This window comes from Urocitellus parryii, chromosome 11 (genome assembly GCF_045843805.1).
Source record: "Urocitellus parryii isolate mUroPar1 chromosome 11, mUroPar1.hap1, whole genome shotgun sequence".
In the NCBI taxonomy this organism is placed as follows: Eukaryota; Metazoa; Chordata; class Mammalia; order Rodentia; family Sciuridae; genus Urocitellus; species Urocitellus parryii.
Genome location: NC_135541.1, coordinates 124,493,686 through 124,632,624, shown reverse-complemented (window position 1 = coordinate 124,632,624; position 138,939 = coordinate 124,493,686). Strand labels below are relative to the sequence as shown.

Sequence of the window (138,939 nt, the reverse complement as noted above, 5' to 3'; positions counted from 1 at the left end):
GTATTTAGAAACAATATAGCGAGATTCATGAGTGTTATTGGATATAATTATCATGAATTATTGTCATTCTATATCAGCATTGGAATACCTGCCGTCTATTAAGTTCTGGAGGGTGGAAAATTATATTGTCTCTCCTCCTTTTACCCCAAGGATTTCATCTTTATTGAGCCAAACCAATTGTCCCTGGGGAAGGAAAAAAATAAAGGTGCAGAGTTGTGACTCATTGGTGACATCTTAGAATTCTTGACTCAATCAATTTCTCAGATCTGGAAAGGGAAGATAAGAAAGGGCTTTGTGCACAGCTTCTGGTAAAGATTACCTTTCTTTCTACCAAAGCGAAAGATATTTGAGAAACGAGACACAGGCCTCAGATTTAGCAGAGTTCTGAATTTGGAATGTTGCAAGGAGAAAATGATAGGTCCCCAGGGTGAAGATTTGGCCTCCTTGTACCTCCTTCACTATATGCATACATTTGGGGTCCACATTTTTCAGATTGGCTGCTACTCCAGATCTCTAGCAGAGTCTTCACTGAAGGAGAACCTCTGACTTTGAGGTGTCATGCATGGAAGAGTAAGCCGGTGTACAATGTGCTTTTCTACCAAAATGGCAAAGCTTTTCAGTTTTCTCCTCGGAATTCTGAATTTACCATTCAGAAAACCAACACAAGTCACAATGGCGTCTATCACTGCTCAGGCCTGGGAAGACATCGCTACACATCAGAGGGAGTAACTGTCACTGTGAAAGGTACTGTATCTGAACAGTTCTAGAACTATAGTTGTAAGGACCAGAGAGACAATGAAAATCATCTAAAAATCTCACTTAAATTTTTAAGTGAAGAAACTGAGTTCTAGAGTGGCAAATTGCATCACTGAAGGCCACCAATGACCAGTAGCTTGGTTAGTCCAGAACTGAGGTCTCTAGGTCCTAGTCCATTGCTCTTTCCAGGATATCACAGTGCCCCATCAGTAACTGCAGGATTAATGTCAAAGGCAGGGCATAGTAAAGATTCATTTCATTAATTTTGTTTTAGTCACAAAGAATAGAGATTCACTCAAAGTGGCTAAGGAAGTTATTAGAAAATAATCCAATGGAATTTCATGAATACATCAGGAATTTCATGAAAGGAAAACATTAGGAATTAGTTAGCCTTCCATCTGTCTCAGGGACATTGTGGCCCTTCTGTCCCAGTTCTTTCTAAGCATCTGTACATGAAACAGCTTCCCGTGTTCTAGTTTCCACATGGCCCTTGTTCTCATTCTTTCATGGTCTTTTTTTCTTAGTATTCACCATCAGTAGCAACTTTTTTTCTGTCTGAAAAAAAAAAAAAAAGTCCCTTCCTGTAGGAAAGAAATGACCCAGATTTTCTTTTGAGTCAGGGACGTAAGTGTGATTCACTAAACTCCCTGGGTAGACTGTGCCAAAGGGAATGGTTATTTATAAACAAATGGCCATTCAGGGAAGCATGAACTGAGTAGAGTATTATCAACAGGATGCCTTACGGATGCATTCTCTTGGGCAAGTTTCCCAAGGGGTTGGGAGGGTCTGTCTTTTGTGAAAAGAACCTTAACCTGGGGGTGCTCTACCACTGAGCTTCAACCTGTCCCCATCACTTTCTCTTTAGAGCTGTTTTCAGTCCCTGTGCTGAGAGCATCCTTGTCACTCCCCCTCCTGGAGGGGAACCTGGTCACCCTGAGCTGTGAAACCACGCTGCTCCCAGAGAGGGCTGGCCTGCAGCTGTACTACTCCTTCTACGTGGGCAGCAAGACCCTAGTGGACAGAAACGCATCCTCCAAGTACCAGATCTTAGCTGCTAGAAGAGAGGACTCCGGTTCCTACTGGTGTGAGGCAGTCACAGAAGATGGGAACGTACTGAAGCGCAGCCCTGCCTTGGAGCTTCAAGTGCTGGGTGAGAGAGAAGATGGGCTGCTGCTGACAAGGGAGAAGCGGCTCCCTTTTCTCTTGTGGGGTTGAGGCTTGTTCAAGGGTTTTGTGGCCCAGCCAGGAGGAGGAAATCTCTTTCGGAAAAGCCTACGGACAGGCCTTTCCATTCCTGATTCAGAACTCACTATTCTCATCACAAATTTCATGAATTTTTCTTTCTTTTTTCTTTCCTTCATCATTCTTCCTTTTCTTCCCCTTCTTCATTTTCTATTGTCCTTTCCTCCCCTCTCACTCCACCTCCTTCCTTCCCTTTTCTGCCCTTCCCTTCTCTCTCCCTCATCAACAATATATCGAGTTCCTCCTATTTACTGCCCTAGGTCTGGGGATATGAACACACGAGGTGTGGTTTTTAAGTTTTATTTTTGTGGATTGAACTGGGGGTGCTCTCCACTGAGCTACACCCCCAGCCCTTTCCCAAACATGAGATCCTCCTTCCTGATCCCACCTGAATTGCTGTGATTACAGGCATGTGCCACCATGCCCATCTTGGGATATAGTTTTTGAATCAAATAATTTTCATGGTTGATTTATGAGAGGGTGATATTGTCCACTGCACAAAACTACCTGCTCGAGTGTTGATTTAACTGAGGTGTAAGGACTGTGAGCTTGGGAACAAAGACTCTTCAAGGGAAAAGTTCATCTTCAAGCATTAAATGGCATAGAGATAGCAGTTATCTCTGAAACTAACGCAAGACCACCAGTTACGTAAGACTGGGTTCCTCCAGTCCCTTCCTGTCCCCTGAACCCATCAGCACCTCCACTGGGGGCAGGTGCTGCAGCCTCACTCATTTTTTTCTTCCGCACATAAGTCAGTCAGACCCCTCTGGTTTCTGACAGTATCTTTTCTCTTTCTGTTTCAGGCCTCCAGTCGCCAACTCCTGTCTGGTTTAACATCCTTTTCTATGTATCAGTGGGAATAATATTTTTGGTGAACACTGTTCTCTGTGTGACGATACATAAAGAACTGCAAAGAAAGAAAAAATGGAATTTAGAAGTTTCTTTGGCTTCAGATTCTGGGAAGAAAGTAACTTCCCACCTTCAAAAAGATAGATATTTAGAAGAAGAGGTGAATTATCTGGAACAACAAGAACAGCCTCAAGAAAAAGCACAACAGAAGAATCCCTAGGAAGGAGGACAGCGGCAACTCAGGGGCGGCCATAGATCTGGACTGCCACTGTCCCTTCCTCTCTGTGGGAGCACTGAGGCACAAACTCCCCAAAGTTGAAGTGCACTAGAATTGTGGGTCCCATGGCACATAACTGTTAAATAAAGAAAAATACATGAGCTGACTTCAATGGAGACATATTTGGAACTTTGGTAATCAGAGATGATTTGAATTGAGATCTACTCCAAAGAAATCTTTAAAAATTTGGAGGTTAAGTCCAATCTGGTTATCCTGTGAGGTAGTAGTTTGAAAAATAGTATACTTCTGAGAACAAGATAAAACGGCGAGGTTGTGCATATGTGCAAGCGATTAAGACAGAGAAGAAGATAGAATGAGAGAAAGAAGGAGATAGGAAGAGATATTCAGAGATGGGTGAGGGGATTTCAGGAAGACCAGGAAATTGTGTAGACTAAAAGGAAGGAAATACAACTTACAAATGACCTCTGAGGAGCTGAGGGAATGAGAAAGCTCACCCCTGTGGGTTAGGATAGTTGCTTCTTGGCTTTTTCTTTTGGTTAGCCAACGGAGAATGTTTCCAGTCATGTCAGAGGTAGAAGAGATGAACATGAAAGAGATATTCATGATGAGAAATGGGCGTGTTATTCATTTGGAAGTTTCTTGTAATCTCTTTAAATCCAGAGACACCAAAAGTCCCGCCTATCCATTCCTGTTCTCCTGCCTTATAGGAAGGCAGAATGTAACTCCTACTTTCCTTAATAAACAAACCCAGATCTCCAAGCAAGGAAAGTTTCAAATAGGGAAAAGCAGTGATATCATAAGGTATTGGCCCTTGCTACCAGAGATTTGATTTCCCCTTCTGATTTTCTGGATAATTACTAAAAATATGCTGCTCTTCCACTTGGACTAAAGTTTGGAAACAAGATATTTCTCACTACTCTATAACATAGCTAACATAAAAACAGAAATATGGGAATAAGACTTTATAGAAGGAAGGTGTGGGGGGAGGATAACTAGCATAGAAATGTGACTCTAGATCATTTGTTTTTTACAAAACATGGCTTATATGACAGATAAGGCTCATCCCCACCTAGTCTCCATCTTGGCTCCACGTGGTGGGATTCACCTCAGTACCAGCCACCTGGAACCTCCCTGTGTTAACTCTCTGTCACTGGGACAAGTTAGAGGAGGAAAGGTTTACTCGGGCTCATGGTTTCAGGAGTTTCAGTCCACAGTCAGCCAGCTCCATAGCTGTGGGCCTGTGCGGAGAGCGTCATGGGGAGGGTGTGGCTGAGAAGAGCTGCTCACCTCGTGGGAGATGGGCAGCAAAGAGGGAGGCAGCAGGGAGGGGCCGGAGACAAGATATAGGCCCCCATGTCACAATCCCCAGAGTCCACTCCCTTTAACCAAGTCCCGCCTCCTACAGTTTCCACCACTTCCCAAAGGTCCATTCAAATTATTCATCCATCAGTGGGTTAATCTACTGGTTGAGGTTAAAGCCCTCTTGAACCAATTATTTCCTAAAAGCCCCACCTCTGCATATTGCTACACTGAGGACCAGGCCTTCAACATATGAGCCTATGGGGGACAGTCCAGATGCTAACCATCACAATTCCCAAGCAAGTTGGTACTTGAAGTCGATGAACATCACCGTGGCCAACTGCTTTCCCCATCTGTAGACAAAAAGAATATTCTTCCCTTTAACCTTCAAAAATATAATAATTATCACCTCAATAGAAGCACAGCAATTCCAACGTGTATCAAATAGGGAAAAGCAGTGATATCATGTCATGGCAGGAGTTTGTTGACTGCACAGAATGTTTGGCCTTATGGAGGGAGAAAGCAGGGGAGTTAGAGCTGTAGGGGATGAGCCCCTTAGCAAAGAGGCCCAAGGACGGCCCAGGAACATTCTGCAGGAAACTCCTTCCTGAGGAATTGAGAACTGAAGCACAAGAGATTCACGCCCAGAAGGGAGATCTCTGTCTACCCCCAGAGAGTGGATAAAATTTGGGGAAAGTACTCCCCAGGGCATAAGGTGAATGGGGACGGGGCAGACAGGAATACAGACAGAGCACTGTGGCCGGGAGGGCAGGGGCGGGGGGGGGGGTGCTGGAACAAGGCCAGTTATTACCAAAGCACAAAGTGCTCTCTCTTTCCCACTCTCTTTTGTGTTTGCTGTCCAAATTTTTCCACACTTCTTTGTCACATTTGTTTCTTGTGATAATTTACTACTTAAACAACTTATTTGGTTAAACCAATTTCTTAATTGAAAAATTTGCTTTCCTGTCTACCCCCTTATTTCTGGATTTTAGCTATATCAGGACTAGGTTCTTAGAGTCCCCCACCCTGGGCCCTTATGCCCATTCCAGCCTGTACCACCCAGAAGTCTGAGCCTAGGGGGGAGCTGGGGTGACCTGCTCAAGGCACAGCTGGAAGGTACAGTTAAGGGACCGTCCTCCACAATGCCATATGTGCACTGTGTCTCTAGCAGGAAGACTGTGAGTCCAAGAGCCAAGCGGTAGATAGTATTTCCATTTACTGTCACTCCTAATGACCCACTGAGGGACTTGTATGCTCCCTATCCTTACAACTCCTGACAGCGGGGTTAGGGATTCTAGTCCCCTATGGGGGCATGACACAGCCTGAGTCCAGTGGAATTATAACCCTTAGCTGATGCCTGGGTTCTTCGGGTTTCTTTTGTCTATGAACCAGCAGGCAAGAAGAGTAGTCACTGTCTTAATAGGAATGGCTGATCCCGATCAGCAGGAGATGGGCTGCTACTTACAATGGAGATAGAAATATGAATGGAACCAAAGTAATCTACTCGGTGCCTCATATTATTCCCTTTCCCAATGGTGACTTTAAGTAGACAAGTGCAGCAAATACAGACTTAGAAGGGCTTAGTGACCAGGCACTCAGGCCCTTTGGGATCTGGATTGTGATACCAGGTTAGCCTCTGAGGCAATGAGTAGCTATTGTGACCCTGAAATCCAAGTGCCACAACAGGTGCTGTAGTTTGTCCCGCCAACCCATTTTCCATCAGGAAGAAAATCCCAGAAGAATTCTGAAAGAGGATCTTCCCAGATGTCTATGGAGAAGTGGATCCAGATGGCACAGGAGCGGCCAGTGGTAGATGTAGAGATGTACTGCCCAGACCCTTCCAAGAAAGAACTTGGGGACGGCCTCAGCAGACAGCCTACAGCTGTTAGTTAAGCACCTTCAGGGTCCGCCTCAGCTTCCTCCCTGCGAATCCCACCCTTTGTGGAGCAGCCTGCATCTCCGGCCTCAGCCAAGCAGCACAGGCCTGTGGGCAGTCGTCCTTAAGTTCTTTGCCAGTTCCATCAAAGTTCCACTGGGCACTCTGCAGGCTGATTCTCCCTGCTAGCCCTCCTTCCTGCTCTTCCTTTCACAGGTGTTCACCCTTAGTAAATTCCTTGCACTCCAAACTGTTTTAGCATCTACTTCCAGAGAATCCAACCTGAAACAGTTTTATATGCCACAGCAACAATTTATAGTCTTTGGAGTCTTGTAAGACCTCTTTGGTCAAATATACTTTGAGACACATTTATTTTAACATAGTACACAAATTAGTTACAGAAAAAAAATACATATATGGTGCTATTTGGCACAGGAAAGCAAGCTTGATATTCCTGTGATTCCAGTTTAAAACCTTACCAAATCAGATTTATTTTTATACTGGGGATTGTGCTTTACCACAGAGCTACATCCCCAGATCTTTTAATTTTTTTGAGACAATGTCTCATTAAGTTGCTGAGGGTATTGCTAAATTGCTGAGGCTGGCCTTGAACTTGCAGTACTCTTGCCTCAGCCTTCCAAGTTGCTGGGGTTACAGGCATGTGCCACCATGCCCAGAGCTTCAGATCAGATCTTTAAAAGTTGATTTATGATGTAAAATATTTTCTCTCCTTCTCACTGAAAGGGAGAGAGGGGCTGGGGTTGTGGCTTAGCGGTAGAGTGCTCATCTAGCACATGTGAGGCACTGGGTTCGATCCTCAGCACCACATAAAAATAAATAAATAAAATAAAGGTGTTGTGTCTAACTACAACTAAAAAATATTAAGTAAAAAAAAGAATATGGAAAAAAAGAAAGGGAGAGGGAACATTCTCATTTGCTTCTGATTGTACTTCTGTGAATTATAGTCTTGCTTTTTGAAGTCGGAATTTGGAATTTCACTGGTTGTCATTTGGAGCAAAATTCAAGACAGCTAATTTTACTGACAGAAATCAAGAAATGAAGCATTATAAACTAGAGTTAAGTCCTTATGGGTTTTCCCATCTTACACTTAGGGATAAAGATAGGTATTAGAAATGAATATGTTGGTGCATGCTGAGATGTTCTGAATTTTAATGTATTGCAGAGAGGTGGGGCAGAATTCATGAACATTTTAAAGATCTTGCCTTTTCTTTATTATTAAATAAACAAAAACCAACCAAACAAAAACCCAATTAGCTCCAAGAGACAGTCTTCTGAAAGCAAGGCAAAGATAACGTTAAGTAAGAAATATCAATACAACTTCACTTTATTTCATCTAAGCAACAAGCATGTGCACAACCCAGTACCTGCTCAGAATTTCTTATTTTATTTTTTAGTGCATTACAGTTATATATTAGTGGAGTTCATTTAGACACACACAAATGCATGTAACATAGTTTTCTCTATTTCAGTCTCCAGTGCTGCCCCCCTTCTCTCCCATCTTCCCCTGCCTTGATCCCTTTTCCTCAGCATCTTAAAACAAGTTTGGTTTTTCATTCCTGTTACATCAGAGTCAGCTGAGGGGGCTGATGAAAGCACCATTGTCTGGAATACAGCCAGTTGTGTTAGAGAACATCTCAAATCAGGAATTCAGTGTTTCATCCCAGAAATGACACACAATATTTCACTTTTGACTCATTGGTCAGATTTATATAGCTCAACCCAACCACAAAGAGGATGTTAAAATCCTACAGTAGGCATAAACAAGAAGCTGGAAATATTGTGTGAACTGCATAAATGCTACCTTAAAAAGCATTTGAGATATGTAAAAGCATGGTGGGGAATATCAGCTGGCTTCAAAGAGCAGTGTCCTGGTGATAGGGGACAGACAGATGTAGGAGTACGAGTTAAGAGAATAATTCTATAAAATGGGCCCACTTTCCTGGCTCCCGCATGCTTTCTTTTCCAAGAAGAAATTTATCTGCAGCCCTGCCTGACCTAAGGGGACAGGATATGTCACGTTTCTCAGCCAACTACTTGTTATCTACCTGTTATTATTTTGAGAACTGCAGGCTCAAAATAATATCAATAAGAAGAAGTCAACTTACCATGAAGGGAGAGACTTTTGTAACCTTTCCACAGTTCAGATCCCAGAACTCAGGAAGAGAGGGTAATTCCTCCTAACCATAATACCTGTAAGAATTTGTGGATAAGAATCCAATTAGAACCAGTCAGCATGGGCCAACTCGACCTAGAGTTATCATGGCAGTGGGGACTTGAAAGTCTGATGTCATCCTGCTGGCAGTCAAAAGTCAAGAGGTGGACCTGGGTGGGACTCTGGAAACTTTCCTGGGATCCCCAATAAAGCAGGAGTGCAGGAGAGGCACACTGTCCCTCTCCTGTCGGAGAGGACCCACTCTCTCCTTGGAGAGTATCCCTTTCTCTTCTATCCCTTCAGTAAACTCTTGCCTGTAAATTTGAGCAACGTGTCTGAAATCTTTCCGACTTGATGACAAGAATCCAGGTTCTTCATGTTGTCTCAGTTTCCAGGAAGGGCCCAGCCCTATAACACCAGCATTTTCATCACTCTCAGTAAAGGGAGATTGGTATCTTGACCTCACCCCTGGTTCAGTCTATTTCTCAGTTGCATATCCAAGGAGATGAAAAGATCTTTTACTTGTGACAAATCAACGTTATAAGTCAAAGTATCTGTACTGAAGGTGTTTCATATTTTCTAATGTAGAAAAATTGTTCGAGTTTTAAAAAAATCATTGGATACTATAATTTGCAAATCTGCTTGCTGTCACCAATCATTTCTATGTTCCTAAGAGGGATGTGTTAATAGATTCTGTTGTAAATAACCTACTTAACGGTCATTCAGGCACTATTTTGAGTTTGAAAGGAAAGTGATCACAACACTCTGAGCGACCAAGACAGATTTATTGCAGCGGTGTCTGATTAACAGGGAAGGAAGAGGAAAAGAGAGCGAGGGAAGGAGAGAGCAAAGTGCCTCCCAGAGAACAGGGGAAAGAGAGAAAAGAGCGGAAAGCGAGAGCGGGGAGGGGGCTGGCAGGAGAGCATTTTTATAGCCAAAATCTAACTGGGGTCTCTGGGTCTGCACGCTGCCTTGTTGGGCTTTAGTGATTGGATCGCACAGTACTTGCTAAGGGTGTCACCTTCTGCCTTCATTCAGCCCTGGTGGGGCCAGATGTGGGTTGCCATTGCACCAGATGGGTGGGGGCTGAGTGCTCAGCCCTGAGTGGGGCTGAGTGTTCACCTGCTGAGAGCCATTACCAAGTAGGTATTGACGCATCGTAATCCTTGCCAGTGTACCCCATGTTAAATGGACTTGCCTTGGAAATTTGCTGCGACCTTGCTTGTGTGTTTGAGAAAGATGACCCTGCTCAAGGTGATCGAGGGTGGATCCAGGTTTGAGGAAGTATCCTGCAGGTTTGAGGAAGTATCCCGGTCCTTGGGTTTAGGGTGTTCCCGGTTTAAGGCGTTTCCCGGTTTAAGAATATGGGTTTTAGGGAAGTTGAGGTTGAAGATTATGGCTGCTGGGATTAGGGTGTTCCTGCTGCTTGTTCCCGTTGAGTTCTCGTGAGATTATAATGGGATTTGGAAAAAGCCTCGTGGAGTAGGTGAATTGTGCGGGCAGACAGAGACTGTCCCTGAACATGTGTGGAGGCTGGTGTGAGATCGGGAATAAAGAATTGCTGTTTGAACCTACAAAGCTGTGTGGTGGCTCGTGATTCAGTGCCAGCCGAGACATTGGCACTTGGCATTCGGCATTCACCCTTGAGTGGGAGCTGAGTGTTCACCCTTGAGTGGGGCTGAATGTTCAGCTCTGAGTGGGGGCTGAGTGTTCACCCCTGAGTGGGGCTGAGTGTTCACCCCTGAGTGGGGCTGAGTGTTCACCCCTGAGTGGGGCTGAGTGTTCAGCTCTGAGTGGGGCTGAGGGTTCACCCTTGAGTGGGGCTGAGTGTTCAGCTCTGAGTGGGGCTGAGGGTTCACCCTTGAGTGGGGCTGAGTGCTCACCCTTCATTGGGGACTGAGGGTTCACCCTTGAGTGGGGCTGAGTGCTCACCCCTGAGTGGGGGCTGAATGTTCACCCTTGAGTGGGGATGAGTGCTCACCCTGAGTCGGGCTGACGGTTCAACCCTGAGTGGGGCTGAGTGTTCAATCCTGAGTGGGTGCTGAGTGCTCAGCCTTGAGGCCAACAAGAGATGGGGAACCAGGCGGGTGGGGGCGAGTGTTCAGCCCACCCTGCAGCTAACATTTGTTCGCCTGCTCCGCCACAACAGAGTTCAACCTGAGCTAGAGTTTAGAACCTGCTCTGGGATGGCCACATCACTGCCAGGTGGCGTCTGCACCAGGAATGGTGCTCAGAGTGTGTGTCGAGGAGGACCGCTGGTGCCACCTTGTGGTCGCATGTGTACCTTATGGTCTTCACCCCTGGCCGGGGAGGCAGCCAGTGTCCCAGCACGCGCTGGCGGGAAAGCTGCCAGGTGATTCTCTCTACAAACTCTCCCTTAAGCCCCAGGAGAAGTTCTTTGCTTTCCCAGCCCCACTTTGAGAAAGGAGTTCTAGAGTGCGCTCAGCGGCTGGAAGACCTCACAAGTCGTGCGTGTCTGGGTCTCCCTGGTGCGAGGAGCAGCACCGACTCCCGGGGACCCCGCAAAACCCCAGCCCAAGTATTCATTCCTGGCGGGCAGGTGTGCAAACCAAGCGGGGGTGGGGGGGGCAGTACCGCGAGTAGCCGGGTGCGGCTGGAACCGCTGTCCCCGAGTGGCGCCGCGCGCTCCCCCTGGCGGCTGCCTGTGGGGTTCGCGGCCTCCGCAGCGCGGGCTGCGGGGACTGGTGTCCGCTCTGCCGAGGCCCCCGCGGAGACCGGGGATCGCCAGCCACAGCAAGGAGAGGAGGGTTCTGACCTCCCGCAGGGGCTCTGGCTCCTCAGCCTCCGGGACAATCAGGGAACGGCCGCTGGAGGCGACGGCAGGGAGGGTGCTGGCGGGGACCAGGCGGCCGCAGGGAGGGTGCTGGAGATGGCCGCAGCCTCCCGGTCCGGGAACCCACCTTCTGGCTCCCGCACCCTCAGAGCCCGGGCGCACAACCAGGGGGCCGGAGGGCAGGGAACCCAGGATCCAGCGTTGTCCCCAAGTGGGTTCGGAAACTGGGGTTTAGTCCCCAGGGATCCGGGATCTACCTATCCTGGGTGGGAAAGCCTCCCTGGACTGAGATCCAGTTCCCAAAGGGACCTGGTGCAGGACGCTGGGTCTGGTTTTTGTGTTTTGGTGCGGCCCGGTGGGGGGGGGGCGGGGTAAGTGGTGTCCTGTATCTCCCCAGGTTCCCGGGGGCAACACCCAGGGCCGCTTGGACCCGGGGAAGCTTCACCTGTGAGGGTCTTGGACCTCTCCTGTAATCCCTGGGTCTTTCAAGCCTAAATACAACGTGGACAGGTGGGGAACAGAACCAGCAACTGGTTAAGAGGAGGTGGGTCGGTTAAGGTCAGTTTCTCACCTTCCAGACTTGGTGTGGAAAACTTCAAACTCATTCAAAGACCACGGGAGTCCAGACCCATTTCAGAACACTTGGAGTTTCCTAGCCTGAGAAGGCACCCCTGAAGCAGACCAACTGGTTTGGGGTAAAACAGAAATAGTTGGGTCCATCCTGGGTTTTCCCTGGCTCAGTGCATTTAGGATTTAGGGATTTTCCAGGAAAGACCAAGGATTAGCCCAATCAATCTAGTGGATCTAGGCCTGAGAATAGACAGAATGAAGACACAGCTGGCATCTGCCGAGGGGGTTGACAGTCCTCACTTCCCTAGGCTTAGCTGTAGGCAGACCCAGGGGCTATAGAGGGACAACAATGGAAAGGAAACAAATTTAAGAATCCAGGTGTGACATATGGCATTTTGAACTAGCAGGTACCAGTGGAGTACTGAGAAGTCACATTTAGAATATGTTTCATTGGAAGTGTCAAAGCTTCTGATTACTTAGAGGTAGGGTATATGAAAAAGAGAAGAATGGGGAACAACTCAAATTTTGACTCAAAGCAATAAATATTCCATTCACTGAACTGGGAAAGAACGAGTTGGTGGAGCGGGAGGGAAAGGTAGAACAAGTAGCAAATGTTTTGTATTGGACCTATTGTTCAAGATCCTATTAGAGCCCAGTTCAGTGGTGCAGGCCTGTAATGGGAGGCTGAGGCAGGAGGATGACGAGTTCAAGCCAGCTTCAGCAATTTAGTGGGCCCTGTTTCTAAATCATTTTTTTAAAAGGGCTGGGGATGTGACTCAGTGGTTAAGCGCGCGCACGCACACACATACACACACGCACACACACAATTCTTCTGTAGGGAAGAACGCTGGAGCAGAGAGAAAATGGACTGTCGTCAAAAATCTCTACGTAGATTATATATATATATATATATATATATATATATATATATATATATATATATATATATATATATATACACATATAGAATTTAGAGCCACTGGACTAGAAATGACAGTGTAAACTACAGATAGAAAAACAAAAGGGTCCAAGGCTGAGCCGCAAGGCATGACAAATTTCAGACGTGGTATAAAAGTGGTAGGAATGGATGTGAATAAGTAGCAGCCAGGGAGGTAGGAGGAAAACGCAAAAGTGTTTCAAGAAAGAAAAAGCAACTAACTGTCAAATCCTCCTGACACTATTTGATTTGAAAAGGGACTGAAAATCTGTAGGTCTTTTGTTTTTGTGGGGGAGGGGGTGAAGATGGATGTCATTACAATGTAGACTTAAAATTCAGGAACAAAATATATCTTTCTGTTTATTTATGTCCTTGTTTATGTCTCATAACAGTGTTAGAATTTTCTCTCTAGAAGTATTAGATTTATTCCTATATTCTTCATTTTTGTGAGTTATCATAAATGGTATAGTTAGAATCTTTAAGAAGTCATTATTACCAGTTCCATAGCAATAATAGTATAAAAACTAGCCCTAAAAATACCTGCATATTGGGGCTGGGGCTGGGGCTCAGCTATAGAGCACTCACCTAACATGTGCGAGGCGCCACATAAAAACAAATAAATAAAATAAAGAAATTGTGTCCAATTACAACTAAAAAAATATATTTTTTAAAAAACCCTGCATATTAGCTGGGAGCAGTGGCGCGTGCATGTAATCCCAGCAGCACAGGAAGGCAGGAAAATTAAGCCAGCCTCAGCAACTTAGCAAGACCTTAAGCAATTTAGTGAGATCCTGTTTCTAAATGAAGTATAAAAACGGGCTGGGAATGTAGTTCAGTGGTTAACCCCTGGGTTCAATCCCTGGTACCAAAAACAAACAAAAAAACTGTATATTGTACTTGGCAAGCAAAGTAGGATGTTGTTCTCTCCCAATCCCCACAAAAACAAAGAAAACCTTAGTAAGTTGAAAATCTGGTACTCCATGAGGTCTTTGGGGGGTTTGGGATATAGACTTGCTAATGCACATTTGCAGTAAAATAGGAGCCAATAAAATTGCTGTCTTCTTTATACCTCATTTCTTGTTTTGTTTCTAAATATGGGATCAGAACCCTTGAAGGATAAGAAATTCATCTTTCAGTCTGTTTTTTTCCATTTCCATATTACTTTAAGCACATACTACTCCTTACCCTTAAGACTTAAAAAGAATAAAAAAGTATAAATTGTGGAGAGGGTGCATATGTTACAGGGAAAGATTGCATGACATGATATGGGAGTTAATGGACAAGGAAAATCTCTAAGAAAAGCTAGAAATAATTGACTCAGGCCTTCTGGAAAAATAAAATTCCCCAAATGTGGTATTTGCTAAGAATACAATTTAATTTCAAGGAAGCAAGGGAGGTCTCCAGTGAAACAGCACTTATCCTAACCCAGCTGCGACTCCGAAGTCCATTTCTAGACGGGCAGAGAAAGACCTTGAGTAGAAGAAACAGGCATCTACATAAACAGGTTTACAAATACCACACTTATTTTGGAAAATAATCATTTTCTAACTTTAATTCAACCACATCTTAAAATTTCACAAGCTTTGATTATAATATACTAGAATTCATTTTTTTTTTTTTAACAAAGGATTGAACCCAGGGACATTTAACCACAGAGCCACATTCCCAGCCCTTTTTTTGTACTTTACCTTGGAGACAGGGTCTCACTTAGAGCCCCGTTAAATGGCCAAGGCTGGCTTTGAACTCCTGATCCTTCTGCCTCAGCCTCCAGAGCTGCTGGAATTATAGGTGTGTACCATCACCCCCAGCTAGAATTCAAACCTTAACCTTTTACTTACTAGTTTCTTGAGTTGCAACTTCTTATCTTTGCTCCTCCTGTGAAATCTATATTATGTATGTAATAACAATTAGACCTTATTTTTTCAATCCCTTAATTATTTGCCTTATATGGATTATTTCACTTAACCTTCCTGTTGCTGTCATTACTTTACAATATCAGTGGAGAAGTAAGACATCAATCTTCACCCCCTTCCCCCACAAAAAGAAAGATCTGCAGATATTTTAATTGATCATTATCTTGATTAATTTACCTAATACATTCTCTCCCCTCATGGTTTTAAATGCATTTAAGAGAAAATAAGGCCTGGGCCTATATTAAGGGTAGATCTTTGATTATCTTTTTAGTTTCTCTAATAATAATTGTTTATTTATGTGTTTGTTTTTCTAGGAGCAACTGTGCTAATTTGTAGGAAAAAGTCAAAATTTTGCTTACATTTGCAAATAAATTCACATAAAAAAATACACATATATAGCCACCAAGTACACATGTAATCCCAGTTACTCAGGAAGCTAAGGCAGGAGGATCCCAAGTTTGAGGTCAGCCTCAGCAATTCAGCTAGACCCTATCTAAAAGCAGAATTCATATCATTTTTAATTTCTTCTATATTTAATGTTACTTTTTATGTGCCTTTTCTCTTTCAATGTTAAATTTACTAAAGAATGCTTTATTTTTCTGAGAACAGCCTTTGGTTTTATTGATTAATCTTGATGGAGTAGGGAAGTATGATCTACCCCCATTGATTCTGCTTTTATTTAAATTTATTCCTCTACCCTCATGTTTTCCTATTGTTCCTTTATTAGTTTAATTCTTGTTATTTTTTAAATTTATTTTTTAATTGTAGGTAGATACAATATCTTTATTTTTATGTGGTGCTGAGGATCGAACCCTGTGCCCCCACACATGCTAGGTGAGCGCTCTACCTCTGAGCCACAACCCCAGCCCCCCCCCCTTTTTTTTTAATCAGGGATTGAGCCCAGGGGCATTAACCACTAAGGCACATCCCTGGTCCCCTTTTTATTTTGAGACAAGGTCTTGCTATGTTGCTTAGGGCAAGGCTAAATTGCTGAGGCTGGCTTTGAACCTTCAATCCTCTGGCCTCAGCCTTTAATCCACTTAAAATAGTTCTTATTTTCTCTTAGATGCATTCCAAAACTATGAATTTCTTCTGATCATATAGATTGTTACTTATAAAAAGTATCTATTTTTTGAAATCCTCTTAACCTATATGCTTTCTTTTAAGAGTATAGATTCAGGAGAATATACTTAGTTGTTTTATTGCTTTATAATCAGTGAATATATACCTGGTATGGTTTCAGATTTTCAAAATGCGTTGAGATTTAATTTGCCCTCTTGCTCATGGTTAATTTTTGTTTTTATACCCTGGAAATTGAAAATAATGTAACTTTCCCATTTTTAAAACAAAATTACATAGTATGTATAATTATGGTTAATCTCATTGACCGTGTTTATCTGTCAATTCCTGAGGACTGTATTAAAATTAATTACTGTGATTGTTGACCTAAAAAATCCTTGTAGGCCAGGCATGGTGGTGCACGCTTGTAATCCCAGAGGCTCAGTTCTGGAGGCTGAAGCAAGAGGATCTTGTGTTCAAAGCCAGCCTCAGCAAAAGCAAGACACTGAGCAACTTAGTGAAACCCTGTCTCTAAAATAAAATACAAAATAGGGCTGGGGATGTGGCTCAGCAGTGGAGTGCTCCTGAGGTTCAATCCCCAGTACCAAAACACACACACACACACACACACACACACACACACACACGAAAAACAAAAATCCTTGTAGCCAGGATAGTAGTGCACACCTGTAATCCCTTCTACTCTGGAGACTCAGGCAGGAGTACAAATTTGAGGTAAGCCTTGGAAAATTAGCAAGACCCTGAGCAACTTAGCTAGACCCTATCTCCAAATAGAATAATAAAGTCCTTGTATGCACATTGTGTGAGTAGATGTGTGTGTGTGCACGTGCTAAAAAGCAAACAATTCAGGCTGGGGTTGTGGCTCAGTGGCAGAGCACTTGCCTCACACATATGAAGCACTGGGTTCTATCCTCAGTACCACATAAAAATAAATAAATAAAATAAAGTACTATGCCCATTAAAAAGGTTGAAAAAAATTTTTAAAAAAAGCTTGAAAAATTTTTAAAAAAAGGTTGAAAAATTTTTTAAAAAAGCAAAAAATTCATGATCATGTAATCCTTAATGGATTACAATTTTTATGATTATGAAATAACTTTCTTTTATTGCCATATATATGTAGATCTATATAATCTACATTTTTTTAACTTCCATAGTAATAATGTTTCTATCCTTCTTACTTTGCTTGCTTTTTTTCTTTTCACTCTTGTTTTCCCCCGCACTTCCCACCCATGTTAATGTCATCTGGAATTTAAATACCAGGTTTTCTTAATTTCTTAAGGAATCTAATAGCAATATGTTTTGTAAGGTACATGGTCACCTTTGATTCTAGTGTACATCATTTCTTGGAATCTTTTAAATATTCTCACTGGAGGGGTAGAGATGTGGCTCAGTGGTAGAGTGCTTGCTTCACATGAATAAGATCCTGAGTTGAATCCCCCATGATGCAAACAAACAAACAAAAAACTTATCAGACAACAATTCTAGTAATTCTCTCAAAGATGGTCTGAAAAGTCTCTCATACCAAAACATTAGTTGACTAGATATAAAAGTTGTTTCAAAATTCTCCCCCCCCCTTTTTTTAAAAAGGTAATGCTTCATTGTCTTATATCCAGGACTGCCCAAATATACCTGATGTCTTTAGACCTTTCTCTTTTAATTTTTTGTTCTGAAATTTTATTACCATGTATCTAAGTAAGGTTCATTTTCATTTTATACTTGTGTCCTCAGAATTTAATGAGGAAGATGTATGTCTATGAATTTAGATCCTGTAAAATATCCTCCTTTTCTTCCCTTATTTCCTTGACTTTGGTTGTCAAGGAAATGGTAGGGGACACCATTGGCAAAGATTATAATTTAATTGGTATTCTGAAGTTGTGCCGTCTACAATCACCAAATCTTACTTAGTATATCTGTATTTTATTTCTTAAGTCTTCTCAGTTCCTTACTTATGAAATTTATTATTCTGATGGATGAATTTGGGGGTATCTGGAATTATTTTTTCATATCAATTAACTTTTCCTTTATATTTTTCATCTTTGTAACTTTTTATGAGGGTACAATTTCTGACTTGATCTTTAATTTTTTTCCTCATCTATGGAGGAGTGTAGATATGGAGTTCAATTATGGATTTGGCTCTAAGTTTTTTTTTTTTTAAATAACCAAATTTTAGATTTCTAAGGTCTTTAGTTGATTTTTCTTATTTTTATCTTCTCCTATATCTGAGGGTATTAAATACACTTATTTTGAGCTCTCTCGTGTTAACTGAGTTTTACACTTTAATGTCTCTGATTTAATAACATAATTCAGATCCATGTCAGCTCAATTTTATTTAGACTCTATATTGGACAGTAGAGCTATATTCCTTCAAAGTTCTCAATCTACTCTTTTATTAGAGGCAGGTTTATGATGCGAAAAAAACTTCTGGTTTTCTTCAACTGAGGGTGAGAGGATATTTCTCTTAAAATTTATGGTGACTCTTGGTTATGTGCACATCTTTGTATGGGGGGATTCTTGTGCTGAAATGTACATGTGTGTAAAGGATGGCACATAATATTGTAAGTTTCCAAAAGCAAGTCTCTTCGTGATGATAACTCCCAGTAACCTGATGCATTCTTCTGTCTCTCTGAACCAAGTTTGACCACACTCACTGATGGAGCCAAACACTTCTGTGGCTTATTATAATCCCCAGGATAGGAGGGAATAGACATGTCGTCCTATCAGTTGTCCCAAGACCAACTCTTGTTCCTGGTATGTTTGTTCCAAATAGTGTGGATCATTCCTTGGTCCACTCATATCTTCTGCAGTACTCTTCACTTGAATACCATCTGCCATCATTTATGACATAAATGGAGTGAAAGATGGTATGTTAAAAATGGTGTATTAGTCATCTTTTCATCACTGTAACCAAAATTCCTGACAAGAACAACTTAGAGGAGCAAACATTTATTTTGGCTAATGGTTTCAGAGGGTTAGTCCATCGTCAACCAAGCCAATTTCTCTGGACCCACAGTGAGGCAGAACATCACGGCAGAAAGGAGTGGTGGAGTGCTGTCTACCTCATGTAAGGAAGCAGAGAGAGCAAGGGAAAGGGGCCAGAGGGAAGAGCAACCGTTCCAAGGCATGCTCCCAGTGACCTACCTCCTCCAGCCAGGACCCATCCTGCCTATAGTCCACCCAGTCGGTAGGATGGACTGATTAGGTCACAGCTCTCACAGTCTAACCATTTCACCTCTGAATATTCCTGTATTAACATGGGAGCTTTCTGGGGGACTCCTCATGTCCAAACCATAACAGATGGGAAGAATGTGACATCTCCGGTGCATTTTCTTGAATTAGTAGTCATATTCACTTGTGTGTTAGAGATGAGAAACTTGCATAGAGTTCAGTAAAACTTCCTTACTGTCAATCTCAACTACCACTACTGAAATGCTTATTAACTGTCAAATACTATCATTGTTATATATAATTACTCATTTATCCTTCCCCAAACATTGTGCAGTAAGCACTACTATTGCTCCCAATTTTAAGTTGAGGAAACACAGACTAAGAAACATGCTCTGTCATACAACTGAGAGAAAAGAGCCAGGCTGTATACCAGCTAGTTTCTCAAGAACCTGAACTTTTTACTAAACATTATACATGTAAACATTAAACATCATGCCCAAATTTTTAGGAATACATCATCCTTCCATATTGCTAGGAAGAGTCTTCAAATATATTTACTTTGATGTCTGTATGTTGTAAAGTCTATATTTCCATCTATCAGCTCAATCTAAATGACTCAGTCAATGCTTATAATTCATATATTATTTTCTTATGTCAGGAAAAATATTCATAGTTTTTGTTTATTTATTTCCTTTGCTTTTAAAATCTTTAAAACTCTACTCCAAAAAAGATTTGCATATATTAATCCAGAATGATTTCTCAAATTATGCCTCCTTCCCTCCAAAACACATCCCCACATTCATAAACGTTCCTTAGACAAATGAAAATTTTTTTCTTACCTTTTTTTTTCCTCTAGGCTGAAGATTGGAATTAAAGTTTTACCTTGGTTAACTCTCCTGCTAAAATTGTATTCTTCTCTACACATACTTGCTGTTTCAGCAGAGTGGTGGGAAGAAGGTCACTTAAGAATGATTTTTATCTAATACCTAATATGAAAATCAGATTTCAAAACTTAAAAAGACTCAGAAAAAAGCTATCAACTTGAAAGCTTAGAGAAACAAAATGGTTCAATTTTTCATAATGTAGCAGGGAAAAGAGTTAACAAGGTGGTTTCCTTATCTGAGATAGATGTTCATCCTGAGAGCAACACTGATGAAACATTTACCATGTTCCAGCCACTATGCCAAGTGGATTATATTAGAAGGAAGCTTAAGATCAATAATTATAATCTCTGCATTTCACAGAAAACTACGAGACCCAAATAAATTAAGAAGCCCCAGTGATTGGTGAATTTACCACTAAGTTCCTGTAATTAGTTAAATTACCTCAGGCTCAGCATCACTGACTACTCTCACCATTACAGAGGCTAATATAATTTAATCTTCATTGGTTCTGATGAGATCTCAGTTGAGTCATCTTTCCCTGGCCTCTTGTCTGGAAGTCATCAGAAAAAGGACAGGGAATTCTCAAATGAGAATCTAAAATTTGCAGTGAAAGAAGTCATGTGGCACACTTTATGCAACTTAAAAAAATTTTTTTTAGTTGTAGATGAACACAACACCTTTATTTTATTTAAAAAAATTAAATATATGTATATTTTTAGTTGTAGGCGGGCACAATACATTTATTTATTTTTATGTGGTGCTGAGGATCGGAACTCAGTGCCTCATGCATGCTAGGCAAGCACTCTACCACTTTTAATTAGATGTAAGTTTGAACTAAATTATAAAATTACAAAATTCACAGTAAGTACAGAGTTGTCCTGAGAAGGACTTACCAAGAATGGCTTAATATCAAAGCCTGTTTCAGTAAATTGTAAACTAAGTTTTCCTATTGTATTTATTTGGTAAGGAAAAAAGAAATCCACTAGCTTTTTTCAGGATGTTTTGAATTATACAAGTTTTTAGTCTTCAGAGATTCATTCTACATATTAACCATGGCCTTCTGTGTACCATAAATCCCTTCTCCACTCATTCTCAAAATACTAGTGGACTGGGGAATGTTCCTTAGTGGTAGACTACTTGCCCAGACAGAAACGCTGGTTTTGATCCCCAGTACTGTGCAAAACAACAGAAACAAAACACAAACACACACCCACAGCCTGATTTTAACATTTGATGCCAACATGTGGGCCAAGTAGATACATCCAAAACTTATTAAAATACACACACCTGGGAACACTGAAAACCACCTCCCCACATCCAACCTGACTGAAAGCAGCAAACTTCACCAGAGGCAAGCAATTTCAGAAAGCAATTCCACAGTTCTTACAATCATAAGTTTTTGTTTTGTTCTGTTCTGTTTAACAGAAACCAGAACAGGGTTCTTGCCCTGAAAGTTTTCCTGTGGAAAATGACCTGGAAACAGTAAGCCTATGGAATGTTCACCTTTCAAGTAAAGAGCAATAACATAGGTGTGGGTCCAGGGATAGCACGACAGGTATTTGGGCCAGTGGGTCTCAGTCTCTGCACAGGAATCAGCATTATGAATCAGGTAATGCTTTGTTGTGGGGGCTGTCCTGTGCATTACGCACGGCATCAGTGCTGGCTGCTTCCCATTAAATGCCAGTAGCACCCTTCTCACATCATGAAATAAGCTTATCTTCTGATATTGCCAATAAGTTGAGTAGGGAGTTGAAGAACTGACAACTTCTCACCTGTACATTAAAGATGAAACCCAACTCGATCATTACTTAAAAATGCTAGGGATCAGTCGCCGAGCTAAAGAAGCCCCCAAACGCGTATTAACACGTATCTGAAGACAGAAGAGACACTTGCCCATTCCTCCGCCTCTCAAGGATCCTTTATTAAGCCAAAGGTTCCATCAAGGACTCGGTAGGGACTTCCTGATCCTAACCACAAATGCACTCGTGACCACGGTCACATCATACCTAACAAAGGCTGATGGGCCCATTGTGCTTACAGCCCTTTTCTGATGACTGAAGTGGCTCTGAAAAGAGCCTTTGGGGTAAAGCAGTTGTTGTGTCGCATTCCTTGTGTACCCTTACTTGGAGCTGGTGTACTTGGTGACCGCCTTGGTGCCCTCGGACACGGCGTGCTTGGCCAGCTCCCCGGGCAGCAGCAGGCGCACGGCCGTCTGGATCTCCCGCGACGTGATGGTCGAGCGCTTGTTGTAGTGCGCCAGGCGGGACGCTTCGCCGGCGATGCGCTCGAAGATGTCGTTGACGAACGAGTTCATGATGCCCATGGCCTTGGACGAGATGCCCGTGTCGGGGTGCACCTGCTTCAGCACCTTGTACACGTAGACGGAGTAGCTCTCCTTGCGGCTGCGCTTGCGCTTCTTGCCGTCCTTCTTCTGCACTTTCGTGACCGCCTTCTTGGACCCCTTCTTGGGAGCGGGGGCAGATTTCGCTGGGTCCGGCATTTTTTTCGTCGCGGAGAACAGACGAACTCGGGAAGAGATAATCGCCGACTGCAGCAGAACCAGCTGGTTACGCGCTACTTATAGAGCCCGTATGCAAATGAAGACTCCCACGACACTGCGTTTTTTATTGGTTAATTTACAACAGTGTCGTCATAGAGGGGCGGAGTCCATGTAAATAATAGATTCCGGTTGCGCTTCCTTAGTGGTCATTAGAACAGAAGTCTTATTAGCCAATCAGAATACTCCACTTCAAATTAACCAGTAAATTACGTACAGCCGTGGTTCCACTTGTTTGTCCCCCCCCCCCCCACTAAACCGTGGATTTCTAGAAGGAATTTTTAAAGCACTAGGTAAAGTTAACTGCCCCTTACTTTTTTTAGTTGTAGATGGACACAGTATCTTTCTGTGTGTTCTAAGGATCGAACCCGGTGCCTCCTAAAGCGAGGCACGTGCTGTACCACTGAGCCACAACCCCAGCTGCAGCCCCTTAATTCTGCAGTTTTTCTTTATATACTTGGTTTTTCTTTAACGATCCTCAACTCTTTTTTGAAAACCGGCAGGGACCCACTTCCGTTTTTAACTGCTTTTCGAGTTATATTGTGTAACCATGAATCACGTTACAAACTAGTTTCATGTAATTTCTAAATGCAAGACGAATCTTGAATCTTAAAGGGTATTTTCCCGGCCTGGACCTCAATACTAACACAGGGCTCAGCGCCGAAGACGTTCCCTCACGGAATAGGGAAAGCTAGGCCAGCACACGGGAGACCTGGCCGGGAACAAGACCAACTCGCCTGTAGCTAAGCGACCAGATTAGAGTGTCGGGATTCCTCCATGCCCCTCTGGGGCGTCCCTGAGTTGAGTGTTCAGACAGCGCAGACTGCGCAAAGCGGGTGCAGCTGCTCTTACTGAGAGGTAGGTGGCTCTGAAAAGAGCCTTTGTGCGGACTGCTCAGCACAGGACTTAAGCCCGCTCCCCGCGGATGCGGCGGGCCAGCTGGATGTCCTTGGGCATGATGGTGACGCGCTTGGCGTGGATGGCGCACAGGTTGGTGTCCTCGAACAGCCCCACCAGGTAGGCCTCGCTGGCCTCCTGCAGCGCCATGACGGCCGAGCTCTGGAAGCGCAGGTCGGTCTTGAAGTCCTGCGCGATCTCGCGCACCAGCCGCTGGAACGGCAGCTTGCGGATCAGCAGCTCGGTGGACTTCTGGTAGCGCCGGATCTCGCGCAGCGCCACGGTGCCGGGCCGGTAGCGGTGGGGCTTCTTGACGCCGCCGGTGGCCGGCGCGCTCTTGCGGGCCGCCTTGGTGGCCAGCTGCTTGCGCGGGGCCTTGCCGCCGGTCGACTTGCGCGCGGTCTGCTTGGTTCGGGCCATGCTTCGCGGGGTTGGGAGGAGCGAGGAGCGAGCGAAGGCGGTCCTACTTATAGACGAAGCCGCGCCTTGATTGGGCAGGAGGAGAGGAATCTCTAGACTTGTGGTCTCATTGGCTAGAATTCGATCCCGCTTACTGAGACTATTCCCTCATTCCTTCCCCCTTTCTCTACAATTTATGGACCACGAATATCTCTGTAAAAACCTTTCCTTTCAGTCGATGTAACTTTGTAACAATAATTTATAAAGCATTTACTCACTGTATATTTTAACAGGTTTCAGCTAGTTTCAAGGTACCTGTGACAGGAACTCTCCTTCCATAACATTTATTTAGCGTTTGTTACTGTGCTCCGCAGTTTAGATGCATTGTATCGTGATGCAAGCTTAACAAAACACTATGTAGTGGAAAGAATGAAAAATTATATTTACCTGACTTAAACTCGGCCAAAGCCCTGTTTTATCTTCAGTATGCTGACCAATGTTCTGTTAAAACTTCCGCCTTCCTTTATTTTTTACCTCCTGGGGATTCTGTCTCCTCGCCTCCACATCAAAGGCCGATTAGGTCCTGCAGATGAACCGCGAATTGGTCAAAGATGGATGAGACCAGACAGGAGTTTCTCCTTTCCAATAGTTTCCAATAGTCAAGTGCTTATCAGCCAGATGACAAATTAAATGAAGTTTCAAAGCACATGAATTATTCATTGACCACTGAGTGGCTATTCAATAAAGATAAAATGTTTCCTAATCCTTAAAAGTTTAATATTTTCTGTATTTTCTACAAGGACAGTGAAGATTCTTTGCCCTTTAGTCATTTCATAGGCCTTAAATTGTTCCTGGAAAGTGCGTGTCATAAAACAATGCATAAAGATCTCTATGGATAAGGTAAAAGTTGTTTTTAGATAATACTTTTAATCGCTTGTTTTATTGAAAAATCATTACATATAAACCTTACAAGAGCTCAAACCTAATAACAAAAGCAGGCCCAAGAGGCTTAAAACTTACCTTAATGGTGTCAGTATGAATTATCTTCTCCTTAATGATATCAAAGTCAAATGGAAGTGATTTTAAGTGAACATTTCACACAATGTAAAAACTTGTTAGCTTAATCTCTTCAAAAACCCTTCATAGGTAGCAACCTCTTAGGGAGATCTAAAATACAAAACATACAAAAGTGTGACTCACGTGGATAAATGTTATTCCTGTGGTGATTTTGTAATGACTTTCATATACTGAGCACTACTCTGTGTTTAAAAGTCCGTCTTTGTAAACTGTATTACTTAACCCAACTCTGTGAAATAACAGAGTTCGAGACCTTTAAGAAACAATGTATGGTTTGATTGCATGAGGATAAGAGGGAACTATTTTGAAATACAGAATCCAAGTCATGGAATTTATTTCACTTTTTTTTTGGAGGGGGGGGTGCTGGTTACTGGGGATTAAACTCAGGGGCACTCAACCACTGAGCCACATCCCTAGCCCTATGTTGTATTTTATTTAGAGACAGGGTCTCAGTGAGTTGTGTAGCACTTCACCTTTGCTGAGGCTGGCTTTGAACTTGCAATCTTCCTGTCTCAGCCCCCTGAACTGCTGGGATAACAGGCATGCACCACTGTGCCTGGTTTTTATAACGTAGAGAATAAGAAAATTTCAAGTCTTCCTCTGGTTTAACTTTTTAAAAAAGCAAACTTATAAGAATTTCTACTTCGACTTCTCAAAAAAAAATCACTTTATAAATTCTAAGGCAACAAATTAAACAAAACAATCAGAATCAGAATCATGAATTTGCAAAAGCCATAGTTAACATTTTTTGGAATACAATTATCTCTGATGTAATTGTTACCTTAGAAATCACCTTCAATGCAGAATTCAGATACATGTCAGTTCAATTTCACCTACTCCCCATATTGGACACTAGAGTGATATTCCTATGAAAGTTCTGTTTTTATCAGTAGAGGTGTATGATGAAGATGAACCTCTGCTTTTCTTCAGCTGTGGGAGAGAGAGGATATTTCTCTTTCTGAAATTTCTGAAGTTTCTTTCATCAGATATCCATTATTGGGGATTATATCCAGGGACACTCTACCACTGATCTACATCCCCAGCCTTTTTTTTTTTTTTTTTTTTTTTTTTTAGGGACAAGGTCTAGGCCCAGTCTGGCCTTGAACTTGCAATAGTCCTCCCTCTGTGTTCCCAGTCACTAGGAATTACAGGTATATGCCACCATGCCCAACTTTCATCAGAAGTTCTAAAGGCCTGTAGTTTGAAGGCTAAGAACTTGAGTTATATTGTTACTTAGCATGGGTTGTATTGGGAGGTGAGAAGGAGACATGAGAAGCTTAAACTTTTCTTTTTTTTTTTTAATTTTTATTAGTTGTTGATGGACCTTTATTTTATTTACTTATTTATATGTAGGGCTGAGAATCGGACCCAGTGGCTCATGCGTGCTAGGCAAGCGTTCTACCACTGAGCCACAACCCCAAACTTTCTATACAGGAAATAAGCAAGTGAAAATAATAATTGTTATTATTAGGAATGCAATGTTTTGAACATACCTATTTATTTTTAATACAAATGTAAAGGACTAAGTTACATAGATGGTAAGAGAAGACAGTTTGTTTGGTGTTGGTCTTCATGTACCTCCAGGGTTATAAGCATTCCAAGACCATTTGAATCTTGGGTTTGTGGGTTGGTCAGTCCTCATGCCTGATTTGCTTTCATCTTGACTGATCTTCAGCCCTGGACCAAACTGCGAAACCATAGGATTTTAAGCTTCTTTCTTTATTCCATTCTGAAATAAACTCACTCCTTCAATGTACTGCCATTAGATAAAAATTCACCAACATTCTCCATTCTACTGGTCCTTAACATTTACTGATCATATTGAACAGCTTAGAATTTATATTTATATTTATTATTACATAACATATCCTACTGGAATATAGTAAAATCAAGTAAATTTTTTTTAGAATCAAGAAATGTTTTCACACAATATTTCAAAGCTATATAAATTTCATTCCACCAGCCATCCTAAGCTATATTGGAGAGAGGTTAAGAACCATATATTTTGAGTACTATATTTTTTATTAAAATTGTGGGGGAAGAATAATATTTTTCTCCAACTCCCCATAGGTTCTTAGTTGGAACTGACTGCATAACAAAAGAGATCAATAAAAGAAAGACAAATGTTTTGAATTATTGAACCTACACAAGGCAGTACCCCAAGATGGGTAACTCAAAAGGGTGGTTAGAATTTGGGGTTTGTGTACTTAATAGTTGAAAGGGAGAGGAGAGAAAGGACACTTAGGGAAAAGCAAATGACTTTTTAGAAAGATAAATAGCATTTAGGAGAGTAAAGGACACCACATTGTATTCCTGTGACAATGCCTGTTTGGGTGTGGCACCAACTCCTCATCTCTGGAAAATCAGAGTTCCTCCATGGGAAAAACTTACAACAACTGAGTTAAAGAAAACTCAGTGTCTTATTTATTTTTATGTGGTGCCAAAGATCGAACCCAGGGCCTTGCTCGTATGAGGCGTAACCCCAACCCCAGGAGGCTCTGTTTTTAAACAGATAAGGGATTTCAGGAACTCAAAATGCCTTCAGCTCAAAATTATTCTTGTGCCAAAGTGGCAATTTGGGGGTACATGTTGCCGAAAGCTCAATCTTTGTCCCCTATGCCAATCCATTAACAAGGACACAATTTTAAGAAAAAGGAAAAAGGTTTATTGCTTGGCTAGCAAAGGAGAAACACATCGGACTCCTGTCCCAAAGGCTGTGATTCTGCTCATCATCAGGAACAAGGGGCTTTTATAGAGGTGATTCAGAGAAATTGAGATTAGGGAGGAGAGATCTGGAAGAAGATCAGGGAAAAGATGATGAGGGAGAAGAGGTTGGTAAAAAGAAAAAAAAAATGTAAGTTTCAAAGCCACAAGGGATATAGTCAAAGCATCAAGTGAACCGTTATAGTAGCATATCCTTATCCCCTACAAAAGGGAATATACACATATCTCTTATTTTGACTAGGATCCTTTTCCCTTTTGACTCCAAAATTATCATTTCTGTGAGCCATGGCTTATGTTTATGATGTTGTAATTTGGTAATGTCTTTCTTACTAGTATTTAAAAGTCATTAAATGTAGGAACTGTTCATTCTTTAAATGAGTATTGAACTACATGTCAGTTTACAAAGAGAAAACGAAAATCACTTCCAGGAAGGAACACAAAGTCAAGAGGGAAGTATGAAAGATAAAAAGAGATGTAAAATAATATGATGTTCTGTAGGAGTTGCCAACAGGTCAGAAAAGAGCAAGTTTCTCTGCCTAGAAGCAGTCAAGGGAGAAGGGATCTATTGTGAATACTAGGGTGTTGATTAGGCACATAGGCATAAGGATGTAGTGATACATCCATTCAGTGGACAAAAGAACCACCATTATTAGGAGGATAAGTCCCTTCAACCCCTAAGGTTTTGAATTGAAACATGCTGATTCTTGGAGATTTTCAGCTTTGGGCTTAAAATGACTGAATCTGTATGTCTGGAGCCTAGAAGTCTGGTTTAAAAAAAAAAAACAAAAAAACAACTCTTAAGATTTATCAGAATATAGAAAGTAGTTAGAACCAAGAGATGGAAACAAAGCATCTGACTTTTAATAAGAAAAGTTAATCATAAACATTTTTCTGGAAAAAAAGATCTTTATGGTGCAGAAACCAAAATATTTTCTCATGGATTCTCCTACAGAGGGCCATGGTAATGCACTAAGATCTCCAATCAATTTTTTAGGGCAGTTTCTGGTAAAGCACAAGTCTCCTTGCAAAACCGAATTCAGCAAACTTTGGTAGCTCCCGGAGTGAGAGGGTGGGTGTCTCAACCTGGACAGTTTGGATGCTAAACTGGCTGAAAATAAGGGTTGATTTCAGAGGATCTGTAAGTAGATGTGGGTGTGGAGACTACCTCTCAGTCTGCTCTACTTTTCCTATGCTCTGCAGAGCTGTGGACGACAGTGCGTTGGGGTTCACCAGCCCCCAAGAGAAGGCTTGGCAGTATCCTAAGACCAGTTTTCCTAGGACCTGATTCCTGGTTGGATTGAAATATTGTGCCTCCAGCAACAAAATAGTGCACAGACTGAAAAATCGCAGCGACCTTCTCCCTCCGCTCGTCCTCCACACATATCCCCAAGGCGGCTGCCCTGGAGTCTGTCCACCAAGTTTCTGGAACCGTCCTGGCTGCAGTTTTGTGTGGCCAGAGGGTTTGGGACTATGGTTAAAACGGAATCCGGCGCTGCTCTTTTTTCCCTTCTCAGCTCTGAAACCCATTGGCTCTTGCTCCAGTCTTCTCCCACCAGAGCTTTTTCACTTAAACCCAACTTATGGCCTTCCAGAATCCAGACAGAAAAAGGAAGCGTAAAGACTGCGGAATCCGGAAGCTTGGTGCTGGGATCCGACCTTTCCCGGGAGCCACGGAATGTCGACTTCAACAAACAACAACAAATAAACCCCCCAACGTGGAGGGTCCTGTAGGGGGCGGAGGACGCAAGAACAACAAAAGAGCGCGAGCTCTCCGCAGGGCGGGACCATTAGAATCTTCCCGCCGGCGCGCTTTCGGTTTTCAATCTGGTCCGCAGCTCTCCTATAACAGCGCAGGCCGCGGCCCCCAAGGACAGTCCTCGGAGCGCAGCAGCCATGTCTGGGAGAGGGAAGGGCGGCAAGGGCCTGGGCAAGGGCGGCGCCAAGCGCCACCGCAAGGTCCTGCGCGACAACATCCAGGGCATCACCAAGCCCGCCATCCGCCGCCTGGCCCGCCGTGGCGGCGTTAAGCGCATCTCCGGGCTCATCTACGAGGAGACCCGCGGCGTGCTCAAGGTGTTCCTGGAGAACGTGATCCGCGACGCCGTCACCTACACGGAGCACGCCAAGCGCAAGACGGTCACCGCCATGGACGTGGTCTACGCGCTCAAGCGCCAGGGCCGCACCCTGTACGGCTTCGGAGGGTGACCCGCCGCCTGCGCTCCAGCTCCACCTCCAAAGGCCCTTCTTAGGGCCAACCACGTACTCCACAAAGAGTTGGGCACTTGGGTGTCGGGCCTCGGAACCGGGAGGCGGTCCTGTGGGTCCCCATCTGCACTGAGAGGCAGGTACCGTTGCCAGGGGAGAAAGTGAAGCCCCAGGGCCCGACTTGATAGCCAAGTAGCTTTCCATTTGGGTGGTTTTTTTTTTTTTTTTTTTTTGTACGCTCTTTTCTTTGAAAAACGAGCTGTGCTTTAGGCCTAAGCACTACTTTGGAAGTTTTTATGTAGTCTCGTCATCTCGGCTTGGCGCTATCCTGACTATTGTGGCTGTGGGGAGTAGGACCGGCCCTGTGATTCTAGTCCAAGGCTGGCCTGTGAGCTTCAGCGATCTTTGGGGGCTTCATTTTCCACCACTTTACAAAAAGGGAGGGGGTCAGGTACTTTAGTTCACAGGTGACCCGGGTATGTGGCTTGTTAGAACCTGTTTAGCTTAGAATGGGGCGTCTGCAGGAACATGCTCACCATCAATATAGAAGGTGCAGTTTGATTTTGACAAAGCCAAACCAAAAAATGATTGTGTCTGTGGAGCAAAGTACAGTAAGCCATTCTCTATACTTCGTTTGTCCTAAACTGTCCTGATTTGTGTTGAACATTGCAGCTATTAACATTTGCATGTAAAGTTCTGGGTTGTGTGTGTGTGTTTGCATTTATGGGCTTATGATTTTACAGCAAAAATTAGCCTACGTATGTAATTCGGTAAAAACCCAAAAGATAATCACTTTATTAGCTGCTCTTAGCAACAAACACTTGAGGGTGAACTACGTTTAATACATGGTGCTTCACAATGGAGATATTAGCAAAGTAAGGGATACAAGATTTGCCCTTCAGGAACTTAAACAGCACAGGGGAAAAAAGAAATACACAATACATAAGTATAGACATACTTATATAACATAAGAAGTCTAGTAGTACAAGAAGCATATATTCACTATGATGAGAAATATAGACAATAATAACTATAGAAATCCTAATGCTCTAGAAGTCACTTGGTGCAGGCAAATTGGGGAAAGCTTGGACATGATGGTGGTTGGGTTGGGGGGTGTTCAATCTTTGAAAAAAGCAGAATGCCTGGCATTCTACTGGAGAAGACAGTAAATGGGTGGGGAGGGAGTGGCAAAAATAACATTTTCCAGCTAAGAAATAAAAGGCTTCTATGATCAAGAGTTCTTGCTTTTCCTTTTAGAATCTCACCAACAGACATAGTGGTGCATGCCTGTAATCCCAGCGGCTGGAGAGACTGAAGCAGGAGGATTTCGAGTTCAAAGCCAGCCTCAGCAAAATTGAGGCACTAAGCAACTCAGTGACTCTGTGTCTAAATACAATACAAAATAGGGCTGGGGCTGGGGCTCAGTGGTTGAGTGCCCTTGAGTTCAATAAAAAAAAAAAAAAAAAAAAAAAAATCTCACCACCAATAACTAACTGATAGAATTTCGGTTTCAAACATCACTGTGATTTTTTTTTTTTTACTTTAAAGGCAATGCAGATGAATACATAAAATCCTCACTAAGATGCTCTAAAATAGTAAATAGCATTATGAAGAGAAATCAAAGAATAAAAAAGGGGAGGGGAGCAGAATCATGTTTATTGTTTAAGTCAGTGGTTCAAAAAGTGTAGTCTCTAATTTACCAACACAGAAGAACTGGGAACCTTTAGAAATAGAAGATCCTTGGCCCCAACCCCACACCTATTGAATGAAAAACCCTGGTGCAGAGTAATTTGTGTTTTAATAAGCTATGCACTCCAGGTGATTTTGATATACATTAGCAGTTTTTCTTTAAAACATGAGTCTGAATGTCGTCCCAATTTGTTTAATGTTAAATTTTGCTTTCTTTCTTTTTTTTTTTTTAAAGAGAGAGAGAGAAGAAAGAATTTTAATATTTATTTTTTAGTTTTTGGCGGACACAACATCTTTGTATGTGGTGCTGAGGATGGAACCCGGGCCGCACGCACACCAGGCGAGCGCGCTACCGCTTGAGCCACATCCCCAGCCCAAATTTTGCTTTCTTTGATGAAAAAGCAAGTGGATGATCCTAACAAATTTTATGTAGTAAAAAACGTTATAGGAGAGCTAAAGTAAAATAGTCTTATTTGCCAAAACACTCGGAGAAAACATAAAAAGATGTATGAATGAAAAAATAGTGAGCTTGTTTTACTATTACTGATTTATACTTTCAATTATATGGAATTGGAATTTTATAATCAATAGATTTTTTTTTCTTCTCTAAGATCCAGTTTTTTTAAAAGGCACTTTAATGCTGAGCTACATTCCCAGTCCTTTTTCTGTGGTATTTTGAGACAGGATCTCATTGAGTTGCTGATAACTCCTCCTTCCTCAACCCCCCAAATCGCTTGGATTAGGGGCATGTACCACTATGCCTCAGCCGCTATACATCTTTTTATACACCTTTACCTTATCAGTTCCACTTATGACAACTGATACATGGCCATGACTGAATCCTTTTAGCTGTGTCAAGCCCCTGAATATTGCCAAATTACAGAACATGCAATTATGCATCTTTTTACTTTAATAAATGCCTTTTTCTTATCTTAACCATCTGTAACAGCCAGGAATATAGTGCTATGTTTTAATCATCTGTAACAGAAACAAATCTATTTATAATGTATTTGGTTTGCTAACAAAATAATTTCCACCCGAATGCTCTCTGTGAGCCAGCATGTGCCTGCTCTTTCCCTTCCTGGGGGGATTCAGAATTTCCACCAAAATATACACATACAAATGATTATAGAGTTCTTTCTGTGGGACTACTTTCTTTTATTTTTTTAGTTGTAGATTGACTCAATGCCTTTGTTTTTATGTGGTGCTAGGATTGAACTAGTGCCTTACACTTGCAAGGCAGTGCTCTACCACTGAGCTACAACTCCTTACAGTGGTCATAGTGGCACTTGAATGTTCCACTTATTAATCAAATTTTACTATTCCAGTTTGAAGTCTTACTTTCCCTTTCTGGATTCTCTCCTCTGACTAGCAGCAGTATCCTCCCAGACACCCAGACTAGATAGAAACTCCGAGTCATCTTTCACTATGTTTTTAGTTTATTCCCTTGAAACTTCTCACTCTCTACATTCTAGCTAGTGTATTTATTACTCTACTTGAACCAAAAAAAAAGAAGAAAACTAAACTGGCATTTATGCAGATATATATATATATATATATATATATGAATGATTAATGGGTGTGGTTTTTGCTAGCTCCATTGAACATTCTAAATTGTTGACTTTCTTATAATTAACCTGAATATAATCCACCCTCCCAAAAAATCAGATTGTTGTCTGGATTATGTAAATCATGACAAATCTGTTTTGCCAAAGGTGAATTTTCTTATCTGTAATGTTACTGAGAAATCCTGCCTTTCTCATAGGAATATTTAAGGATCAAATGAAAAGATCTGTGTGAAAAAAATTGAGGTGAGGCATGAAGTGACATAGAAACCAAAGGGCATGTATTTATTGCCTATTTCACCCAGTCTAATTCTTACATGCTGCATAATCACTGGGAGAGGGAGAGAGTCACTAGAGCTTAAGAATTTAGAGAACAAAGGGGACAATTGGGTGAAGAAAGAGTATGAACAGGGTGGCAGCATTAGACTTTTAGGATTAGAATAAATATGCATAGAGTTGTTATGAAGAATCCAATAGAATTCCCCAACAGACTTGATTCAGATCCTCAAAACACCACAAGGTATATATCACCCCCATCTTAAAAAGGAAGAAACTAATGTTGATATGGGTTAAATAACTTAGCATTCTCTGATATACATACCCTGATGATCTGACTTTTACTAAAATATTTGTCTAAAGTTTACAAATCAAAGATATGAGAATCTATTAATAAACTTGTGATATGGATTTAACAGAACTATAAAATATTAATGATAAAAAGGATGTAAGAAATCATCTGGTCCAATTTTCCTCTGGTTCAGGATAAAACTCTTCTCTACCTTCCTGTCACCATCAGATCCCTAAGTGGTGCAAGTTGTTCCCCAGAGGCCTGTCCTTGGACTATCTCTTATGCAGTTACTAGTTGATGGTTCTACCCCTTGGGTCCCGAGTTGAACTCTTTAGCAACTCCTCCTTCCAGACTGCCCGTCCTTCTCAGGCTTCTTCCCAGGCACTCAGACAGGGGAGTGTGGAGTCATCTTTGACTACTTTTTGCCCCAACAATTCCTTTCTGCCCTTTGCCCCATCCAGGTTAAGGCAAACTTCAACATGCAATAAATCAGGTTTTCCTTTCCTTTTTGTGGCTGGTCCCTTGTTCTCATGTTTTCTGATAAATCTGTGTGAGAATTTATTTTGGATAAATACCCAGTAGCTGATTTTCTGGTTCCAATGTAAATTTACCAGGCTTAAGATGTACCAGGGTGCCTTTCAGAATGACTTCCCTAGTCCACATTTGTGTGGGCTCTCTCGTCCAGTGAGGAGGTCCACGGAACAGGGTAGGAGAGTGTGGCTGTGGAGTTGCTAATCAAGACCTCTGGAGTCCAAGCAGGAAGCAGGTTTGATTTTATTTTGCAGTTACCTTGTTTATCTACTCAGGCAGCCACCAATACAAGTCCTGGCCAACTGTCCCTGCAGTGACTAATCGAGGAGTGGGCCTTGGAGCAAGTGCAGGGACTACACCTGTGGGGTAAGGGGTCTGCACTCACACGCCTAGCACGGGAGAGTGGTTTGCCACATTTGCAGTACTCCATGCACTTGTCCCCACACACATTCCACAAGCAAGATGCCAAGCATCTAAGTCCTCCATCTTGGCTATCCCTTGGCATTATTCAACTTTCTAATATTTGCTGGACTATTTAGTAAAAAGTGATATATCATTATTGTTTTAACTTGCCTTTCTCTGTTAATTTTATGACTGTCTCAACGTATATGTTAGATTTTGTGCTTTCTCTTCTATACTGAGTAAAACCTATCCCCTTCCCGGTTTAGCATCAAGACTCTAAATAAGCTGGCCTCCAAGTCCCCACCACTGAAAATTCCTTTCTTATTACTGGTCTTGGCCTGGCTTGTGGACTTCTCACCTCTCATAGTTCTCTTTTATCTTTCTGTTTTTTCTGCCTCCACTAGACTTCCCCAAAGTTTTCTTATAAGGCTCCAGAGTTGATGTTTCCCTCTGAACTCTAGATAATCCAGTCCTTCTTCAGCACTTACCAGCTTGCCATCAATTAGTACATGTCCTCTCCTCATAGAGACCAAAGATCTGGTTCCTCTTTCTATCAATTTATGTCTTCCAGGTTGAAGAGATGCTGGAATTGTTACTGAACAAAACAATTTTAATCTGAGTGATGATTTCACTTTGTTCTTGGCAATTTTCTCTAGTGCAGTGGTTTATAGTTGCAAATTGTGACCATTAGCAGGTGAGAAAATCTATTTAAAAGATGGGAGTCAGCATTTTTTTGGCCCATTAAACAGAATAGGACTGAAAATATCAAAGTGTGGCAGGAAAAAAACAAAAGCATTCCGTACAACTTGTTCCAATTTTAGGTGTGTATGAATATGTAATATAAAATGTACCTTGCTGTAATTTTCAGTCAGCAGAAATCAGTTACTATAAGATATACAATATCTCTGTAATTCTTGCACATATAGTTTTCTGAAGCAGTTAGTCAAATGATTTTTAAAAAGCAAAGCACAAGACCCAGGTTCAAGTTCTACCTCTGCCATCTTTTTAGCTTTGTGATTCACATTCTCTTCCTTGCCACACTGGTTTCTTCTTCTAGTCAACAGAATGAAAAAATTTTTAAAAAGGCTTCCTCTGAAAAAGTGAGTGAAAGATGAGTTATAAGACACCTGGGAAACCAGGTCTCCTTATATCTTATATGTCCTTATATCTCCTTATATGTGGTCTACAAGAGACTGGTCTTATGTTCAAAAGTATTCACCAATTTTTAAAATCATTTATTTATTTTGTATCAGGAATTGAACCCAGGGATGCTTAACCACTGGCACCACATCCCCAGCCATTTTTATTTATTGACAGGGTCTTCTTAAGTGACTCAGAGCCTCACTAAATTGTTGAGGCTGGCCTCAAACTTGTGATCCTCCTGCTTCAACCTCCCAAGTTGCTGGTATGACAGGCGTCTACTACCATACCTGGCAACACCAATTGTTTTTATGTCATTCCTTTTTTTCATGACATGATGGTAATTTAGACTTGTATCAATTAATATTGATGTCACCAATATTAATTTCAATGTTGATTATGCCATCAGTACCTATTTATTGAAACACGTGGAACTGTTCTACGAATCTATGTAAACTGTAATCATTCTTTTTATCTTCACTGCAATTCTGTGGGTGCAACTATTATCCTGTTTTACAATGAGGAAACTCAGGATCCAGGACTTTTCTCTTTGGAAGCTTTTTCTGAACTCAAGGGGTCTCAGGTCTCAATTCATAGCAGTGAAGTCCTCAAGCTTGTTTCTCAACCCCTTTCTCTGCCATCTGTTTAGGCAGACTTGAAAGATTCCCTTCAATGACAGGAACACAAAATATTAACCTATTCCTGACTGCATATCAACAATGCCACTGTTTTCCTTTGAGATTCAGTCAGTGAGACGTCCCAGTTTGAGAGGTGCCCAGACCAATGAGTTAAAGCAGTGCCATCATGGTGGCAGGTAGAGGACATAGAGGACTGGCACTGACTTCCCTAGTGTCTGATCAGCCACTCCTGAGACACTGGGTGTGAAGGTGTGCCCAAGCCAGCCTTGAAAGACTACTTCTTTAAATTCAAGAATACAGTCCCTATCTGTAGTCCTAGGCAGAACTTGCCATGATTCTGAAGCACACACGTGTGCCAATTCATCTCAGAGAGAGCTAGTGAGGCCTCACACTGCTTTCCCCTTCTGACATGTCAGAGACAAAATAGCAGATGTTTCTTCTCCCCCCTGTTGTACCTGTGTTGATTGCTTTTAACGTCCACTGTTCTGAGGCAAAAGAAAAAACATAAGACCTGGCTTCTTCCAGGTGCAAATAACAGGGAGGTTAAGAAGAGGTGTCATCTCTTTAAACCTTAAAAAGAAATTTCATGCTAATGTCTGGGTGGATGGATTCAAGACTAGTGGACCTTGAAACTTTTCTTATTCTAAAAACATAAGCTAATTTTTTAAATACAAAAAAAAAAAAAACAAAAAACCCAAAGTGTCACATAAGACCTACACAGCTATCTGCAAGAGGCCTGTGTAGAGAGGATGCTGCCAGCCCCATCCTCATACTCACCCCACGAAGTGGATTCCCACTTCTCAAATGTCCAGGAATCCCTAAGACTGACAGAGCCTTTCCTAAGGCAGGGAAATAATCCAGCCTACCTGGGTACCTGTTCTGCCTATTTTATATCACAAAATCTTGAGTTTCGGGCTACTCTTCTACACTTAACTAAGTAAATCTCTTAAAAACCTGAAAATGGGTCATCAGATATTTCTGAAGAAAACAAGTAACGGAATTACCAAGTCCAGAGAATTTAGAAACATGTCAGCTTTCAGAACTAGGATGGTTTAGTGGACATGGCCAGGGACTCTTTCAGTTAAGTAAGCCTCACAAGTGACTTGAGCTAGGTCATATAAATTGCCAATCCGGTTTTGGTTTACAAGTAGCTTTATCACCAGTATCCCCAACTGCAGTGAGCATAAGTCTGGAAAAAGTTCAGGGGCAATTTCCCGGAGAGGACAGGGAGGACATTTCCGGCGAGGGTTGCAGGCAAGGGCCAGGGCAGCCCAGGGCTACGGGCCACGAACCCCCTAGTGACTCAGCCGCGGGACAAGGTCGCTGGTGCCTCTCCTCCCGCCCTGGGCGACGCCATCGCCGGAGGCTGCCGGTTGCTTGAGGGTTCCCGGGAGAGGCGAACGGCGCTGAGCGTTAGGCTGCGACCATCCTAGGGCGGTGCGCGCCGCACAAGAAAAGAACCGGGCGTCCGGTAAGGCCGGCTGGGCTCTCCGCCCGCTGTGCGACCTTTCCCTTCCTTCCCTCCACCCCCTCGCCCCGGAGGGCGACACCACCGCCTGGAGAGCGGAGGAAGAGCGGTGCAGCTCCTTCCGAGTGTCGCCGTGGGTGGCTCTGAAAAGAGCCTTTGGATGCGATGGAACCTCGAGCCGGGCGAGCGCCTGACTTCTTAAGCCCGCTCCCCGCGGATGCGGCGGGCCAGCTGGATGTCCTTGGGCATGATGGTGACGCGCTTGGCGTGGATGGCGCACAGGTTGGTGTCCTCGAACAGCCCCACCAGGTAGGCCTCGCTGGCCTCCTGCAGCGCCATGACGGCCGAGCTCTGGAAGCGCAGGTCGGTCTTGAAGTCCTGCGCGATCTCGCGCACCAGCCGCTGGAACGGCAGCTTGCGGATCAGCAGCTCGGTGGACTTCTGGTAGCGCCGGATCTCGCGCAGCGCCACGGTGCCGGGCCGGTAGCGGTGGGGCTTCTTGACGCCGCCGGTGGCCGGCGCGCTCTTGCGGGCCGCCTTGGTGGCCAGCTGCTTGCGCGGGGCCTTGCCGCCGGTCGACTTGCGCGCGGTCTGCTTGGTTCGGGCCATGGCGGACAGAGGCACTAGCTCTCCGGCGCGGCGGCAGGGACAGTGACCTGGTGCCCGCCCGCCGCCGCAGTCTTTATAGGCACAGTCTTTTCCCGATTGGGCGGGGAGAAATTGAAAAGTCCCGCGCAGGCCGTCCGTTGGCTGTGACGTCACCCGCACCGGCCTCCGCGGTTGGTTCGGGCGGGACCCTGCCGCCCCGAGCGCCCCACGCCCCCTCCGCGGCCTCGCCTGCCCGGTCCGCTCTGCCCGCGCTCTGCCCACCGCGTCTTCTTTCCCTCCCTCTCGCGTCTTGGGTCGCTGCTCCGTCCGTCCGAGGGTTCCTTCCCTCTTCGGCCCTTCGTCCCCTTGGAGCACGCTGCCCGCGACGCCCTCCTCCGCACGCTTTGTGGCTCCCGAGTCGAGCCTCAACTTTTACTTGACCCCGGTCCCCGAACGCCTAGTCCCGCCTCCCTCCCGCTCCCGGGTGGCTTCGGGGCGGACCGTTCGTGCTTCTCGGGTGGGAGGGTTGTGTCCCCTCCGGGGCGCCACATCCCGCCTCTGGAGGCCTAGGCGACCCAGGCCCGCCGCGCTCGCCTGCAGCAGACAGGGCTTGCGCTGGTGACTACGTCCCCTAGGGGCTACCGGGCCTCCTTTGGGCGGGGGGGGGGGTCCCTCAAGAGCCCGAAAGAACGTGTGTGGGGTGGGGAGTGGTGTCACATACTGGTGGGAGCCACCGCCGCGGCGTTAGCGTTACTGACCCGGGCTGCCCGTGGAGCGGTGTCCGGTCCCCGCCGTGCTGGGCTCCAAGACTCACGGCCCACCCGGCAAGGGCCGGCAGACTCCAGGCTCAAGCCTCGGAGAGAACGGCCGGGAGCACGAGGCGAAGGGCTCTCCCCGCGCTCGCCGGCCGGCAGTCCCCTCCGGGTCACCGCTTACTACGGGGCGGGGGCAGGGGCGGTTACTGTAACAACTCCTTTCACTTGAGGGTGTGGGTGGCTCTGAAAAGAGCCTTTGATTTCACAGGCACCCCCTTCGGGGCGCGCGGGCTGCAGTGGGCGGCTACCGGACGCCTGTCCCACTTCACTTCCCCTTTGCCTTGTGGTGACTCTCCGTCTTCTTCGGGAGCAACACGGCCTGGATGTTGGGCAGGACGCCGCCCTGGGCGATGGTCACTTTGCCCAGCAGCTTGTTCAGCTCCTCGTCGTTGCGGATGGCCAGCTGGAGGTGACGGGGGATGATGCGCGTCTTCTTGTTGTCGCGGGCCGCGTTGCCAGCCAGCTCCAGGATCTCGGCCGTCAGGTACTCGAGCACCGCCGCCATGTAGACGGGCGCGCCGGCCCCCACCCGCTCGGCGTAGTTGCCCTTGCGCAGCAGGCGGTGCACCCGGCCCACCGGGAACTGGAGGCCAGCGCGCGACGAGCGCGACTTGGCCTTGGCGCGGGCCTTGCCTCCCTGCTTGCCACGGCCGGACATGACAGCGACAGTCAACACGACCAGCTCCCGCCTGAACACCCGGGAAGTCGCGGCAAACGGCGCCGCTTCACCCTTTTATAGGCAGAACGGCGATTGTCGGTGGTGTGCTCTCATTGGCCAAAGCACAGTTTTGCCCCATGACCAATAGGAGAGCTCAGTCAGAATCCGTTCATTTACATAATCTCGTCTCCCTCTCCTCCGCGCCGCCGAAAACCCGCGAATCACAGCGTGGCGCGATCGCGACCTTAATTTGCGTACGGCCGCTATAAGTACGCGGTCGTTTCCGGTGCGCCCCTGCGCTTCTCCTGCGCTGCGCTTCTCCTGTAGCGATAGCCTTCCCGGTCTCCAGCTGCCCGCGCTTCTTGCCTCTGGCTTCTCGCCATGCCGGAGCCGGCCAAGTCCGCTCCTGCCCCCAAGAAGGGCTCCAAGAAAGCCGTCACCAAGGCCCAGAAGAAGGACGGCAAGAAGCGCAAGCGCAGCCGCAAGGAGAGCTACTCCATCTACGTGTACAAGGTGCTGAAGCAGGTGCACCCCGACACGGGCATCTCGTCCAAGGCCATGGGCATCATGAACTCGTTCGTCAACGACATCTTCGAGCGCATCGCCGGCGAAGCGTCCCGCCTGGCGCACTACAACAAGCGCTCGACCATCACGTCGCGGGAGATCCAGACGGCCGTGCGCCTGCTGCTGCCCGGGGAGCTGGCCAAGCACGCCGTGTCCGAGGGCACCAAGGCGGTCACCAAGTACACCAGCTCCAAGTGAGTCCCCGCCGGGGACGCGCTGGCTTCCAAAGGCTCTTTTCAGAGCCATCCCACCTTTCAGTGAAAGAAGCTGTTTTTCCGCTGTTGCTTACACCATTACCCCATTCACCTGCATCTGCACGACAAGGGTAGAAGGGCCCCGTGGAACCGTAGTTGATAGTGTGTGCGTGTTTTACACACAGATGCCTTTTCCAGCGTGAATAGTTTTTGATGCTTACTGGTCATAGACCAATGTTGGTTTACTCGAGTAAAGGGGGAGGGTGTTAAGCAGTGCTTGTAAGCAGTTACACTGGGGCAGTTCTAGGATATAATCATTTTTTCTTGGTTCAGAAACTGATGTAAAAGTATATAGCAATTGTTGGATGAGTTCCATCACTTGTGAACTTTGGGATACCTTTTTTGAGGGGTGGGTCCAGGGGATTTAATTCAGGGCACTCAACCACTGAGCCACATCCCCAGCCCTATTTTGTTTTATTTAGAGATAGTTTCACTTGCTGAAGTTGCCTTTGAAGTTGTGATCCTCCTGCCTCAGTCTATCCAGCTGCTGGGATTACAGGCTTGCCGCTGTGTACCTGGCCTCCCTGGGTATCTTGATTGTAATTGAAGTAATTTGTAAAAATGCCTCTTAAGTTTGGTATTTTAGGTAAATAGAGTCAATAAGAATTTATTGCTCGTAATCAAGACATAAAACACTGTTAGAATAATACACCCATCTTTCCCCAGAAATGTTTCCAACGCTAAATATAAAATTAGCTTCATTTTCAGAGTACCCAATATAGCATAGGTCTTCATTTTTTTTTTTTTACTTTAAAGTACACTTAAAAAAAAGCAGCCACATAAGAACAGAAGATGAAGTTCTGAAATAAAGGTATAAAACTGTTAAACATCCTGCAACAGTGGCCTATATCCATCCTCTTGCTTTTGCTCATTTTTTTCTTAGATAATTATCTATCTTCAGGCATGATACACTTCCTCTCTGCCTATCAAACTAAAAACATAACTTATTTCCTAGTTATTGTGCAAAATCCACATACCTTCACTGAAAAAACAAAAACCAAAAAAATTCCAAAGCTTAGTCCCCAGGAAATACTTCCTGCCTTTGCTTGTGCCTTAGCTTTTTTTTTTTCTCCTCCATTGCTAGAAGGCACTACCCCCAGCATGCTGCACCCCTAGTCCTAGATTGTGCCTTATGTGGCTTTCCTGAGTAACAAGATAGATTGCCAAAGCCTCAAAATTTTGGTGAAAGCAAGGACATGGGAGTGAGGAGGAAAGGCTATAAGGATAGTTTGAGCTCTCAGAGTAGGAATATAAATTCATTTTAAGAGAGACAGGATTTGGGGTTAAAATCTAATTATATATGGAGAAGATAGTGATCAGCTTTTAGGTCTGGGGACACAGAATATGGGTAAGATAACAAAAAAGAGTTAATCTTGAAAGAGGGGGAGAGAGAGACTCAATGCAATTATATAATCCCATCACCAAGATTCATACTTACAGTTGTGAAAGCAAAGCTAACCTTTGGTTAAGACTCTGTTAAGAATATTTGTGCACATCATTTCCCACAATAAGGGAGAAAAGGAGGGGGAAAAGCCACAACACTTTTCATACTGACATACGACATGTTAAGAATACAGCAGTAAACAGAGTAGAAAAAAGTCTGTCTCCATAGGACTACATTCCAGTTGATGGATAAATGAAAATAAACAAAGAAATGTATAACAGTCAAAGGGTGATATGTACCATGAAGTAAAAGAGAATATGAAATGGAATGGATGTTATGGAGCTGGGGCCTTCTGAGAAACTGAGGAAGACCCCCTCTTCAAACCCTGATTCGTTAGATCAAGTCAGAAAGACTTCAGGAGTAACAGAAATGAGTTTGTTAAAGAGGTAGGAAAAGAAAGGGACACTCCCAAGGGACAGAGTGGGTCCTCTCAGAGAGGAGAGGGACAACATGCCTCTCCTGCACATTTTATTGGGGATCCCAGAGAAGTTTCCAGAGAGTCTTACCCAAGTCCACTTGACTTTTGACTGATATCAGGGTGACATCAGACTTTCAAGTATCCACTGCCATGGCAATTTTAGGTCACCCTGGCCCACGCTGAATGGTTCATATTGGATTCTGAAACATACATTCTGACAGATTTTATGGTTAGGAAGAACTATTCTTATCTCCCCGAGTTTCAGGATCTGGTCACAAAAGTCTTCCCTTCAGGATAACTTGGGTTCCTCTTATCAATATAATTTGGGGCCTGCATTTCTCCTACAGTGAACAGGTAGTTTGCTGGAGAATGTGACACACCCTATCCACTTAGGCCAGGCAGGACTACAAATTGCTTTTCGGAAAAGAAAGCATGTGGGGAGCTGTTGCAAGCCAGCCATGGGCTGTTTGTGTGAGCTATGAGCATTTGAGCACATGAAGGGACTGACATTGTGGAGCTGACAAGGGAGCTGACATTGCTGCTCTGACTGGGCTGTGTGATGTCCTTTTCCCTGGCTCTGAGATGGGTGTGGCTTTTCCAGATGTCAGTCAATCTGCTAACTGCAGACATCACCAAGCAACCCCCTGAAACCCAAACCCTTGCCTTATTTGTATTGGACTTTCTTGAGTGTCTTTCCTCCTAATAAATAGGGCTTCAGGCATGCTCTCCCTTTTGCCTGCCTCTCTTGCCTCCCTTGTGGGAGCTGGGGCAAAGGAGCCATCACTGAACCCCAAGAAATAAGTACTTTTTGTGTTTGTGTGATTATTTACTGCCAGCCCAATTCACCTGGAGTGACCCTGACTGATTTATTCATGTGTTGCGACAGGGAACAGCACAGTGGACCCATTTTATGGAATTATTCTCTTAACCTCATGTTCCCAGTATCCTCATCTGTCTATTCCCTAAATGGGAATAGCAAGTCTGATCAGTTAGTATCTGAGAAGAGACCCAAGAAGAGAGTTGAGAAGTTGATGTGACTCCATTTTTGAGAAACCAGCCTCTACCTCAGAGGAAAGCCTGTCCAAGGAAGGGGGTGTGACCTTTGTCCTTGGAAAGACCCACAGAGCACTCCTAGGCACATACCCACCCTGCTGAGTGGTTTGTCTGTAAATAACAGGAGAGATCTGCTGCCCCAGGTGTCCCGACTCAGTCAGGCTAGGTGAGGGCCCATAGCCACCCCCTAGCAACCACCAATCAGCATGAGACAGGGAAATACCTGGGATGCCAGATGACCCCCCAGTAGTTTATGGTGGTTGATAGCATGTTGAGAAAACATATAGTTTAGCATGTACACCCCTCATGGCTTAAACCAATCAGTTCAAAGGAATCCCCCTCTTGTACTGACCAATCACCCCTACCCAACTTGTTCCCACCAGTGAATGTGCTAATCAATGTTAATTTGAACAATTTCATTCCCCTTTATACCTTTCCTTTCCCCTCCCCTCCTTCTCCCCCTGATCTTCTGACTCTAATGATCCCCTTCTATTTGTATTATTATTTTAATTAGTGCATTATATGTAAAAGTTGTATTCATCAAGGTATGTTTGTATATGAACAAAGCATAATTTAGTAGATTTGGTTCCCCAGTACGTGCCCTTGCCTCCTTCCTCCCTCTTGATCTACTTTATTGGTCTCCCTTTATTTTAGTCAGCTTTTCATTGCTGTGACCGCAAGACCTGACAAGAGATATTGGCAGGAGGAGTTTATTTTGGCTCACTCTTTCAGAAATTCAACCCATGGTCAGCTGACTCCATAGGCCTGGGCCACATGGTGAGGCAGATCATCAGGCAGAAGGTTGTGGTTGACAGGACGTGGCAATCATGAAACAGAGCTCCATTCACAAGGGAGCTCCAACTCTTCCTGTAGAGAATCAAATGTAACTGTGTTACTTTACTGTCCTTGATGGAGTCTGCCTGCAAACGGGATAGTAGCAGCGGACATGCTTGAAAACGAGATGTTTGCTGTCCCTGGGAGAGCCTGCTCGCAAACGAGAGGCTTCTTCAAGGTTTAGATAGGTAACAACAGACATGCTTGAAAAGGAGATGTCTGCTGACCTTGGGAGAACTTGCCTGCAAACGGGATGTTCTGCCAAGTGGGCTAAGAGGGTGCTAAGAAAAATTTTTTTATCTGTTCTAAACAAAGAGCAGAGCTCAGCATACTCCAGGTCAAAAGTGGATTAGCCATGAGAAGCGGGTCACTTCTGATTAGAAAGTAAAACTTCTATGCGCTATGTTTAATTAGCTAAAAGACCTGATTTATTGATGTTGGAAGGCTGCCTTCTTTGTTCACAATACTATAAAAAGATTGCTTATACACAATAAAGGACTTTTTTTTCTGCTGCTGCTTTGCTTGCTCTGCTTCTTCTTTTTCTTTGTTTTCCCATGCTGACCTGCAAGTGAATTACTGCAACAATTGGCGTAGTCGGCAGGATCCAGCACCGAAAGGGTAAGCACCCCGGGTTAAGAAAACGAAAGGGGGACTTTCGGGATTCACAAAATATTAAAAGGTAGCGCCCCAGGTTGAAAGAAACTTTAGGGGGACTTTCAGAACTAACAAATATTGAAAGGTAGCGCCCCAGGTTGAAAGAAACTTTAGGGGGACTTTCAGAACTAACAAATATTGAAAGGTAGCGCCCCAGGTTGAAAGAAACTTTAGGGGGACTTTCAGAACTAACAAATATTGAAAGGTAGCGCCCCAAGTTGAAAGAAACTTTAGGGGGACTTTCAGAACTAACAAATATTGAAAGGTAGCGCCCCAGGTTGAAAGAAACTTTAGGGGGACTTTCAGAACTAACAAATATTGAAAGGTAGCACCCCAAGTTGAAAGAAACTTTAGGGGGACTTTCAGAACTAACATGGGAAACTCCCCGTCCTTAAAGGAACAATACATGGAGTTACTACAAGGATTATTATATTCCATAGGTGTGAAAACATCTCATAAGAGACTCAAGGAGTTATTTAAAATTATAGAATGTCATTGTCACTGGTTCCAATATCAAACTAAGGTCCAGTTAAATTTAGGAGAATGGAAATTGATTCAGAAAGAGCTCCGTAAACAGCATCAGGCTGGAAATGTTATTTCTTTAAAGATTTGAACATTATGTAGCGCTATTACTCAGGCATTACAATTATTAGAAAGCAATAATAAAAGGGCTCTCTTTGTGAAAGACAAGTTAATACATCAAAATCTGATAATAAGGTTAACAAAACGGAGCCCTAAGAAAATATTTGTGATACTATAGATGACTCTCCTAAATCAGATCTGGGCGATAAGGAAGATTCAAAAAGTTCAGATAGTGATTCCAATATGAAAGAAATTATGGATAAATTTGTGGATAAAATGCAATTAAAAAAAAAAAAAAACAAAGGTCCTCTCTTAAACCTACTGCTCCTTTTAATGCTTCTCTCTTTCCAATGACAGAGTATAGAGTTAATGTGTGTAGAGAACAACAATGTTTTTCATTTCCTCTTACTATGATACATGATGATGATGATCTTGCAGCCCCTCATGGTTGTTTTGTTGATCCACCACATTTGTTTCCTAAAACTAGACAACAAAACCTTCAAAATCCCCTATGATTGATGTTCACTATACTGCAGTGAAATACAAGTTTATAAAGGATTTAAAAGCTACAGCCTTTCAATATGGCCCTCAGTCTCCTTTTGTGTTAGATATGTTAGAAAATTTGGGAACTTCTAAACTACTTATTCCTTTGGATTGGGAGGCATTAACCAAAACAGTTTTGGAGGGATCTCAGTGGTTACAATTGAGAAGTTGATGGGAAGATGAGGCACAAAAACAAGCTGGAGAGAATGAAGCTCAAAATCCCCCGGGATCTATGGAGGATAAGTTAATGGGGGAAGGTAATTACCGTGCCTTTAGAGACAGGCTCAATATACAGATCCAGATCTCCAACAAGTTGACAGGTTTTCTTAAGAGCTTAGAGATGTGTGATACCCACTGGTCAGGCACAACCTTCCTTTACTAAATCTATGCAAGGGGCTACTGAAACTTACACTGATTTTCTTACAAGACCGCGTACTTTTGTTATGAAGGCAATGAGTCAAGATCAAATAGCAAAGGTATTACTAAAAACATTAACATTTAAAAATGCAAATCCTAAATGTAAGCATATTTTGGGGCCATTAAAAGGGCAAAACGCCTCATTGAGTAAATATGTGAGAGCTTGTGCTGGAGTGGGAGGAATTAAACATCAAAGTTTCTGTTTTTGCTGCAGCCGTGGCTGGAGCCCTTAAACCCAATAAATCAGGAACTTGTTTCAATTGTGGAAAAGCAGGTCATTTTAAAAGGGATCATAAAAAATAAAATAAAATATATAAATAAATTTTATGATACTTTCTAATTACTGGCCGGTCATTTTTCTAGGACTCTTACTTTTTCCTAGATTCTATATTTTTTGAGCTCATAATTTTGACCCTACAGACCTAAGTTAATGTTTTTCTGATCAGTTCTATTTTTGATCAACTGTAAAATATTTAAACATTACAATGGAAATTTCACCTAAAATAGCTACAAGGCCTTTATTGTGTTATGTGTGCACATTTGTATTATATGTTGTATGTCTGTTTGTGTGTATGTCCATATGTCATGTACATGATATAAAGATCGATATATATGTAAAGAGCGCTCATAAAAATTAAAAAAAAAATGGATCCAAATATTTTTAATTCACTGATTTAAATGGTTCAATTTAAATTGGGTAAACAAATAAAAATAAGACGTCTTTAACATGTTAATGACTGATGTGCTTTGGTTCTAGGACTTTTCTTCAACAACAACAACAACAAAAAATGGCTAACACGGTTCATTATACTTGTCTAATGTTTTGATAATATAAGTAAATTAATTAGACATAAGAGTATTTGTTTATAAATATTTGTTAAATATCTGATTGATTTACAAGGTTAATATGCTAAATGTTAAATATACCATTAAATGCTTTTAACTCCTTAAATTACATTAGATAACATTATTAATAATTTTTTAAGTTGGTAAATAATATAAATAAATAAATGGTTCTTTATCATCCCTAATATTTAGACACTATATTTTCATAATATGGTAAACTAATGTGATTAATTGTGTACTACAAATAACAAAATATCTCTTATTAAAATGGAGTAATTTGCCTAAATTCAAAAATTCACAAGGATTATTTCAAAATATAAATAAAGAAGGGGTTAAAAAAAAATTAAAAGGTTCTAGGTATAAATTTAATTAAAAAATGTGTTTCTGAAAGTGAGTAAATAAAAAAATTTAAGCAAATGATAAAGAAGGTCTATGTATGTTGGCTATATAGTTTTAAGTAAGTGATAAAAAAGGTCTATATACATTGGCTATATATGTAAATTTTTGAACAAATAATCTTGAAAAAATTAGGATTATACAAATATGGTTAAATAACAACTTTTATTTTGCAATATTCTATTATGCTATTTCTTTAAGAGCTAAACTTAATTAATATAAAAACATCAATAGTAATTATGGTACTATTACTCTTCTTTGTATATTAAATGTGTTCATATTTTCCAAGTATACAAGTCATTAAGATAAAGCTTTAAAAAAAAAAAAAAATTATATCAAGCTGGTGTTCTCCAAAAGGTTACATGGTAATTTTAGGCTTATAAAAATAACATATTGGAGATTTATTTATATCATTTAATGTTCTATAACTGGGCCTATTATCAATAAGATATATAAAGTTTTATGTTACTTTTTACACTGAGGTACAATTTAAATATATTTTTTTAAGTTAATGAGAGCCTTATCTACATAAAGGTTAATATTATAAAACACAAGAACATTTTTTCTATTTTTCTAAAAAAAGCTAAAAGCTTTCAGCCTTTCTTTATTTCATGTTTTAGATGTGTTATCATATTGTGTTAGTTTTTACTCAAATAAACTTAAAAAATTATTTATATAAAATTTATAATATATAATATTTTAAAAAAATAATAATAAACTTTAAAACTACAACACTTTACTTAAATTTATAAAGAGCCCTACTTACCTAAGATAAGACTCTATGTCCTATCTAACTACATGTAAAAATAACAACAAAAATAGTAGGCCAAATTTCAGTATATTTTACTCATATTAGAACACATTCTACACTGCCAGGACCATTAACTAGAAAAAATCAAAATGTTGATCAACTATTATTTCCCCTTACAAAAGGCTCATCTAGAACATGCTTTACTTCTTACAAACACTAAAGGACTTTATAATAAATACAAAATAACTGTTCATCATGTGCTTCTTTTAGTATTCCTTATTGTCCTCCTGGTGTTAATCCAAGGGGACTCCATCCTAATGCCCTTTAACAAATGGATGTTGTTATAATTCAGTCATTTGGACAATTAAGATATGTACATCATACTATTGACACTAATACTCATTTTCTTGGGCCACAGTTTATCTTAAAAAAAAAAAAAGAGGCTAATGCAATCATTTCTCATTTATTATCTTGTTTTGCTATCTTGGGAATTCCTTTAGAACTTAAACTGACAATGCACCTGCATATACCTCACAAAAATTACATTCATTTTTACAAAAGTATGACATTACATATATATTTGGCATACCTTGTAATAGTCAGGGTCAAGCTATTATAAAAAGGACAAATCATACGTTAATAAAATATATATATATACTAAAAATAAAAAGGGGGGATATGGCTATGGCTTATATACCTCAAAATATACTTCATAAAACTTTACTAACTTTAAATTTTTTAAATGTCTGGTCAACTTCCAAGGTTCCTGCAGCCCAGCAACATTTCTCTACATTTAAATCTCAGCCATTATTTCTACAAATTGGAAATACCTATGTGGAACAGGGATGAAAATAAAGAATGGATTTCTAGGTTGTTGCACCACATGGGAAGGGGATTTGCTCTTATTTCTACAGGTAAAACACCTTTCTAGGTACCTTCAAGACTTATCAAATTGCAAAATAAGTGACCCATTTGTCAGACAATTTCAGGAGCTAACATTGCAGAGAACTTCTACAATGGCAACGAGAACAGCGAACCCCCCAACATGGGGACAGATAAAAAAGTTAACTCAAGAAGCTGAAAAAAACCTTCAAAAGGCAAATCAGCCTTTAAATCCTGTTAATCTTTTATTAGCTATGCTTACAGTTATTAATTGCCAGGTAAGTATAATTTCTGCTCATTCTTTTGCTTATTGGGCCTATGTTCCTAACCCTCCTTTGGTGCGCAATGTTTCCTGGGGAAAACCTAAAGTTCGTGTGTGTACTAATAATACTAATTTTCCCCCCTCATGTATGTGGGGGAATTAAAAATATTCTATTCTATAAAAATCTGTATAATATTTCTAATATAACTGTAGCTGTTGAAGGAGTCCCATTGTGTATAGGGGCTCATTCTTTCTGTTTGCCTCTTATAGCACATAACTACTCTTTCATATAATAGTTGTGGAGTTAATTATCATAGTTACCCTACTGCTGTTTTTATTGTCATGATATCTTCCCGAGGATTTAATACCTCTAGTATGTATGTTAATCAATCATGGCTATCATCTAAAAAATGTTTTGTCAGAACTCATCTTCCTTTATGTTCAGCTAATTATTTTGAAACCTTTTTAACTCATTTAGAGTGGGAAAAATGCCATGATCATCACCCTAAAACAGTAGTCAAATATCAAAATATCACTATAGTTGGGTGGAATCCTGATCATTCTGAATTTATAGAAAGTTGGTCAAATCGTACTTTAAGATGGCATCGACATAATGGGACAATAAATGCTTGGGATATTGAGACAATTAAAATGCAACATTATGCTTTGGTCCCTCCAATGTTACAGCATATAAAGTTTCCCAATATTCAAGGGGATATATGAAAATTATGGGCAGTATCTGGGAAACTCACTGTATGGACTGGAAATTTCACGTTAGATGTATCCCCTTCCTCTCCTTTTGAAGTACATCTACATAATAATCTTATTTTGCTTCTACATATGTTAAATTCCCTTATTCTCTTATGATTGGAAACTGGAAATGAAATGTAACTTGGGGAACAATATCATGTATAGACTGTTATCTTACTCAACGTGTAAATGGAACTAATTGGGAATTAATAGAAATTAATAATTATTCTTTAGTTATTGTTAAAGCTCGCACAGAATTGTGGGTGCCTGTTAATTTGACTCGTCCTTGGTCTGATTCATTGTCTGTTACTCATTTGTACAATGCTCTTCAAGTTTTGTTACATCGCTCTCTACGATTAATAGGAACAATTATAGCCTCAATCCTTGCAGTTGCTTCTGTAACTGCCACTGCTGCAGTAGCTGGCGTTACTTTACATCAAGACATTCAAACTGTGAATTTCATGAGAACATAGCATCAAGATGCTCATTTATTATGGTAACAACAAAAGGACTTAAACTCTCAATTGGCTACAGATGTGATCGATTTACAACATACTGTTTCCTGGCTTGGCGATCAAGTGACTATCTTGACTACCAAAAGTGTACTGAAGTGTGACTGGAATTCTTCTCATATTTGTGTAACTCCTGTGCCATATAATACCAGTGATTTCCTGGGAAACTGTTAAAAGATGGTTAAATGGACATCAAAAATTAACTTTAAAAATTATGAATTTGGAAAAGACTATTATGGACACCTTTAGTAAGACATTACCTGAACTAACAGGATCTAACATTTTACAAAAATTGTCTAAGTATTGCTAATTTAAATCCTTTAAGTCATTTTTCTACCTTGTTGTCAGCTTCTTTAGGTAACACTGTAATAATTCTTGTTTTGTGTTTTGTTTTGTACATAGTCTTCCAACGCTGGAAAAAGCGAAGGCAATTGAAACATGAAACATCCCTTATCGCTTCTGCTATGGCTCATTTACAAAAACAAAAGGAGGGAGATGTAGAGAATCAAATGTAACTGTGTTACTTTACTGTCCTTGATGGAGTCTGCCTGCAAACGGGATATTCTGTCAAGGTATAGATAAGTAGCAGCGGACATGCTTGAAAACGAGATGTTTGCTGTCCCTGGGAGAGCCTGCTCGCAAACGAGAGGCTTCTTCAAGGTTTAGATAGGTAACAACAGACATGCTTGAAAAGGAGATGTCTGCTGACCTTGGGAGAACTTGCCTGCAAACGGGATGTTCTGCCAAGTGGGCTAAGAGGGTGCTAAGAAAAATTTTTTTATCTGTTCTAAACAAAGAGCAGAGCTCAGCATACTCCAGGTCAAAAGTGGATTAGCCATGAGAAGCGGGTCACTTCTGATTAGAAAGTAAAACTTCTATGCGCTATGTTTAATTAGCTAAAAGACCTGATTTATTGATGTTGGAAGGCTGCCTTCTTTGTTCACAATACTATAAAAAGATTGCTTATACACAATAAAGGACTTTTTTTTCTGCTGCTGCTTTGCTTGCTCTGCTTCTTCTTTTTCTTTGTTTTCCCATGCTGACCTGCAAGTGAATTACTGCAACACTTCCCCTCCAGCTACTCACTACTGTTATGCCAGATTTGTGGGACCCCAATAGACCCCCAGGAGCCGAATCCGATGCAATCATAAAAGAGTCTTTATTGCAAGCTCGAGCCTGGACTCACAACCCAAGGAGTGAGTGCCGGCCCTTAGTTCAGTGAGGATTTATAGATTTTGGGGGGGATACTCTATGCGTCACAACGTCACACAGCAAATCATTTCACCCCACGTGAAAATCAAACAACATCTCTTAACATTGATTAGTGTATTTATTGGCGGGAACAAATTGGGTAAGGGTGATTGGTTAGTTCAAGAGGTGGATACATTTGAACTGATTGGTTTAAGCTGTGAGGGGTGTATGTGCTAAACTACATGTTTTCCTAACATGTTATCAATCACCAAAACTACTGGGAGAGGGGGGGTTACCTGGCATTCCAGGTATCTTCCCTGTCTCACGCTGATTGGTTGTTGCTAGGGTTATCACAGTCAGGCCTTAGGCCTCAAACATTCTTTGGTCTTTCCAGGAACTAGCTTTGCAGAGTCAGGGACACCTAGCGCCACAGATCTCTCCTGTTATTTACAGACAAACAACTCAGCACCTAGCTATGTGCCTAGGAATGCTCTGTGGGTTTTCCAAGAACAAGGGTCACTCCCCCGACCTTTGGATAGGCCCTGCTCTGAGGTAGACGCTGTTTTTTTAAAAAAATGTAGTCACATCAGTTTCTCACTACCTGCCTATGGTTACCTGCCCAGTTAATCTGAATTAGTGGATTAATTCGCTTATTAGTTTATAGCTCTCACAATCATTTCACCTCTGAAAATTGTTGCATTGTCTCACACATAAGATTTTGGGGGAGATCTCATATTTTTACTGCTGTTTACTGGTGATGAGTCCTTGCTTCCCCAAATGCTGAGGTTTAACACCAGAGAAGCACGCTGAGGCAAGTGGAGAGTGGAGAGTGGAAGGCTTTATTAAAGGACAGCAGAAAGGGCTTCCTCCCAGAGGAAGAAGGGGACCCAAAAGGGGGAATCCATGGAAGGGGGAGGTCTTCCCTTTTTTATAGCTAAGGTCTTTTAGTCCTCCCACATTCCTGTCCTTTGTTTCCCTCTATCCTGCAGTGACAGATTGCAGGTGGGAAGGTCAGATGGTGGGAGGTAGGGGGACTGATGGGGCAGGGGGGAGTAATCTTGGCAGGAAAGGCCTAGGGTGGTTTGATTAGCACCTCCCTGTTTGCTGGGAGCTACTTCATTGACAGTTCCTTAGGATTCTGGTCTTGGGAACATTAACATTTTAATTTCCCCAGGTGCTGCTCTGTTTTCCTGGACTGCATTCTCAATAATGGTCTCCATTTTCTTTCTCTTATTCAATATTAGACCCAATTTACCTAAGTACACTATCTACCTATCTTTAAATCTGGCTTCATTCCCTCCCCCTCTTGTGGGAGGCCATCCTCACACGTGATTTGAGTTACCTCCCTGGCTGGATGAGAAGCGTTTAAACAGTGGTGTCAGAGCCTTCCCCACCCTTTTCCAGGTCGGAAGGCTTGTTGATGCAGAGGCGTGCCTGGCCACTGCCCTGAAGACCAATCCTTGCCCCTGACCTTGGGATGCTGCCCCCCTTAACCTTTATTGGATGGGATTTTCCCCGGAAGTTTTTAGTTTTTGTTCCCCAATAAAAGCCCACTCTCTTCTCTTCTCTTCTCTTCTCTTCTCTTCTCTTCTCTTCTCTTCTCTTCTCTTCTCTTCTCTTCCCTTCCCTTCTCTTCTCTTCTCTCTTCTCTTCTCTTCTCTTCTCTTCTCTTCTCTCTCTCTCTCTCTCTCTCTCTCTCTCTCTCTCTCTCTCTCTCTCTCTCTCGTCTCTTCTGTAAACCTTGCAATCACATTAGGTGGCTGGAGGCAGGAGCTAGGAGAAGCCATCTCGGAGCTGGTATTAAAGGTAATGAGAGTCTGTCTCTTTAATTGAAAACTCCCTAGCAATTACTTATGAATCTAACCTTCTTTCATGAAGCCAGCGCTGGATGCGTGGCAGACCCTAGGAACTCCTTACTGCTATAAGAAAAGGGGATAATGACCATTCAGGCTTCTTTGAGCTGGAAGGGGGCAGTGTGGAGCAAGCAGTTTGGAGTTCCTTTTTTAAAAAATCGGGTCGATGGAGTGGTTCGTAATAGAAGTCCTATTGAGAAGTAACAGGCTGGAGGGCCATCTGCATAATGGGTGGTCTATAAGAGAAACAAGAAGTTATTAGTACTGGAATGAGATTAATGCAACAATAAATGCCACAGCCTAGGAATATGCCAATGAGAATGATGATAATGACAGAGACTAACAATGTTTTCCATAAGGAGGTACCAGAGAACCAGAAGCTACGAAATTGTTCCCATGACAAGGTTGGCGAGGACATGGCTTCTATCTGAGCATGTAAATCTTTAAGCATATTAGTCACATTGCCAGAATTGTCAGGGATGTAAACACAACATTCAGTTTTAATAATGGCACAAGTACTGCCTTGGGCTGCAGTAAGGACATCTAAAGCCTTCTGATTTTGTAAGATGGCCTTCCTCATAAGTGTTACTTCAGGAGAGAGATGCTTTCCTCAACCTTGTGGAGGAGCAGTTTGAGTATAATTGTTTAAAGTCTTTACATGCCACATTACATCCTCTAAACCAATTTGTAAGATAAACAGTGAAGCTAGATGATCATACCAATGAAACACAGATGCTTCCCATCTATGTTTGAGATTGAGGAGGTTTGCTGGCTGTTCTGTATTTGGGGTTCATCTCCCCTGCATCCAGGGGTACCCAATAGTACATCTCCCTATCCAGCCTGGGGGAAGCCAGGACCATAAGTTAGTTCCACATATCCATTGAGTCCCATTGGGTGCTGGCCAAATAATTTTAGGTCTAGAGAGCCAATCTGTTCCAAACCAGTCATTGGCTTATAAAACCATAATTTGTTGGCATTGTGGCTCTGAGGCCCATCCTAATTCTCCAGTAGCATTAGGCCATTTGTCATAGGTATAGTTTTGTTGTTCCCAACAGATTGGAGCTTCTTGGTTTAAATGCCCAGTAATGGGAGTGAACCATAAATCTCCATCCCAAACTTGATGGTAACCATCCTTATACCTGTGACATGTTGACAGTGCTGATGGTGGAAGGAGAGAATTAGATGGCCTATATGGGATTTAACAGAGGTAGAAGTCTGAAGGTTGGCCTGTTCTAAAGTAAAAATCTTTCCATGACCTGGTTGTGATAAAGCTTCATTTATAGGCCATAAATTAACGTCAGCATGAGAAGCATTTTGTAAAGTGGGTCTTTCTTTTGTGTGACCACTCCCAGGGCTATTCCTCCTCTCAGTGACAAATCGGTTGAATTTTTGTTCAGTAGGTAAGCTGAGGGCAGGGGCTTGGAGTAAGGCCCCTTTCAATGCCTTAAAGGCTTTAATCTGTTTTGGTTCCCATATCAGGGAAGTTGTTCCTTGGCTTAGTGTCTCTCTGAGGAGGCTATAAAGAGGCTTAGCTATTTCCCCATATCCAGGAATCCAAAGCCTAGGAGGCCTCTAAGTTCCCTTATAGCTTGAGGTAGAGGTTATTGTCCTATAGGGGTTATTCTTTCTGGTCCTAGATTGTGGGTTCCTTGAGACAGTCGTAATCCTAAATATTGAACTTGTTTTGGGCACAATTGAGCTTTTTTCTTTGAGACTTTATAACCCTTATCAGCTAAGAAGTTTAAAACTTCTTTAGTGGCTTCTTGATATTCCTTTTGAGTGGAGGTGCATAAAACTATGTCATCTACATATTGCAGGACAGTCAGAGGTGTTTATCTCCGAACTCTGTTAAGTCCTTAGCTAGGGTTTGGCCAAACAGATGAGAGTTATTTTCTGAATCCTTGGGGCAATACTGTCCAGGTTAATTGAGATCTGCTATTTGGTTCCTCAAAGGCAAACAGATATTGTGATTGGGAGTCTAAGGGTATATAGAAAAAGGCATTTTTAAAGTCTAACATAGTAAACCAAGCAGCAGCTGTTGGAATCTCAGAAAACAGAGTGTATGGATTAGGAACTATAGGGTGGAGAGGAACAACTGCTTCATTAATTATTCTCAGGTCCTGGACTAGTTGCCATTCCCCATTGGGTTTTTTAGTTCCTAAAATGGGTGTGTTACATGGGCTGTTGCAGAGCACTAAAAGTTTCTGTCATTTGAGGTTCTGAATGATCTTCAATAAGCCCTTTTTTGCCTCTGGGCATAGGGGATATTGTCTCTGATGTGGAAAGACAGAAGGGTCTTTTAAGACTATATTGATTGGGGCTGCACTTTTTGCCCTTCCAATTTTGCCTTCAGTAGCCCACACTTCAGGGTTTATGTTGCAAACATAATGGTCCTCGTCTTCCCAAATTCATTGTAATGAATGTCTGAAGTTTTTGTAGTAAGTCTCTTCCCAATAAAGGGGTAGGACATTCTGGGTTAATAAAAAATGCATGAGAAAACGTCATCTCGTCCCACTCACACCTCAGTGGGGGAGTAAACTTTCTGGTAACAGGCCATCCAGACACTGCTTGTACAGTATAGTATTAGAGGACAGAAGTCCGGGGTAAGAATAACTGGTTCAGAATAACTGGTGCCAGTATCTAAGAGGAAGCTGACCTCTTGGCTCCCTACAGAGAAGCATACCTGGGGCTCATGTGCAGTGATAGGAGTTATGGGAGCCAGAATTGAGCCCGGGCCCCTGTCAGGTCTGTGTGGAGGAGTCTGGCTTCAAGGACATTCGCCCCTGAGGACAGTCACTCTTCCAGTGACTGCCTAGACATTTAGGGCAGGGCTTTTGGGATGGTCACTTGGCTTGTGGGCAATCCTGTTTGAAATGTCCTTCCTCTCTGCAATGTCCCTTTTTGTGGATTGAGGAGCATTTCGTCTTCCTCCTTTTTCATCCTGGGAACCTATTCCTCTAAGAGCAAATACCAGTGCTTTAGTCCTTTTTCTGTCTCTGCGCTCTTTCTCCTTCTTTTCCTGTTGATCTCTATTATAAAAAAATGGAAGTCGCAACTCAGAGGATTGTGGGAAGCCATTCTCGCACGTGATTGGGCACCTCCCTGACTGGGTGTGAGGCTAAACTGTGTCAGAACTAATCCCCACCCTTTCTAGGTGCAAGAGCCCATCTGTGTGGGGGTGTGACTGACCATTGACCCTGAGACCCATCACTGACCCTGACCTTGGAATGCTGTCCTCCTCAACCTTCATTGGATGGAATTTTCCCCTGAATTTCTTGTTCCCCAATAAAAGGCCATCCTCTGGCGTGGTCTCTCTCTCTCTCTCTCTCTCTCTCTCTCTCTCTCTCTCCCTCTCCCTCTCCCTCTCCCTCTCCCTCTCCCTCTCCCTCTCCCTCTCCCTCTCCCTCTCCCTCTCCCTCTCCCTCTCCCTCTCTCCTGTGAGTCTTGTGTAAACCTCGTTGCCCCACCGGGTAAGGGGAGAGCCGTCTCAGACCTGGTCAAAGAAAAAGGTAATTTGAGTTTATGTGTGTTTACTTTGATCTCACTAGTTAACTTCTATGCTTCGAACCTCTAGAATGAAGCTAGCGTGCTGGTTGCGCGGTTGAGAGGATGTCATCTAAAGACTGATCAGGGCCATATGCCAATTTTTGTAATTTCCTCCAAATGTCTGGGGCTGGCTGAGTAAAAATTTGTCCTTTTTTTTTTTTAAGAAATAGAGAGAGAATTTTTAATGTTTATTTTAAAAATAATAAACACTATTATAAACATCTTTATGTATATGTGGTGCTGAGGATCGAACCCGGGCCGCACACATGCCAGGTGAGCACGCTACCGCTTGAGCCACATCCCCAGCCCCTAAATTTGTCCTTTAAAAGTAGGTGGCCCTCTATGGGTTCAGAATCCACAGTGGTGTGTTTTCTCATTGCCTCCCTGAGTTTCTTCATGAAAAGAGCAGGGCTTTCCTGGGGGCCTTGAATAATTTCTGAAACCTTAGAATAGTTAATGGGCTTTTGCTTGATTCTCCTGAGGGCCTCGAGGACCAACATTTGGAAATGTCTAATTTTCCAAACATCCTGTTCATCATTTGGGTCCCACTCAGGATCATTTCTGAGAACTGCCTGTGGCCAAGATGGTTAATTGGGTTTGTTCCTGGTCTGTGCTGCTTGGGCATGAGCAAGGTTTAAGTCATCCCTAAACTGTTCAGCTGCTCTTAGGGCTGCTTCCTTCTCATTGGAGGTCAAAGTCTGGTTGAGTAATAGCATAATATCTTTCCATAATATCTTTCCTGGCATAAGTTTTGAAATACCTCAATATATTTATCCAGATCCTCTGAAAATTTCCCTAAGTCTGTTTTTATCTGTCTTAGGTCTTGAAGGGAGAAGGGGATATGTACTTTGATTGGTCCAAATTCTCCTCCTGTCATCTCTTTGAGGGGTAATATGTTTCATCTATTGGGGCAGATGGAGAGAGGCCAGGATATGGGTGACTGGAGGTCCACTGTTGCACATCAACAGGGGATGGAGATTTTGTGGGTCCTCTTGATTCTTTCTCCTCAGTAGGTGATTCCTTAAGATTTTCTCCCCCATGGCAGATAACATAACTAAATCTACTTTACATTGTTGGCATAATTTGGGGTTTTCCCTTAGGGCAAAGAAAACCTGGACATATGGCACCTCACACCATTTCCCTTCCCTTTTGCAAAATTTATTGAGCTGCAAAATTATATTAAAATTCATATTTCCCTTTGGTGGCCAGCTTTCTCCATCAGGGAGTTTGTATTGAAGCCAGACCTGGCAGCAGAAGAAAATGAGGCACTTTTTGAGCGTCTGTGGGTCAAACTTATCCCAATTTTTCAATATGCAGGTAAGTGGTGCACCGAGCACCCTGGAAAGAGAAGCTCCCTTCTGGGTGAGAAGAGAAAAAACAGGACTCAGGTGTCACGCCAGAAAAAAAAAAATGTTCTTATTAGGGACATCTCCCTAAGTTTGAGCTTCTTTAGGATCCAGAAAACACCGTCTCTCATCTTGCTTTGCTAAGTGTTTCTGGTCCCCTTTGGCAAAGTGCTAGGGTCCCAGTTTGCCCTGTGCCAGACCCTGGGAGGATTCAGACTTAAGGGCATTACTGCTTTCCTTCCTGCCACTATAAAACCCACAACAAAAGAGAATCACACACTCTTCTTGTTGCCTTTTTGCCCCGTAGACTAAAGGAATCTCCTGAGGGTGAGGAATATCTACTGGTTGTAAGGCATATAGCACTTTCTATTGGAGGGACTCTTAGAAAGGTTGATTTTAAAATGCCTCCCTCTGGCAGCTTAAAGAGAACACAGCACATTTTAAGTATCGGAATGGTAATGGGTAAATTTTAAAATAGACTAGTGAAAGTTGCCTATTCACATGAAGGAACCTGGGCACCTTGTTACTAATAATCCCATGTCTTTCTCTCAGTCCTACAACCTGAATTTCCAGTGTTTCTGACCAGCAAAGGAATGGGAGCATCCAAGAAGGAATGGATGCGGGGTTGGGAGTATTGTGTAGCCCACACGGAGGCAAATGAACTTGGGGCTTTCCCTCAGTGCCATTCATCTACCCATCACTCTAGATACCCCTGAGGGCTGTCGGGAGGGGGCTCAAGAGAAAGGAACCTTGGGAACATGAGTGTAGCCCAGACCAGAATTCTACAGTTGTCCCAAACTCCTTCCTTCACCTCCGCTCATCCAAGACAGGTTACTGTATTACTGTTATTAGGGACACTGTATTACTCACGCCAATTGCTCTCTGGGCTCAGACAGAAAAGTGGGAAGCGGCTTTGGCAGAACCCAACATGCCTGCTCTGCATTGAACAGGTGATTGGGAGCTGCCTAGGCCGGGAAACCTCTCACCTGAGTCTTGAAGAGTGGCTGGCGGCCGCACTAGATGCATTTAAATAGCCATCGGGTGCCCACATCACCCTCCAGAAGAGAGAAAGATGCACCTCAGACATATGTGGGGTGCATGGAGAGAAGTTTCTCTCGGTGTAGATCTCGGTGGAACCTCCAATCTGTTACCACTGTTTACTGGTGATGAGTCCTTGCTTCCCCAAATGCTGAGGTTTAACACCAGAGAAGCACGCTGAGGCAAGTGGAGAGTGGAGAGTGGAAGGCTTTATTAAAGGACAGCAGAAAGGGCTTCCTCCCAGAGGAAGAAGGGGACCCAAAAGGGGGAATCCATGGAAGGGGGAGGTCTTCCCTTTTTTATAGCTAAGGTCTTTTAGTCCTCCCACATTCCTGTCCTTTGTTTCCCTCTATCCTGCAGTGACAGAATGCAGGTGGGAAGGTCAGATGGTGGGAGGTAGGTGAACTGGAGGAGTAATCTGGGCAGGAAGGGCCTGGGGTTTTGATTAGCACCCTCCCTGTTTGTTGGGAACTACTTCATTAACAGCTCCTTAGGATGGGTTCTGGGCCTTGGGGACATTAACATTTCAATTTCCCCAGGTGCAGTTCTGGTTTCCTGGACTCCATTCTCAATAATGGTCTTCATTTTCTTTATCTTAGTCAATATTAGATCCGATTTACCTAACTACACTAACTACCTATCTGTAAATCTGGCTTCAGTATCAAAACCATAATACTCTATGTGGGGTGGGTGGAGGGATGATGACCAGCATCTCATTAAGGGGTACTTCTTCCTGCCCAGGATAATCCAAGCCACCCTAAATTTATAATCTCAAATAATTAGTAAATAACAAAGCACAAATACTCAGAAATATATTTACAGAAAGTGACCCCCCTGACAGATCTAGTCCACGTGGGTTCTGGAACTAGGAAAGACAAAATGGCTCCAATGGTTTATTTAACAGGATAAATCAAAGGCAGGGATAAAGTTTCAAGGGTGGAATCTTGCTTCCTGATATCTTACAGTCAGCTGGTTGACTGACATTTTAGCAGGTCACATCCATCTCAGGTGCTGTGTGGGCCACAGAACCCAATAGCGATTCACATTATCCCTGGGCACTTGACCAGAGAAAATGTTCACTGGTCATTCCCAGATACCGGATGTCTCTATCCACAATGCTTCCATGCATGGTGACCCATATGCAACCCATGGATGGCCCGGGACAACACCCTTCCAGTTTCACTTTTATTTTCATGAGATCCATTATTTTTTCTCCTCTCTCCCTAGCTTCTACATATGAGAGAATACATTTGACTCTTGGCTTTCTGAATGGCATATTTCACATTAGCACGAAGTTCTTCGTTTACCAACAAATGACATACTTTCCTTTAAAATATGTCTTGAAACAGTGAAACTGACTGACTGTAGGTTATAACAGAAAACAAGGAATCAAGGATTTATTGCAGGTTTGGGGTTACCAATTGCTCTTTACTGATATGACTAAAGAACAGATTTGGAGAAGAAAAACCAAAAGTATTATTTTGAAATAAATTTTTAGACTCCTGCTAGGTTTCCAAATGGAAATATCAAGTATCCTATGGGCCCATACACACACAAACCCTGAACCATTTGAAAATAACCTGGAAATTGTTGACACTTCTTCTAAATACTGTGTGGCATGTCTTTCTTGAAAGGAACATTCTCCTACATTATCATGTATACCCTACATTATCATCCACATTATCGTCATTGCACCAAACAAATTTAGTATTGATTCAATAATATTAACTAATATATAATCCATATGTGAATTTCTTGTTTGTTTTTCAATGCTGAGGATCAAATCCTGGGCATCGTACAATTCAAGTTGAGCCCTCTACCACTGAGTTGTAACCACAGCATGTTTTTTTCTTTTTCTTTTTTTTATTTACAGTGTTGGGGATTGAACTCATGCACTCATGCATGCTACACATATGCTCTGCCACTGAGCTACATCACCATAAGTCTTTACCAATTGAGAAAGAGAGAGAGAGAGAAGGGGGAGAGAGAGAGAGAGAGAGAGAGAGAAAAGAAAAATGAAACAAACCTATATAGCTGTTTTTCCTCATCTCCCATATTTGACTTCTATGAGACTTTTCAACGTAAAGGTTCTAGCATCATTTTTAATATTCTGGGAAATTATTGTTATTCCCAAAATGTTTCAAGATTCAAGCTAAGTAAGAGAATGTCAAACAAGCTGGCTTAATTGGAAGTCTGAAGTTATAGCAGGTCTCTAAGGTTGTCCGAGTTCTATGAGTAACTCAGTTCTCTGATTCCCCCATGTTGTGCCCTCCAAAGCACATTGTCTATAATCATTCTTGCTTTCAAATCCTTACTCTATTGTACTGATGCCTTTTTTTTTTTTTGTAGTTGTAGATGGACAGCATGTTGTTTTATTTATTTATTTCTATGCAGTGCTGAGGGCGGAACTCAAGGTCTCCAATGCACTAGGCAATAGGTTTGCCATAGCCCCAGCTCCTACTGCTGCCTCTTCAAAGAAAAACTTCCACAGCTCTAGCCCCAAACACAGCATCAAGTTCTTCTACTATGGTCAGCCAATAATCCCCAGTTTCTTTCTTTTTTAAGGTTAAGTTCTGTTACTTCATTCCCCGCCTAAAACAGTCCAAGGGTTCTCAAAGCACAAATACTCTCAAACCAATCAACCTCTGTTGTGAAATATTTGACCTCCCCAAAATCAATTGTGAAATCCAGCATATTTTGTTGCTGTTGTATACAATTAACCCTTAAATCTAAAAAGCTTTTTAAAGTGGTAGTGGGGGAAAACACTATCACCATATGATTTTGGTTTTATACGATAAACAGAGCGGTCCTATATCATAAACACCTCAGAATCATTTTTAAAAATTTTTTTAAAAAAAATCTCACGTTTTTAACATGGTTGTGCCTTTGTTTAGACTTTTCTATCCTGCGTAGGCAAGCTTGTCAAATAGCATTTCACTAGGTAGGAACAGATACAACAAGGCCAAGGCAAAAGAAATTTTAAGAGCATTTACCGCAATATTTCCCAACTGGCTGAGAAAACCCACATTATGATTTCTCCAACATTAACCAACTGCTTGACAGGTGGGTAAGTGCTCAACAGGATGGATTTTCTTGACTACAATGTAAGTCAAAAAGGCAAACTCGAAATTAAGACAGCTTCTTTCACTGAAAGGTGGGATGGCTCTGAAAAGAGCCTTTGGAAGCCAGCGCGTCCCCGGCGGGGACTCACTTGGAGCTGGTGTACTTGGTGACCGCCTTGGTGCCCTCGGACACGGCGTGCTTGGCCAGCTCCCCGGGCAGCAGCAGGCGCACGGCCGTCTGGATCTCCCGCGACGTGATGGTCGAGCGCTTGTTGTAGTGCGCCAGGCGGGACGCTTCGCCGGCGATGCGCTCGAAGATGTCGTTGACGAACGAGTTCATGATGCCCATGGCCTTGGACGAGATGCCCGTGTCGGGGTGCACCTGCTTCAGCACCTTGTACACGTAGATGGAGTAGCTCTCCTTGCGGCTGCGCTTGCGCTTCTTGCCGTCCTTCTTCTGGGCCTTGGTGACGGCTTTCTTGGAGCCCTTCTTGGGGGCAGGAGCGGACTTGGCCGGCTCCGGCATGGCGAGAAGCCAGAGGCAAGAAGCGCGGGCAGCTGGAGACCGGGAAGGCTATCGCTACAGGAGAAGCGCAGCGCAGGAGAAGCGCAGGGGCGCACCGGAAACGACCGCGTACTTATAGCGGCCGTACGCAAATTAAGGTCGCGATCGCGCCACGCTGTGATTCGCGGGTTTTCGGCGGCGCGGAGGAGAGGGAGACGAGATTATGTAAATGAACGGATTCTGACTGAGCTCTCCTATTGGTCATGGGGCAAAACTGTGCTTTGGCCAATGAGAGCACACCACCGACAATCGCCGTTCTGCCTATAAAAGGGTGAAGCGGCGCCGTTTGCCGCGACTTCCCGGGTGTTCAGGCGGGAGCTGGTCGTGTTGACTGTCGCTGTCATGTCCGGCCGTGGCAAGCAGGGAGGCAAGGCCCGCGCCAAGGCCAAGTCGCGCTCGTCGCGCGCTGGCCTCCAGTTCCCGGTGGGCCGGGTGCACCGCCTGCTGCGCAAGGGCAACTACGCCGAGCGGGTGGGGGCCGGCGCGCCCGTCTACATGGCGGCGGTGCTCGAGTACCTGACGGCCGAGATCCTGGAGCTGGCTGGCAACGCGGCCCGCGACAACAAGAAGACGCGCATCATCCCCCGTCACCTCCAGCTGGCCATCCGCAACGACGAGGAGCTGAACAAGCTGCTGGGCAAAGTGACCATCGCCCAGGGCGGCGTCCTGCCCAACATCCAGGCCGTGTTGCTCCCGAAGAAGACGGAGAGTCACCACAAGGCAAAGGGGAAGTGAAGTGGGACAGGCGTCCGGTAGCCGCCCACTGCAGCCCGCGCGCCCCGAAGGGGGTGCCTGTGAAATCAAAGGCTCTTTTCAGAGCCACCCACACCCTCAAGTGAAAGGAGTTGTTACAGTAACCGCCCCTGCCCCCGCCCCGTAGTAAGCGGTGACCCGGAGGGGACTGCCGGCCGGCGAGCGCGGGGAGAGCCCTTCGCCTCGTGCTCCCGGCCGTTCTCTCCGAGGCTTGAGCCTGGAGTCTGCCGGCCCTTGCCGGGTGGGCCGTGAGTCTTGGAGCCCAGCACGGCGGGGACCGGACACCGCTCCACGGGCAGCCCGGGTCAGTAACGCTAACGCCGCGGCGGTGGCTCCCACCAGTATGTGACACCACTCCCCACCCCACACACGTTCTTTCGGGCTCTTGAGGGACCCCCCCCCCCCCGCCCAAAGGAGGCCCGGTAGCCCCTAGGGGACGTAGTCACCAGCGCAAGCCCTGTCTGCTGCAGGCGAGCGCGGCGGGCCTGGGTCGCCTAGGCCTCCAGAGGCGGGATGTGGCGCCCCGGAGGGGACACAACCCTCCCACCCGAGAAGCACGAACGGTCCGCCCCGAAGCCACCCGGGAGCGGGAGGGAGGCGGGACTAGGCGTTCGGGGACCGGGGTCAAGTAAAAGTTGAGGCTCGACTCGGGAGCCACAAAGCGTGCGGAGGAGGGCGTCGCGGGCAGCGTGCTCCAAGGGGACGAAGGGCCGAAGAGGGAAGGAACCCTCGGACGGACGGAGCAGCGACCCAAGACGCGAGAGGGAGGGAAAGAAGACGCGGTGGGCAGAGCGCGGGCAGAGCGGACCGGGCAGGCGAGGCCGCGGAGGGGGCGTGGGGCGCTCGGGGCGGCAGGGTCCCGCCCGAACCAACCGCGGAGGCCGGTGCGGGTGACGTCACAGCCAACGGACGGCCTGCGCGGGACTTTTCAATTTCTCCCCGCCCAATCGGGAAAAGACTGTGCCTATAAAGACTGCGGCGGCGGGCGGGCACCAGGTCACTGTCCCTGCCGCCGCGCCGGAGAGCTAGTGCCTCTGTCCGCCATGGCCCGAACCAAGCAGACCGCGCGCAAGTCGACCGGCGGCAAGGCCCCGCGCAAGCAGCTGGCCACCAAGGCGGCCCGCAAGAGCGCGCCGGCCACCGGCGGCGTCAAGAAGCCCCACCGCTACCGGCCCGGCACCGTGGCGCTGCGCGAGATCCGGCGCTACCAGAAGTCCACCGAGCTGCTGATCCGCAAGCTGCCGTTCCAGCGGCTGGTGCGCGAGATCGCGCAGGACTTCAAGACCGACCTGCGCTTCCAGAGCTCGGCCGTCATGGCGCTGCAGGAGGCCAGCGAGGCCTACCTGGTGGGGCTGTTCGAGGACACCAACCTGTGCGCCATCCACGCCAAGCGCGTCACCATCATGCCCAAGGACATCCAGCTGGCCCGCCGCATCCGCGGGGAGCGGGCTTAAGAAGTCAGGCGCTCGCCCGGCTCGAGGTTCCATCGCATCCAAAGGCTCTTTTCAGAGCCACCCACGGCGACACTCGGAAGGAGCTGCACCGCTCTTCCTCCGCTCTCCAGGCGGTGGTGTCGCCCTCCGGGGCGAGGGGGTGGAGGGAAGGAAGGGAAAGGTCGCACAGCGGGCGGAGAGCCCAGCCGGCCTTACCGGACGCCCGGTTCTTTTCTTGTGCGGCGCGCACCGCCCTAGGATGGTCGCAGCCTAACGCTCTGCGCCGTTCGCCTCTCCCGGGAACCCTCAAGCAACCGGCAGCCTCCGGCGATGGCGTCGCCCAGGGCGGGAGGAGAGGCACCAGCGACCTTGTCCCGCGGCTGAGTCACTAGGGGACGCTCGGGATTCGCGGTCCGCAAGGCCGGGTTGGGCTCGGCTGCCCTGGCCCTTGCCTGAGACCTCTCTGGTCCACCGGCCCGCCGGAAATGTCCTCCCTGTCCTCTGAGAAGTCGCCCCTAAGCTCTTTCCAGACTTGGGGATACTGGTGATAAAGCTGCGGGTCGAGTGAGTCCCTGGCCACTTGCGTGGTACCTTCACCCACTAGTGTTGGGTGTAGTGGTGTTTCGTGTGTCGGATGACATACTCTGTTCAGTATCATCTGGTGCCTCATTATCTCCCGCGTCCAAGTCTTGTTCATTGTTCCTGGGCACACCTGAGGTATGTGCGTGTTAACCCCTTTGAATTTTCAGCAGTACTTTGTTCGGACCTCTTATGGATTTTTGCTGGATACCAGTTGATCCGTCCCCCATGTTAATTTTCTTCAAAACCCCAATGCGGGCTCAGTGAACCCCTTTGGAGCCAGGTCTTATGCCAGCGTGGCTCTGCCAAGCTGAGGTCTATTGCCTGCAATCTGGGAACGTGCAAAGCTGGTGTGAGTTGCCTCAAGTATCAACAGATGTAAGAGCTTTTGGTAAGGTCCCTGCTTTCCTATCCAAGTCACCTACCTCAACATTTGAGCTGGCCCCCGAAGCCCAAGAGTTGCACCCATCGGAGCAAGGGGGTGGGGACACGCCCAGACGCTACAGTGCCGCTGGCTCTTAAAGAACACATAGATCTTTTTAATTTGTAAGCAGAACAGTTTCACTCAGGAAAGGAGCAGGAAGAAAAGCACACTGTCTTATAGGAATCCAGCATTGGAGAAATGAGGAAATTCTTCCAAGGATTGTCTCCCTCTTTCAGTTCATCTGATGCAGTATGTTGATTGTTTCTTGGTTCCCCGGATTGAACCCAGGGTTGTTTAATCACTGAGCCACAGCCTCAGGTCCTTTTTTTTTTTTTTTTTTTTGCTAAGTTGCTCAGGGCCTTGCTAAAGTGCTGACTTTGGCTTTGAACTTGCAATCCTCCTGCCTCAGCCTCCAAAACCCCTGCAATTACAGGCATAGTGCACCCACTGATGCAGTGTGTTTTGATGTTGGTATCACAGTTATCCAAGAAGAAGAAATTGATAAGCTGGCCAAATTCTGTGGAGTTTAGTGTCAGAAATGACACAAGCCTAGGTGGGTTATTGCCTTCAAAGCTGTTCTCACTGAGGACTTAGCACTGATCCAGCCCTCCAGGAAGCAGGTGCCAAGGCTCTCAGAGCACCACTGCCCCATCTGACACACACACACACACACACACAAAGGTAGATGGTAAATTGCCTACAAATATGAAACGTTCAGATTTTCCCAATATCTGATGGCTTTAGAAGTATTGTAGAGCATGTTACTTCAAAGCTCAATATGCCAGCAACCAATATATCTGCCAATAGGCTGAAATTCTACTTTAATAGGAATACACAGGTTTTGATGAGACACAGCCAACAGTCCAATCTGGTGGGAAAGGAAAAATACTAAATTTTTAAAAGAAAATTTCTACTTCAAGAAAATAATCATGATTAGAGATGTAGCTACAGATATGGAAGCCTGTCCTCCTGCTGACGTTTTCATTGGGTTTAGAGGAAATGTGATTGGTCAACAAGTAAAGGACACTGCCAAATGGCAGGTACATCACTGATTTTTGTAGAGCTTTTGGGAGAACTAAAGGATAATTTCAATTTTTATACAGCTTGTTACAACTTCAGATTAATTTTTTTAAGTTGTACAGATTGATACTGTTTGCATACATTTGCCTATAACAATAGAGGTGGTATTGATTTTCTGTATGTTCAAGTAAATTATAGGACTCCTAAAAGATTGCTTTTTTTTTTAACTTTTGTTACTATATTATTAATCTGTATTCCTTATGTATATTCCTGGCTATAATTTTATTTGATGCTTTTTAAAGGTATAGAGTAAAATAAACACAATGTAGATTCAGCAGCCTTAAGTGAATATTGGTTTTCCCTTAGATGGATAAAATTTTATTTATATACCAATGGGGCGGGGAATCCCAATTCTACTAGGCCAAATAATGACACGGGCAATTCCAGGTAGGAATGAAGCAGAGGTGAAGAAAGGATCTGATGTCTTGCTGATATCCTGTAAACTCACCCAGTGCTGTTTTCCTGGCCTGGGTACAATTGTGCAGCAGCAAATGAGTGGTAGACCTGGGCCTCACCAGCCTCCATAACCCAGGCCACTCTCTGAGAGCTAGATCCTGGTGGTATTGTTCCTTGCTTTTGTCCACAGCATGAGACTCTTCCTGGAAGACATCCTGAGAAACAGATGAGTTCTGTGTAGATATTTGAGAATTATCCAGCTCAAAGCCCTCGAAGTTCAAGCTACTGGGCAGCATTGAACCAATGGAAGACAGAACATCCCCCTCTCGCCTCCCATGATGGCAACTGCAAGCCCCAGAAGCTGTGAGGACAGGAATCTTGAAGCCCCACCCACAATACCTCATAATGTGACAGTATTTTGAGAGAGAGCCTTTAAAGAAATGATTAAGTTAAAATGGTCATTAAAGTAGGCCCAATACAGAATGACTTGTGTCTTTATAGGAAGAGAGGGTTAGAACACAAAGGGATGACCAGGTATGTGAGGTGGCGATCTGCAAGCCAAGGAGGGAGGCTAAGAAGAAACCAAACTTCCCAATACATTGTGATTTTGAACTTCTAGCCTCCAGAACAGGGACAAGATAAGTTTCCAGGGTTTAACCCCCTAGTCTGCAGTGCTTTGTTGTGGTGGCCTGCCGTGGTCTGGATAGTTTGAGATATGTCTCCCAAAGTTTCATGTGCTGGAAGTTGTGTCCTCCAAAGGTTCATATTGGACCCAATATGGACATGTTGAGAGGAGGTGGAAACTTTAAGGGGTAGGGCCTTGTATAAGATAATTAGGTCGTTAATCATCCCTTCAGATAATTAGGTCATTAACCTCTCAGAAGGAATTGTTAGTCTCATTGAATTAGTTCTAGCAAGAGCTGGTAATAAAAGTGAAGCCATCCCACATATTTGGCCCTTCTGCCTGTGGCTGATTCCTCTTCTGCTTCTCCACAATATTATGACACTGCCAGGATGCAAGCACCAGATCATCTGGGCCCTCCAGCCACCAGAATCGTGACTCAAACATCTAAAGAACCCAACCCCAGGTATTTTGTTATAGCAACAGAAAATGGACTATAACCCCAACAAATTAATTTAGGCCCCATGGTCTCTCTTTAGGGCCTCACTGTCTAGAGTGATGGGATCTTTGGGACCTGTATTCAATTATAGGCAGAAGCAGCAATGACTTAAAATGTGTAGTGACAGCATCTTTATACTCAGCATCTCATTCATTGAAATTTGCTTTCAAAAATGCAGCCCAAAGTTCTCAGAGGGTGAATAACTTCCCAGTGTGGTAGAGCCATTTAGTGGCCTGACATTCCATGTCAGGGCCTTTCCACCCCAAGAATCATTTACTCTGAACTGAAACTAAGGCAGTTTTAAAAGCAAGATGCCAACCAACTTAAAATGCTAAAGACACCCAAGACCCCCTGTGGTTCTGGGATTTGAGGACAGCCTGTACATGTCATGGTTAAGGTAGCTCACAGGTCCCTAACTTAGCAGAAAGAAACATGCCTTGCCTTTACCCTTCTCACTTTTCTGGCTACTGCTGCCCTTTATGCTGTGACAGTAGAGTGAGTGCTCACATGGTGACAGAAGTCAGAGACAGGAACACTGGCTAGCCCAGGCCTATCCTTTCTTGGCTGGTGTGAGACAATGGAAGCCCTTCATGCTTAATCTTTTCTGGTTTCCTGTCAAAAGTGAGCCTTTGAGAACAGGCCTTGGCCTCATGTTCTTTCTCCCAAGACTGCCACATAACACAGGCTCTGGGCTTTGGCCATGAAAGAGCTCCACAGACTCTCCCCGTGGCTCCATAAGAGGAGGAAACAAAAGGCGGTGCAGAGAGCTGTGTGTGCACCCACTTAGGAGGAAGAGCAGCTGACCCACCACTCCACCTCACCCAGCCTGGGGCCAGGCCTGGTGAGGACACAGCTGGCTTTTGGGGCAGCCGTCCTCGGGATTTGCCCAACAGAGCCCAGCTACCCAATCTAGTCCTCACTATGGTCTGGGAGGCTATGAGGAATTCACCAGTGCCTTTCACACGCAGTTTAGTGACAGCATTATTGACAGCATTTCTGGTAACAGGGCAAAGATGACAATTCTACTACTGTTCTTTGAAGGCCAAACTTCCTAGGCCTAATAATAACTTTTTTGGGATGTTTTTATTGGGGTTGGAGAATCTAGGCAAAGTATTACCCATTTTTTTAAATGTTAAAAAATGTTTGGAGAAAAATTCAAACATGTCAGGTACATAAGGAGTTTTCTACTTTCAGAATAGTCTTAAAGAAAATCAAGCAATTCACAGCCTCTTGAAAATTCTCCAGCTATAGGCCTGCTTCCAGAAAATCTACCATAGAATTGGTACTGTAAATTGAATTGTAGCTGAGTTTTTGATAGAGCTGAAGGTGGCCTCAGCTAAGGTAGTGGTAGTAGTAGACAGATGAAGTGGTGAATTTGAGGGGGTTACAAAAGATTGACTCAATAAGATTTGATGATTTAGGCATTTGGAGAGGAAAGAAGTAGGAGCTTCTAGCCTTAGCAGCTAGGAGATAGCAGTAGATTATACTAAGGTGGGGAATGCAGGGGAAAGAAACTGCTTTTAAAGCCAAGAAGATGCATGAAGAGCTGGGTGCAGTGGTGCACACCTGTAATCCCAGAGGCTCTGGAGGCTGAGGCAGGAGGATCACAAGTTCAAAGCCAGCCTCAGCAACTTGGCAAGACCCTAAGCAACTCTGTGAGAACCTGCCTATAAATAATATATAAAAAGGAGCTTGGATGTGTCTCAGTGGTTAAATGTTCCTGTGTTCAATTCCCAGTACTCCTTTATGCATCTTTAAAAAAAAAAAAAAAAGATGCATAAAGTCCCTGTTGAAATTCAGGAGGACACACACACTGGGAGTTAGGAATATTAATCTATTAAATGAGGAGATTCAGCTGGACCTGTTTGTGGGCAAGCCCTGTACAGATAACAGGAGGCGGGGAATTGGATGAGATCTAGCCAGAGGTTTCAGAGAAAAAAAGACTGAAGCTGACATCCTGGGCAAACAGGAATATTGATGTGAGATGGTAGATGAGAATGCCAGGAAGCAGAAGGGAAAACTGGAAAGGGATGAGGACCACCAGGAGAGAGTATATCCCAAGGAGGCAGAGGGCCATATTGTGCATTGAAGTTCAGAAGTAAGAAAACTTATGGGGCTGGGGTGGTGGCTCAGTGGTAGAGCGCTCGCCTGGCATGCACGAGGCACTGGGTTCCATCCTCAGCACCACATAAATGTAAAATAAAGATATTGTGTCCACCTAAAACTAAAAGATAAATTTTTTTAAAAAAAAGAATAACATGTTCTTTTTTTTCTTCTTCTTCTTTTTTTTTTTTTTTTTGGTACCAGAGATTGAAACCAGGGTAACTTAACCATTGAGCATCCCCAGCACTTTTTATTTTTAATTTTGAGACAGGGTCTCACCAAGTTGCTGAGTCTGGCCTTAAACCTATGATCCTCCTGCCTCAGCCTCCCAAGTTGCTGGGATTACAGGTGTGCACCACCATACCCAGCTTGACTTTATCTTTCTGTATATCTATTTTTGTTCTGGGGATTGAACCCAGGATATCATTCATGCTAGACAAGCATTATCACTGAGCTACATCCTCAGCCCTGATAATGCTTTATATCTTTTATCTCTTTGAATCATCATGATAACTGACAGAGTAGGCAGATGTTTTATAATCCCCATTTTACAGACGGGGAAGGTTTGAGCATTTTTGCCCGAGATCCCCACAACTATTAAATGACGGGGCTAGGGATTCCATACTTAACTGCAGGACTCCAGAGTTCATATGTGTAAGCAGCAAGCAGCAAGTGAACAGCTCATGTTGGAAGCTCAGAAGTGAAGTGACAGAGGAGGTACACAATGCATAGGTTTGAGGGCCTTGTGGCTTCAAGTGACACTTCTCTACCCACTTACCCATCCCCACCTGACTTCACTACATCTAGGAGAGAAAAACCTCCTGGTGCCAGGGATGAGTTTGTCACTTCTGTGCTTTAAGATCTTCCCATGTTCTCTATCCTGTACCTTCACAATGAAATCTACACCCACACATCGTAGCACAGAAAAGCAGAAACTAAGGACAAGGTCCCAAGCTTGGCCAGAGTCCTAGCTCCGCCTCTCACTACCTGTATGACTGGTGGGTGCTTGGTCCTACCAGGCCTCAGCTCCTCGTCTGTGAAGTGGAGAGAATGGTATCTGCCTGGTGGTGGTATCTGCAGACATCGTTTCTTTAACAATTCCCAAAAAGTGACAAGCACAGTGTCTAATCCAAAGTGAACAATAGAAAAAAAAATACACTTATTAATCATTCAGAAAAATTAAGACAAAATCAAAGGCGAATATCCTCACCACCCCTAAATTGTAGACTTCTCCTGGCTTTTGAGTCGATGTTCATGAGCTATTCCCCACTGCACAAGTTTCTCGCCCTTCATAACGTACCTGCAATTCCCAATTGTGCCTTGGCAAAATTTTTTTTTGTCCAGGCATCTGCCTCGCTTGAATGGCTTCTCTCCAATAAAAGGGTTCAGCACACACTCCTCCATCTCTTCCTTGCCTGCCTTGCCCCCCCCCTTGTGGGAGCTGCCGCTGAGGAGCGGTCACTGAACCCAAAGAAAAGGTACTTTCTGTGTCTGTGTCTTTATTTAGTCCCCAAATTCACTTGGAGTGACCCTGACTGGTTTAGTGGTATGTTGTGACAACCCAGTGCCTCACACGTGCTAAGCAAGTGCTCTACCACTAAGCTACAACCCCAGCCTCCTCAGTTCTACCAAGTAGACCTTCTCCTCTGTTTTAACAGCTTCTCCCAGAATTAATTTATCCTTCCTGGTAGATTCTGAGTTCTTTCAGGGTGAATATTTCACTTTGTTCATCTCTGTAGATCAGCATCCCACCACATCCTGACAGTGCCTAGAATACACTCGTCAGGAAACGCCTGATGAGGGACCTAGTTCCACTAGCCTCTGAATTGTCACTCAAAAGAATGCAATCCCCCAGCCCCTTCCATGCTCTCCAGATTTACAGACCAGAAGCAAGTCCTCCATATTGGCCCCGGGGGAAAGCAGATAGCTGCCTGAGGTGTATCCCTTGTCCACAGAGGACTAAAGCTCACCCTTAACCTGTTTATGTGGCCTTAGCTGAGGGCACAGTTCCCCACTAGCAGCCCTCAATGGACTCAGTGCTTGAAGGCAGATGCTTTAGGAGGGGTGTGTATTCTTTGGTAGACTGAATAATGGACACCCCCCCCCCCAGGCCCCCAGAAGAGATTCATGGACCAGTCTTTGGACTTTGTGAATGTTGCATTATGCAGCAAAGGGACTTTGCAGACGGGAAGAAATCCTCAAGATGGAGAGCTTATACTGTATCATCAGAATAGACCCTAAATGTGATCACAAAGCTTTTATTAGACGGCAAGAGGATGGATGAAGGAGAAGGTGTTGTGTTGACAGAAGCAGAGATTGGACTAAAGTATACAGGAGCCAAAACCTGCCAGCAGTTTCTAGAAGCTGAAGAGTCAAAGAACATACTCTCCCTCTGGACCTTCCAGAAGGAACCAGTCCTTCAGATGCAGGGTTTAGCCCTGTAGGACTCATTTGGGGCTTCTAACCTTCAAAACTAAAAGAATAAATTTGAATTGTTTTAGTTTTTGTTGGTTTTTTGTTTTTGTACTGAGGATTTAACCCAGGGGCATTTAACCACTCAGCTATATTCACAGCCCTTTTTATTTTTTATTTTGAGGCAGGGTCTCACTAAATTGCTGAAGCCAACCCCAAACTTGCAATCCATCCTGCCTCAGCCTCCCTAGTCATTGGGATTCTGGGTATTCACCACTATGCCCAGCAAATTTGAGTTGTTTTAAACCACTAAGTGTGCGGTGATTTACTAAAGCAACAGTAGAAAACTAATATGCCATTCTTTTAAAAAAAACACTTTTTTAGTCGTAGGTGTACACAAAACCTTTATTCTATTTGCTAATTTTCTATGTGGTGCTGGGGGTTGAACCCAGTGCCTCATGCATACTAGGCAAGAGCTCCACCACTGAGCCCCAGCCCCAGCCCCTAAAATGCCACCCTTATTCTCACAAGACAGTAGTTCCTTTTAATGGGGGATGAGGGGATATAAGTGTGGCAGGTACAAAGTGTATTTGGAAGGCAGGAGGGAGAAAGGGGAAGGAGGTGGCAGCAAAAGAGAAAAAGAGTGAAGCGGCCCCCCCTTCTCCACAGATAAGCCCTCTTCACCACGGCTGATTTTAGATCTGTCCGCAAGAGCGTCTCTGCAGAAGAGTCCAATGTAGACAAAAATTCCTATTTTCATGTCACCCTGTTTACTTGGCCAGGAAGATACCAGCACTCCAGGTGCTGGACACCCCTTACTAGTTTTTCATAAACGTATCCAGTATAGTAGTTTGTAGAAATGTGGAAACAACGCCTCTGGCCTTGAGCTGGGCTTCACAGAGATGTCTGCATTTTTAAGATAAGTTACAGCTGGTGGGGCTGGCGATGTGGCTCAGCGGTAGCGCGCTCGCCTGGCATGCGTGCGGCCCGGGTTCGATCCTCAGCACCACATACCAACAAAGATGTTGTGTCCGCCGAGAACTAAAAAAAATAAATAAATATTAAAAATTCTCTCTCTCTCTCCTCTCTCACTCTCTCTTAAAAAAAAAAAAAAAGTTACAGCTGGGCTCCATGGTAACAGCTGGCAGGGGGAGGAAAGGAAGGGGAGAAGAAGCTCTCCCCTTCTCAGGTGTGGTCCTTGAAGGGTTAACTTGCGCAGAACAGTGAAAGAAAAAGCTGCTTTTATGTGAACTTCTGCAGACTGGGAACTTCTGAGCCCCTCCCCTTACACACTGGGTATAAAACTCTGAAACTCCCTGAACTCGGGGTTCAGGGGATTGATGGATTACAGCAAAAGCTGTGCCCTCTGAACCTGGCTGCAGCCAAACAAAATTGTTTCCTGCTATCTTCAGTGCCTTGCCTCGTTTGTCCCTACAACAAGAGAACAATAATAGGAGACTCAGGGTCCGCAGTGATTCTTTCCTGACTACAGATTGAATCCTTCATTGTCCTGATCAGACTCCCTAACTGGCTCAGCCCAAAATTGCCTGAGGCATCTCGTATCTTTGCAAATAGGACTGAACTTTCCTAGACAATTGTTGACCTCCCAAACAGGAACTTCCTATGGGCTCTGAGTTCATCCTGGGCAGGAAGGCCAACAGGCTGACTTCATTGTGGATTTGTAGGAACAGTGGCAACCTCTTTGTGTTCTTGAGGAAAGTTCACAGCCAGACTTCTATAAGGATGCCTTGTTAGTTCCCTAGGACTGCTGTTAACAAATTACTACAAATTTGGCAGCTTAAACCAATATGGATTTATTCTTTTACAGTTTGGGAGACCAGAAGTCTAAAATCAAGTTACCATGCTCCCTCCAAAGGCTTAAGGGGATAATCTATCCTCACCTCTTTCAGTTCCCATTGACTCCTCAGTTTGTGGCAGAGTAACTCCAATGTCTGTCTCCATAGTCACACTAACTTCTTCCCTTCTCAGGTGTGGTCCTTGAAGGGTTAACTTATCCAGAACAGTGAAAGAAAAAGCTGCTTTTGTGTGAACTTCTGCAGACTGGGAACTTCTGAGCCCCTCCCCTTACACACACGCTGGGTATAAAACTCTGAAACTCCCTTCTCCTTTCTCTCTCTCTCTCTCTCTCTCTCTCTCTCTCTCTCTCTCTCTCTCTCTCATATCTTTTTTTAGTTGTAGTTGGACACAATACCTTTATTTTATTTATTTATTTTTATGTGGTGCTGAGAATCAACCCAGTGCTCACACATGCTAGGCAAGCATTGCTGAGCCATAACCCCAGCTCTTTTCTTTTAATAGTGTATTTTTTTTATGGACACAATGTCTTCATTTTTATGTGCTGCTGAGGATGGAACTCCGTGCCTCACCTGTGTGAGGCAAGCATTCTACCACTGAGCTACAGCCCCAGCCCCTCTTTTCTCTTGGGGGAGCCACTGAAGAGCTGACTTCAGACCACGCTGGGTCAGAGCTGGCAGATGACAAGTGGCACTGTCTTCCAGGCAGAGCGAGAGATCAGCTGGCTTCTCCCACCTGCCCAGGGAGCTAGACGAAGCTCTGGAGGTCCTGGGACCTACTTCTGAAGAGAGGGCCCCAAAGACAGGTTTCTGAGGAACATCTGCACCACGCAGGGATCTGATGGAGACCGAAAAGCAGAAAAAGGTTTTATCCTGAAATCAGAAAGAAGACATAAGGAAATTCAGTAGACCAGATGATCTCTGAATTTTCCAGCACCAGTGATATTCTATGTTTCTATATGGCAAACATATTGATAGATCCTCAGATTATTTCTGATTTGAAAAGATTAGGCTTATATTCTAGTAAAAGTCAGGAGCATCAGGGTGATCAGAGAATACCAGGTTATTTAAACTGTATAGATATCAGTTTCTCCCTTTGTGAAATAGGGATAACATTTACCTTGGAGAGTTGTTCAGAAACAATGTGATGTACAAGAAGGAAATTCCCAAGGGATTTGACGTGTTTGAACCTCAGTATTCTCCACTGTAAAATAAGAATCCTAACTTTGGCCTTTCAGGGATTGCTCTGAGGATTCAAAGTGTTGTTTATAGCACTTGGCACATTGAAGGCTTTCAGTGCCTGAGGATTTTTTTTTTCTTTTTACTCCTTAATTTAAAGTTAATTTAAATCACAGAAAAGTGTCTGACTTAAATCCAGATAATTCTTTTTGTTCCTGCAGTAGAAGAATTCTAGGACAGACCTCGTGATTGCTGACCTCTGGGAGCCTTTGGCCTTCCTTTGAGTAGAAGCAGAGCCAGTGCTTTGCATCCAATGAGAGAGAGAGAGAGAGAAGAAGAAGAAGGAGGAGGAGGAGGAGGAGGAGGAGGAGGAGAAGGAGAGAGAAGGAGAGAAGGAGAAGGAGAAGACAATGACGACAGCTCAGCAATGGTGGTGCACGCCTATAATCCCAGGGATGCAGGGGGATCAGGAGTTCAAGTCCAGCCTCAACAACAACTCAGTGAGCCCCTGTCTCAAGTACTGGGGGTGTAGTAATTGGGTTCAATACCAAAAGATAAGATAAAATAAAATAAATATATGCATATCACATATATGTATACATGCACACACATACATATGAACGACAAAGTTGAAGGGATTTTGCAGGTGTAATTAAGACCTTAATTTGTTCACTTTGAGCTAATAAAAAGGCACACCCTTAGTCAGGTATCCTCAGTGAATTAAATCACTGAAGCAAAGGGAATATGTGGTGCTGGCCTTTAGAAGCAAATATGCATGTTTAACCTGCCTGTGGAGAGGGCCACCTCGACAAGAGAAGGTCTCAAACCTACAGCCACAAGGAACTATGGTCTGCCAGCAAGCTACATGAACTGCAAGAAGACCCCATGTTTCAGTGGACATCTGGTTTTCAGTCCTATGAAAAGACTTCAATTATGCCTTGCCCAGACCAACAGAAACCATGGGATAATACATTAGTATTGTCAGCTGGGCAGAGGGGACATACCACCTATCATCCCAGTGACTCAGGAGGCTGAAGCAGGAGGATTCCAAGTTTGAGACCAGCCTGGGCAACTTAGTGAGACCCTGCCTCAAAATAAAAAATGAACAAGAACTAGGGCTATAACTCAATGGTAAAGTGACTCTGGGTTCAATGCCCAGTACGAGTGTGTGTGTGTGTGTGTGTGTGTGTGTGTGTGAGAGAGAGAGAGAGAGAGAGAGAGAGAGAGAGAGAGAGAGAGAGAGGGAGAGAGAGAGAGAGAGAGAGTGAAAGAGAGTATTATCTTAAGCCACTAAACCTGTGGTAAATTTTTACGTGGCAATAGAAAACGAACATAGCTCTTTTGCCTCCTTCATGCAAACCATGGCTTTTTAATATCTTCTTTCTTCCTGCAGTCTCTATTCCTGTCTGAGACCGAAGAATTATGAGTCACAATGGCCTCCCCACAGATTTCTAGTTTCCTGTGGTCTCCTTCTTCATTCTATCCTGCGCTTCTCAGTCCGAGTAACCCTCTCAAAGCATTGCCCTTGACTTGCTCAAGAACCACGTTAACTCTCCTGGGGTTGGTTATCAACTCGCCTCTCTACGACCTGGTTTCACATTCCTCTGCCACCCAGTCCTTACAGAGCTTGCCTGGCTCTCTTGGCCTGTCTGATGACCAAACCTGTGACGTAGGCCTCATTAGTGAAGTTGACTAGTTAAGAGAGTCGCTCTGGGGAACACCTTCTGTAGAGCAGTGGCTCATGACTTTAAGTGATTTTTTTTTTTAAGTAGGACTGAGAATAGTGAAGCCCCAGGGTCAGACCTAGGGGTCAGCTCATAGACCCCAGGGACTTTGGGGGGAGTTGTTGTTATTGATGCCCTTAGTTTAAGTTGATTGTAGCTTGCATTGTTGAAGCTTTTAAAGCTGTTCTTCAGAATTAACTAAAATGTATTGAGGGTCTATTAGGTACCAGGTACTAGGATAGATACTTAGAAGTATGCTATTTTCATTAAAGGTATTCTCACAGCACTAGGATCTTTTTTTAATTTTTTTTAAAGGATCATTGAACCCACTGCCCACATAACCTTTACTGACTTTTTTGGTTGTGGGGGACAGATTACTGGAAATTGAACTCAAGGGCACTTAACCACTGAGCCACATTCCCGGCCCTTCTTGTTTTTTGGGGTTTTTTTTTAGATGGACACAACACAATGCCTTTTATTTTTATGTGGTGCTGAGAATCGAACCCGGGTCCTGCCCATGCTAGGCGAGCGCTCTACTGCTGAGCCACAATCCCAGCCCCCATTCTTGTTTTTTTGTTTTTTTTTTAATCTTTTATTTTTAAGGCAGGATCTAGCTAAGTTACCCAGGTTGGCCTCAAATATGATCCTTCTGCCTCAGCTTCCTAGTAGCTGAAATCATAGATGTGCACTGCCGCACCTGGCTAGACTATTGAATGAAGCAATGAATTAATGAGACCAGACCTAATAGTGCTGCAGAGTCTAAGAGGTAATGGCCCTTGTGACTTTCTTATAGAACTTAATACTATTAACAGATACTTAAGAGATACTTATAAAAGTAGGTACAGATTTTCAATTATAAATATTAAATCATCAATTAATCCTACCCTCCCTAGTCACAAGAGCAGTCTTTCAGTTAGGGGTCAGACAGCGCTGCCCCTTAGGCCTACTTCTGTGTCAGAATTACTGAAGGGCCATATTATGTCCCTCCTAAAGGCACAGGACTCTGTAAACCAAATGGTGAAACCCAAATATGGTTAAAGAATTGCTGATGACGTTTCACATTTATTTTTTTTCTTCTGAAAGCCAAGCTGAGGCATGAAACAGGCCACTGGAGTTTTGTGAAGGCGGGAGGGGGAATGAGATCGGATCTGCGCTATAGATTACTCTCATAGCAGAATATTGGATGGACGATAGCAGTTTTCAGCCTAGAAGAATTAAGGTGAAATCTTAACACTTTCCCAGTTGAATAGAATAGATATTTGTCTATGTCTCATCTTTCCCATGTGAGTTCCTTCATATGCCAATGATGCCTCAGTAAAGTTCTGTTCAGTACATAACTGGAAAAGAAACAAATGGGTTTAGAGGAAGGAAACAGACCATTTTGACTATAGCAGAAAACCTGTAGAGCAGTAGGAGAGAGGCCTGTGAAAGAAAGAAAAGGCAGATTGTGGGAGGGATTGATTATGAAGCTTTTTAAAAGTGTGCATTGGATCGTCGTTCCACTTCTTTCTGAAGGATACTGGACAAGTCACTTAACCTTCCTGAGATTTAGTTTCCTTTATCTGCAAAAGAAAGATGACAAAATGGGACCTATCTTAAAAGGCGGCAGTGAAGATTGGACAATGAATGTCAGCCACTTGGCAGAAGACTGAGTGCTCAGTAACTGGGATTGTGGTTGACCCTGCCTAAGCAAACATTTAAAGATGCCTGAGCAAGAGAAAGAAGTGTTTAAAGAGGTTCTTTACAAGAACTAATCGCACCATTATTGATCACTTTCCCTCCAGAATTAATATACCAAATGCTATTACCTCCTTCCTGGCTCGGGAACTGCCTTTCTAGTGAGAGTCATTCCCAGGAGGAGCCCCTGACTAGCAAAGAAAGCTCTCTTATGCTAGTCAAAGTATCCTAGCTGTGGAGTGCCCCCCACCCCACCCGACACATACACATTCTCCATCTCTCTGGGATGGAGAATCAGAGTCCTCCAATACTACTTTGAAGGTCAACCATCACTACCCCAGATTTATATCCAGGGTGTGTTCTGAGAATAAAGTGATGTTTCTTTTCATTTCAAAGCATAGATATTTCCCCCCCAAATCCAGGGAGGTGTCCAGGCTTTCAAGAGTAGCCCTTCTTCCTCAAGTCCCCTAAGCACTAATCAGGGAGCTTATTCTCTGAAGAATTTATGAGGAAAGACATCTCTCTGCCTCAATTTTGTTATCTATAAAATGGAAGGTAATAAAGGTACTTCATGAGGTTTTTTTCTGAGGATTAAATGAGCCAATATGTACAAAGGGCCTATATGATACTACCTGGCACATTGCATGTGTTTCCTGTTAGCTACACTTTATTAAGGGCTTTATTTCTTCCACTATTTGTAGTGCTTATTTATGGTTATATATTTCTCGGTCATTAAGCATTAATAGTGAACCTGTAATAGGCTATTTCAGCCCAAGCGTACACCTAAGGGTAGAAGTGACTGATGGCTTATAAATATTCATCCTCCAGGTCAGAGACACCCAGCTTTTCCCCAGACCCAACCACAGGTGATAGTATATGTTGATTTAATTTATTGAAAAAAAATAAATTGCAGACAAGCTTTTAGATTAATTGGTAACTTTATTAATAACTGTAGTGTCTACACACATTTGAAAACACATGTAGGAGACATGCCATATAGTCAGTCTGTGATAATTTCTGAAGTTCCTTTGGATTCATGAAATCCCTGCAATCAGCTCCAGAAGTAAATGATCAGACCTTAGTGTCTTAATCCACAAAATCAAGGTTTGAACAGAAAGACTCAATATTCTATAACTCCACAAAATAAAACTAAAATGCAATTGTCCTCTCATAGGAGGATACAAAAATAGTGTTAGCTACATGCTTTCTCTCAGCCTCATCTATAAAAAAAAAAAATATTAATTCTGTTGTCCCACCTGTCTTGCAGAGTCTTCTGAGAAGCAAATGAGGTAGCAACTATAAATTAAAACCTCTTCTCAGTGGGGAATAGAAAACCAGGATTGAGGCAACGCAGAAGACAGCTCTTTGCAAAGACCAACATTCTGATTTCAATGGAAATCTGAAGGTTACACTAAACTGTGAGGCATAAAGGTAGGACCTATTGCAGCCTCCTCTTTCACAAAGAGAATCTTAACATGCACTGTGACTAAGGGCAGATTTGGGAAAGGAGCCGCAAAAATATATCCATTTTCATCCTGTCTTCACATACCTCTAATGGAAAAGAAGCAAGGAAGAAAGGGGTGGGTAGAAAATTTAACTCAATAAATATTAATTCAGTAAGTACTATTTGTCCTCTATGTGCCAGGCATTGGTTTGCACTTAAGGCACAGTGGGAAGTCAGACCCGCAAAGCCTGTCAAGGATAAGGAGAAAGATCATAATTAAGAACAAATAAACCAATTTCAGCTCGTTAGGAGGAAGACAAAACAGCCAGGCAGGAAAGATAGGAGCGAATTCCTGAGTGGATGGCTTAAAAAGGTATATTCAAGATGACTTTTGAGCCCAGATCTAAATGACGAATGCGCTTTGCACTGCCGTGGGAGCGCAGCGCAGCGTTCCAAGCTCAGAGTATTAAATGTAAAAACGATTCACAAATCCAGAAAGGATTTAAACACCCAAGGGGGGGTGGTAAGTATTCCGCAGCAGCGGGAAATTTTAAATATTCGTGTCGCCCAATCAGGAAAAGTTGAGGGCCCGGCTGCGCGGGCTCCGCCCTAAGTACACAAATCCCGCGGTACACACAGGACACCTCGCAGGGTCGAGCTGGCGGCTGGATACACCGAGCTGTCAGCGTTCGCTGGAGTCGGGTTTCTGTCCTGGGGTCCTCGTAAACCACGACTTTTAGGTCAATAAAACACACCCAACAAAGCCACCAGAACACAACGGTGTGGGGCTGGGAGGAGAAAGGACAGACAGACCCCTAGCATCCCGGTTTAGTACTAAGAAAGCTAAGCAGCGCAATAGGAGGAATGACGCGCTTTTAGAATCGAAAGCAAGTCCAGCCACACACCCGGAACCTCGAGTTACAAATGTTTAAAAACTACTTGTGCCATCTCCTAGGACGTTTAGAACTAAGGGAGTACAAGTGAACCAAGCTCTTTTCTGCTGATTAAGTGGGTGGCTCTTAAAAGAGCCTTTGGAGAAAAGTGGCTAGAGAGCGCCAAGTCCGGGCAGGACTCATTTGGAGCTGGTGTACTTGGTGACCGCCTTGGTGCCCTCGGACACGGCGTGCTTGGCCAGCTCCCCGGGCAACAGCAGGCGCACGGCCGTCTGGATCTCCCGCGACGTGATGGTCGAGCGCTTGTTGTAGTGCGCCAGGCGGGACGCTTCGCCGGCGATGCGCTCGAAGATGTCGTTGACGAACGAGTTCATGATGCCCATGGCCTTGGACGAGATGCCCGTGTCGGGGTGCACCTGCTTCAGCACCTTGTACACGTAGATGGAGTAGCTCTCCTTGCGGCTGCGCTTGCGCTTCTTGCCGTCCTTCTTCTGGGCCTTGGTGACGGCTTTCTTGGAGCCCTTCTTGGGGGCCGGAGCGGACTTGGCAGGTTCAGGCATGGTAACACACGGAGCCAACAGGGCTCAGCCAGGGGAAGAATTAAGGGGATGGGCGGGCCTGATCCTTTTATAACCACCTTATGCAAATTAGGGCTCAAAAAGTCCTTCGCTTTCATTGGTCCATGTAAGGACCTTGCGTTTTCAGCAAAACCTACGTAACACTAACGACTCTCGATTTTATTGGCCGTTTCTGGAGCCAAATTAGGACCAATGAAAACCTCGCTCCTGACCCCACCCCTAGGAAAGCTTATAAAGGGTTTCTTTTGGGTGCTTTTTCAATCTTGTGGGGGAAATCTGACGCTTCTGCTGGTTTAAACGCTCGGTTTAGTCATGTCCGGCCGTGGCAAGCAGGGAGGCAAGGCCCGCGCCAAGGCCAAGTCGCGCTCGTCGCGCGCTGGCCTCCAGTTCCCGGTGGGCCGGGTGCACCGCCTGCTGCGCAAGGGCAACTACGCCGAGCGGGTGGGGGCCGGCGCGCCCGTCTACATGGCGGCGGTGCTCGAGTACCTGACGGCCGAGATCCTGGAGCTGGCTGGCAACGCGGCCCGCGACAACAAGAAGACGCGCATCATCCCCCGTCACCTCCAGCTGGCCATCCGCAACGACGAGGAGCTGAACAAGCTGCTGGGCAAAGTGACCATCGCCCAGGGCGGCGTCCTGCCCAACATCCAGGCCGTGTTGTTACCAAAGAAAACCGAAAGCCACAAAGCCAAAAGCAAATAAACGCTGACCAGCTAAACCAAAGACCAAAGGCTCTTTTTAGAGCCACCCAAGTTTTCAAAAAAAGAGCTAATGCGCTACTTGTGATCAGCCCTTCGTTTGACACTTTTGGTGGCTCTTAAAAGAGCCTTTGGGGTGAGGGGATGGTGCCCAGCCTAGTTACTTGTTCTTGCCAGGCTTGTGACTCTCCGTTTTCTTGGGCAGTAAGACAGCCTGGATGTTGGGCAACACGCCGCCCTGGGCGATGGTGACACCCCCGAGTAACTTGTTGAGCTCCTCGTCATTTCTCACGGCTAGTTGCAAATGGCGAGGGATGATGCGCGTCTTCTTGTTGTCGCGGGCCGCGTTGCCAGCCAGCTCCAGGATCTCGGCCGTCAGGTATTCGAGGACGGCCGCCAGGTAGACGGGCGCGCCGGCCCCCACCCGCTCGGCGTAGTTGCCCTTGCGCAGCAGGCGGTGCACCCGGCCCACCGGGAACTGGAGGCCAGCGCGCGACGAGCGCGACTTGGCCTTGGCTCGAGCTTTGCCTCCCTGCTTTCCGCGTCCTGACATGACGGCTAAAAATGCGGTTAGAGCTTCTTTTTCAAGGAGAAGGATGTGGAAAGGATAACCAATTTGATGTAATTTATAAGAGCTACCGGGAGGGGTGAGGGGAACTAGTTTGATTGGCTGCAAACGGAGCCGGCTCAGACAGCCAATAGGGGAGCAGAAAACAGACTTCTGGTTTGCAACAAGGAAATGACGGATTTTTTAAGTACCTACCAATCGCTGAGAGCCACATTAAGTCCCCTTATTTGCATACCAGGATTTTTTAAAGAGAAGGGTTTCAAACAAAAACCATTCTCTATTTTAGAGTGGCAATTTGTCGCATTGTTTTGGTTCCTGTTTAGGGTAGGGAAATCCCCAGAAGGAACCTAAATAATACAGAAGCCCTCAAGTAGACGGATAATTACTCCTGTATGGGATTCCGCAGCCAGTTATCCCCTTGAGCCCTAAACTAACCCTCCACCTCTCACCCTTTCTGTCTCGGCACAGCCAGGCTCCTTTAAAGAATTAACTGCTGGCGCTGCGTCCTTTCTTTGCCCTCAGTCTGGTGGGTGGCTTCGCCCCACCCCCACATCCCTGCGCAGTCTTGGAATTGAGTTTGACCGAGGGCTAGAATATGTTATCCTTCTCTTGACCTCCAGGAGGCGTCCGGTAACACCTTGAAACTTGGTGGCTTGGTTCTCAAAATGTCGCCGTTCGTTTTTCTTATCTGACTTTTCTTATCCTGTTTCTATTCCTCTGCCCACTCCTAAGTCTGCAAATGACTGTCTCCCTACCCACAGATCTTCATTCTTCCTGAGGTGTCTAGCCCACTTTCTGTGCTTTCAACGAATATCCACATTTGTTTCAGGAGCTCAGACCCTCTTATCTAACTGCTTACCAGATAATTCAACCTGATTGTCCTTAAACATCAGAACAGGAACTCATGCAAAGAACGCTCGCCCTTTTTGTCCTCTTTCCCTGAATTGCACCAACGAAATTCCAGGTTCTGAGACAGAAAGACCACCCATAGACAACTAGGGGAAGAGTCTCTCTTCTTTCTAGAGAAGAGATAAGAGAGGATCGGGAAATCAAGCTTCCGACCCCAGGTATTTTAAGCCACAAAAATACCTTAAATACCCCCTAGCAACGACCAACCGCAAAATGTTCTCTAAAGCACTGCCTCTGGCGCCAACAGACCCTCAACCCCCACCCTTATGCTAATAGAGGCTTAGAAATTACTCTTTCCTGATTTGCTGAAGAAGACAAAATAGAGAGAGTTGATTGGCCTCTTTCTGAATCTTTTTACCTGTTATCCCATCGATCACCTATAGGGACAGACCATCCCATAAAAACCGCTAGACAGAACAGTGGTACTTTGTCTTGGGACCCTTCCCATGCTGCAGATGCATTTTCTGCTTTAAATAAAATTTGCTAGTCTACTCTCAGTTTGTTCGTGGATCTCTTGACAGCTTGCTCCGTGTTACAGTACCTAAGCCAGCATTTGCTCTTCCCTTTGTCTCAACAGCATATCCAGCCAGTTACTTCTTACTCTTCAGCCTTTTTCTCCCAGCTCTCCTTGTCTACGTCTCCTCACTCCCTTAGATTTTAGAGCCAGCTCCTGAAGAGTAACTTTACCTGCTGGTTCTAATGACTACGGTGATTCTCCACCCACCTTTCCTAGAAACCTTTCCGCAAACTTTTTCTGTTTCTTCTTTCCCAAAGAGGTTTTGCCTCCCTCACACCATTTTCATTCTTTCCTTAGTGTCTCACAGGAGAAAAGAACTGATTTAAATTCTTTTCCTTGAGCTCTTTTCTAATGCTCTCCTTTATCCACATCTTTATTCAATCAGCTCTTATTGAGTGTGTTATTGGACTGTGGGTATGCAGATAATTGAGACTAGTAAGTCTGTGATGAAATGCTTCTAGAAAAATGGAGGCAGGCTGGTGAACTCTGGGAGTTAAATTAGTTAATATCAGCAATCTGTAGTGATAACTCTGGGTAAGAATGCTCTTATAGATTTGCACAATGCTCAAATCCAATCAAAAGTGATGGGAGTGTTTCCTCAATTGTGGAATGTAACCAAAGATAATTCTGACCTAACCAGATGTTAGACTTAATGAAGTAACTTAACTTATCCAGCCTTGCTTTCATATACTTAATAGTTTAGATTCCATACAAAACCCTTTTAGATAAGTCCAGATAGGCCAATATCTTACAAATTATTTCAGACTCATTTACTCTCTATTGCTCCCAAGAGCGCCCTTCCTAGTTCTTACCAGAGCTATTATAAAAGAAAATAGAGCAGGCAATTTGTAAAAGTATACACCATTACAAATAGGCTGGCTCTTATTTCCTTTAACACCTCTGGGATTGTTCACCAAAGGCAGCTGAGTTCCTTCTCAGACAGTTTAGTTAAGCAGGCATTTATTTTGTATTCTAGAGCCATTCCACCATTCCAGGCATCGACCCCTCTCCCTCCCTTTAGCTCCACCTCTCTCACCACCACCCCACCCCTGTACTGCACTGTGCACCATCATTAGGTGAGCATGGCCTCTGAAACTCCATGAGGTTGCACGTACAGTTGCCCCTGACAGATATGCTTCCTCCTCTCTCTTTCTCTCCCTCTCTCCCTCACTTCTCCTTCCCCACCTCCTTCTCCCCCCCCCCACACCTTTCTCTCCTTCTTTTTGTGGTACTGGGATTGAAGCCCCCAGCCCTTTTTATGGTTTTTATTTTGAGACAGGGTCTAGCTAAGATGCTGAGGTTGTCTCTAACTTGCAGATCCTTATGCCTCACCCTCCCAAGTTGCTGGGTTTACAGGTGTGTGCCTGCCTGGCTCCATCTTCTCTTGACAAGGCAAAATTCTTCAACCTTTCGGTTTCAGTCCAGAGACCACTTCTATGGTGAGGGCTTCCCTGCTCCCGTATACACAGCCTTGGTGTGTCTACATGGCTTTGTTGACATCCTGGTGAGGGCACTTTTCATTCTCTAGTGTATTTTTATATTGGTCTCACCTCCCTTCTGTGGCTAGTGAGTCAACAGTTTCCAAGAGCCAACCATATATAGTAGACTGTGGTGGAATGACAGAAGATATAAAAGGAGTTCATCCACTAATAAAAGGAAAGAAACACACACACGTCAATGAGACTAATGTAAAGAATTCATACAGAGCCCGGAACCCCAGAGGGCCCGAGGCTGGATGAGGAGGCTGTGATGGTGAACTTGACTGGCTAAGAGATTATTTCTAGATATGGCTGTGAGGGTGTTTCTGAGAGAGGTTAGCGTTTGAATTGGTGGACAATGAAGAGGATCACCCTCACCTACTCAGGTGGGCTACATCCAGTCTAGTAAGGACCTCAAACAAAAAGACCAAAAGACAAAAGAAGGACAAATTTGCTTCCTGCCTCAGGGAGAACATCCATCTGCTCCTGCCCTTGGACTTCAGTGCTCCTCATTCTCTGTCTTCAGAGTCAGACTGGGACTCTCAACGTGAGTCCTGGGTTCTTAGGCCTCTGGACTTGGACTGGAACTCAGCCCATGGGCTCTCCTGGTTCTCAAACCTTGGGGTTTGGCCTAGAACTCCACCATTGGCTTTCCTGACTCTCCAGCTACAGATAGCAGACGGGAGATTCTCAGCCCATCATCATTTGAGCCAATCCTTTACAATAAGGCTCTTTTACTGTATCTCACAGGAAGAATAGCCCAAAGAGCTTGACTCTCGGGCTTGTTTACCAGATCTGCGACTATGGGCAAGAGACCTAACCACTAAGCTGCTCTGCTTCCTGGCTGCTTTGTACTTTGTGGGACTGTGGTAAGAATTAAAAGAGTTCATAAATATAAAACATCTAGAACAGCATCTGGTACCAAAAAAAGTAGGAACATCCCAAAAACTCTTTGAGTGAGTTTTTCATTTTAGAAATAAATATGTTGGGGAGCTGGAGGCCTAGTTCATTGCTATAGCGTGTGTACTTAGCATTCCTGAGGCCCTGGGTTCAATTCCCAACACCATAAGAAATAAGTAAACATTGGTTTATCCTATGACCCAGCAATTTCACTCATGAATATATACAAAAAAAAAAAAAAAGAGAGAAGAAGAAGAAGAAATGATTGTTTATGTCCAACAAAAAACATGTACAGGAATATAATTTGTTCATATATTTCAATACTGTATAATAATGAAAATGAACAAATTACAAATTACTGCCCCGCACATGGATGAATCTCACAAACATAATGTTGAGTAGAAGAAAATAAACACGAGAGAATCCATATTTATGTGAAATTCACAAAGGAGCAAAACACATCTATGGTGATAAAGACTAGAATAAGAGTTACCTATGGCAGGACAGTATGGGCTTGCCTGGGAGCCATCTGAGGTACTAGAATTCTCTATATCTTGATATGGGTGCATCACATGTAAAATTAAGCTGTACATTTAAGATTTTAAATTTCTTATATTTAAATCAAACCTCAATAAGCATAAAGTACTTTTTTAAAATGAACAAGTATTGAAGTAATCATCACAGGGAAAACCAATGAGTTCTTTGTTGGTCATGCCAATCCTCATGTTAAAGACTGGTGTTTGTTGTTTGCTTTGTTTTGTTAGTTACACATAAAATGGCCACCGTGACGCTCAGTACTTAAAGCCTTTACAAATCTTAATCCAGCCAAGACAGACTTTCTGCAAATAGTAGATATTATTTGAAACACAGACAATCAACTTGCCCGAGGAGCTTGCATTTGCTAATTTTTCACTTATTTTTACAAAGAGAATAATGATGTTGGCCCTTTCCATTAATACACTAATTCATTTATCCATCCAATTTTGGAGGTTTGTTTGTTGAGATAGGGCTTCACTAAAATTCCCAAGTTGACGTCCAATTTGCAATCCTTCTGCCTCAACCTTCCAAGTAGTCATATGCATGTACCACGGCACCCGGCATATTCTACCCAATATATTTTATTTATTTATTTATTTATTTATTTATTTATTTATTTATTTATTTATTTATTTTTAAAGAGAGAGAGAATTTTTTAATATTTATTTTTCAGTTTTCGGCAGACACAACATCTTTGTTTGTATGTGGTGCTGAGGATCGAACCCGGGCCGCACGCATGGCCAGGCGAGCGCGCTACCGCTTGAGCCACATCCCCAGCCCTCCAATATATTTTATTGGTCACCTAAATGTGCCAACACTAAGGTCAACATCACACTTCTAGAATATATTAAATACCATGCCTTATGTCTGGATCTCTCTTTCCATGTGGTTAGTTCCCTCTAGTCATTCAAATTTCTGTTTAAACGTCAGCTCTATAGCAAGGTTTTTCCTGACCATAGCTTCTCAACACTCCCACTGATTAGCAAGTTGCAAGGCCTTAGCCAAAGAACCAGTCCTATAATATAATCTGTTTAATGGCTTTCTAATCAATTTGCTTCTCTCTAGACCACATGCTGCCTTTCTTCATGTTATCTTTCACCCACAATTTTAACAAAGACTTTTCTCATCTTCCCCTGCTTCTCTACTCTTCCCACTCCTCAAAAATGCTCTTCACACACCAACCAGCATGGTCTTTCCAATAAACATCCTAATTCTTTTTTCACCATAGGATTTCTCTTCAGGTGATTTCACCACCACCCTATAACACTCAGCCACCCCGCTAATCCCAGCGATCTCATTTCATTTTGATAATCCCTAGTAGAAAGATGCCTCTCATATACTTTCAAATGATAAAATTAGTAGACAAACGTTTAATGACAAACAGGAAATACATAGCCTCAAAAGTACAGTTGTCCCCCCTTATCCACAGCGGGGTATGTTCCCACATGACCAGTGGATACTGGAAACGGCAGATAGTACCAAACCCCATAGATACTGTAATTCCCCAGTACCATGGAAGAGTGGTTCCTGGGACCCCCACAGGTATCAAGTCTGCAGACGCTCAAGTCCCTATGTAAAATGGCATAACATTTGGCTATAACCTAGGCATGTCCTCTTAAATCATCTCCAAATTACTTACTATGTCTGCTACAACAGAAGGGCTGTATAAATACTTGTTATACTCTATTGTTTAAGAACGATAACAAGGAAAAGGTCTGCACATGTTTCGTACAGATGCAAGTTGTAAAAAATACTTTCAATCAGCAGTTGGTTGACTCCACAGATGCCCATCAGGTGTATATGGACTCCATGGATTTGGAGACTGATTTATTGTGTTTTTTTTCCTGTTATGTTTTTCATAACTGTGATAAAGTTTAACTTATAAATTATGCTCAGTAAGAGATTAACAACAATAACTAATAATAAAATGGACTAGTTATAACAATACACTGTAATAGAAGTCATTTAAAAATTATATGTTGTTTATTTCTGTAATTTTCCACTTAATATTTTTCGACCACAGCTGACTTCAGGTGACTGAGATCATGGAAAAGGGGGAACTCCTGTATCTCCGACAATTACAGGTTGGAAAAACCTGACAGATATCACCTGAATCACATGATCAGAATTACAGTTAGTGATAGGAGAGTTCAAGATCATGCGTCCCCGAATACGGTGCACAAAGGAGGACTCAATATCGCTTGCTATAGTTTGAATCTGGAGTGTCCCTCTAAAGTCCATTGTTAGAGGCTGGTCCCCAGTTTGGTGCTATCAGGAGGTGGTGGAACCTTAAAGAGGTGGGACTTAGTGGGGTGTGCCCTTGAAGTGGATATCAGGACCCCAGCCCCTTCCTCTTCTTTTTCCTTTGCATCCTGGCCTTTCGGGGAGTGGCTTTGTTCTGCCAGGTTCTCCCTGCCATGAGGTGCTTCCTTGCCCAAGCCCAAAGCAATGGGGCAAACCGACCATAGACTGAAACCCAAAACCACCAGCCAAAATAAATCCTTTTTTTTTTTAAGTTGTAGATGGACATAATACCTTTATTTATTTATTCATTCGTTTGTTTGTTTATCTGCTTGTTTGTTTATTTTTATGTGGTGCTGAGGATCAATCGAAGCCTGTGCCTCAGGCATGCTAGGCAAGCGCTCTACCACTGAGCCACAACCTCAGCCCCAAAATAAATCTTTTTATAAGTCAATTTGTCTCAGGTGTTTGTTACAGTAATGGAAAGCTGACTGATGTATCATTTCTGCAGTATTCCTGCCAAAAATGCAACCTTAGATCTTAATCATGGATTAAACATTAGACAAATCTAAATTGTGATGCATTCAATGAAATAAATGGCCTGTCGCCTTTAAAATGTCAAAGTCAGCCAGGTGCAGAGTCATGCACCTAGAGTCCCAGCCACTGGAGTGGCCAAAACAGAAGGATTGCTTGAACCCAGAAGTTTGAGACCAGCCTGGATGACATATCAAGACCCCATCTCTAAATAAATAAATACCCCAAAGACAAAGAAAGACTAAGGAACTAGTCCAGGTTAATGAAAACAAAAGAGACCTAACAAGTAAATGCACCATTTTGTCCTAGATTGGCTCCTAGACCAGAAAACAAATTTTTTTTTTAATTTTACATATAGAGCATTAGTGGAACAATTGGCTAACTTTGAATAAGGTCTGTAATTTAGATAATAGTACTGTATCTATGTTAATTTCTAGAATTGGACAATTACATTCTGGCTAATGTCTATGTCTCTTTAGTAAATATACATTCATAAACTATATTAGTCATGGCTCTCTACAGAAACAGAACCACTAGGAGAGGGGGAGAAATAGATTTTATTATAGTAAATTTGCTCTTTGATTATGGATGATAACAAATTGAAAGATCCCCAAGATCTTCAGGGTGAGTTGGCAAGGTGGAGACCCAGAAAAATGGAGATCTAAAAGGCCTGAGAACCAATGGTGTAGTTTCAGTCTAATGACTGGGCTCAAGACCCAGGAGGAGCAAATGTTTTAGTCTGAGTTCCAAGGCAGGAAAAAACTAATGTTCTAATACCGATGCAACCAGTCAGAAGGATATCTTATTTACTTGGAAGAAAAGCACTTTTTAAAATTTATTTCCATGTTTTTTTTTTTAATTGGTGCATTGATAGTTGCACATAATGATGGGATTTCTTGTTACATATTCACACCTGCACCCAATATAACAATATAATTTGGCCAATATCGCTCTCCAACACTTCCCTGCAATTACCCTGTTGTTCTATTCAGGTTTCCAACTCTTTGGATAAGGCCCCCACACATTAGGGAGGGCAGTTTGCTCTACTCTGTCTACCAATTTAAATGTTCCTATTATTCAAAACACTCTCACAGAAACGCCCAGAATAATATTTGACTGCCGCAGTCTGGCTGGGCACAAATCAGGAGCCACTTGAAGATTCAAGCAGGAACGAACTTTATTTTTAGAACTCACACTGTACACTGCCCATGAGAACTCTCCAGGAACTCCCTGAGAGCCCAAAAATAGCGGCACCGGAGGCAGCAGGAACCGCTCCTTCTGGCAAAATGCCAGGCACCATCTTGACCTGGCCTGGCTCTCAACATCTCCCCCCCCTCTGTTTAATTAAACAACAAGTATATGGCTTAGGGACCGTGCCTGTCTTAGGTTGTCCAATACTACATATAGTCCTTACCCGTCATCAGATGAGCTGACTCAAGGCGTCAGCCTCCTGTCTTAGGTTGGTACCAGTGCAATTGGATCTTACCCGTCATTGACTACCGGTCTAGCATACAGCCACACCTGTGGATAGTGGTTTTTACACAAACAACATGAACAACCTGCTACAAGCAGAAAGGGGAGGATACAAAACACCACGACACCAAGCCAATTGATGGCCCCTTTTGGAAAAATTGTACCACTGGTGACACCATCAGCAAAGATACCCCGGCACTGCCACAATTTGCTGTACCAACAGTTAGTTCACAATGCATACAAGTGATACATACTCCAGGCAAGTTTTGCAAGCAGTTTAAAGCAGAGGAATCCATTAATATGTCCTTTTCCTCCCAAAGTAAATCGACTCCTTGATTGAGCATCACTTGTTGAGTTACATTATTCATTGATGCATCAGTTTATAAAGTTTGTTGTGATAGCTATCGCAGAAGCTGTAGTTTGGTTTTATCTTTGTCTTCACCGGCACTGGGATGAAGATAGGAATTCTGGCAGTGATGGCAAAAAAAGAAACTATGTAACATTCCAGCAGGCACTAAAAAAAAGCAATTGCAATTTTCTAAACAATTTAGTATCCTGAATAGAATTAGATATAATGAAAAGGAAAGGTGAAAGTAAACAAACACATCTGTTAACCTCCTTTTTTGTTCACATTTTAGAACAATCCTCAACAGCTGTTTACCCAATTTAAATTAAACCATTTAAATCACATGAATAATAAAAACAAATTTGGATCCATTTTTTCATGATCGCTCCTCATATATGATATATGGACATACGCACATACAGACATGCAACACAAAACACAAGTGTGCACACATAACACAATACATACAACACATAACATAATAGTAAAGGCCTTGTAGCTTTTTACAGGTGAAATCTCCATTGCAATGCTCAAAAACTCCACAGTCAAAAAATAAAACTGATCAGAAAAACATTAACCTAGGTCTGTATGAGCTCAAAAAACAAAACAAAACTTCATGATGTGGAAAAGGGCAATAATAAAATAGATATTGAAAAAAGCATCCTGGTTATCACCTGGGTTTGACTCTTCTTTTGATATCCCATCCTTTTTCCTGTAACTTGCAGATGGGTCTGAAGGTATTTCCACAAGCAAGCCCCAAGGTTTCTTACATTTGAAATAGGCCTTAATGGTGTTCATTATTCATTAGCCTCCTGGTGTGGGAGAACCACTGTTGCAGATGTAAGGATAGCCAAACTGGAGCTCTGGATATCAGCTGTTATGGATTTGAGCCAAATCATCTTCTTTTTGGTCTATAGAAATCGCTTTAATTAGTCTCTCTCTCTGGAATCCAAATTGGCTGCTGTTGTCCCTGTGGAAACACACAAACAGACCCCCAACTCCAGACAATCACTAGGTCAGGACCTTTCCATTGTCCTGTTAGAATATCCTTCCAAAGTACCTTGGGCTTATGTACATTTTTTGGACACATGTGCCTTTCCGCAGCACTAAGCCCTGATGAATCCAAATTTTAAAAGTTTAGAGTAAAAGGGTTATTTTAAGTTTATCTTTGGGGGATCTATACCCCTTCCCAATTCCCTCTTTTTGCTTTAATAAGTACATTTTAATAGTTTCATCAGCTCTTTCAACTATGCCTTGTCCCTGTGGATTGTATGGGATTCCTGTTATATGAGTAATGCCAAATGATGAGCAAAATTGTTTAAAAGAGGTAGAAGTATAGCCAGGGCCATTATCTGTTTTTAACTGTTTTGGAATGCCCACAGTGGCAAAATTTTGTAAGCGATGAGCTATAATATCTCTAGTTTTTTCTCCGGCTTGAAGGGAGCCCATCAAAAAACCGGAAGAAGCATCAACTGTAACATGCGAATATTTTAACTTTCCAAATTCTGGCAAGTGTGTGACGTCCATCTGCCAAATATGGTTAGGTATCAGTCCTCTAGGATTGACTCCAAGATTAACTTGTGGTAAAAAGGTCACACAATTTTGACATTGTTTTAATATTTGTCTAGCTTGTTCCTTAGTTATTTTAAAATGATTTTTTAAAGTATTTGCATTGACATGGAAGGATTTATAAAAATCTGTAGCTTCTTCTAGCATAGAAAAAATATGTATGTCATGTGTAATTTTATCTGCTATATCATTGCCCAAACTAAGGGCTCCAGGCAATCCTGTATGTGCCCTGATATGTCCTATAAAGAATGGATCTTTTCGGTCCCAGATGAGACTTTGTATAGTGGAAAACAAAGAGAAAACAGTAGAGGAAGGGGAAATCCTACCAGCATCTTCAAGGGATACTACAGCATTAACTATATACTGACTATCGGAAAATAAATACAGAATCTTTAAACATCACAAAAGCTTGTAATACTGCATTAAGCTCTACCTTTTGAGCTGATTGTTTGGGAACTAAAAATGTAAAAGTTTGATCAGGGTAACTACTGCTGCTGTACCATTATTTGACCCATCAGTGAATATATTTGGAGCATTCATGATAGGTGTTTTTCTTGTCATTTTTGGAAAAACTACAGGATGTGAAGACCAAAAAGACAACAAAGGATTAGATGGTAAGTGATTATCAAATGAAACATTAGATTTGCATATGATTATTGCCCAAGCATTTAACTCATTAGCTAAATCATCAATTTGATCCATTTTATATGGAGTAATAATTTTATTGGGAGAAATTCTAAACACTCCCTTTTCTGCTTTTATTCCTTTGAGTATTAATTGTCCTACAGCCTCAGGATACCTAGTAAGAATAGTGTTAGGAGAATAAGATAAATGTATCCACAATAATGGACCTTCTTGCCAAAATACTCCTGTAGGAATACTTTTTGTTGGTAGTACAATAAATAATAAAGGCTAACTTATATCAATTCTATCCAAATGCATATTTTCCATATATGTTTCAATGATTTTTAATGCCTTTCTTGCTTCAGTGTTAACATGTGTGGTGAATTTGGATCTGATGGACCTTTTAGGATATCAAATAAAGGTCCCAACTCTCCTGTTGGTATGCCTAGATAAGGCGTTATCCAATTTATGTCTCCTAATAACTTTTGAAAGTCGTTAAGTGATTTGAGTTGATCTACTCGTATTTGAATTTTTGGTGGACACACCATGGTTGAGGATAATAGAACTCCTAAATAATTAACTGGAAAATTTAATTGTACTTTATCTATTGCTATTTCTAGATTATAATTTTTTAATAAGTTTGTAAGTGTGGCATAACATTCCAGCAATGTGTTTTTATCTTTGTGTGCCAATAATACATCATCCATATAGTGAAATATTTGTAGTTCAGGATTTTGATTTCTAAGTGGTTGGGTTACTTTGTTAACATAAATTTGACACATAGTTGGGCTGTTAGCCATCCCTTGAGGGAGTACTTTCCATTCATATCTCTGATCGGGACCTTCATGATTCAGTGCAGGAATAGTAAATGCAAAACGTGGACTATCCTCAGGATGAATTGGAATTGAAAACAAAAACAATCTTTAATATCTATAACTAAAACAACCAGGTTTTTGGCAAAGCAGACAATTGGGGAATCCCTGATTGAGCAGGTCCCATAATAACCATCTCATTATTAATTGCTCTTAAATCTAGTAATAATCTCCATTTACCCGATTTCTTTTTGATGACAAAAATGGGAGTATTATAGGGAGATATGGAAGGTTGAATATGTCCCTCCACTAATTGTTGTTTGACCAGGTCATGGGCTACTTGTATCTTTTTTTAATCAGGGGCCACTGAGGAACCCATACTGGCCTTTTTGATTTCCAAGTAATTTTTATTGTCTCAGTGACCCCTCCTGAAAACCCAATCCATGTCTATCTGTTTTTTGAGCTATTTGTATTGGTGCCACTATACTTTGTCCTTGTTCTCCTAATCCTTTTTCTTTCTTAAAACCTTATCTAGCCATAATAGTGGGCGCATTTGAATTGATGTTACTTGTTAATGTCAAACCTAATTGATCTAGCACATCTCGTCCCCATAAATTTACGGGAAGATGATCCAATACATATGGCTGTATAGTTCCTTCACATCCTTCAGGATCCTTCCAATCTAATACCATCGCACTTCTATGGGGATTAGTTGCCACTCCTAGGCCTTGAAGCATTTGAGTGGCTTGTGTAATGGCCAATGTTTTGGCCATTCTTGACGAGAGATGATGCTAAGGTCAGCACCTGTGTCCGGTAGCCCATTAAATTCATGTCCTTAAATATTTAGTTTTAGCATGGGGCGAGAATCTAAATTTAAAGAAAGCATAGCCCAATCTACACCTGTGGAGCCTAATCCCTTGGAACCTCTTTCTACAGCACAACTGGAAATTTTATCATGTAGGCTGGGTATTATTAGTAACTGTGCTATTCTATCTCCTGGTGAAATTTCTATAGCCCTTTGGAGAACTGGCTATAATTTTTATTTCACTTTCATAATTGGGATCAGTTACCCCAGGACTTATCATAAGTCCTTTTAGAGTAGAATAACTGCGTCCCAATAATAAGCCTACTGTTCCTTGGGGAAGGGGTCCTTTCACCCCTGTGGGAATGATTTGAACTCCCATCTCTGGAGTTAGTACTGCTCTGGCAGAGGTGCAGATGTCCAACCCTGTGCTTCCTCTGGTTTGTCTGATGAGGGATCTAATGGATAATGTGTCCTGGGCACCACCCTGATGGTGTTGCTGGGTTCCTCCAATGCCCCGTATATTTGTGGTTGTGGGCCCCAGAGCATGGGGCCCCCCTGTCCATTTTTTGACAATGGAGCCCGATGCCTTTCTCCACGATATTGTGGATAAACACCTGGTTCTTGTTTGTTTTTTGATAACGGAGTACCCTCTATGGTGGTTTGAGAACGGCATTCATTAGCCCAATGTCTCTCTCTATGGCATCGTGGGCAAATACCCGGTATTCTATCCCTTTGATACCTAGCTTTGTTAAACCCTCCTCCTATGGGGCAACTCCTTTTAAAATGTCCTGTTTGTTCACAATTGTAGCATGTTTTTTGGCCTGGCACCTAAAGCCTGTTGTACAGTAGCTGCCAAGACTTGCCCTTGTTCATTAATGTCTCTACATAATTTAATACATGTATTTAAATCTCCATGTCTCCATGGTCTAATGGCCTCCCTGCACCATCTATTTGCCTGTTCGTAGGCTAGTTGTTTTATTAATGGCATCGCTTGTTCTACATTCCCAAAGATTCTGGTAGCTGTTTGAATAAGCCTATCTACAAATTCAGGGTAAGGTTCATTAGCTCCTTGTATTACCTTAGATAATTGACCTTGTAAATCTCCATGCCCCTATAAAGTTTTCCATGCCCTAACCACAGCTGAAGTGATTTGTGAGTATTTAGCAGGATCATATTTAACTTGTTGCAGCTGACCCTCATAAGGTCCCTCTCCTAGCAACGTATCTAGATTTCTCTGAGGATAACCTGCTGCTGCATTTCACCTAGCCGTCTCCGTGCAAAATTCCTGATTGGCAACCTTCCATAACAGGTATTGTCCTCCATTTAGCACAGCTTTGCACATACTAGTCCAATCTGCTGGTGTCACGTCCAAGTTGGTAATGGATTCGACCATGCTTACAGTGAAGTGTACTTGAGGATCATAGGTTGTTACGTCCTCTTTTAGCTGCTTCACTGTTTTGAAATCTAAAACATGGTAAATTCACTGCCCTCCTGCCTCCTCAAATACAGGGCATGCTAATCTTTGAGGTCCTGTCTCAGGATCCCATCTATCAACTATGGGGGTTGAGGGCCACTCAGCATATGTTGTCTCCATAGGTGGAGCTGTTGGTTGGACACCCACACCCCCCGGTGATAGAAAGGGGTTAGTAGCAACCTCCCGTTGTAATTTCTCCCCTGATAGCCCTTCCTCCTCTAAACTTTTTCCTTTGTCTGACTAACTCAAGAGACTTCCTCTTTTACTCAATGTAAGATGTCTTCTCCTAGACTAGGCAAACAAGATTGTACCAACATCCATAATGGTAATGTGCCAACTGGCAGAGTTCCTGGGCTTTCCTTTTGTATCTTTTTTAAATCTTCACCATGATGGTTCCATTGTGATATATTTAACAACCCCTCTTTAATGAACCATGGGCTACACCTTTGTATCATCTTAACATATGCCCTAACTGTTCTTGATTTTACTGAGATGCCTCCTTCCTCTAGCACTTTACTTAAAGCCCTTTCGGTTTGGTTCTTATTAATTTTTAATTCCATATTTCCGTGACGAAGATACCCCTCACTAAGATAATGTAAAAGAAAACTGAGACAGAATGAAACAAAAATGGAACAAAAATTCATTATATGAGCCTTTCTATCCTCCTGAAATGTCCATCCGTCCTTTCTCCCTATCAGTTCCTCAGATGTGAGCGGTTTCTTCCTTCCCACCCATCTCCAGGGACGGGCAACTTAAAACAAAAGCGAAACAAAAGGAAAGAAGAATCTTTAAATGGCTACCCATCCTCTCCCACTGCCCTCAGGGGTGAGCAGTTTACCTTATCACTTACCCTCAGGCATTCCCCGTGGGGGCCACCATAGGCCGCAGTCTGGCTGGGCACAAATCCCGAGCCACTTGAAGATTCAAGCAGGAACAAACTTTATTTTTAGAACTCACGCTGCCTGCTGCCCACTGGAACTCTCCAGGAACTCCCCTCGAGCTCCACTGGAACTTCAGGAACTTCTCGAGCACTCAACCTGAACTCAACCCGGGAACTCCACCCACATGAACTCTCTAGGAACTCCGTGAGAGCTCAAAAATAGCGGGCACCGGAGGCAGCAGGAACCACTCCTTCTGGCAAAATGCCAGGCACCATCTTGACCTGGCTGTGGCTCTCAACATTTGACCAAATATCTGGGTGCCCATGACTGAGTCAATCTGACACATAAAATGTACCATCACAGGGAGTTAAGAGGTAAATGTGCTTTATTTCTAAAACTTACTCTCAAGTGGGAAAAAATTACATATGTAATGGTAAATGTTAATATTTGGGTAACCTTGGTATCAGGGCAAAGGATATATAGAAATGATTTGTACTATTTTTATAACTTCAAATGCATGAACCTGATAATCATCCTGGATTACTTCCCTTCTCATAACCCATCCATTACCATAACCTGAGGGGTTTTCTCTCCTAATATATGTATTTGTGGTCACAATTTCTCTCCCTTTCCACCAGGACCAGCATTACCACTGCCCTGGTTCAAGTCATCATCATCTGTCATGTAGGCTGCTACAAGACCTTCCAAGTGATCTATGAGCATCTTCCTTTACCTCCTCTACAATCCTTTCTCCACCCTCCAGTCAGTGGTCTTTGCAAATACAAATGTAAAGTCAATTAAATATAATGCATGATCCTTGATTGCATTATATTTAAATTAAACATCATAAAGGACACCATCTTAGTCGATTTGTATTGCTATTGTAAGGGTCCAGCGAAGCATTGGAGAAAGAGACCACCAAGAGACCACTCATGCAATTGGCAGAAGGGGATTTATTGATCCAGCATGCTGGGGCTCCGTGCCCACTCAAGAAAGGAGAGCAGCCCAGAGCCCCGGGCAAGGGTTGAGCAGTGCTTAAGTAAACTTTTTGGGGAGGGCGGGGGCTTTGCATACATCAGAACAAATCATCATGAGGTGCGGGGGGAAAATCAAACAACAACTCTTAGACATGATTAGTACATTCATTGGCGGGAACAGGCTGGGCGGGGGTGATTGGTCACTCCTAAGTGGGGTACACATTCAAACTGATTGGTTTTGGGCCCTGGATGCCTACGTGCCGGGCTACACAGGGTCCTAAGTTATTAAACAACTAAATGGCCAGTAGGGCATTGTCTTAACTGCCTTAGGAATTTCAGGTTCTGTGCGCAGTTCAGAAACTCTACAATACCTAGTCCTTTACTTTTTAACCCAGGCTTTGCAGTTTAGAAGCAGCTTTACAATGCCTGGTCCTTTACATTTTAACTCAGGCTTTGCAGCTTAGAAACTTTACCCTTTCATTATGACAAAAATACCACAGATTGGGTAATTTATAAAAAAAATTTATTTTCTCACAGTTCTAGAGACAAGAGAAGTTCAAGACTAAGGTGCTCTCTGGTTCACTATCTGGTAGTGATAGATGGCTTTATCTTGGTGTCTTTACGGGGCAGAAGGGAGAGAAAAAATAAACTTGCCCCCTCAAGATCAATTGTCAGGCATTACTCTGTTTATGATAGCCCTCAGGCCTAGTAGCCTCTTAAGGGCCCCACTTATTAATACCACCACAATCAAGATTAAGTTTCTAGGGACTGGGGTTATGGCTCAGGCGTAGAGCACTCACCTCCCATGTGTGAGACCCTGGGTTCGAACCTCAGCACCAAATAAAAAAATAAATAAGTGAAATAAAAGTAGTGTCCAACTACAACTAAAAACTAAATATTAAAAAAAAAAAAAAAGATTAAGTTTCTATGCAAATTTGAAGGGACATATTGAAGCCACAGCAGACACTAATGACACAACTGAGGAAATTTTTTAAAAAGAATTTAACCTTTATTTATTTGTTGTTTGTTTTTTTTATTTTATTTATTTATTTATTTATTTTTTAAAATATTTATTTTTTAGTTCTCGGCGGACACAACATCTTTGTTGGTATGTGGTGCTAAGGACCGAACCCAGGCCGCAGGCATGCCAGGCGAGCGCGCTACCGCTTGAGCCACATCCCCAGCTCTTGTTGTTTGTTTTTTAATGTGATGCTGAGGATCGAACCCAGGACCTCCACCATCCTAGGCAAGCCTTCTGTTACTGAGCCATAACTCCCGCCCCTGACGATTGAGGAAATTTGACTATTAACTTTATGTTAAATAATAGTGGGGCTGCACTTGTAGCTCAATAGTAAAGCGCTGGCCTAGCATGTGGAGGCACTGGGTTCCATCTTCAGCACCACATAAAAATAAATAAAGTTATCCCATCTACAACTAAAAAATTAAAATAATAAATAATAATAGCATTATATGAATAGCTAATCCCTTGAGTGGGGTCATGGTATCGTGGTTATGGGGGAAAGGAGATGCAGAGTGAGGGTCAGTGTACATAGCAGTGGATTTTAAAAATTTTTTTATCTAACTTAAGTGACTCAGCAAAATAAAACATTTTATTTTATTAATGTTATTATTCATACACATATTTAAAGAAACACAAAGCAACTCTGGTAAAAGGTTATCAGTTCATCTAGGAAAAGGGTAGGTACATGGGCTCCTATTGCACAAGAAACCTTTCCTGAAAGTTTAAATTTTTTGAAAGGCTAGGGAAAAGATATGGCACTATTTAATCTAAATTTCTTGAGTGTGACTGGGTATTAAGGTTATGAAGAGAATATTCTTGTCCTCAGGAGATACAAATTGGAGTACTTAAGAGTGAAATATTATGCTATGGGCAACTTATTTTCAAATGGTACAGTCACATGTCTATTTTAAAAGTATACATCAAGTACTTAAAAATGTAAATATACGTTTAAATATATGTATAAATCATGGGTCTAGTGAAAGGTGGAAGTATCACTTTGTACTATTCATCTCTTCTGTGCGAATTGTTTCAAAATGAGAAGATTTAGCAGTATATAAACATACAATATTAGGGATACTAAATAAAAATCAAGTGTACCCCTTGGGAAAAGCTCATCTTCTTACCTATCTACTGAAAACTTGATGCGGCTCAGAGGTTGGGAGCCCCCGGTACCCCGGCCCCTCCAAAGGAGAAGCGCGCGACCCTCCCACCGCCTTAGCTGGGGCTCCACCCCGCGCCGCCCCCGGGCCGCGGCCCGGCCCCGCGCCTCCCGCAGGGAGTGGGAGCCGGAGGCGGAGCCGCGAGGCCCGGGGCCTGCGCCGAGGAGCAGCCCCGCCCGGCCGCAGGGACACGCGGAACTACAGGTCCCAGGAGCCCCCGGGCACCACGTGACGCCCGCGGGGCCCGCAGCGCGCAGCGAGGACGCGGTCCGACGTCGCCGCGGCTCGGCTGCAGGTAGCGAGGCCCCCCCGGGACGCCGCGGGTGCCCGGGCCACCAGCTCCACCAAAGCCCGGAGTGCGCGTGGCCACCTCTGCGGCCTCTAGGCTCCTTCCCTGTCCCCGTAAGTGACGAGCGCGCCCTCGAGCCTCCGCTGCCGGTACCCAGCGGCCCGCGCACGCGTCACACAGCTGGGGGCGGGCGGGGGCCGCCGAGTCTGGGGTCCCGGCGCGCCCCCTGCGGGACCCGGGGCGGCTGTCGTGGGGAGGGCCGAGGGTCGTGGAGGCCGGAAGCTGGCCGGCGGCGGCCCTGCCCTCACTTCTCGGTCTGCGTTTCCGTCCTAGCGGATGCCGATACCGAGTGGACACCGGTTCCAGCGCCTGGTCTCCATGGCCACCCGCGTCGGCTTGTCCCGCGGCAGCGCGGGACCCGGGGCCGTGGGTCCGGTCGAGGCAGCGATTCGTGCGAAGTTGGAGCAGGCCCTGAGCCCCGAGGTGCTGGAGCTGCGCAACGAGAGCGGTGGCCACGCCGTCCCGCCGGGCAGCGAGACGCACTTCCGCGTGGCCGTGGTGAGCTCGCGCTTCGAGGGACTGAGCGCCCTGCAGCGGTTCCGGCTGGTCCACGCGGCGCTGTCGGAGGAGCTGGCCGGGCCGGTCCACGCTCTGGCCATCCAGGCCCGGACCCCCGCCCAGTGGCGGGAGAACCCGCAGCTGGACACAAGCCCCCCCTGCCTGGGTGGGAGCAAGAAGAGCAAGAACACTCCCTGACACCAGCTCAGGGGGAGGACGGCGTCCGAACGGGCGGATGGGGTCAGCTAGTGAACCACGACCGCCTTGCCGTGACCTTTAGGGGTGTCCCATCCCGTTGGCACACTCGCATTTCCAAAGAGAGAAGCCGGGGTCACACCAGTTAGCCCAGGAAGGGCGGCCACCCGCCACTGCGCTTCCTGTGTGCTGAGGAAGGACCGCCTAGCTGTTCCTGTTCGTGTTGACTTGCGGGAAGGAACTACACCAGTCCTGAGGGGTGGAAACTGCCCTGTGCATTAAAAGAGCAATTACCATAGGACTGCATCGCTGTGTTCTTAGTGGCTATTGAATTGGTGCCACAGTTGGGTGTTTTGTTTTGTTTGGTACTGGCGAGGCTTCTGACCACTGAGCCAGGATGTTGCTAAGTGGCCGAGGCTGGCTTTGAACTTGTGGTCCTCTGCCTCTGCCTCAGCCTCCCCTTCCAGAGTCGCTGGGATGACAGGCCTGTGCTGCTTGCACCTGGCTGTTGTAGTTGTTCTTGAGAAAAAAAAAATATTTGTAGACTAGGGAAGTCAAAAAGGGATTCATGGGGAAAGTGAACTAGTTTGATCTTTAAAGAAAGGTGGAATTAAACCAGAAAAGAGAGGAAAGGTGTTTCAAGCAGGGGAAAGAACCTCAGCAAAGGGTTAGAGGTTGGACTGAGCAGATATTAGTCAAGGCAGCGGTGATGGGCAGGAACACATTTGAATTTCATATGGGTGTAACGTTTGGCTTTTTAACAGCCGGTCAGTTTCCAAAAAGTGTTTGCTTATAAGGAAAAAAGAAAAAAACTTTTAAAAAACCACTGAAGTGGGGGGTGGGGGCAACTAGAGAATAATTACAGAAGACAGAAACCTTTGTTTAGCCCTTTTGTGTATGAGCCTTACCAACATTACATCATATTTCTGAGGGGAGCTCAAGTAATATCTACATAAGCAGCTTTCTTATCATCTCAATGTGTAAATTATTAGAGAAAAAGTGTGGTTAACATGTATCTTGATAATTTCTGGCTAAAGAATTTTTAGACTGGGGCTGGGGTTGTGGCAGAGCACTTGCCTAGCATGCGTGAGGCACTAGGTTCGATCCTCAGCACCACCTTAAAAAATAATAATAATTTAAAAAATACTGTGTTCACCTCTAACTAAAAAATATTAAAATTTTTTTAAAAAAATTTTTAGACTGCATCTGGTTGGGCAGTAGGGAGTCATTGAAGAATTTTGAGTATGGGCATGCCAAAGAGCATTTGGAAACACGACTGATCTAGCAGTGACATCTGTGGGGGTTGGCATGGGAAATTGGAGGCAGAGATGGATCAGGAGTGGAGGTCGGACCTTGGCTTGGAGGGCATCTGTGGGGATGGAAAATAAAGTCGTTGACCCGAGAGGTACTATAAAATCAGAAAATGGTTTGATGAGAAAGGCAGTGGACTAGAGTGAGAGGGGAGTTTGAGATCAGTTGCAAGTAGTGCATTTCAGATTTCTTCACAGGGAAGGATTCCTAAGGAATCTTGTTCAGAATGTAAATTTGAGGCCTTCCCTGCCACCAAAAAAAAGGGGGGGGGTCGATCCCACAAGTCAAGAGTAGAGTCTGGAATCTGTTTTCAAAGGCACACCAGAAGGTTTGGAGGAATCATTCCTTGTTTTCAAACCCAGGAGAGTTGACAGGGCTCTCCAAGGTGGAAAGGTCGCGATGGGGAGTATGATACCTCTGGTTACCCTGGCCTCCAGATGGGAGGTGGACATTGTTCTTCCACCACCATTTACCCTTCCGGGACTCTCAGAATGGACTTAGATGTAGGCAGAGGCAAAGAAGGCGACACAGCCATTTTGGATTTTGAGGATTTATTTCCTTTTATTTTTCACCAGTATTGTTCATTTTTCACATCAACAGAGATGGGTTTAGGGTTCCCCAGGAGAGCGAGGAAGATGGATGGGTCTCCTGGAGGGTACGGGAGGGGGCTACGTCCAGCAAGTGAGGGGTGAGGGAAGGGGGCACACACTCGTACGCTGGGCACTGGAGGAGAAGGCAATCCTTTGGGCACAGACACCAAACAGTCACCACCTGGTCGGTGTCACAAAATAGGAGAGTGACCATAGGGTGAGGGCACCAGACGCAGCATGAGGAGGGTGAATCTGGATTTTCCTGTTGTTATTTTCACTTTTTCCTTTTAACTTTTTTTAAACATTTTACAAACAGCTAAAAACTACGACACATCACAGCTACGGTAGGGTGGGAAGAGGGCACCAAAGAAAGCAGCCGCACGTATTAGGGTGGACAGGGCAGCCTAACCTACAGAGGCTATTGTGTGGAGGGTGGGAAGGGGAAACTGAGGCTTCTGGTCCCCGCATTAGGGCCCCTCACTTGCTGCTGAGCCTCCCCCACTTGTAGAGAAGAGGCCAGGAGGGCCCCGCTTCCTGCCCCTGCCCCTGCCCCAGCGCCTTGTGCTTTGGGGTCTGCTGGACCACAGGCCTGTCTTCCCTTCCTCCCGGCCCCCTGCCAGTGAGGGGACCCGCTGGGGATGGAGGGGGGGCACTGTGCTCCTCCTACTCCAGGAGAGGCCAGGCTTGAGGGGACGGGCAGCGACGGCCTCCCCAGGTGCCCTCAGGCCCCCCTAGAATGCAGACTCATCCCCACGGCCCAGGTTCCTCCCTCCCAGGCCCCAGAGACAAGATGAGGGAGCACTGCGGGAGGCAGGGTTGTGTGTGTGTGTCGTTGAAATGACCCTTAGCTTAGATTTTAGGACAGTAGAGTGACACCCCCCCCTTGGCACATACACACACACACACAAGTGTACACACATATTCACACACAGTCTAAGCTGCCTCAGAACTTAATATATAAATAAATAAGAATCAGAAAGTAATTCCATAAAATTCAGGCTTCAGGTTTACAGCCCAAACTGAGGGAAAAGTGGAGGCCAGAGGGCTGAGGTTTATTGCTTCTCCCCAGCATCCATTGGGAGGTGTGAGAGGGCACACTCGGCCCTCGGACCCCAGGTTCTTTTGGTCCATGATCTACACCCCGGCCTCAGCCCCCGAGATCACTGCGTACCCGTGACTTCACAAGGGCCTAGGCTGAGGGACGAGGGGAGGGGGCAGGGAAGCAGGGGCCCCTCACTCACACTGGGGAGAGGAGGGGGGCTCAGCCTTCTCTTGTGCAAAGTCAAGGGTGGTAGGTGAGGAGTAGTGCTTCACCCCCAAACTGGGCGGAGAGCCTTCCCTGCAGTCCCTGCCCACGGGGATCACACACATGCACACGCACACACACAGCCAAGACACACAGGGAACCGGGAGCAGGGTTCCGGGGTCCAGGATGGCAGGTCAGGGAGGAGAAGGAAGGGAGTTGTGGGTCTCACAGTGTGCCTGCCACCCCCAAAGCCCCAGAGACCCCCTCACTGCAGTACCTGCCCCCGGGTCTCGGGCAGCTTCAGGGCCAGAGAGCTGCCGAGGGCGAGGGCGGCCGAGGCGAAGAGGATGGGGGCAGCCTTGGTGATCCCCACAAAGGAGGTGAAGATGCTGATCCCCAGCACGGCGGCCAGCTTGCACAGGGCATTCAGGAAGCCAAAGGCCGTGGTCCTGCCCAGGAGTCCCAGTGCCACGGAGGGCAGGGCCCCACAGTGAGGCAGGGAAGAGCGGGCGGGCAGAGATGAAGTGGAGGAAGATGGAGGCAGTGTGCAAGAGGGAGAAGGAAGGATGGTGAGGCAGGAGAGGGAGGGGACAAGGAGGGAAAGAGATCAAAAAACGAGGTTAACATTCAAGACCACCAGGAGCAGATACAAAAGCTACCAGCTGGGTTTTTTGTTGGTTGGTGGGTTTTTTGGTACTGGGGGTTAAACCCAGAAGTACTTTACCACTGAGCCACGTTCCCAGTCCTTTTTGATTTTTTATTTTGAGGCAGGGTCTCAATAAATTGCTTAGGGCCTTGCTTAGCTTCTGAGGTTGGCCTCAAACTTGTGATCCTCCTGCCTCAGCCTCCCAAGTCACTGAGATGACAGGCATGCGCCACCACCCCTGGCCGAAAGCTACCAGCCCTTAGAAGAGTAATTCCACGGGAACTGTACCCTCCCACCCCTCAAGGTGCTCTTCCTAGTCTGCCCTCTTCTTCACACCACTTCTCACCTGCCCTCTGGGCCCTCAGCCTACTGCCCTGCCCCCTCCACACTCCAGCTACCTCTTGTCCGAAGGGTAGAGTTCCACGGTCAACACGTCCAGCGCGTTCCAGGATGCAATGCTGACCCCCCCAAAAAGGCAGAGCAGAGCAATCATGGCCGACTCGCTGTTCCCAAAAGACAGGAAGAAGCAGGAGATACAGGACATCACACTGGAGCCGGCTGGAGCCAGAGGAGAAAGCGAATGAGCTGGCCGCAGTGCCATCGGTCGGTGCCATCAGCAGCTCCGAGGCCGCCCAGCACGAGACTATTTTCCCAAGGCAGCCAAAGGAGGGCTTCTCACCTGTCCCCAGCGTCCCTGTCATTATCTGTTTATCAACAGCATCACTAGCCCTCGTGGTTCAGTGCTGACTGTGGGCCAAGCTGCCTGACGCTGGTTGACATGCATCAGTCTAATACATCAACACCAGGAGCCAGGTCAGGTGTCACTCCCCTGTGGCACCAGACAGCCAGGCTCACGAGGCCACCTGCCTAGGTGGCAGTGCAGCTGAGACTCCTACTCCTAACCTCACAGCCTGGGCCCTATCTGTCCTGCTACTCCGCCTGCCTCCTGTATCCCCGAGAAGCTTCTGGGTCAGGCCCTCCCATTCCTGCAGCAGCCCCTGGAGAGCAAATGTGAGAGAGAGAAGGCCTCTGGCCGGTCTCTTCAGAGAACCGGAGGAGAGGCTGACGACAGTCCCCCAGCCCCTGACTCCCCGGCACGCTCCGACCTAGACCGCCAGCACGCGCCTCTGCCCTTACCGAGCATCCTGAGCCTGCCGATCTTGTCCATGAGCAGGGCAGACACGATGTTTCCAGGAAGCACTGCCAGGGTCCCGAGGAAGCTGACGAAGTACACCATGTAGGCACCTTCTCCTGTCCCTGTCACGTCCAGTTGGCAGCCCTCCTTGTTGTGCAGGAATGTGCTGTTCACCAGACGGCTGTTCACAAACTTGTACTCAAACAGGTCTGCGGAGGGAGGCCAAGACCAGGCAGGCGGTCACGCCGTGGGAGACAGAGGCGGCCGCTGCTCCTGGCTCAGGGCTCCGCGGTTTTGTGGGGTTTCACAGGAGGGGGCTCTCAAAATGTGTCCAGACACTCATTGCAAAACAGTGAAAAACATCACCATGGGAACTAGGAATTGGTATGAAAGATAATGACCATAGCCAAACACTGACTGTTTCCAAGGTCCCCATTGCTTGGCTGTTCTTTGTGTTCACCTGAGCCGACCAGGAGCAATCACACTACCTAGGTCTACAAATCTTTTTCTAGGGAAAAAACCAGACGGTCAGACCGTAGTAGCTGAAGAACCAAAAATCCTATCTACTATTTTCTTTCTGCAAGGTGGGAAAAGTTCACCCAATGCTCCGTGTATAAGTGTGATTCCTCAATCTAGCTCACAAGGACGGCACTTTGTGTGCATACAGTTTGAGAATCGCTGTTAAAGAAGTACATGAATATAATGATTCCCAACATTTTTCCCCATCAAATATCCTTTTTATTGTTTTTTTTTTCCCCCCGGGGATCCTGTTTTGAACTATTTTTGCCTTCTTCAAAAGTAGCCAGGTACGGTGGTACACGTCTGTAATCCCAGAGGCTCAGGAGACTGAGGTAGGAAGATCACCAATTTAAAGCCAGCCTCAACAACTTAGCAAGGCCCTAGGCAACTTAGTCAGACCCTGTCTCTAAATAAAATATTAAAAGGGGTTGGGGATGAGGCTCAGTGGTGAAGCGCCCCTGGTCTAAAATATATATGTGTGTGTGTGTGTGTGTGTGTGTGTGTGTGTGTGTGTGTGTTTATATACACTGGTGGGCACTGTGGCACATGCCTGTAATCTCAGCAACTCAGGTGGCTGAGGTAGGAGGACTGAAAATTCAAAGCTAGCCTCAGCAATTTAGCAAGACCCTCAGCAACTTACTGAGAGCCTGTCTCAAAAGAAAAAAATAAAAAGGATGTGGTTATGTGGTAAAGGGCACCAGTACTGAAAAATATATATATATTTAATACACTGAATTATTATGATTCCAGCCAAAAGCAAAGGAACTTGATATCTTTGTCAGATATTCTATCACAGAAAAATGTCCACTACGCATTGGATTTTCCAGATTGTCGGTAGTGGCCACGAAGCTCCCAGGCCAGCTTCCCCCCGGGCTCCTGAGGGCTTCAGGTTGAACACGAGTGAGTAAGGTTCACTGTCCTGTGTCCAGGCGGCCCCCACCAGCTCCCCACCTTACCAGTGTTGTAGAACACGGTGCTGATGAATGTGCAGTTTCGGAAGAACGTGTTGCTGGATGTGACGTCCTCAAAGTAACACTCTTCAAAGAGCGAATCCTCAAAGGACACCGACTTCAGACGCAGCCCAATGAACCTGCAAGACCAGGGGAGTGAGAGTCCCCTCACCCCATCCTCGGCTCTTCCTCCAAGACTTCCTGAGTGGGCTAATGGGCAGCCCCCACTAACGAGAACTAGGCATTTGCCCCAGACCACCTTGTCTTGAACTCCCAGATTCATCAGAGACAAGGGGTAGAAGGGACAGGGAGGAGGGAAGTCTAAGGTCCCCACATACTTGTCATTGAAGTACTGCCCCCCTCGGTGGATCTGATTCTCCAGCGTGAAGTTAAAAGTCACATGCTCTACGCGCTCCCCAGGGAACACTTTGGTGCGGGATGCGTAGTCCACGGCCTGAAGATGTCGGATCATGTCAGGAAACCAGACGGTCAGACCGTAGTAGCTGAAGAACCAAGGGTAGGGATCAGGACAGATTAGACATCAGAGCCGGGCGGTGCCGACTGAGGGAGAAACAGAGCTGGCCTTTATCAGGACCCTGTTCACCCCAGCCCCGTCTCACATCCCTCCCTTCCCAATTACGTGCTTCAGGCGCTCTGTGGTCTTGTGTGCAGCCCACGGGACTTCTTACCCACCTCAAGCGTTTGGACACAAGACCTTTGTTTTATTTATTTATTTTTATGTGGTGCTGAGGATTGAACCCAGGGCCTCAGACGTGCTAGGCGAGTGCTCCACCGCTGAGCCACAACACCAGCCCCCCTCCCATCCCTTCTTTAGGATTTAGATTCCTACTCCGAAGTCCCAAGTGTTCCCACAATGCCACCATCACACTGCTCTATCTAGCTCTGTCAGAATGTCAACTCCATGAGGACTGTGCACATCTACTTCAGTCCAGCACAGTACCTGCCCAAAACAGAAACTTAATTCTGCTCATCCTGCAATATGTTTGTTGAATGAATGAATGAAGTAGAGAAATCGGATGGCGCGTCGGGGGATGGGAACAACACCTTCCCTCGTGATTTGTCCCCTGCGTTTCCATTTCCCCACCTCTCTCCCAGTCCATGCACCACGACAACCACACATGGCACATGCCCACTCACTCCTTACCTGAATGACATGGTGAACCATACACCCATCATCATCAGAGTAATACGTCGGTATTCTGGGCCGAAACAAGAGAGAAAATTCCCCCAAACCTACCAGAGCAAAAGCAGAAGGAGGCTGCACTAACTTCCAGCATATACAGACCCCGTGGTTCCGCCCGACCACCTGGCTCCAGTTCCTGTTCACCCTCTCACCCAGGCTCAAGCCCCGCCTTCCTCTCCACGCCCTCCCTCCCTGTCCCTCTCCACCATCCCATCCCCAATTACCTGCCCCCCCAGGCTCAGGGCCCGGACCCCCCAGCGCTGGTACCAGGTCCCTGTGTCCGACTGAATCTCAATCAATTCATCCTCCTGATGAATCGTCTTAATGTGGGTCACCTGGAGTCAAAGGAAGGGACGAACAGTCAGACACTCTATTTCCCAATCCTGTCCAATGCCTCAGTTTCCCTGCGGTAGCAAAATGGGAGACAGAGAGTGGCTGTGACACCCGAGAATGTCACCAAGGCAGAACGTGGTTGGAGAGGTCTAGGAAAGTGGACAGAAAGGGGCCAAGCAGGGCGGAGGCTGCGTGGGCTTCGGGGACTGCTGGGGGGCTTACTGAGAAGACCCGCTCCGGGTGCCCCTTGGCCCGCATGTTGGTGTCGTGGACCTGCTTCAGCACCATCCAGGCTTCGTCATGCTTCCCGTTCTAGAGCCGCAGACAGGAGCCCAGCGTCAGGTCAGCCCCCTGACTCAGGGCTGCAGATCCCTGCCCCATCTAAAGACTGCCACCCCCAGACAGCACTTAAATTCCAGCCCCTGGGCATGCATCACCCCCAGCTGGAGCCAGCAAGACACAATCAGCCTTGGGCAAGAGTGCAGGGGACAAATGCAAGCACAGATCCTAGGGACTCCCTGGTATTCGGAGAGAGAGACAAGGGAGATAATGAGCAAGTGCGCAGTTAGAAAAGGCAGCACCTGACCCTGCGGGACCCAGGTGTTGTCCGAGGGGGAAGAAGGGTAGGAACGTGCCCTATAAAGCCAGGGCCAGGGCCAGGGCTCCTGACTGCAAAATCTGAAGCCACACATGGCTGGACCGAGTCGTTTCTCCACCCACAGAATCCCTCTGGAGAGACATTCCAAGGCAAAGGAAGCAAGATAAGTCCCCAGAGTGCGGATCCTTGAGGAAGGAAAACAGCCACACGGAGCACACAGATCCCACGTGAGAGTTTCAACAGGGGGCCCTTGTTGCCCCCCCCGCCCCACCCCTCACCCAGCACAGCCCCCTTCACCTCCAGGAAGAAGCGGGGGCTCTCAGGCTGCGTGGTCAGAGCCCCGATGGCAAACACAGACGGGAAGGCGCAGACAAGCACGAAGACCCTCCAGCTGTGAAACTGGTAAGCAGAGCCCATCTGAAAACTCCATCCTGGCAGAGACAGGGTCATGGCATCAGCAGGAGGTCAGAGGCCGGGGTGGGGGGCCTCCCACCACAGGGGAGTCCAGGGCTGCCCCTAGGGCTCCTACCGTAGTGGGGAATGATGGCCCAGGCCATGGCAGCCGCGTACACTCCGCCAATCATCCAAAACATGCAGAGCCAGCTCAAATGCTCCCCACGTTTCTCCTGGGCCAGGAACTCCGAAAAATAGGAGAAGACAATGGGGATGGACCCTCCGATCCTGGATGCCATTTTGAGAATTTAGCATTAAAAAGTGGCCAGATTCCCTATTCCCTGCCCGTGCTCTGGATCCCCAAACTCCTTTCACTCTAGACCTCATTTTTCAGCGATTCCATCTCACACATAATGCCCCACAATACCCTGTCACCACCAGCCGTCAAGCACACATTGTTGGGGCAGTGGGAAACAGACAAGTGGGTCTCAGAGTCAGGGAAGGAACAAACTTTGACTCTTGATGGTGACTCCAGAGTTGGGAGGGAGGGAAGACAACTGCAGACCAGGGGAATCTCCAGAGGAAAAAGGGACCCTGAGGAGTCTGGGGGCAGGTGTTGGGGAGCAAGCCCAAAGGGGCCTGAAGACAAGGCAGTAGGGTCTCCGGGTGGCTGGGGAAGTGCAGTAGAGCTAGGACAGGCGGCAGACGCTTAGAGATGTCGATGACCGCAAGGTCTGCGGCCAGGTGCAGGAGGTACGTGATAACTCCAGGGTCACGAGGACACAGGGTTGAGACTGAGGCCCAGAAGGAGAACTAGGAGTGGGATGGAGGACCCCGGAGTGGACCAGGCCCGGGGATAGCACGTTGGACAGCAGCACACAGGGGAGCCAGCCTGAAGACAATTAGGGCGGAGAGCAACTCATTCCATCCACACATACCTAAGACCTAGCTGATGGGCCTGACACTGCCAGGCCTCAGGATTTAACCGTGACCACAGCACAGTCCTGTCCTCAGGATGCAGACACTCACCCAACCCCAGAAAGGAGACGGCAGAAGAGGAAAGTGCCGTAACCCTGGACGAAGGAGGAGAAGAAGGCGAAGACACTGTTGACCGAGAGGGAGATGAGCAGACACTGCCTCCGACCCAGCCGGTCAGCCAGACCTCCCCAGAAGAAGGCTCCCACCATCATGCCCAGGTAGACGATGAGGCCTGGAGCCGGAGAAAAACACACAGGAGGGGTGTGAGCAGACACACCTCGATTCCACCCACCAGGGGACTGAAACTGCAGCAGGACACACCCAGGACCTGAAGAACTTCTAGAAGCTAAGTCGACCCAGAGACCAGAGCGTGCGACAGAAGATGGATTGTGTGAGCCAAGAGGGAAGGCCATCTCAACAGACCAGTGGTTCAAAGGCAGGAATGCAACATGTGGAAACCCCGAGCTTTACTCTTCTTCTCTCTCATTTCCGTCTGTCTGTCTGTCTGTCTGTCTGTCTGTCTCTCTCTCTCTCTCTCTCTCTCACACACACACACACATACATCCTGGCTCAACTAGATGAAAGAATGAATCTGCCTGTATCCCCATATCCCCCAGGTGTGTGAGTGTGTGTGTGGGGGGGGCTCTTCCTACCCTCCCTGCTTTGATGCCCTTGAAACATCAGAAGGTCTCTCCTGTTTCTTGCGAATGGGACTTTGATCCCTTTAATCTTCCCAGGAAATCCTACACACAAAACCCATTCTTTATTCCTTCTAGTCTCCATACTTCTGGTCCTAAAACTCCCCCAGATTAAAGCTTCCTTCATAAAATCAGTCATTATTGATCTTAAAAATCAAGTATTCCAAACTTTGCACTTCAACCATACCCAAACCCAACCCCAGGGAGAAGAGACCTGTCCAAGACACAGCAAGACCTAGATCCTTTCTTGGTCGGTCTCAGGAGTTTCCCTCTTCGAGGTGCCCATCAGGAAAGGCCATCAGAGACAGCCCTGGACACTCCCAAGTCTGAGTGAGAGATGTGGGAGTCCCTAGCCCACCACCCCAAACTGACCCTCCCCACTTGGACCAGGGCGTCTGAGTACTGCTTCTTGTTCCCCAGTCAGGGAATGAGAGCAGGATAACAAGAGGAAAGGATAAGAGGAAAGGGGGAAGCAGCTGCCCTCCTACCATGGCCACCTCCTGCAGAACTCAGGAAGACACCGCCACCCACTGGCCCCAGCCCTCTCCCCTGCCTTCCCAAGCCCCTCTGTCACACACGACTTTACTGTCCCAACCCCAAGAGGAGGGTGTGTGTGAGGGACAGTGTGTGGAGGCTCCCGGGCCCTCTGAGTGCTCCTGGGCAGCAGGACTTCTAGGGCCCAGTGGGAGGAGGAGAGGGTCCCTGTCGCTGTCCCGCGGTGCCTTACCCAGCATGCCCTTGTTGGAGTCAGACAGGCACATGTCCTTCTCCGCACTGGGCAGCACGAAGCCCACCACGAAGACCTCGACGCCATCAGCCATCAGCGCCAGGCCGAGCACGAAATAGAGTGTCCACTGGAAGCGGCCGTGGCCGCACTCGCGCAGGATGGCTTCGTACTGCTGGGCCAGCTCTTCCCGTTCCTTCCGCCGCTGCGCCTCGCCCCGGCCGGGAGGGCCCTCCCCGTCACTCAAGTCCCCTCTCACTCCGGCCAGGGGCGCCCCGTCCGCCATCCTGTCTCCCTTGCCCCCCGACTCTGCCCGGGGGATGCCCTGGTATTCGCCTTCGTAGATCTCGTCGTCCTCGTCGTGGCCCTCGGTGGCATCGCTCGAGGCCCCGCCCTCCTCCTCGTCCTGCGCCCCTTCTCCGCGGTAGTAGCCGTCGGCGGGGGCCGGGAAGTCGTCGTCCTCCTCCTCCTCGAAGCGGGAATAGGACCTTCGGGAGTATTCGTCCTGCACCCGGTCCAGGCCCTTCACCACCTTTTTGGCCGCGTGCTTCTTGACCTCCTTGGCGATGTCCTTGGCCCCGCGGATGAACGCTGCCCGGTCTCGGAAGCCTTCCTCCATGATGGGGCTTTGGGGTGCTTCCCCGGGTCTGCCTCCCTCTCTGCGGCTCTTTCAGGATCTTGCTCAAGGATGGGCCGAGTCCAGAAGACCCCCCGCCCCTGCCCGATACTTAGAGGACGTCGGGTCCTGTATCTCTGGGCTTGAAATCCAAGAAAACCGGGCCTGGCCAGGGAGTGTCTCGGAGGGAGAAGGGAGACTCTGGTCTACACTCGGTTCGGGCAGGTGAGCGGGGAAGGGGGTAGGGCCAGGGAGGGGGCCAGCCTGGTGGGGCTGGGCTGGGCGGCCAGGATCACGGCTTCTCCTCCAGGAAGCTCTGGAGACCTAGAAAAGGAAGAGAGAAAGAGGAGGTGGTGAGTCCCAGGGTGGTACAGAGGCCAACACAGAGCCCCTCTCCACCCAGAGCCCCATCTGGACCCGTGGAGCAGAGATGTTCTCAGGACACGGGACGAGATGGCTGTGATCCTTGAGCTTGGAGGGCAGGCCCAGGGGACTTGCTCCCATCCCCTACCCTGAGCCCTTCTCCACCCTGCCTCACATGAAGTCAGAGCCCTTATTTCATCCCCAATCTGCAAAGATAAAAAGGAAATGGAAGAAACCAGAATCCCCTTCTCTAGCCTGGCCTGGGGTTCCTGCCGAGGGCGGAGCCTGAGGAGGTCTCAGGGAGACCCAGGCTCCACCTGTTGCCTCAGTGCCCTTTTGGCATCTGAAGCTGGGGCACAGCTCTTCCCTCAGGCTCCATGTTTACAGGCCTCCTGAGGAGAGGGTTCTCCCAACATGGCTCTGCGGGTAAAAGCTCAGCTTCCAGAGTCAGATGAACCTGGGTGTGACTTTCTGCTTCAGTGTTCACTAGCTAAGTGAGTCAGCCATGTTTTGAATACCCAAGCCTCAGTTTCCACTTCTCTAAAAATGGGAAAGTAAGGATTCATTGACATAATGCATGTGAGTTCCTTGTCATGGTACCAGGCACATAAAAAGTGATAAATAAATACCAGCTTGTACTATTGTGGTGACAGTAACATAGTGTGATGCCCTGTACTCCCTTACAAGGTCCCCAAACAAAAGCCATGTCTGGATACTCTTCAGGGTGATCTGCAGAAAGGGACATGATCAAGGGGAATGCTAGTTCAGCACAAAGGGCATGACAGGTAGATCACCTAAGTTGAAATCCCAAGCACTGCCACTTGGTAACTGTTCTTAGGCAGGTTGCTTAACCTCTCTAAGCCTCAGTGTCCTTATAGTGAAATTGAGGATAATAAAATTGGGAGAATCTCTATTTCTCAGTGACAGTATAAGAATTTAATCTCACAGTAGGTATCAATGTTAGTCTTCCTTCCTCCTTGTTGTATTGGTAAGTGTCAAAGAAGCAGGAGGCAGCCAGGGACAAGCAGGGGTCACACTTAGATACTGCTGCCCAGTACCCTCCCAGGAACCCTTTGACTTGGTTTAATTCCAGCATCTGGGGCTGGAATCTCCCTTCAGACAAACAGGGGAAGATCCAAACATGGGAGACTTGGAACTGAGTAGGCAAGAGGTAAGATCAAAAGCTAGGAAAAGTGGTGACTGGCTGCTGCCACCTTCCTTCACAATGTCCTACATGGGGCCCCTTTCATTGGTGGGAAAGGAAATGACTGATCAAACTCCTACATTGCTAACATTGAGGTCTGCGGCCTGTAGTTGTACCTCATTCTTCCCTTCCTAATCCCCCTAATCCTTTCTGCTTCTCCACCAAGAGTCAAGGAAAAAAAACTCCACAAATACCGCATTGCGTAGGTGGCTGGTGGAGACTGAAGGGGGCCGTGGGCCTCCCCCCACCAAAAAAAGACATCTTCCAAAGGGCGGCATGGGCTCACCCCCTTCTGTCCCAGGAAACAGGAGAAGCAGGCCAGATTCAGATCCGAGGTCGTCCTCTTGAAAATACTCTGCTCCTTCTTCTGCTCCCACCCATCCAGGGCCTTCTTTAAATGTGACACACACACACACACACACACACACACACTCACAATCTAGTCCCAGTACAAGAGGGTAAGTAATGCTATGTGACTCAGAAAGAAGCACTGGCAATCACAGCCTTACCCCCTCAGGACAGATGTAAGCAGTGGACCACAGTGACCAGAAGCAGTGACCCCTATGTCACCTTCTTTTCTTGGTGGTTCAGGGCCCAACCATCCTCCATGAAAGAAAGGGAACGGTGGAATCCCCTCAGTGCATGGCAGTTTGCATCCCCTTCCTTTCTCTCCCACCAGGCTCTGCCCCCAACCCTGAGGGAAGCCGAGGGATCCACCAGGAGCCATCCAGTGTGTTTGTTGACACTGTTTACCCCTGAGAGGTGCGTGTGGGGTAGGGAGAGCTCACCAGCCAGCTCCCCTGGGGCCAACAAACCCAGGAGGGAGAGGAAGAAGACAAATTCTTTGAGCTGGTGAGGAAGTGGTGCTATTTTTAGCCCCCAAAGCAGCACAGAGTGGCTAAGCCTGTAGAAGAGACAACACTTGCAAAGGTTGGAGGTTAAAGAAGACAAGATTCATGTTTACGGGTCCCTTTAAGGCTGGCTGGCTTCACCTGACCAAAAAACGTGCCCAGATTTCTGCAGTGGGTGTAAAGGGCAGATGGGAGATCTCCTGAGCAACTGCTTCCCTTCAGGACAACTGGCACCCCTCATCAATCCCCCTGGCTCTGGGGGCCACCCCATCTCCAGCCCACCCTACTTCAGGTGACAAGGTCATTAAGAAGCAGCCACTTATCAAAACATCTGGGGGTGGGGGTAGGAGTAGATGTGGCAGATACCAGAACACCCCTCCCTATGACAGCTAGGTGATTGGGTCTCAGCCCCCACTCCAGGACCAACAGGGCTGTGCCTCCCTCCCCACATCCTGTCCCCGCTAGGAAGATGGGAGCATCCACAGTTCTGAGGGGGGGAAATGAAGGTGTCAGCTGAGAAGGCACCAGGAGCAGTCACACAGAGAGGCAGACAGGCAGGGACACAAGGAGACACCTCCATACACAAGGGCTTCGAGAATGCCCCTACCAGCATTTTTGGCCACCTCCACCACCGCCCCAGCCCTAAGGGATGAGCCCCTAGAATTCACTGAATGGCTCTTCCCAGGGCCTCCCCACCCTTGGTTCTAGACAAGTGCCCACCATCACTGGCACCCCCACCACCAGAAGTAACGCCTTCCAGCCCCTCCACGGGGCCTCGACACCTGGTCCTTCGCTCTCGGTGGTCCCATTCTTCATTCCCCTTCCCTCCATCCTTCACCTGCCCTTCCTCCCGGCCCCCCACCCTCCCAAGTCCAGGCTAGCAGACTGAGGCAGCATCCATTCTCTGGTCCCAGCCAAGGTCATTTATCATTCATGGGGGGGGGGGCAGTCCAAGTGAGGAGTGGACTGGAGTTTGAGGGAGCCCCCTCCTACCCAACAACCCCCCACGAGGTTAACCCCCGCAGAGAGGGTAGTGGGGATCGGCCAGGGAGAGAACGCCCCTCCTCAGCACATGCATGCACAGCTCCATAGTGCGCACCTCCGGAGCGGCACAGCGGGATGCAGGTCCAGGTCCATCACCGACACCCCCACCCCTAGAGCGGGGGTCGGCCGCCCCCCAGAAGCAAAGCCTCGGAGGATAAAATGGCTGCAAGACAAGGATGCTTCTGCCAGGGGCGGGATGGAGGCGAGGGATGAGGAGGGTCTCACCTGCCTGGGCTCCCCGGTACGGGGGTCGGGTCGGGCGGGGGTCCAGCAGCGGGGCTGGGGCGGCAGCGGCGACCGATCGCGGTCGCGGGGAAGCGGCACTGCAGACCTCAGCAACCCCCCACCGCCACCACGCTCCGGCCCCGCCTCCGCCCCGCCCCCCGCCCCGGACTCGGGAGAGACCATTGTGGGGGGAGAGATGGGGAGGGGACGCGGAGAGGAGGAGAGGTCTGCAGGGGGCTGTCGCAGGGACAGCAGTAAATGTCACACAGCCCTTCCCAGTCCCTTCCCTGTAAAAGGTGAAAGAAACTAAGGAAAGACAGGAGCAGCGATGTCAGAAGACGGATGGGAAGTGGGAAAGGAGGTGGCGAAGGAGGCAGCCTCTTCTTAGCGCCCCAGCCCCAGGATGGCCCCAGGATGGATCCCGTGGGTTCTTGCTGCCTTCTCCACCGCTGCCAGGCAAACTCCTTCCCTGCCACCCTCTCCCAAGTGGGGAGTGTTCAATCTTCCCCTCTACCTGGCTGTTTTAGTGAAAGTAGAGTTAACAAGGTGTGGTTTCTATCCTGAACGGCCAGCGGCAGACTCTGGAACCCTGCCATGTTTTCCTGCAGAAACAGTCCAGACTATTTGTCTACAATGCAGACTCCTCATCTTATCCTCCTCCTCCATTCGGTGGGTGGTAGCAGAGGGGGACACAGGAGACACTGAGTGAGCACTTGGAGAAGGTGAGGGTTTTTTACAGGGCTGACCAACTGGACATTTCCTCTTCCATACTTAAGCTCCAGTAACTCAACAAGGGGTCCCCTCGATTCCCTTCTCTGCTTTATTTTCCTCGCCTCACCCCTATGCATATATGCATGGAGGACTGGATTAGGTTCGGTTCTTTCATCTTTCCTTTGCCTCTGTATGTATAACCTGGACTCAAGAGATCCAAGATATACCACTTGGTGACATGGTATGTCCATCCCTGATGACCATTCCCGCTCCAGAGGCAACAGGATATCTGGTGATTTAAAAATGGGCACCCTCGATGTTTCTATTCCAGGTAAGGCCTTAGGATCACTGACCAAGGGCTCTGAACTGGGTTCTCTCCTCTAACATGCTGTTTATTGGCTCTGGGCCAAGTTCCATGCCGTTGTTTTTTGTCTGGAAAATGGGGTGTCTTGGACTAGATGTTGCATCAGGTTCTTTTCAGATTTAAGAGTGTATGATTCCGCTTTATTAAATGTGGCAGTTTCAGAATGCTGGAATATATTACATAGAGAAAGCTGACAGCCTATGACTAAGGAAATCTCACAGGTGACATTTGACATGTTGACTTTACCACTGATAGAGATGCGGGCCTGAGTTTTGTAGGCTCCAAAGCTGGACTTTGGAAACATTTGTTTATGCCAACAAAGTTTACAATTTGCCAAAATACAAAGCCATAATACACTTTTTCTATAAAAATGTAACTGTTACTCAAGACTGATAACTCATGTTCTCTTCCTGCATCCAAATCAGAATCATAATGTTGATGTATAGATAAATGCACAAATAACATACCTCCAGCAGATGACTTGTATCTTTAATGGCATCTGGCCATCCCCAGTAAGGACTCATGCCAATGGGTCCAGAAAACTCTTCTTGGCAAGAGTATCCTTACCTCTACTCTACAGGCAGCCCTGCCAGTGCTCCTAGATGACTGGAAATCTGGTGGCTGAAGCAGTTTTTCCAGGATAGTACTTGGAACGGCTCTGCCCATGTGGGCTTCAGGGACTCTCCTTTTACTAAGCTTTCATTGCAGATCCTTCTTCAGGTAGATACATTCGTTATTTAAATATATTAATATTTCCAATTAGGTTATAGCTACGTTCTGCTGGCAGGAAGCCATTTCTTCTCTTTAAAGGTGGATTTGTATACTCTGCCCTGATACATTACTTGCTAAAATAGAAATATTATAAGGGGCTGGGGATGTGGCTCAAGTGGTATCGCGCTCGCCTGGCATGCGTGCGGCCCGGGTTCGATCCTCTGCACCACATACAAAGATGTTGTGTCTGCCCTAAAAAATATTGAATTTCTCTCTTTAAAAAAAAAAAAAAAAGAAATATTGTACTCTTAGAAGTATTGTACCCATCTCCAGCTGCCATCAGCACAGAGCCTTTGTAGATACCATAAGAATGTTAAATGAATAAGAATGATGCAGAACAGGAGTCAGGCTCACCTTTTCTGCCTAGAGTTTAGGAAAGTTCATAGTTACATAAACCACAGGGAGCTTCAAGAAGGGGGTGATAACAGGATTGCATGTGGTAAAGAACAGGGAAGTAAATGACCTTTGGGTTTGATCTCATTGCTGAAGTCTTTGAGCAGATTTAAATATGATGGAAATTGGGTTTGGAAGGACTAAAAATAAGAACAAAAATAGGAATAAGAGGAGAAATAAATTGCTCTTATTTAACCTCTTCCCCCCAAAAATAAATAAGATACAAGATGTCTGAGAGTAAAGAACAGGAAAAATAAACATTTATTTTGACCCAAATTGCTAATTTTAACGTTTACAATTATGAAAGACATTTATATGGTTCCAAATGAAAGCCACATTAACAGTATATTCAGAGAAATCAAGTTTCCCTCCATATCCTCTCCCTTCCCCCAGGGATTTTTTTCTCTCCTTTTTAAAAATATAAACAAATACATATATGTACTGCCCCTTATATAAGGTAGCTCAGCATATGTATTTTCTTTATTTAATATAATCCAGAGATCTCTCCGGGAGACATATAATTTTTTTTTTTTTTTGGTGGCAGGGATTGAACTCAACACCTCATGAATGCTAAGCACATATTCTTATCAGTCAGCTATATACTCCCAGCCCCTTCCTCATTCCTTTTCACAGCTGCACAGTACTCTGTTGTGTACTTACCAGTTTATGCAACCAGTCCCTTGCTAATGGACATGTGAGTTGTTAGCTATAATGAATAGCTCTGTGCATGTTACTTCCTGTTTTTGCCAGCATAGCTCCAGGCACTTTACTTCGCTTCCCATTTTAATGTCCCATGTTATAAACCAAAGTTCTATATAAGGACACAACTGCTACAGTGCATAGCAGAGTCCAGCTACTGAAACAGCACAATACAAAATAAGCCTTCAAAATGTAAATACCCTTACTTTTACCTTACCGCTCCTCACAATACACCATTTCTTAAGAGAAAAGTTACTTCACCAAGGAAAACCCACAAAGAATAAACAAGGATCAAAGTTTTATTTTCTCTGGACATCTGCAAAACACTGGACCAACGTAAAAAAGAAAAAAGAAAAACCTCCTTTAAAAAAAATTGCATTGGTGGGGGACTGAGAGGGATTAGCGCCCTAGCCCCAAGGAGCTATAGCAACTCTGATTGGTCCAAGGAATCGAAAAGATATCAGAAGGATAGAACAGAAGGAAGAAGAATGAGAATTTACTGAGGGAGAGGGCCTCGAAGTGGGCCACGAGGGGGAACTGGAGGTCGGGGTGTGGGTCTGGGTGGGGGGAGGGGCCCCCGTTGGTAGCCATAGGGTGGGGGTCGTGGAGGACCAGTGTATCCATGAGGTGGCATTAGTGGAGGAGGCCCACGCATACCATGTGGAGGCATAGGACCTGGGTGACCTGCAAGAAGAGAAAGAAGAGTTAGTTAAATATAAAAAGTAAAAGAAAAGGCATGGGACAAGTGGTGTGACAAAGCCTACAATATCTGTGAGGATGAAAGAGGTGTACAAAGCCCACTCACCCATGGGAGAGCCAAACGGAGGTCCTCGGGGGGGCATGCCCATTGGAGGAGGTCCAGGATGAGGCATTCCAGGTGGTGGTCGGGGTGGTGGCTGCCCCCCAGAGCCTGGAGGTCCAGCATGTGGGTGTCCTAAGCCATGAGGGCCATGGTGGGCCAGCTGCATCTGAGACATTCCTATGAAAATAAGACAAGACACAAGGAAAAAGGAGACAATAGGAAGATAACAAAAGTGCAAAGAAAATGAAGAAAGGAAGAGCAAAAACAAAAGTGACATAAAGAAAAGGCTTATAAAAAGTGCCCTATCCTTGATTCCACTCTAACAGTACAAACCAACTGCTCCGGCGTCACTCCTCACCCGCCTCACTGGGATTCAGGCATTCTATCAGTGATGCAAAAGCCTATAAGATCACTCCCTGATAGGGTATGGGAAGGCAGCAGAAACACTACCTCTGCTAAGATCCAGATTCTCTAGGATGAAGAAAAATTCAAGGACAAGAGTACAGAGATAGACCACCCCAAGCAGAAAGATCAGCGCGTGCAAATAACATGTCAAACAGCGCGCGTAGCATGTTCCAGAAACTACCAACAGCTGAGTAATCAGGAGCAACACGCAGTTACAGGAGTGATGGTTGGAGACCAGACCATGAAAAGGCCCTGAATGCAATGGTAATGAGTTTGGGGTTTATTCTGTAGGTAAAAAGGCAAATTCTAAGCAAGTGAGTACAAACATGTTTTAGAAAAAAGTTACTTCATGAATGTAGATCAAATATAAAAAAACTGAAGAAGATTACTACAATAAATGAAGTGTGAAATAATGAGAAAATAAGAGCCTGAACCCGAGCTGGGATTACAGCTCAGTGGTAGAGCGCTGCCTAGCACGGGTGAGGCACTGGGTTTAACCTGCAGCACCACATAAAAACAAATAAATAAAAAAAAAAAGAATAAATTCTTGAGAGAGAGAGAGAGAGGAGAGACAGAGAACACCTGAACTGACACTGGCAGTGGGCAGATTTAGTAGAAGAATGGAGTAACAAGGAGTAGTCAAACTCCCCAATTTATGAACAAGCACATGAAGACAAAGACTATTAGAGGAAGAATAGGTTTGAAGGGGCAGCTGTCTTTTGAGCAGAATTATGGGTCTGGCTTATTAATAACCATGGACTAGAAAAAGAGACCCAAGAAATCAGTACCTACTTAATTAAAACAATGAATACACATAGAAAAGAGAACCAAGCACAAAAAGCTAGTGACAAGCAGAAAGGAGCTTATAAAACAAGGGTGGCTGAGACTGACAAGTTAGAGAAAAAGGTGGAGAATCCAGAAAAAGAAAAGCGAAAAGAGACGAGAATTCTAAACTAGAAGACATGGCTAGTTTGAAGCACAGAAGAGATTAAAACAGGTTAAGGAGCAGAAATATCTCCTAGAGTTGGCAACTGGATCTCTACTCTGGAAAGCTGTCAGAGAATGAAAGCAAAAAATAAGGAAACAAAAATACCACCTATAAATTATTCTTCAAAAAAACTTATACTTTGTGGTTTTTTTAGTAGTCTGATGGGAAGGAGAACTCTGGTATTGTTGTTGTTGTTGAAAAACAAAGAACAGAAGGATGAGAGGTGATAAAGGGCCTCTATCAAACTCATCATTCCCTCTCTCACCAAAGAACACTTACCTGGATGGGGCATCCCACCTGGTGGGAACGGGTGAGGATGAGAATGTCCATGACCAGGATGTCCAGCCCCTGGGGTTCCTGCTGATGGAGGGCCATGTCCTCCAGCCCCAGGTGGCATAGGTGGTGGGGGCATGGCAGGAGGTATCCCAGGTGGGAGGGCTCCAGGAGGTGGCACCGGAGGTGGGAAGGAGCCAGGAGGAGGCATGCCTACCCAGGAAATGAAAGTAAGAGTTAATGGAGGTGAAAAGAGAATGTCTTTAAAGAGCCTGTCCCAATCTGGCCTCTTCAGGCAGGGTAAGTTCCTTACTCTCCTACCATGCTTCAAAGTCAAAAGCAATGTTAAAAAAAAAACTCAAACCAACTTCAATCTGCTAAAGAAACCCACTATCTTCACTCCCCATTTCCTTCTCATCACCTACCAACAACATCCAGCTCCTTCCTGTTCCTTTTTCTTTTTCCTGCCCCTCCCCCATTAGACTCAAGACAAACATAACCTTTACCTGGTGGAGGAAGCCCAGATCCCAGTGATGACACCACAGGGTTGGGGGCGGAAGGTGGAGGGGGCGCATCTGCGAACAGCTGATGAGGACGGTCAGCCTGGGAGAGAGGGTTCTGGGCTGCTAGAAGTCGTTCAGCTGCTGAGCCATGACGCTCGCCCTTAGAGTCCTTCTTGAATGCATAAGATACAGTGATAGGGCGGTTACAGAGGTACTGCCCATTCATGGCCTCAATTGCTGCATCCGAAGCATCAAACGAAGCAAAATTAATAAAGGCATAACCTTTGGAATTGCCTGTATCAGGGTCCCGCATAATTTTAGGTGTTTGTAAGATGACCCCAAAGGCGCTAAAAGTATCATAAAGCAGCTTCTCATCAATCTCTGGGTCCAGGTTCCCAATGAAAATGTTGGCCCCTACATCCAGGTTTTTGTTGTGAGCAGATGCCTTGTTTACACGTATTGGCTTTCCATAGAGTTTGATCATGTTCATGATCTTAATGGCATAGTCAGCATCTTCCTCACTCAAGAATTCAACAAAGCCATAACCTGGGGAAGTGAAGAAGGGAAGGTTAACAACTCAAGTGAAGAGACTCAAAAAAGGTATAACTCATAATAACCTCACTTTAACTGATAATACTTCCAGGAACTGTGAACTGAAGCTTAAGGGAAAGAATTCTTTTTAGGATGCTCATTCCAAAGAATAATTAGGACGCTTCAAGAGCATTCATGCCCCCAATACCTAAGCTCAGCTCTTGCATTTGTCCCCTTAATACATAAATTCACTTCTTGCCACGTACTTACCTTGGTGCTGGCCAGTGACTCTATCCTTTGGCATGTGGGTGTTGACCACGGGCCCTGCCTGGAGAAAGAGTTCCCAGAGCAGTGGTTCACTAACCTTCTCATCTAGGCCCCCCACGTACACAGTGGCATCTAGAAGGAGGGAGCGAGAGGTTAGGGAAGGGGTGCGAGTACAACAGGAGAAAGGTGACAAGAACGCAAAGATGGAATCCCGGCAGGACTGGGAGTGGGATGGGGTGTAAAAAAGAAAACAAAGTTAGTTTAAGTCCTAAGTCTCTCTCTTTCTCTTCCTAGAACCTAGAGAATCTTGTAAAGTTTAACTCAGTTTACTGCTTTAGATTTTGTCTTTCTCGGCAGATTTTATTTCAGTTTTTTGGAGACAGGGTCTTAGTGAAACTGGCCCCGAACTTGGGCTACTTCTGCCTCGGCCTCGCGAGCCGCTGGGATCACAGGCGTGTGCGGCCGAGCCCCGGTATTTTCTTTATTTCTGAGTGGGAAGAGAGAGGGCACTGGACCTGGAGGGGGACTGAACCACTCCTGCCGCAGGCCTCGGCCTGAATTTGGCCACCCCGCCTCCAACACCAGGGCGGCTGGTCTCGCAGCCTCCGGGGAAGGTCTAGCCTCCCGGCCTGGCAGAAGCTACTGCTCCTAATCTGGGGCCTCTTGATCCCCTGAGGCCCATCCCAGGCTCGTCCTGTCCAGTTACCCTGGTTCCGTTCGGATATCGGCCCCGCAGCCATGGCGAAAGAGCTCCCGCCGTCTCTAAGCACCAGCTCCGCCCTCTGACCTCGTTGCTATTTCCACTTCCGGAGCAGACACGAGCGGTGGGTGGGACTTGGAGGGGCGGGGCCGGAAGCGGCCGCGGCCATCTTAGGAGTCGCTGAAACGCAGCGGCGTGGCGGTTCCGGGGCGTAGTGAGGCGCCGGGGCTTCGTGCCGGAGGCCGAGTGGAAACTCTCAGACCCTCTTAAGGCAGTGCTGAGACGTCAGGGAGTGACACTGCTCTCCAAAGTCAAAAGCTGAAGTAGCGAAACTGTCTTTCATATATTCTGTAGCGGAGCGATACGGTGTGCCGCCAAAACCCCATCCCACAGGCTAAGCCGGCCTCAGCCCTGACCGGGCTCCAAGTATTTCGTTTGCCCTGCGGGGAGGGAATTGGGGGAGGTCTGAGCTCGTCTCCTGATCTTGCGCAGGGAGGCGGGGGAGTCAGGCCCCGAGGTGGGGTGTAACAAAGTCGAGGGGTGCCTGGGATTGAAGAGGCTCAAGTGTCAACCTCCACCCCGCCCCCGCCCCGCCCGCTTACTGTGCTCGTGTCCCGCCCTCCAGAAACAAAAGGAGAACCATTTTCCCAAATCGTCTGTGAATCCTGTGGAGGCTCACCTAGCCCTATTGCTTTTCATATTTTTTTAGTTGTCAGTGGACCTTTATTATTTATTTATATTGGTGCTGACGATGGAACCCAGTGCCTCACACGTGCAGTGCAAGCGCTCTACCATTGAGCTACAACCCCAGCCCACCCAGATCCCTATTTCTTTGGCAATAATATGGTGGGTGCTCTCCTATTTTAGGTCACTCCCCCTTCCAAACAGTGCTCTGCTACCTAGGATCTTTTATTCAAACACAAGACACAATGCTAGCAATCTGTAGAAATTCTGTACTTTAATGAACTCCTTAAATAGAAATGCCACTACAAAAATATACATTCTCCAAAAAAATTATAAGAAGTAGAAATTTCTTAAGACATTCCGTAGAAACTGGAATTAAAGCATCAGCAAGAGGGGGTGAGAATGAGGTCTCTAGGCCATCTTTTTGGGACTGATGAACAGCATCTCTGATCTTAAGATTTAATAGATAGTTAACCAAAAGGCATGGAATTGCCCTCCAAAAAAAAAAGAGACAATCACATTTTGGATTGTTTTGTTTCTTAATTCTTCAAGTCACACAAACAAAAATACCAGGAAGGAACGGAAAGGAGAAAGAGCTGGAGATCAGCATGGACAAAAACTCAAGTCCATTAAGTGAGCTTGTTTAAGGGCTGGAATGTGAAGATTGAGGCAACAAGGACAATTGTGAAAAACTGAAGGATTAGAGCCCTCCTTCTTTCAGATCCCTCTCTGCCTTGCCTTTAAGAATGCTAGCAATTTCAACAGGATTGAGAGAGAATGGTGTTTGGATCTCTTTTCTTGGAGTGATCCTCAGGAGATATTCTTGGTGTCCATTTTCTTAATAGCTCCTGAAGACTGGATAGCTCACTCTGGAGACCAGAGATTGTGGGAGCTAAGAGGCCCAGCTGGGGAGGGGGCAAAAAAAAAAAAAAGGCAGAAAGGAATATTATTACAGTTCTAGCTTTCTGCTTCTCAGATCTGTCCACTACTTCTGGTGTCTTTAATGCCCTTCCCTTCCATCTATGCCCTAATTATTCTTAATCTAAGCCACAAGCAGTTTCCCCCACCCTTTTACACTTCCAAATCTACAGCTTGTTACCAGCAGGGCTGGTACTTTTACTTCCCAATGCCCCTAGCCCCTTGTCTTCTCAGCTTTGTTTATCTGGTTCATCAGAGAAGCTCCTTCACCACTCCCAATCCATCTTCCCTTCTCACCTGGACCTCAGGCCTTCCCCTTAGGTAGCAGCGTCTCCAGAGCCTGATCTGGGGTCCCAGACATCCAGGCAGCAGTAGCCCTGGAGGTAAAGGGCAAGCTCCCCAATGTGAGGGGAGCCCCCACTCCTGGTCAGCCAGGCTTTCAGAGGAGATAGCAGGTCGAGGGAGCCAACGAGAAGAGACTGCCAGTAAGGAGGGAGTATCTCGCCAAGGACAGAGCTGATTCAAGGGTGTCAGAGCCCCTCTAGAGAAGAGCCACACAGAACTGGGGAGGCCAGGAACCATGAAGTTCGACTAAAAAGGAAAGGGAAATCAACTAGTAACCGAGATGGTAGATAACCCTAATTTCTCTAGACTGGATCAGGAAAGGATATCTAGTTACTGCCTATTTATTGCACTAGTAACTAAAACTTAAGCTTCTTCCTCAGAATTCATCTGTTCTTAAGTTTCAAATAAGCCTTAGGGCTGAATAGAGTTGATTTTAGAGAACTTTATAAAATATGGACATGAGACAGGAAGACTACCATGTGGAAATAAAGACAAGAAGGATGACCTCTGCCATTCTAAGACTACTGTCTTCCTGGAGACAGGAATGGTGACAGCTGCAGAAGAATAATGGGTAGTTTTCCCTGAGGAACTCAGACATTGTGCCTTTCAACTTCTCATCTAGTAGCACGAACCTGAGGGAAAGTCAAGGGATCTCAGAAAATCTAGGCATCTCACCTGCTGTCGAGGGAACCAGGAATCTGGGCAGTGCTCCAGGTCATAGCCAGGATTATGAAATTGTAATATTTGTTCATTGCTGTAGCGTAAATTCCAGTCCCAGACAGACAGCTGCCCATTAACAGAGTTCCCATTTGGGGGCTGGGAATATCCTGGAGTGTAAACTTGAGTAAAAGAATTGAACTACACAAAGAAAGCAAAGAAAAATGGTGATTAATGTTTGTGTTTGTTTGTGTGTGTGTGTATCTGTATCCCAAATCTAGAGACAAATCATGAAACTCTCACCTCATAGTTCAAGCATCAAATGTAGACCAAAAGTCTAGTCCTGAGACTGATTATTGACTTTTCCCTCTGAACTCACTTATGAGAAGTGAGCCACAGACCTCACTTCTCATAAAATAAGTAAAAACTAAACTTTAGAGAGTACGTCTCAATAGAAAAGGAAAAAGGAAAAAAAATTAGACATCACTGACCTGTCCACTCTGCTTTCCACGTTCCCAAGGGGTATTTCTCAGGAATGTAAGAGTGTCCGGAACCCTGATGCTATCATGAAGCGCAAGAAGAAAAAACTCAGAGAATTCAAACTCAGCTGGAAACTGCTGGAGGAGCTGCCAGACACAATCAAGGAAGAGGAGAAATACTGGGGCCTGAGAAGAGAGAGATTTAGAGGTTGGTAGGATTGTGTGGACCTAAAGAGGGAGGATGACACAATGACAAGGGATGAGGGACATAGGCAACAAATGCTAAAGGGGTCAGAGAATGAAAACCTGAATCCAGTGTCCTGAAAGTGTGCATCAACTTCCCCTTCCATGCCCTCAAACCTCACTTCTCATAAAATACATCAAGACTAAGTGTCACTTTAGTGGGGCCTTACTTGTGGGTCTTCAAGATCTGCCTAATCTCAGGACCCATCTGACCTAATTCCCCTCCAGTGAATTTATACTATGCAATTTTCTCATTTCCTTACTTCTTTAGTAATACCCCAAAACCAACCCAGATTGTTCTCACCTCTTCAGTAGCCCCAGTTCCCCTAAGCCGGGTCAGGAAGGGGTGTCCTGCTGCCACCCACTCTCGCTGCACTAGTGACTGGAAGCCAAACAGTGTTCGGGCTTCAGGGGCTGAAAGCAGCTGGACGAGTGAAGAGAGGAGGCCATTGAGATCACGATCACTGCGCTCTGGGTGATAAAGAGGAAGAAGGGACAAAGAAAAGGGGTCCAAGAAACAGGCAGGAGAGAATGAGAAGAGGAAAAGGCAAGGATAATTGAGGGGCATAGGGAGAGAGTTTGGGGTAGGCAGAATTGAGAGGGCACACAAAAGTGAAGAGAAAACAAAGAGCTTGAATGATTCACTTCCTAGACTCCTACTGGATAGAAATATCCAGTTTCACATGTAGGAAACAGAATCACAATTCTCAAACCAGCTTCCACAGTGACCTTCTCACCCCCAACCTCAAATACCCTCCACTGATAGAAAGAAAGGCAGAAAGAGGCTAAGAACACCTTCATGTTAGGGACAAGCTTTAAGAGGAATGTACAGATAGCTCTGAAGGATGAGATCTAGAGCTCATGGGTAGTTCCTAGTAAGAGAAGAAAGGGTGAGAGTACTAGACGGGGACAAGCCTATGGATCTTCTCCCTTAACAGAACCTATCCAGGTGGGTAAAGGAAAAAGGCAAGGAATGGAGCCAGGTGACTCAAGGCACTTACCTTGAAGTACTACAGAACGAACCCTGGATGTCACTAAAACTGAGATGTCACTGGCCTTTCGAAGACAAGACCTGAAGGGGCAGGTGAGGAAAATGGGGAAGAATAATATACTCAGGGAAAGGGAGTACTGGGTCATGGGATGAAATAGGGCCGCAAAAATCCTGCCCCTTCTTCCAAGAAGTAGCAGTAACAGTCCTGGGAAACCAAAAAGAATGATGGAAAGCCATTTTAAGAATCCAAGTTAAGCCGGGCCCAATGACACATGACTAATCCCAGCGTCTTGGGAGGCTGAGACGGGAGAATCGAAAGTTCAAAGCCAGCCTCAGCAAAAGCAAGGCACTAAGCAACTCAGTGAGACCCTGTCTCTAAATAAAATACAAAATAGGGCTGGGGATGGGGCTCAGTGGTCGAGTACCCCTGAGTTAAATCCCCAGTACCCGGAAAAAAAAAAAAGAGTCCAAGTTAATAGAAGTTAAAATTATAAATCATGACTAAAAGAAGGAGGAGAGTACCTGACATAGTCCAACCATCGAGTTCCTTCCAAGGCTGAGAGCCATTTGTCCTCAGCTACAGATGAGTCTATCAGGGAGTAGAGGGGTCAGAAGGGCAAAGAGGTCAAAAGAACTCAGGATTCAGGTGTATAGCCTGATGGGTTAATAATAAGTCAGGTATGGCCTCCTAACGCTGAGGTTAGGCATGAAAAGTAAGTGTAAATTGCCATGAGGTTTATTTCTTATTAGTTGTAGATGGACACAATACCTTTATTTTATTTATTTATTTACTTTTATGTGGTGCTGAGGATGAACACAGTGCCTCATATGTGCTAGGCAAATGCTCTACCTTTGAGCTACAATCCCAGCCCTGGCCATGAGGTTTCTAAAATTATATTGTGTTAATGGGATTGAGGATGTAGCTCAGTGGTAGAGTGTTGCCTAATACGCACCAGGTTCCAGTCCCTAGCACTGAAAAAAAAAAGTGTGTTATTTGCTATACAATATTGTAACTATAAGAAAATTCATTGTGGGCTGGGGTTGTGGCTCAGCGATAGCACACTTGCCTGGCATGTGTGAGGCACTGAGTTTGATTCTCAGCACCACATATAAACAAATAAAACAAAGGTCTATCAACAACTAAAAAAAATCCTTAAAAAATGCATTCTATAAAAAAAAGAAAAGAAAATTCATTGAACTGTACACTTAGGATAGGTGAAATTTGAATTTTATAAAATTATTTTTTAAAGAATTAAGTTGGGGCCAGGAACATGCCTGTAATCCCAACAACTCTGAAGGCTGAGGCAGAAGGATCATAAATTTTATTTTTTATTTTATTTTTTTGAGAGAGAGAGAGAGAGAGAGAGAATTTTTTTTTTAATATTTATTTTTTAGTTTTCGGCGGACACAACATCTTTGTATGTGGTGCTGGGAATCGAACCCGGGCCGCATGCATGCCAGGCGGGCGCGCTACCGCTTGAGCCACATCCCCAGCCCGATCATAAATTTTAAGCAATTTAGCAAGACCTTGGGAGTGTAGCTTAGTGGTACATTTTCCCTGGGTTCTATCCCAAGTGCTGAGGGGGGAAAAAAAAAAGCTGGGGCAAGTAGGCAGTCATTCAGTAAATCTACAGGAGATGGGAGTTAGAAAACTAAATGAAGGAAGGATCATTGGACTGAATGGTTACATATCTATAGCAGAGAAAAGGGTAAACCAGGTAAGGGTCAGCTGACCCAAGAGTGAAGAGTGAAAAGTTATTCTCACCAGGCAGGCACAGGGCCCTCAGCTTCATGTGGGCAAGTTGGATATCTGCAAGACTAGGCAGCTCATCCATAGTGTCTACCAGGACGACATCAGAATGCCCAGCCTGGAGCATGGACTCCACTGCTCTGGAGGGGAGGAGTCAGAAATTAAGGAAAGGAGTCTTCCCTGAACACCTAATTCATGAGTCTTCTCATCAGGCCCCCCCTTACCTGATATCCTCCTTGTTAGGGTCACTTGCTGTATAGAAGCCTCCACAGCGGAGAAGATCACTGCCCCCAGGGTGATGCCAGGACAGGCGCTTTAGATGGATGTGAAGGATGGCATTGAGGGAGAAACACTAATCCCAAGCTATCCTTGTCCCCACAATGACCTCACAAGGGTCCCTCCCTCCACATTGTCCCCTGACTTTCCATGACCCTCTAATCCCAAATATTACCCTATCCCCACACTGACCGGTCCACGGCCCTGACGGAAGTGTCCAAATGCTCTCCTGACCTCACTGTCCAGAATTCGGCTGGGGACCCAGAAGTAACGGGGGAGGCTGTGAAATTGAAAGTGGTGTCACAGCTGTAAAGCTGATACTACAAGGAAGCTGTTTTGCAGAGACATTCCAAGGGATCTCAGGTTTTAAGAACAAGGAGGTAGCACAGATAGCTTTGTAGAGAACCTAGGAGACTGGAGTTTGCTGGAATTTCTAGCTTTAGAGGATCTGAGAACTATAGGAAGATTGGAAGGGCAGCAGGGGTTGCAGTGGACCAGAAGATCACCTGGTGGCTACGTCGAACCTCTCATTGACAGTGCTAACCCTCCAGCCTTTTGCTCCCTGATTCTTCCGCTCAATCTCCCAGTCTTCAAATGTCTCCAAGAGAGGAATAGGTGGTTTCCTGGAGCCAGAACCCTGGCCTAGGGCAGGAAAAGGCACAGAGGAGAAAGAAAAGGAACCAGACACAGTTTCTCCGCTCTCTCTTTGTTTTGGCCAGCCCCTGCTGTTTCAGTCTCCTTACCCTATGGCACCCTTACTCACCAGCCTTGCTCAGGGCTGCTCCTGCACACTGCTGGGTGTGACTGCTCTGAGCTCTGGCTTGAACAATGGCCATGGTCACCTATGGAGGAAAGTACATCCCATCCTTTTGTCTTAGACTGAAGAAGTGAAAAGAAGGAAATGGGGCCCATGCACTCCACTGTCTTTACCAATAGTGAACAGCAAAGGCAGTCCCTAGAGGAGGGGGCTTCCATAGGTCATGGGAACTGGGGTCAGGAGAACATATCTAGAACCACAGAATGAGAGTATCAATTCTGGGAAGAATCTTAGGAATAATATCATCCTACCCTCCCATTTTTCAGAGGAGGAAACTTGCCCACAGTCAGACAACTGGTAATTGTCCCTTACTCTCATGACACTATCATTTAACACAGCCTTTTAGCTTCTTGTGGAGGAGAGGAGCAAGAGGAATGATGAGAGGGACCCTGGAGGATGGGGAAGTACTGGGACTTGCCAGGGAGAGGACCTCCATATTCTAAGAAGAGGCGATATCTTTATTTAGGGGCTCCTTACCTGAAAGGCTTGAGGCTCTAGTCCTCCAGCCTCAAAACCAACTCTGAGCAGCCGGAAGTCTTGGCCATGAATCAGAATCTCCTCAGGGATAAATTTAAGCTGGGATCCTGGACGGAGGAGCTGAACTCGGGACAAGCCACTCACTGAAGTCAAGAGTTAGCATTGTAACCATGGGGTCCCTCTGGGAGGACCTCGAACAGCTCATCCCACCCCATTCCTGGCTGTATTTGGGGAATAGAAGGATGATGATGAGGGTCCCAACACCCCTTTCACCAAACCCACACACTTACCAGCCTCTAATCTCTCAATGTTGATCAGGGCAAAATCATATTCACTGCTCAGGGGCGTATCCTGGAGGAAGCACATAAGCACTACAGCAGACATCTGTAGTAACCCTTGTCTTCCCTAATTTGGTGGTCCCCACCCACTCTAGGAAGCAATGCCCCTAGAAATAATCCCTATTGGCTATCACTTATACATTCAAAAGACACACCTTAATCTATAACTCATCTAAATCCTTCTAGACTCCCCTACCCATTTAACTCTCGCTGTCTGTTCTGTTGTCCTAGTCATCTCACCTGACTCCGCTGCCATCCATAGGGCTGGAAGGTGACCCTAAAGTTAGTACAGATCAGGGTTCCAGACAGTTCAGGTTCTAGCCCTTTCCTCAGTCCTGGGGCCCATGCTAGGATCTGTTCCCCTAAAAGGGAAGAAGGGAAGCCTGGTTATGACTAGCCTTAATGTTACTTGGCACATAGTAAATGAGAAAAGGAGGAATGGTCAAGAAAACAGGATGGGGCTGGGGATAGAGCTAAGTGGCAGTGCCTGCAATAGAAGAAAGACAGAAAACAGGGAATAGCAAGGTCTAAGCTCTCAACCAGATAGGGACAGAGGGAAAAAAGGAGGCCTCAGACAGAAGCACTTTGAGACAGGAAAGGAACTCAGAGGTATCTTTGGTGAGGCTGTGAAACAAAGTTGAGTAGGATGAAATTTGGAGGTGTCTTAGGAAATCAGGTCATTACCTGGGAGGCATCCAGAGGCCAGGCAACTGCCAAGCTGACGACTCCTGGGCTCAGGCATCCTGTTTCCCTGGACAGACTTTGGTCCCAACTGTTGAGAAGGGTGTAGGGTTAATGCTGGGCCTCCCCAACTCTGGGGTCTAGAATTATCTCAGCAACTGCCTTTGAAGGCTTCTGTACCCAGACTCATGGGGAAACGGAGCTCTGCTGTGGGGAACTCAGGATTGGGGTTGGCAGGCAGTAAAGGGAGGGGCTGGTTAATGGATAATGAGACCATGAACATGAGACTGTGTAAAAGGCAGATCAAGCTCCATCAACCAAAGTTGATATGACAGACACACCCTCTTCCTCTAGATCCTTTTCTTCCCCTCCGTATCTCCACTGCATCCCCATTCACACTCTCTTGCCAAACCCCCAATCCTCCTTACCCCCATCTCTGGCTCCTCCTTCTGGGGGGCAATGTTGAAACTCTGGCCCCGACCCCCCCACCACATTTCTCTGGCTCCATCCAGGGATGGAGCAGTTAAGGGTGGGAAACCTTAAGGATGCTCAGTCCCTCTGGGGAGAAGCTGAATCTTCTAGTTGAGAAGACGGAGGTTAGGAAGAGAAGCAGTGGGGAAGACAGGAAGGAAACGGGCATTTGAGGTGCACAGAGCACAGTTTGGGGTCTTTGGAAAGGTATGTAGAGCCCAGCAAGAGTAGACTCCTCGGAAACTTCAGTCGATTCTGGAGAGGGCGGGAGACAGGCCCAGCCCCTTAAAGGAGAATGCACACAATTTTGGAGAAGAAGAGAGGAAATGGAGGAGCCTGAGAAAGATGAGAGGAAAAGAGAGAAAAATGCCGAGACCCCCTTCTTTACCCCAAGCCCACATCCTACTCTCTTCCTGTTCATGAGTATTAGAGATGTTTAAGGGGGGGGGGGGGGAGGCTGTAATACTGATTACTGGAATGACTTGGGCTATGTCTTCGGACTCTTCCAGGGAGGACTTTCCTAGGAAGCTCAGTTTTGTTTGGCTTCTTAAAGGGCACAAAAGGATAGGGATGCAGAGTAGTTCAGATCTGCCTACTGCCTTCTCTGACAAATCTAACACAAATGGTTGTTAAGAAGTAAATGGAAAACTGGATCTCAGATTTTGTCAGGAAAGGTTCAAGAATTAGGGAGAGGGCTGGTCACAATTTTTGTTCATCCTGCAGAGTACCTGAAACATGCCTCACGTGAAGAGATCAGAGGAGAAGGGAGGAAGCTGAGATGTGTCCAGGATGCAGACACGTTGCAGGTACATTTGTGTGCATGTCTTTCGAGTGGGGCTGGGAGGCCAAAAACAAGCCCTTACACTTAAACCTTGACCATTAAAGCCACTAGGCGTACCTCTCCACTCAGGCTCCAACTAAATGGCAGTAAATCCCCAGCTCAGGTACATGACTCCACCCCTTCAGCCCAGACACCAGATCTCCAAATGAATGATTCATGTTCAGGGCTTTCAAACCTGAGGCTGGAAACTTTCAGTACAAGATCACAGCCCCCCTCCTTCCCTGCTGCAACCCAAGAAGCCAAGATGGTGGGGGAGGTCTAGAAACAAGTAGAGGAGATGCAGCAGAGGGTCACTTGGGAGAAGCAATGCAAAACTGTTTATTATGAAAAAGACAGGAAATAAAATACAAAATAACAGTTTAATGAGCCACTGTTTTATTGTTTTTTGACTCTGTACAGAGGCAGCAATCCTTAGGTGGGGGCTCCAGTATTCCAAACTGATATTCAACTCTCCCCCTCCCCGCAGCACACATACTCTTCTGGCCTCGGCTTTAATAAAATTTCCCTGTCTTGGCTGCAACTATGGAAATAGTGAAGATATTGTGAGACAGGGAGTCAGTCTGGAACAAAAAAGTATACACCTGCTAGGAAAGGGGCCCAGAAGCCTAATTCTAGAAGTTCTAAAAGCTACTGAGCACCACCACCCCACCTCACACCCCTGTACCCAATTCACAGACCTCAACCTCTCCGGGAAAGAAAATACTTCCCAAACTCTGTTGTAAATAAGAAAACAAAGCATAGGAAGTGGTGTGTACCACAATTTAAAAATCCCATTATCTACTTCTCACTACTCTTCATTCAAGAGCAACATTCTGTTCTTTAATACTTTTGAGGTATGGGAGCAGCAAAGGAATAGAGAGAGAAAAAAAAACATCAGGGGGAATGGGTGGGGGGGATTGGAGAGAAATAAATTGGATGATTTGGATCAGCACCTAACCAGGAATGCAAAGGGGGGCAGTAGCTGATTATTAACAGGACCACTTTTCACTACCCCCAACACAAACCCAGTAGAAGTTCACTGGATAAAAAGGAGGGTGGAGAAGCAAGGGGCTGTATCAGATTTTTCCATTTTCAGAATCCTGCTCTGGTTGCAGGTTTGTGCCAGGAGTGAAAGCTGATTGGGAGGGGCAGTTGGAGGAGGGAGGTGGAGCTGAGTGACTCACAAGATGAGTCACAGATCCAGTTATAAACATAAAAAGAGGCCAAGGTCCTTCCCACCCCCACTCCTCTTAGCCAATTTCCCTTGCTCCTTTTTACTGTCCCTTACCCATGTGGCCAAAAAAGGAAGGTGGCACAGAGAAAGTCTACATGGGGGCATCATAATAAATATTTTGTTAATCAACTTAAGTAGAGGGGGCAAAACGCCCTATGATTTACAGACTGATCAGCTGCAAAGAGACAGAGTGCCTGTATGACTCACTGAATCTGCAGTTGAAGAGCCTGGAGGGAAAGAAGGAAATTAGAAAAATCTGGGGTGCAGGTGGTTACAGGCAGGGAAGGGGCTTCTAATTCTGGCTCTCACTAGTGGCTGTATGTCGGGGGCACTGCCTCCTTGGAGAAAGAAGAGGACAAAAGAATCCAGAGGTATCTGAGTAATTCAGGGATAATCATCTCTGAAATGCTCCTGTATTAAGAGGAAAAAAAGTGCCTGGAACTTTGGACATGTGGCTAAAAGGAGTCAGAACAGCAAAAGCTAGGTTCTCAGAAGTCAGCTCCAATTCTTTCTGGCTCCAAAATATACAATATGCTCCAAAATACACATTGCTAATTTTTGTGTGTTGGTCTGAGCTTCAGTTTTGCTATGAGAAGATGAGAGCCAACAGGAGGGAAGATACTTCCATTCAAAGTCCCTGCACAGTGCTGAGTTTAACGCCACCCTCTACTCCTTAAAAAGACTGAATCTTAAAAATCATCATCATCATTATCATCTATATATTTTGTTGAGTTAACTTGTAACTCTCAATAAAAATTAAGGGAGGAATCCAAAGGCCTACCCTGTAACGTATTTGTTCCACTGTGGACAGGACAGAAAAATGTGGAGGGGGACAGCACTGTCCTAAATCAAAAGGGGAAAAATAAGAAACCTGAAAATCTCCCCTCTACATTAAAAACTTCAGTAGGTACCCTAGATGCCCTGGATTAAAGGAACTAAGTGCACTTAAATTTAAGCCTGAGATGATTTCATACTTTATCTAGGGATTCAGGGTCCACCTTCTCCCTTCACTCACATACTCCTCCTTAACCAAGGAACTTTTGCTCATTTTGAGTACATCCCATGTAACCCCTCCCTCCCTTCTTCT

General features: G+C 45.3%; 17 protein-coding genes and 1 pseudogene across 20 annotated transcripts in view; 8 read left to right on the top strand and 10 right to left on the bottom strand.

The window, feature by feature from the left end:
- The window catches only part of Fcgr1a (Fc gamma receptor Ia), a 7,811-nt gene extending 4,600 nt beyond the window's left edge, over positions 1-3,211 (top strand). The window contains exons 4-6 of the mRNA XM_026381867.2: positions 493-744; positions 1,622-1,906; positions 2,802-3,211. Of these exons, the coding sequence (XP_026237652.1) occupies positions 493-744; positions 1,622-1,906; positions 2,802-3,067 (803 nt within the window). The 3' untranslated portion in view covers positions 3,068-3,211. The remainder of the gene's footprint in view (positions 1-492; positions 745-1,621; positions 1,907-2,801) is intronic.
- A 17,297-nt stretch (positions 3,212-20,508) lies between these two features.
- Positions 20,509-22,317, bottom strand: LOC113177329 (histone H2B type 2-F). Its single transcript, XM_026381863.2, has one exon. It carries the CDS (start codon positions 22,274-22,276, stop codon positions 21,896-21,898), a length of 381 nt encoding a protein of 126 aa, XP_026237648.1. The 5' UTR covers positions 22,277-22,317; the 3' UTR covers positions 20,509-21,895.
- Positions 22,318-23,239: 922 nt separating this feature from the next.
- LOC113177333 (histone H3) lies at positions 23,240-23,650 on the bottom strand. Its single transcript, XM_026381865.2, has one exon. The coding sequence runs from the start codon at positions 23,648-23,650 to the stop codon at positions 23,240-23,242; it is 411 nt and encodes a 136-aa protein (XP_026237650.1).
- Positions 23,651-29,322: 5,672 nt separating this feature from the next.
- On the top strand, positions 29,323-29,751 carry H4c14 (H4 clustered histone 14). The gene has a single exon (XM_026381866.2). The coding sequence runs from the start codon at positions 29,324-29,326 to the stop codon at positions 29,633-29,635; it is 312 nt and encodes a 103-aa protein (XP_026237651.1). The 5' UTR covers position 29,323; the 3' UTR covers positions 29,636-29,751.
- Positions 29,752-37,654: 7,903 nt separating this feature from the next.
- On the bottom strand, positions 37,655-38,300 carry LOC144249185 (histone H3). Its single transcript, XM_077791410.1, has one exon. The coding sequence runs from the start codon at positions 38,243-38,245 to the stop codon at positions 37,835-37,837; it is 411 nt and encodes a 136-aa protein (XP_077647536.1). The 5' UTR covers positions 38,246-38,300; the 3' UTR covers positions 37,655-37,834.
- A 1,004-nt stretch (positions 38,301-39,304) lies between these two features.
- LOC113178565 (histone H2A type 2-A) lies at positions 39,305-39,713 on the bottom strand. The gene has a single exon (XM_026382825.2). The coding sequence runs from the start codon at positions 39,695-39,697 to the stop codon at positions 39,305-39,307; it is 393 nt and encodes a 130-aa protein (XP_026238610.1). The 5' UTR covers positions 39,698-39,713.
- A 231-nt stretch (positions 39,714-39,944) lies between these two features.
- LOC113178564 (histone H2B type 2-E) lies at positions 39,945-43,244 on the top strand. Its single transcript, XM_026382824.2, has one exon. The coding sequence runs from the start codon at positions 40,079-40,081 to the stop codon at positions 40,457-40,459; it is 381 nt and encodes a 126-aa protein (XP_026238609.2). The 5' UTR covers positions 39,945-40,078; the 3' UTR covers positions 40,460-43,244.
- Positions 43,245-60,109: 16,865 nt separating this feature from the next.
- Positions 60,110-63,555, bottom strand: LOC113193470 (histone H2B type 2-E). Its single transcript, XM_077803733.1, has one exon. It carries the CDS (start codon positions 63,419-63,421, stop codon positions 63,041-63,043), a length of 381 nt encoding a protein of 126 aa, XP_077659859.1. The 5' UTR covers positions 63,422-63,555; the 3' UTR covers positions 60,110-63,040.
- Positions 63,556-63,786: 231 nt separating this feature from the next.
- Positions 63,787-64,195, top strand: LOC144249111 (histone H2A type 2-A). The gene has a single exon (XM_077791303.1). It carries the CDS (start codon positions 63,803-63,805, stop codon positions 64,193-64,195), a length of 393 nt encoding a protein of 130 aa, XP_077647429.1. The 5' UTR covers positions 63,787-63,802.
- A 1,006-nt stretch (positions 64,196-65,201) lies between these two features.
- LOC144249184 (histone H3) lies at positions 65,202-65,846 on the top strand. The gene has a single exon (XM_077791409.1). The coding sequence runs from the start codon at positions 65,257-65,259 to the stop codon at positions 65,665-65,667; it is 411 nt and encodes a 136-aa protein (XP_077647535.1). The 5' UTR covers positions 65,202-65,256; the 3' UTR covers positions 65,668-65,846.
- A 1,047-nt stretch (positions 65,847-66,893) lies between these two features.
- On the top strand, positions 66,894-67,796 carry LOC113193487 (phosphoserine phosphatase pseudogene; annotated as a pseudogene).
- Positions 67,797-81,195: 13,399 nt separating this feature from the next.
- On the bottom strand, positions 81,196-83,148 carry H2bc21 (H2B clustered histone 21). Its single transcript, XM_077791011.1, has one exon. It carries the CDS (start codon positions 83,050-83,052, stop codon positions 82,672-82,674), a length of 381 nt encoding a protein of 126 aa, XP_077647137.1. The 5' UTR covers positions 83,053-83,148; the 3' UTR covers positions 81,196-82,671.
- A 219-nt stretch (positions 83,149-83,367) lies between these two features.
- H2ac20 (H2A clustered histone 20) lies at positions 83,368-83,916 on the top strand. Its single transcript, XM_026404053.2, has one exon. It carries the CDS (start codon positions 83,383-83,385, stop codon positions 83,770-83,772), a length of 390 nt encoding a protein of 129 aa, XP_026259838.1. The 5' UTR covers positions 83,368-83,382; the 3' UTR covers positions 83,773-83,916.
- Positions 83,917-83,927: 11 nt separating this feature from the next.
- Positions 83,928-84,321, bottom strand: H2ac21 (H2A clustered histone 21). The gene has a single exon (XM_026404052.2). The coding sequence runs from the start codon at positions 84,319-84,321 to the stop codon at positions 83,929-83,931; it is 393 nt and encodes a 130-aa protein (XP_026259837.1). The 3' UTR covers position 83,928.
- Positions 84,322-102,812: 18,491 nt separating this feature from the next.
- On the top strand, positions 102,813-103,934 carry Bola1 (bolA family member 1). 2 transcript variants are annotated; one of them, XM_026404010.2, is made up of 2 exons: positions 102,813-102,889; positions 103,217-103,934. In XM_026404010.2, the coding sequence occupies exon 2, from the start codon at positions 103,220-103,222 to the stop codon at positions 103,637-103,639; it is 420 nt and encodes a 139-aa protein (XP_026259795.1). In that variant the 5' UTR covers positions 102,813-102,889; positions 103,217-103,219; the 3' UTR covers positions 103,640-103,934. The 2 variants fall into 2 exon arrangements, with proteins under 2 accessions (XP_026259795.1, XP_026259794.1); XM_026404009.2 differs by having other exon boundaries at positions 102,826-102,996.
- Positions 103,935-107,004: 3,070 nt separating this feature from the next.
- On the bottom strand, positions 107,005-115,793 carry Sv2a (synaptic vesicle glycoprotein 2A). 3 transcript variants are annotated; one of them, XM_026404032.2, is made up of 12 exons: positions 114,965-115,793; positions 113,591-113,771; positions 112,698-112,849; positions 112,466-112,599; positions 111,793-111,882; positions 111,462-111,572; positions 111,199-111,287; positions 110,372-110,536; positions 110,040-110,173; positions 108,567-108,773; positions 107,828-107,987; positions 107,005-107,232 (listed from the first exon to the last, which is right to left on the bottom strand). In XM_026404032.2, exons 1-12 carry the CDS (start codon positions 115,578-115,580, stop codon positions 107,049-107,051), a joined length of 2,223 nt encoding a protein of 740 aa, XP_026259817.1. In that variant the 5' UTR covers positions 115,581-115,793; the 3' UTR covers positions 107,005-107,048. The 3 variants fall into 3 exon arrangements, with proteins under 3 accessions (XP_026259817.1, XP_026259818.1, XP_026259819.1); XM_026404033.2 differs by lacking the exon at positions 108,567-108,773; XM_026404034.2 differs by lacking the exons at positions 112,698-112,849; positions 113,591-113,771.
- A 5,952-nt stretch (positions 115,794-121,745) lies between these two features.
- On the bottom strand, positions 121,746-127,187 carry Sf3b4 (splicing factor 3b subunit 4). The gene is made up of 6 exons (XM_026404011.2): positions 126,678-127,187; positions 125,975-126,103; positions 125,177-125,719; positions 124,677-124,883; positions 123,008-123,181; positions 121,746-122,886 (listed from the first exon to the last, which is right to left on the bottom strand). The coding sequence occupies exons 1-6, from the start codon at positions 126,709-126,711 to the stop codon at positions 122,699-122,701; spliced, it is 1,275 nt and encodes a 424-aa protein (XP_026259796.1). The 5' UTR covers positions 126,712-127,187; the 3' UTR covers positions 121,746-122,698.
- Positions 127,188-127,718: 531 nt separating this feature from the next.
- Mtmr11 (myotubularin related protein 11) lies at positions 127,719-136,005 on the bottom strand. Its single transcript, XM_026404028.2, is given in 18 exon segments — positions 127,719-128,130; positions 128,132-128,260; positions 128,571-128,864; positions 129,294-129,476; positions 129,767-129,940; positions 130,302-130,468; positions 130,999-131,069; positions 131,511-131,577; positions 132,754-132,878; positions 132,963-133,051; positions 133,207-133,294; positions 133,521-133,656; positions 133,778-133,856; positions 134,309-134,451; positions 134,599-134,659; positions 134,887-135,008; positions 135,331-135,418; positions 135,756-136,005. Coding segments are annotated over 18 exon segments (2,157 nt in total). The 5' UTR covers positions 135,822-136,005; the 3' UTR covers positions 127,719-128,055.
- Positions 136,006-138,939: the final 2,934 nt, after the last annotated feature.

Excerpts from the sequence above, each read along its gene's own strand:
- LOC113177329 (XM_026381863.2), bottom strand. The coding sequence starts at position 22,276 with ATGCCGGACCCAGCGAAATCTGCCCCCGCTCCCAAGAAGGGGTCCAAG.
- LOC113177333 (XM_026381865.2), bottom strand. The coding sequence starts at position 23,650 with ATGGCCCGAACCAAGCAGACCGCGCGCAAGTCGACCGGCGGCAAGGCC.
- H4c14 (XM_026381866.2), top strand. The coding sequence starts at position 29,324 with ATGTCTGGGAGAGGGAAGGGCGGCAAGGGCCTGGGCAAGGGCGGCGCC.
- LOC144249185 (XM_077791410.1), bottom strand. The coding sequence starts at position 38,245 with ATGGCCCGAACCAAGCAGACCGCGCGCAAGTCGACCGGCGGCAAGGCC.
- LOC113178565 (XM_026382825.2), bottom strand. The coding sequence starts at position 39,697 with ATGTCCGGCCGTGGCAAGCAGGGAGGCAAGGCCCGCGCCAAGGCCAAG.
- LOC113178564 (XM_026382824.2), top strand. The coding sequence starts at position 40,079 with ATGCCGGAGCCGGCCAAGTCCGCTCCTGCCCCCAAGAAGGGCTCCAAG.
- LOC113193470 (XM_077803733.1), bottom strand. The coding sequence starts at position 63,421 with ATGCCGGAGCCGGCCAAGTCCGCTCCTGCCCCCAAGAAGGGCTCCAAG.
- LOC144249111 (XM_077791303.1), top strand. The coding sequence starts at position 63,803 with ATGTCCGGCCGTGGCAAGCAGGGAGGCAAGGCCCGCGCCAAGGCCAAG.
- LOC144249184 (XM_077791409.1), top strand. The coding sequence starts at position 65,257 with ATGGCCCGAACCAAGCAGACCGCGCGCAAGTCGACCGGCGGCAAGGCC.
- H2bc21 (XM_077791011.1), bottom strand. The coding sequence starts at position 83,052 with ATGCCTGAACCTGCCAAGTCCGCTCCGGCCCCCAAGAAGGGCTCCAAG.
- H2ac20 (XM_026404053.2), top strand. The coding sequence starts at position 83,383 with ATGTCCGGCCGTGGCAAGCAGGGAGGCAAGGCCCGCGCCAAGGCCAAG.
- H2ac21 (XM_026404052.2), bottom strand. The coding sequence starts at position 84,321 with ATGTCAGGACGCGGAAAGCAGGGAGGCAAAGCTCGAGCCAAGGCCAAG.
- Bola1 (XM_026404010.2), top strand. The coding sequence starts at position 103,220 with ATGCCGATACCGAGTGGACACCGGTTCCAGCGCCTGGTCTCCATGGCC.
- Sv2a (XM_026404032.2), bottom strand. The coding sequence starts at position 115,580 with ATGGAGGAAGGCTTCCGAGACCGGGCAGCGTTCATCCGCGGGGCCAAG. Across the intron at positions 113,772-114,964 it reads CTCCAACAAGGGCATGCTGG|GCCTCATCGTCTACCTGGGC; the intron begins GTAAGGCACCGC and ends CTCCGGCTCCAG. Across the intron at positions 110,174-110,371 it reads GGGCAGTACTTCAATGACAA|GTTCATTGGGCTGCGTCTGA; the intron begins GTATGTGGGGAC and ends CTGGTCTTGCAG.
- Sf3b4 (XM_026404011.2), bottom strand. The coding sequence starts at position 126,711 with ATGGCTGCGGGGCCGATATCCGAACGGAACCAGG. Across the intron at positions 126,104-126,677 it reads GATATCCGAACGGAACCAGG|ATGCCACTGTGTACGTGGGG; the intron begins GTAACTGGACAG and ends CCCTCCTTCTAG. Across the intron at positions 122,887-123,007 it reads TCCGTTTGGCTCTCCCATGG|GTCACCCAGGTCCTATGCCT; the intron begins GTGAGTGGGCTT and ends CTCTTCTTGCAG.